The sequence below is a fragment of the Helianthus annuus genome, chromosome 2, assembly GCF_002127325.2.
Source record: "Helianthus annuus cultivar XRQ/B chromosome 2, HanXRQr2.0-SUNRISE, whole genome shotgun sequence".
In the NCBI taxonomy this organism is placed as follows: domain Eukaryota; kingdom Viridiplantae; phylum Streptophyta; class Magnoliopsida; order Asterales; family Asteraceae; genus Helianthus; species Helianthus annuus.
The window spans coordinates 166,286,510-166,395,471 of record NC_035434.2 but is presented as its reverse complement, the minus strand read 5'-3'; the positions used below and the strand labels follow the sequence as shown (position 1 = coordinate 166,395,471).

The 108,962-nt window shown below is 36.3% G+C and overlaps 6 protein-coding genes and 1 long non-coding RNA gene across 8 annotated transcripts in view; 3 read left to right on the top strand and 4 right to left on the bottom strand.

The window, feature by feature from the left end:
- Positions 1-19,570: 19,570 nt before the first annotated feature.
- Positions 19,571-55,762, bottom strand: LOC110899912 (UDP-sugar pyrophosphorylase-like). Its single transcript, XM_022146802.2, has 6 exons — positions 55,720-55,762; positions 55,437-55,522; positions 55,292-55,363; positions 55,132-55,196; positions 54,974-55,034; positions 19,571-19,717 (listed from the first exon to the last, which is right to left on the bottom strand). The coding sequence occupies exons 1-6, from the start codon at positions 55,727-55,729 to the stop codon at positions 19,571-19,573; spliced, it is 441 nt and encodes a 146-aa protein (XP_022002494.1). The 5' UTR covers positions 55,730-55,762.
- On the top strand, positions 33,880-46,708 carry LOC110927037 (receptor-like protein kinase ANXUR2). Its single transcript, XM_022170632.2, has 4 exons — positions 33,880-34,010; positions 37,500-38,409; positions 45,094-46,050; positions 46,538-46,708. The coding sequence occupies exons 2-4, from the start codon at positions 38,065-38,067 to the stop codon at positions 46,547-46,549; spliced, it is 1,314 nt and encodes a 437-aa protein (XP_022026324.1). The 5' UTR covers positions 33,880-34,010; positions 37,500-38,064; the 3' UTR covers positions 46,550-46,708.
- Positions 55,763-71,328: 15,566 nt separating the features above from the next.
- On the top strand, positions 71,329-73,878 carry LOC110927039 (shugoshin-1-like). Its single transcript, XM_022170634.1, has 3 exons — positions 71,329-72,187; positions 72,885-72,922; positions 73,727-73,878. Exons 1-3 carry the CDS (start codon positions 72,029-72,031, stop codon positions 73,854-73,856), a joined length of 327 nt encoding a protein of 108 aa, XP_022026326.1. The 5' UTR covers positions 71,329-72,028; the 3' UTR covers positions 73,857-73,878.
- Positions 73,837-75,148, bottom strand: LOC110927038 (UDP-sugar pyrophosphorylase-like). Its single transcript, XM_022170633.2, has 6 exons — positions 75,106-75,148; positions 74,823-74,908; positions 74,678-74,749; positions 74,518-74,582; positions 74,360-74,420; positions 73,837-73,964 (listed from the first exon to the last, which is right to left on the bottom strand). Exons 1-6 carry the CDS (start codon positions 75,113-75,115, stop codon positions 73,851-73,853), a joined length of 408 nt encoding a protein of 135 aa, XP_022026325.1. The 5' UTR covers positions 75,116-75,148; the 3' UTR covers positions 73,837-73,850.
- Positions 75,149-88,505: 13,357 nt separating this feature from the next.
- Positions 88,506-91,081, top strand: LOC110927040 (SHUGOSHIN 2-like). Its single transcript, XM_022170635.2, has 3 exons — positions 88,506-89,415; positions 90,110-90,147; positions 90,952-91,081. The coding sequence occupies exons 1-3, from the start codon at positions 89,254-89,256 to the stop codon at positions 91,079-91,081; spliced, it is 330 nt and encodes a 109-aa protein (XP_022026327.1). The 5' UTR covers positions 88,506-89,253.
- A 9,325-nt stretch (positions 91,082-100,406) lies between these two features.
- Positions 100,407-104,171, bottom strand: LOC110927042. Of its 2 annotated transcripts, XR_004884063.1 has the most exons (3): positions 103,816-104,169; positions 103,365-103,734; positions 100,407-101,340 (listed from the first exon to the last, which is right to left on the bottom strand). It is a non-coding gene; the product is annotated as an uncharacterized LOC110927042 (long non-coding RNA). The 2 variants fall into 2 exon arrangements; XR_002585481.2 differs by lacking the exon at positions 100,407-101,340 and having other exon boundaries at positions 103,224-103,734; positions 103,816-104,171.
- A 3,172-nt stretch (positions 104,172-107,343) lies between these two features.
- The window catches only part of LOC110927044 (UDP-sugar pyrophosphorylase), an 8,894-nt gene continuing 7,275 nt past the window's right edge, over positions 107,344-108,962 (bottom strand). The window contains exons 16-17 of the mRNA XM_022170636.2: positions 108,795-108,962; positions 107,344-107,758 (exon numbers count right to left, since the gene is read on the bottom strand). The exon at positions 108,795-108,962 is cut by the window's right edge and continues 72 nt beyond it. Of these exons, the coding sequence (XP_022026328.1) occupies positions 107,591-107,758; positions 108,795-108,962 (336 nt within the window). The 3' untranslated portion in view covers positions 107,344-107,590. The remainder of the gene's footprint in view (positions 107,759-108,794) is intronic.

The following is a 108,962-nucleotide window of genomic DNA, read 5'->3' as shown; positions in this document are numbered from 1 at the left end:
TGGGAAGACGAATTAGATGAAAAATGGGCAAATCTCTATAGGTTAGCCACTACAGCAGTGAATGTTAACTTTTAATTAAGTTAAACTACCAAACCCGGACCAACCAATAAAATTATCTCTCAATCCCCTGACCCAGTACTAGCAACCATATCATCTATGAGCCAGAAACTTTGCCCATTAAATAAACAACTTAGTCAAAGGAGATAGAATAAACCTTATCGACTAGAATAATAAATGCAACCCCTAGTATATTTTGAATTTTAGTTGTAATAAACATTTATATCTATAAAAATCGACAATTTTAGCTTTACATGTTTGGTGTGATTTCGTGCGATTACTTTAATTGCAAATTGGTTGTATTTATTCATACCAATAACTTATCTATATATTGTTAGTTACCAGATGGAACACGCTGTTAATGAACCAGTTAATGAAGTTAATCTATCGGAACACAATAATGAGGATCACTTTCTAAATCGACAAGATATAGAAAACATCGTCGCTCAGGGAATAGCTAACGCTATTCCGGCAATCGTCGCTGCAGTTAAAAGTCCTGTTGAGCCTTCACAAGCTCACCCCAGTAAACACACGCGCGACGATAATTTCAGTAATAGTATTAACGGAGGAGGCAATAACGACAACTTAATTCAGGCCCCAATACTCAAAAGAATGAAAGCTGCAACACCTGGTTGCACTTACAAGGAATTTCTTGCCTGTAAACCAGCTGAATTTGCAGGCAATGAAGGGGCGACTGCTGCACTACGTTGGTTAGAGAAAACTGAAGCAGTAATTAAAATAAGTAAATGTGCAGAGGAAGACAAAGTCATGTATGCTTCTCACCTTTTCAAGTAAGAAGCATTAGAATGGTGGAATACGGTATTACAAGCCAAGGGAAGCGACATGGCTTATGCCATGAATTGGGAAGAATTTAGGCAATTGGTGGAAAGAAAATTTTGTCCCGAATATGAAAAAGAACAAATGGAAAACAAGTTCCTGAGCCACCGAATGGTGGATGTTGACTGTCGAGGGTATACTTCGAAATTCTTCGAGTATGCCAGAATTGTGCCAACTCTGGCATCGCCAGAGCCGGTACTCATTTCTTGCTATATTTGGGGTTTGATTAGCGAGATTCGTGATATCGTCAAAGCTGCTAGACCTCGCACGATTGACGATGCGGTGGAATTAGCCAACACCTTGACCGACCGACTGGTACGCACGCGAGAAGAAAATAGAAAGAAGGAAGTGGCCCAAAAGATTACCCAAGGATTTCGTGTGGGTAATAATAGTAATTTCAAGAAAAGAGGAACCGGGCGATCTTCCTCTGCTCCATTCTGCGGTACCTGCAAAAGAAAGCATTTTGGAAAATGCAAAGGGTATTGCAACTTCTGCAAAATTCCAGGACATCAAGAAGAAGATTGTAGGAAGAAGAAAACAACAATCTGCTACAACTGCGGAGAAGCTGGACATTTTAGGCTAGACTGCCCGAAATTAGTTAAACCAGCTGATAACAAAGTCAAACCTGCAGAAGGAACTACCAAGAAAAACGTAAGAGCCTTCCAGTTGACTACTCAAGAAGCAGAACTAATCCCTGACGTGATAGCTGGTACGTTCCTAGTTCACAACGTTTATGCGAAAGTATTATTTGACTCTGGTGCAAACCAAAGTTTTATAAATACTTCATTTTTGCCAAGCTCTTAACTTACCCTTAACCAACCTTAGGCAGATTTTTACAGTTGAAACAGCAGATGGTAATACTCTTAAAATAGATAAGGTTTTGTGAGAAGGAAAGATAGAGCTCTTAGGCCATAAATTTTCTGCAAACCTGTTACCTATGGATTTAGCTGGATTCGATGTTGTCTTAGGAATGGATTGGTTAGTAGCCAACCATGCTCGAATTCTTTGTGATAAGAATTCCATAGAAATTCGTGCGCCATCAGGAGAAATAATTATAATTACAGGGGATAAGCCGTGTAAACCCATGAAGTTCATTTCAGTAATGAAAGTTGCTAGTTATGAACGAAAGCAAGGAATAATGTATATAATTTCGATAATCATTAGCACTAAGGGTAAGGAGCTTAAGGAAATTCTTGTAGTATCAGAATACCCAGATGTATTTCCGGAAGAGCTACCGGGATTACCTCCAAATAGGGAAGTAGAATTTAGAATTCATCTAATTCCAGGAACTATACCGATAGCCAAGGCACCTTATCGGTTAGCACCCACTGAAATGTTAGAACTGAAAAAGCAAATAGATGAATTACTCAGTAAAGGATTCATACAACCTAGTTCATTCCCTTGCGGAGCACCAGTGTTGTTCGTAAAGAAAAAGGATGGTTCAATGAGAATGTGTATCGATTATAGGGAATTGAATAAGGTTACAATTAAGAATCGATATCCATTGCCTTGGATTGATGATCTTTTCGATCGACTTCAGGGGGCTAGATATTTTTCTAAAATAGATTTACGCTCTGGATATCATCAGTTGAAGGTACAAGAAGAAGACATACCTAAAACTGCTTTCAAAACTAGGTATGGTCACTACGAGTTTACAGTTATGCCTTTTGGACTAACAAATGCTCCGGCAGCATTTATGGACATGATGAATAGGATCTATAAACCGTATTTGGATAAATTTGTAATTGTCTTCATCGACGATATACTTATTTATTCCAAGAGTCAGGACGAGCATTGTAAGCATTTACATGCACTCTTAACTTTGTTAAGAAAGGAGAAGCTTTACGCCAAATTCTCAAAGTGTGAATTTTGGCTCCAGGAGGTGCAATTTTTAGGACACATGGTAAACCACGAAGGCATTCACGTAGATCCCTCCAAGATAGAAGCAATCACCAAATGGAAGGTTCCACAATCGGCTACGGAAGTTAGAAGTTTTCTAGGATTAGCTGGCTACTATAGGCGATTCATTAAGGATTTTTCTAAGACAGCCGTGCCATTAACTAAGCTAACCTGTAAAGCAGTAAAATTTGAATGGGGACCTAAGCCAGAAGAGGCTTTCAAGATTTTAAAGCAAAGATTAACAAATGCCCCAATTCTAGCCCTGCTAGAGGGAACAGAAGATTTTGAAGTTTACTGCGATGCTTCTAAATTAGGATTAGGATGTGTGCTAATGCAACACAAAAAGGTAATTGCGTATGCCTCAAGACAATTGAAAAGGCATGAAGAAAACTGTACGACTCATGATTTAGAATTAGGAGCAAATTTTTGCCCTTAAGATTTGGAGACATTATCTGTATGGAAGTAAGGTTACTGTTTATACGGACCATAAGAGCTTAAGATACATATTTGGGCAAAAAAAGTTGAACATGAGGCAAAGGAGATGGATGGAAACTCTAAGTGACTACGACTGTGATATTCAATATCATGAAGGAAAAGCAAATGTAGTCGCAGATGCCTTAAGTCGTAAGTATCATGAAAAGCAAAAGCGAGTTCGTGCTCTTAGATTAAATCTTCAAGTAGATTTAATGGAGCAATTGAAGAATGTTCAAGAAACAGCAATCAAGGATGATGCTGAAGGAATGAAAGGACGAATAAAGGGATTGGAGCAAGGAACTGATGGAATTTGGAGATTCCACAAGAAAAGGATTTGGGTACCTAAGCAAGAAGAATTAAGAAATAAGATTTTAGAGGAAGCCCATAAATCTAGGTATACCATGCATCCTGGAAATAATAAGATGTACCAAGATTTAAGAAATAATTTCTGGTGGATAGGAATGAAAAAGGACATAGCTAGATATGTATCTAAGTGTCTTACTTGTTCACAAGTTAAGGCAGAACACCAGAAACCTTCAGGGTTACTCCAACAATTAGAAATGCCTGTTTGGAAATGGGAACTAATAACCATGGATTTTGTTACTAAGTTGCCCAAGACCAGAAAAGGTAATGATACGATTTGGGTAATTGTGGATCGATTAATCAAATCAGCTCATTTTCTACCCATGAAGGAAACTTTCAGCATGGAAAGATTAGCCAAGCTATACGTAGACGAAGTAGTATCTTTACATGGAATTCCACTCTCTATTGTATCGGATAGAGATAGTCGTTTCACTTCGCATTTCTAGACAAGTTTTCAAGAGGCAATGGGGACCCGATTAAATTTAAGTACAGCTTACCATCCCCAAACAGACGGACAAAATGAAAGAACAATTCACACCCTGGAAGACATGCTCAGAGCATGTGTAATAGATTTTGATGAATAGTTATCATGCAAGTATTGAAGCTGCCCCGTTCGAAGCACTGTATGGACGAAAATGTAGAACTCCAGTTTGTTAGGCAGAAATAGGAGAAAGTAAGTTATCAGGTCCTGAAATTGTACAAGAAACCACCGACAAGATCACACAAATCAAGGAAAGACAAAAGACGGCTCGAGATCGCCAGAAGGTATGCAAATAGACTATAAACATCTTGGGATTTAAAGTTCAATTTAAACCTTGCGGAAAGCATAGAGTGCATATTTAATGAATAAGATATATTATCATGTATACTAAAAGAGATATTTACAAATCTCTAACACCAAATGGTAGTATAATAATAAACAACGTATGCAATTTACCATGTTGGATATGAGTAAACTTTTTAGACACAATTATGCTATGTATTCAAACTTGTATACTTGCCAACTTTTGTTAATTTTATTTTAATACACGTTGCAGGAAACTAGTTGAAAACGGTTGAAGAAACATACTTAGGGTGGACCAGAAACACACCTAAACTTTTATTTATGTTTTGTTTCATGTTGTTACGCTTATTTGCAAAATGTCGTATCTTTATTTCCAAAACAATGTACTTTCTCTTTAGTATGAATGAAATTTGAATTATTTAAACTATTGTCACAATTAGCAAGTTATGATGCCTCGAGCAATCATGTTGGAATCAAGATCAGGGCCCCTAAAACTCAAGGGGGGTAAACCCTAATTGATGATTATCCTCACAGTTTGTTGTAGGATGAGAAATTTATCGAACCGTCAACTCACCCAGGCTAAAAATAGACGTGGCTACCCTATGATAAAAGTGACCCGTCGCGCCACGCGCGGGAACCAGGTGTCCCTGGCGCGCCACGCGAGGGAGACGTTTTTCCAGTATAAATGCAAACTTGCACTGTGGTGTTGGTTCGACGTTAAAATTCAAATCCTACATTGAGATATCCTCTGTTTAGTGCAAAAACACACACACACAGCACGAAACGTTGCCGCGACAACATGGTAATAACTCGATCGCTGCTACGATTCAATGTCCGATTGATTGAAACCAATCCAATGGATGTTTAAGTGCTGCCCACATTAGGGCTATACTTTGTTATTCGTCGTGTATTCGATGGATATTTAAGTATTGCACTTTGTCATTCGTTGTGAGAATTTTCATCTCGTGAGTTATCGTAAATGCTGTATTAGTTACTAACCTAGTTTTTGTGTGCATTGTTATTTGAATTAGGTTACAAGGCTAATCAGTAGGATAAACTCTGCCCATTTAAATATGCAATGTGAGTCATTCTCTTTTTATCAACAATGTTTTACAATACTCCAAAATTATTTTCAAAAGTTATAATTATAGGGATTAAGTCGTGGTTATCTTGAATCACTGGCTAGTGGGGTATTGTGCACATTACTAATTTCTCACGGTTAGGCTAATAAATCCTAACAGTGATAATCATCACTACTTGGGTGAAAGGACCCAATAGTGGTATGACCATCGTCACTAGGAGGTGACACGACGCCAGATAAAAATAAGATAAAAGCCATTGTAATTGCTCTTATGTTGTAATTAATAACTAGGTGTCGTTTTGACAAAATTGAGTGACCCACCAGTATTTCCCCGCTGATAAAATATTTTTCAAACATGTTTCAGGTGACCTACTGTGAATCAAGGAAAAGTGCTACAGAGCACTAACAAGCTTGAAGTAGTGGCTCAAATAAATAAATAAACATGTTTTATAAAAATCAGGGAATTCCTTGCGAAATTCCTCTATTGTAAATTACGGGGTTTATCCCAAAGTATGAAATAAAATAATCGGGCATTTTAAAGTTTAAACGATCCTGCTAGACTTCCGTTGTAAACCTAAATACCACGGGTTTCTGTCCCGCGGCTTCTGGACCGGGTCAATCCGGTGCGGGGGCCGTGACAGTGACCTATCTCGAACAGAGGAGCTTACGTTCATAGTCATATGTCCCCTTCAAATTACAACCTGTTGATAGGTAGGTCGGGTATTGCGACATTCGACGCTGTAATATCCCCGACACATGGAGTAATGATGTTTCCAACGGACAAGGGAATCGCTTCGCTAACACCCACATGGAAAGCTCTCTTAGTCGCGTCTATGGAAATAGAGGAAGGGGAAAGCAGCAATGTAAAAGAGAATCCAATAGAAGAAGTAAGCATCAATGACTCCTACCCAGAACAAAAGATAATGATCAACTACCACCTCCCAGAAGCAACCAAGCACAGGCTAAGAGAGCTCCTCTGAGAAAACACAGATGTATTTGCTTGGTGCTCCGAAGACATGGTACGGGAACCAAGAGACATAGCTGAATACGCATTAAACATAGCTCGTACACATAACCCTGTTACTCAGAAGAAACGGAGCTTAGCCCCTAAGCGAAGCTTGGCTGCCTGTCAGGAGGTCGAAATGTTCGTAGTAACCGGCATATTGAGCGAGGTGCAATGTGACACTTCGGGTTTTCCCGCACTAGTTCATTGTACGATACAATTACGTAGAATTATTATATGTGTTTTGGTGAAAACGTATAAAATATAAAATATATATATATACACCTACTTAATAATTATGTGCAAGTGTTTCGAGGTGAGCCAAAACCCTCTGGTTCGGCTTATGGGTTGTAAACCGTGACTTGGCCCGATACCTCAGCCCACTCGAAAACACCCCAAACCCGAGGAGCTTGGGCGGTTTCAAGAAGGGTATAAAACCCTTTATGCCAGCCGACATTCCTTATTTTGGCAGAAAATCATTCCTTCAATCATTCCCACAAATCCCTAAACATTCTCTCCTTTCTCTCTCTTACTTTCTCTCACTAAAAACCCTAAGAACTCATCACCTCCTGTCACACCCCGGTTTCCGGTGGGCCCGGATGGGTACAATCGTGACGGTTGGATAACAGTTATCACAATATAATAATATACAGCGGAAGTATTGGATTTAAATTATTAAAATAAAGCTTTAATGTATAAAAGTATTAGAAGCGTTCGATACAAGCCCACGGACATGATCCAAATAAACAGAGCTTTAGACATCATAGGCCTTAAGCATCAGGAGTGCAAATTCCTTAGCCTTCATTCTAGCCGACCCGTATTCCCGGCCTATTATAAGGTTCGGTACCTGCTGTTCAATCTTTTGAAAATATGTTAGCCAAAGCTGGTAAATACAATTAACTGACTCTTTGGAAAAATAGTTTTTCGAAAAGAGTTTTATACATATAGGAAACCCGTAGGTGATCTTGTTAACATATTGTTGGTGCAGTTGTCTGTCGACTACATCTTTGTTCGAGTCTTAGTGTAGGGTTGTTTGTATTGTGCACGGAAATCAAGATCATTTGTATTAATGTTGAATTCGCTCTTAATGACCTCTTGTCATTTGGAGCGAAATCATCATCATCTTGATTTCGCTCATAGGGTCATTTCAGGTGATTTCGCTTATGTGGTCAAGTTGGGATTTCGCTCCTATGGTCAGGTGTCTTTTGGAGCGAAATCAGGAAGTTAGTTAGGTTGAGGTCTTGTATGCGACGGCGAAGCACGGCCAAAACGTCTCCAGCTTGTAAATTGTCAATAGATCAATAAAAGAGACAGTAAATAGTAATTTCAGTGTTAAACAAGCTAAACAAAGACAGAATCAATGAATTCCGCCTCTGATTCTGTCTAAGCACTCTTCTGATTGACTCGTTAGGTCGTCTCGCGATCCTACAAGTGGTATCAGAGCTCAGGAGGAAGAGTTCTTACCGTTTAGTTCGTTTTCGCTCAAAAATTCTGATTTCTACACCTTCTTTTATCATTTCAGAAAGTTTTAACGGTCAAAATTATTTCAAATTTTCACATATTGTGTAAAATTGTCTAATAACAAACCCTTGAGAATTTCATACTTAAAAACAGCTTAAAACTGATCGAAAATGGCTCGTGAACTGATTTCGCTCGAAGGTACTTGAGTGATTTCGCTCGTAGGTTCAAGCGAAATCAAGGGTTTGTCACATTAGATTCTAATTTCGCTCGTACAGTAAAAGCAAAATCAGAGGTTTCGCTCTTGTGTTTGAGATTTCGCTCCAAGTGAACCATTGATTTCGCTCCAAAGGCTCACCTGTTGATTTCGCTCCAAAGTATTTAGAATTTGATTTCGCTCGAAATCACATACTGATTTCGCTCAAAAGCACTTTCTGATTTCGCTCGAGTGGTTATTGTCTAATTTCGCTCAAAGGACAACCAAGTGATTTCGCTCCAAGTAGCAAAATCTGATTTCGCTCTTGTACAAATATCAGATTTCGCTCCAGTGATCAGGGTTATTTCGCTCCAAAGAGTTTTCCACTTGAAAACTCTAATTTCGCTTGAAAGATTGTTTGTGAGAAAATTTTGTCATAATTATATAAAAAATGGCATTAATGTTTGATGAAAAAGAGAATGAGTTTATTGGAAGGTTAAATAGTTATGGATGGTATAGAACGAGCACATATGAACAAGATGATAAGAAGATTTGAATTCTTAGACTTGACAATTTTGCATGTGAAAAGAATGAAACAATGAAAGAAATGGAAAGAAGATTTGAGTACTTAATAGACAAACTAAAAAGGTTTGACATAAAATTAACAGATGCTGAAAAGGTATCAAAGTTTGCAGATGCTTTACCTGCCGAATGGGATGATGTTTTAAAAGAATTCAAGCAAAAACCTAAATTTTCAAAATTACATCCATTTGATTTCATCAATAAACTTCAAAAACACAGTTATGAAAATTCTGATAAGAAGAAAACATTGATGAATAAAATCAAAGAGAATCTAGATGAGTTGAATTTGGGAAATCTAGGAAAAATCAATTTGGATGTAATTACGGAGATAGATAAAAGAACCTGTATGTGTTTTGCTGCAAAACAAAACATGAAATATGATTATAAGAGAGGATGTTATATTGATGAAAATTTAAAACCTCTTGATTTTGTTAAAATCGTTTGTGCAGGAACATACAAGACAGAATCAAAGGAAATCACAAAGAATGAAGAATCTGTGAAGAATGAACTTTCAAGTTCCGCATCAGTGTGTTTTAAATGTGATAGCTTTAAGACGGAAAATGACAAACTCGTGAAAGATGCGGAAAGTTTGACTTTGGAAGTCAAAAAGCTAAATGATAAGAAGCAAGCTGATGATAAACAGATTCTTGTTTTGCAGGGAAATTGTGTAAAGCTGAAATCTGAAAATGACAAACTGTTAAGTAACTTGAACAGTTTGACATTGGAAAACCAGAAGTTGAAAGAAAATGCAAAAAAATTTGAAGATAAACTGAAAGTTTTTGAAATATAGAAATTAAAAGCTGAGAAAGAATTTCAAAGTCAAATAAAAATTCTTGAAGATGGGAGAAATGTTTTTAGTCAGAATAACATCGAAAAGCAAAAAATGATAAATTCCCATCTTCAGAAAATTATTAGACTTGAAAAAGAAATTGAATGTGCTCGAAAGAAAATCAAAGAGTTGGAAGAAAAGGATGAAAGCAAAAAAGAAATCTTCAGAAAATGAAGATTTCTGGATAAAGCTTGAGAACAAGAACTTGAAAGCAAATGAAACAAAATTTTAAGAACAGATAAAAGTTTTGGAAAATGAAAAGTCTGTTCTTGAAAACATGAAGAATGAGAATGAAAAGTCAATCAAGTCTCATCTTGAAAGAATATCTCAGCTTGAAAACGAAGCTAAGAATTCAAGAAACAAGATTGTTGTACTTGAAAAGAAAATGAAAGGTTTTGTGACTTCATCAGATATTTTACATATTCCATGTCCAAAACCGATCAATTCTGTTCCAATAAGTGACAATGTCACAAACTTTGACAATGTCAAAGTTGAAGATTGTGATGAGACATTTGATGATGAAAAAGAAAAAATTGAAAAACAAAAATTGTTTTTGAAATTAAAAGAAAAATTTCAGAAAACTGTTCTGCAATCGCCGAGAAGGGAGAATGCTCTAAGCAAAAACCTTTGAAGAAGAAAGTGGAACAGAAACAAAAAATTAAAATTGAGAAAAATGTTCAAAAAGATAATAAAAGCTCATCAGATCAATCATCCAATCGCAAACAAAAATTACAAAAAACAGAAAATAAAAACTCAAAAATAGTTGGCAATAAGTGGTGCAGGTCGGACCACAGTGCTCAAAAGTCAAATCCAGCAAACATAAGGAAGGAATATCACCAAGCCAAACAGTGCTTTGATCTGAATGTTTGGGTTAAAAATGGTGATTGGTACGATAACAGAGTGTGTTACAGTAGCGGCTATCAAGGACACATTGCTGTTAACTGCCAGAATTGGAGCTATGAGACGAGAAGATGCTATAATTGTCAAATCAGAGGCACATTGCCAGAGATTGCCCAAGGAGATCAATTGAAAGATTTAGGGCTAATTCTCAGAAATTGGCAAATATTCCAATCAACGTCAAGCCCCATGAACAGAAGGTTCTAAAACCTAAAGTTCAAGAACAAACAATTCAAGAAAAGAAAGTTAAACTTTCACAGGGGCAGAAAGACAGACTGCGAAAGAAGAGGAAGAAGGCAAGAGAGTATCTGGAGAAGATATTGTCCTCGGGTTCATATGTTGTTAAAAATAAGAGTTCTGATGAATCGACTCCCTCGATTGCAAAGTCAAGCAAGACGAATTCATCGGATACAAATCTGAGGACGAAAGAAGAAAAGAAGAAGAAGAAAATGGTCGGCGATGAATCTGACGCGTCAAAGTCAGACAAGCCACCTTCAGGCAATGAATCTGACAGGTCAAAGTCAGACAAGCCATGTGCAGGCAATGATTCTGGTTCGTCAAAGCCAAAGGAGCCTGGTGTTGAGGTAAAAAAGGAGAATTCGGGTTTAACAATGGATGATGCAAATTTTCCACCATTGTTGAACAAGAATTCAAAATCACCCAAGGATCGTCAGGCTTGGGTGAATCTGTTTAAATAGAAAAGCCTGACTTGCCGGAGTTCGCAGGTTGGTAAATGTGGAACATGAATCGGCACATTTCTTGAGAAATTTCACTCTGGTGATTTTTCGCCTTACATGTGGTAAATCAGGGACATTAAGTTGTACTTGATTTTCTACAAGTGATGTTTGAGATCTAAAACTGAAATTGTAAAATCTGTCATGTATATGAAGAAAACAATGTGATGAAGTGACCCCGAACCTACAAATGATTGGTAAACAAACTAATTTTTCCAGAAAAACCACTTTGATTAAAACAAACTTAAGTGTTTTGAAATAATAATGGGAAAATAGTTTGTTGTGAGGGGGAGTTCTGATTGTTTATGCCAGGTGGATGGAGAATTGAAGTGATTTTCGTCAAGTTGTCAAGTTTGTACAGTTTGTTTCAAATTTTCCCAGAAAATCAAAATTGAAACATATTTTGATTTTAGGGGGAGTAAAAATTTTAAAAAATTAGAAAATTTGAAAATGACAAAAACATTGAAAAATTTAAAAATGAGTTTTGCTGAAACAAGAGGAAATGATAGAAAATCAGTGGACTATCACAGCATGCTAAAGATATGTAAAGTCTAAAAGTAATAAACGGACTCACTAAAGATGTGACGATAGGCTCAGCTAGACTAGTAGATTTGCAATAACGATATAAACATAAAAATGCTTAGTTCTAGTGGAAACATGATCAAAAGCATAGTACTTAGTTTTGTCCTTCTTGATTGTGTGCCTGCTCAGTAATCGCTGAATGCCAAAAGCATAAAAACTGGTTAAGTTTGTGAACTTTCACAACTTTGTTGAAAATGACACTGTGATTGTGCATTTCATTTTGCAAAGATTTAAACTTGTTTTATTTCTTTATTTTGTTTAAGCATTGGACATCCTCTGCGTATACGTGAGTATTGACCTGGATGTTAGTGCCTAAACGTTCTGCTTTATTTTCTTTGGTGTTTCGTTTAAGCTTTGGATCACCTCTGCGTATACGGAAGTATCGACCTGGTGGTTAAAGCCTAAACAACTTCAACTTGTTTTATTTTTCTTATTTTGTTTAAACATTGGACTTTCTCTGCGTATACGGAAGTATCGACCTGATTGTTAATGTTTAAACATTCTGCGTTGTTTTCGCACAAATCACAGTTGATCAAAGTTTAAAGGCATTACTTGAGTCAGTGTATTGCATGATGAGGGGATATGCTGAGATCGTGGGGTCCAAAAGAATTTAGTGCAAAATTAATATACTTAAGCGTATCGGAAAGCATTTCGAAAGTTTTTAGATTGAGTTTAAGTGGACAACAATATCGTCAATCTACGTGAATAGTTTAGAACTTAAAACGATTAAAAGCTTAACGGTGCTTGTGATGTGTCTAAAATCTGATATGATCCTCTTTCGCAAACTCACAAAAATAATGTTTATACATATTTCATTTCTGCATTTAATTTATGTTATTGCATTTATGTTTCATATTTTGAAAAATCCAAAAAGATTTTCGACAACTGATGTTGGAAAACTGATATTCAAAATCTCAAAGGCTAAACATGATGAACAGATGGTTTGGTTAATTGGTTTGAAATGTTTAAGATGATTCATTAAGTTGAATCAGAATTTGGAATGTTTCAAATTTGTGATCAATTTTAAATGATTCTCAAAGGTTTAGTTGATTCATTAAGTTGAATCACAACATTGTTTGTTTGTAATAGAGTGTTTGAGATGTGTAGGTTTCTGATCCTGTTGCTATGGAAAGCCAGGAGATGCATCAGAACCTGAGAAGAGCTTAAACTGAAAAAGCCAGGATGAAATTTCAAAGGCGATAACAAATTCCAGACGGCGATCCCAGCTTGGTGCAAGGGGGAGTCTGACGAGAGTTAAAGCCAGAGAAGGATCCAGGTACATGATTCCAGGAAGAATTCCTGAAGAAGACCGATCAAGATTGAAGAGTTGACATGTTGAAGACTCTCACTGAAGATTCCGTCAACATTCAAGGGGGAGTCTGTTGGTGTAGTTGTCTGTCGACTACATCTTCGTTCGAGTCTTAGTGTAGGGTTGTTTGTATTGTGCACGGAAATCAAGATTATTTGTATTAATGTTGATTTCGCTCTTAATGACCTCTTGTCATTTGGAGCGAAATCATCATCATCTTGATTTCGCTCATAGGGTCATTTCAGGTGATTTCGCTTATGTGGTCAAGTTGGGATTTCGCTCCTATAGTCAGGTGTCTTCTGGAGCGAAATCTGAACACTATATATATGTGATCATGAGCGAAATCAGGAAGTTAGTTAGGTTGAGGTCTTGTATGCGACGGCGAAGCCCTGCCAAAACGTCTCCAGCTTGTAAATTGTCAACAGATCAATAAAAGAGACAGTAAATAGTAATTTCAGTGTTAAACAAGCTAAACAAAGACAGAATCAATGAATTCCGCCTCTGATTCTGTCTGAGCACTCTTCTGATCGACTCGTTAGGTCGTCTCGCGATCCTACACATATCTTGGGATTATTCTTGTTACGAGATTATATACTTGATTAACCCATTGGGTTGTCCGGATATGGTATCATTAACCCCCAATTACAATAATTATCAAGTAAACAAATTAAACCATATTCTTACACTTTTGCGCAATCATAGGCGACTTACTTATGTAATAACCGTCCCAAGAGGCATATTGGTCTCCCAAGTTTACACTAAAATAAATCAAGAGTATTTACATTTTTGCTAGCTTCCAATCAACAAGACTATATTTGGCAAAAAGCCGCAAGTCTAAGTATTATTGACCCAAGTCCGATTATTTGGGGGGTACTATAGTCTGGAATGAACAGATTTATTATATGTTAGAATGTATACGGGCGAAAGGTAATGCCTTTAGATATGACCCGATACGTAAGAATAGGTTCGCTAGATTAAGCGTATACCAAATAGAATGTAGTTTAAACCCAACAAGTACTTGGACTTTTATAATATGGGTAAACATAATACATTCTGGATTTTGAGATCAAAACGATAAGGTTAAACCCGTTTCGGTAAACTTGTGTAAACTAGTTACGTAAGCCTAACCGTACGCGTATAGGCGATATCGGGTAACCGGATGAGTCATGAACAAGTTCCATATGCCAATATACTTTAAACAAGTTATAATATCAATAGGATATCAACTTATATGCCCGTTAAGGTTTTAAAATCAAATTATGCCTCATAAGGGCGTTTTGGTAATTTTACAACTTATAAAAGGAGCTTGCAAGTAAACTAAACTGATGTCATGGTCATAAAAATTCTGTAAAAATGTTTAAATTATGATCTCATATTAGTAGGATATCAAATAAATGTGTGGTTTATGCTTTATGACCAAACTATGCACCGTAAGGGCATTTTGGTCATTTCACACATAGTTTTGAGAATTTATTTGGGATTCTGAGTTCATAACTTATACCTACTGTAAAAATATTTTAAATGGTTTATAAAATCAGTAGATAACAATTCTTGATTCATAAATAAGGTATAAAACCATACTATGCGCCTATACGACGTTAAAGTCGTTAAATGACGATTTATGCGATGGTTTATGAAATCTGATGTCATGACCAACTTTGAATAGCTAAAATATTTTTTTTGTCACAACAAATCAGTAAGCAAAAGATTTGGTTTGAATATTATGCTCAAAAACCCATTTATACGCCATAAGGGCATTATCGTCAGTTATCGGCATTGTATAAGAACTTGAGGTTAAACTCAGTTCATAATCTGACTTAAAATCCCAATAATTCCTAAATATGATATCACATTAGTACAAAATGAGTTTGGCCAAGAATTTATGTTTAAAACTCATTTAAAAATGGCATTTTAGTCCTTTTAAAAACATAGTTTACAATCATATGCGTAAACTCAGTTTATGACCAGATTATAAACATCAAAATATGTTAAACATGTTAACATATCAGTACCTAAATCATTTGCATGCTCATTTATTTTTAAAACCTCATTTTTAAACAAAAGGGCATAATAGTCAAAGTACAACATAAATACGGAACATGCGGAACCTAATATAACGAGTTTACGCATTATATTACGATCATAACGGAACCTAAAATCAGTAACATACTAGTCTAATTCGGTTTACAACCAAAAGTCAATGTAGAAGTCAAACTACGCGACTTTTAGTTGCAAACCGACCCTAAAACTGGAATTGACGAGCCGAACATGTTTATACATGTTCTAATAATTATTACCGAGTTGTGTAAGCGATAAAACATATTTTATAACATTTCTAACTCATATCGCAATTATTTTAAAAACTGACCCGTTGACTTTTTAAATATATATTACGTTGACTCGTCAATTGACCAAGCAAACGTGATTCTTAGGAGGTGCCCTTTTGAGGGATTAACGCCTACCTAATTACGATCGTAGCCATGTTCGTTGCGAACAATGGCTTGACCGTTTAAGGTCTAACTAAAAGTCAAAGCGTTATTACGATAACGCTGGACTCTTAGCTTTAAAGCCTATAAAACGAAAAATAGTGGTTGAGGACGCTTACAAAGGGTCCTAGCTTGAATCTTAAACTGAGGTGGAGTCCCCTTTATATCAGGAATCTCCAAGAAAGCAGAACAAGTGACAAGAGAGTGAATTGAGAGAGGTGCAAGGTTTATGAATGGAGGAACACCTCAATTTATAGTGAAACATCACACCCTTGGATCATGCCAGGTGTTAGGGCACTTTTAGGATCACTCCAAGTGTCTAAACAGGTGTCAAAAACCGTCCAAGGATCCATAGATTTGAGTTATGAAGAAAGGTGGTATGAGTGATGGCCAAGGAAGAAGGAACCTGTAGCTAGTAGTAGCTTTCTGCGTAATTGTGGGCGTCGCATCGCGCCACCATGAAATGGGTTTGCTGTCGCACGATGCTACCACACACCAGCTTTCGAAAAATGTCAACTTTGGTCCCTGGCCCTCCATAACTCTAAATTTCTTTCATTTTTGACATAATAAGCCCCTCCAAGCCATTTAAAGTTTTATATTTAGCATTTTGATTTTCGAGATAGGTTATAAATATTCCCGAGAGTGTAAACGAACATCGTTAAGCTTCGGGTTATGTTAAAAGGTCAATCAGAGGTATAATTTAAACATGTTGACACTTTAAACTCTTTTAACGCGCAAACTTGTGCGTATTATCGTTTAACGGCATAAAAGCCCTAAATAGCCAATACAGGCATTCCCGAGAGTATGAACGAATATTATGAAGCACCTGGTTCGTTAAAAGGCCACTCAGAGGTAAGAATTAACATGTTGACACTTTTAACCCTTCAATGCACAACTTTTGAATTTTATTGCAAACGGTTTCGTTTATCTAACGAGTGGCTCTATAAGAGAATACGAATACCGTGTGAGGTCATTCAGAGGCTTAGTTTAAGCATGTTGACACTTTTAATCCTTGCACATTCAAAGTTTTCATTGTTTGGCAATAATTGTCCCTCCTAGTCAACGTTTGACATAATTAGGATTAGGGACACATGTCAACATATAATTGGACACGATTTTACGAGGTGTTACATCCTCACCCCCTTAAAAGAAATCTCAACCTCGAGATTTGTTCAGAGTAATACGGTCAGTTCCGTATAGTAGTAGATTTCAACCTTTTAAGAGTATCCCGGGCCACAATGGGAATCCCATTTCATATTTATGAGGAAAACTTGGAATTTTTCAAATTCCGTGGTCCATAATGGACAAGGTTTTTCAATAAACTTTATGCTCACGTTTAAATGTCATGGCAAAACATGAAAAGTGCTTATCAGCTGAGCAATATGCTAGAATTTTCCAGAGATAAGAATATATTTAGTATCATAATTCGATACTTTAGACAACGGTACTCCATAAGGAGACTCAATGTTGTCGTTATATAGCTTAATTTGTCGGAATTATAAATTTTCCTTATTTGACAAGAAGCGTCGACTTGGTAAGTTTGTCGACTATAATTTTTACGTCGCGTCATTGCCGCGATTTATTTTAGGTAACTGGGAGATTAGACCTGTTGTTACCATTTCCCAATTCTATGTGGGATTTCCAATTCAATGATGCAGACCAAAAATGGTCTACTATGTTCGGCTCATTGGCGAACATTCTAAACATTAAGCTTCCTAGGTGGCTACAGACTTCTCATGGCCATCCACACAAAGGTCTTCAGCTTTCGAGTATATCACCAGATAGGGTTTTAATTTCGATAAGTTTCTTACTGCAGACACAGTGGATTTGGTTTTTGGACTAACAATCCACGTCTAAGAACATATCGACTCCAATAGGATTTATAGATAAGAGATTTATCAAAGACAAATTGATTCGTGAAGGGTATATCATATGTGCAACCATCTAGATTGGCCACTTGATATTATAAATAATATTTAAGCCTCGAAAAGGCAGATTTAAAATTTTATTAAATTTACAATCGATGAAACTTTTAACTAGTTCCGGAGTTTAAGAACAAGTTTCTAGTAATGGTCATCGTACTGATGATATCACAAAGGATGTTAAACTAATGGTCATCGTACTGATGATATCAGTCATTATCGCATTTATTCGTATAGGCGGCGAGGCTTTTGTATAGCCCTATACCTTGGACAGGGAACCATAATGGTCACATATGTCCTTGTCTCAAATGGAAAATATAATATAGCCCGTAGGCGAAACATCACTGCGAACGTTAAGTATGATTATCATGTTGATGATATTAGTCATGATCGCGTTGATCATATAGACTATTAGGTTTGGGTATAACCCACCACTTTGAACAGGGGACCATAAAGGTCACAATTGTCATTGTCTTATCGACAATTGAGTAAAGTATAGCCCGTAGGCACTTCATCACTAGGGATGTTTGTCACACCCCAAAATACCACATGCAGGAACCCCCGTGAGGCGTGTGACGTACCAGGATCTAGCCACCAATCACATTGAACTCATAGGTAAGTTTAAATAAAACTTTCATTTATAAACATTAAGTATTACAATGTTACATATAATTCACAGTGTACAGCGGAAGCATAATTCATTCGTTAAGTGTTGATGACCTCTAATAAATTTATTAAACCTAAAACGTAAATGAGAATAACTTATTGTGTGGAGTGGGCCACCTTAGGTGTCAAATGTATAATTAGGCCGCACCCTAGTTTTATTTTATTAGATAGTATAAATGTATGGATATGGATTTGTGTCAAAGATATCAACTATAGCCCACATACTTAAAGATCATGTAATCTGTAGACAACCCGCGTAACCCAGTTATGTGAACGAGTCAAGTTGGCGGATTATATATATAAATGGGCTATAATCTAGTTGGAAAATGCTATAAATGGGTTGGTCCTTGTGTTGTCCTTGTGTTGTTCTAACTTTTGAGCGGCTCAGACCCATGAAGCCAAAGTAAAGCTTCACGAATTAAAAAGCCCAACCAAACTATATATGTTGCATGAGATGGGTTCTTAAGCTGGGTAACATATCAAATGCAAACCCTAACAACCATCACCCCATCAAGATATTTGGTCGACAATCAGCCCCACTCTTCGAAGTCCCTTCTCCATTGGGAACTTATCTTTTATGCTTAGATCATACATCATCGGGTAAGTATGTTTCTAATGATTTCGTTTCCGTCTGATCATGATTGATTGCATGAGATGTGGTATTAGTGTATATATATACAGTTAATTGTTTTTTTTTTCTGAAAACCGAAAGTAGTGGGTTGGTTATTGTTATCAATATTTCCATACCCGCCATAACCAAACCGAACCGACATATAGTAAGATCTTTGTTAGAATTTATGGGTTATATCATATCGTTTTGGTTGAACGCTTGTTTGAATTTATGAATAATATTATATCGTTTAGTTTGAATATTCGATAATAATCAGTATTAATATTATATATGTACTTTTTTAACATCATGTAATATACTAATATATAGAAATGTGTAATAACAATTTAGTCCATGGTCAAAAAAAATTGTGCTTTTTTAAGCTAGGCCTAAAATTCACAGTTAACAGACCCCATAACCGATCCACAAAAACCTTCAAAACCGATTAACCGAAACCACCATAGCTGATCGGTTATGGTGATGATTTTCCATTAACCAACATCGCGGTTATGGCTATGGTTTTGTGCAAAAACCAATCCATGCACACCCCTAATATGAACTGAGATAACCACCACAAGTGGCCTAGTGGTGGAGTGACTTGGGTTCTCCAATGGAGACCTAAGTGCAATTCCCATTAGTGCCACTTTGGTGGCCACCGACACCCGCTTTAAAGCCGGACAACATGTTTCTTACCCCTCTTTGATGGCTATGGGTATTTTCCGCCAGGGATCCTTGTCGGGTGGTGAACTGGGAAGGGAGATCCCTTCCGTGGTCAGGGGTACCGTGCAACTACCCTTTTTTTTAATATGAACTGAGATAACAAAATGTACCATCTGCATGAGTGAGTCTTGTAATGCCTCCAATAGCTTCTTTAGCTTTGCGAGGAACCGAAAGAGAATTAACATGATACTCTTTAGTGGCGCTAACTCCTAAAGCTGCAGGAATTGCCTGAAAAGGTAAATTTATATCAGAATCATCTTGTGACGGAAAAATATAAAGTACACGGATGGTCCCTGTGGATTTGGTCCCTAGCTTTTGTAACGTATTTAGTCCCCAAATAACAAATTTGAAGGTTTTAACATGTCTAAGTTAGGGGCTAGATGCGTTACAAAGTGCAAACCACAGGGACCGTCCATGTGCCTTTGGTCAAAGTTGGGGACGAAATGCGTTACAAAGTGCAAACCACAGGGACCATCTGTATACTTTTTGAAAGTTAGGGACCAAATCTAAAGTTTTGGTCAACCACAGGGACCATCCTGTGTACTTTACTCAAAAGTCAAAACTATATAAGAAATTTGTTCTAATGGACTGAATAGAAGTCCATCTGTATCTTGGAAAACAGTACCCATCTCAAACCAGCATCTTTCCTGAAAAAAAAATAGTTATACATGACAAAACAGTTATGAGATAGACAACTTTTTTAATTATATATATAAAAAACGATCAAATAAGAGTACATACCATTCTTTAAGAAGACCACTTGAATAGAGAAGTGAATGAACATCACCATGACCATGAGGTTTTGTCTAATAAAAAAAGGTTTGGACTATCCGGACACCCTCTGCGCCTATTTTCACACTTTTTGTGCCCTAGACGCCTCGTATAGGGCTATACGAGGCGTCTAAGCACTGAATTCAAGGGGGTCTCAGAGGGTGTCAGTCACAAAGTTTAAGAAAACCTATACGAAGAGTACAGCCATATACGAGGCGTCTTAGGCTTGGGTTTTTTCTTTGGCTGAAATAAGGGTTGTTTTGGTGGGTTTTGGTTTGGTTTTTTTGATAGTTTTTGAAGATGTGTTTTTTGGTTGAAAATTTTTTTGGTTTTAAAAAACGTTTTGTTTTTTTTTTTTACACTATAAAAAAGTTATTGTTTTTTAAAAATCAACTATTTTAAAAATCGGCTCTTTAAATATATTATATCGATTAAATATTATAATGTTTTTAACATTTTACTTTTTTAAATATTATTCTTCCGATTAAAATTTTATCTCGTTCAAATATTGTTTCCGTATTATATTCAGGGGATATATTGTTTCCGTATTATATTCAAAACATATTTTGTTTCCGTATTATCTCAATTTAAGACAACAGTCATTAAGTAACCGAATAACTGAAAACAAACATAAATATGACATATATAAGATAACTTTGTACGTCCATAACAAAAATATATAAGATAAGTTTGTACATCCATAATAAAAATAAAAACAACAACAGGTCTATGCATCCAAATCCAAATCCGAATCCGAATCCTGATGCTGCTGTTACGGCTGTTGCTGATGTGCTGCTCGAGCCGGTGGAAGCGGTATCGGGGGTAATCCCTCTCTCTCTCTCTCGTCTATCCTGCTTGGCCCGTACCAGCCACCCTACCAAATCGATGAGCCTGTCAAGCTCGGCTCGTACATCCGGATGTAGCGCAGCTCCTGGGGCATGACCTGGAATAACGTGACGTGGAAACTGAGGCGCCCCGGGAGGTGGCGGTGGCTGTGGCACCACTGCACCGTCTACATCCTCCGGAGGGTCCTCCACGGGCACTGCATCAGCAGGATCTGGCGGAGGATAGACGGGCTCGAACTGCTCTGGTAGGGGCTCCTCTCTCCATATGCCCCCGTCGTGGTCTTTAAACCGCGGGCCAACGGGGAACCTCTTGAGCAGCTTCATCCCCCACATCGACTGAAAACCCATCCGCGTCAGCATGACTGGCGGCGTCCGTAGATGTGGATCCTGGTGCAGTACGAGGCCCAATGAATGGGCAATGACGGTCACGTACGCCCCGCCATACAAAAATTCGCGCTCCTGCTGGTGATGGGCGGAGGCGTAGTACTGGGCTAGACCGTGTGCTAGTGCGCACGGCCTCCTGTACAACAAACAATAAAAGAAAAAAAGATCTGTGGACGTACACCACTCACGGCTGTAGTCGCGCGCTGCAATAGAAGTAGCGAGCATATGGTGCATATACCTGCAGATAGTGTTAGCGAAATACAGAAACAGATATTAATAAACAATACACATAATCACAATAATTGCCGTAATAAACGTACGTACCTGTACAGTGGGTCCCTAACAAACCACACCCTCCCCTTCGACTTTTCGTGCTCCCAATGATTTTCCCCCGCAATCACCTGCCAAAACCCTAAAAGAGTGGGTCTGTCAACCACCACTAGCCCCGCTGTGTAAATCTCAGTTTCGATCTCCCCCTGCATGTATAAACCACAATGCACCATAAACTCTGCTAGCGTCATCGAACGTAAAACGCCAGCGAGCCCGAAAGAAACCTCAGGCGGAGGGGGAGCATCTGGGTGCGGAAGCGGCACTGGGACCCCAGGAGGGTGAAATGTGAATAATGAAAGGAACTCGACCAGCAGCTCCCTGTAGCTCGGCGTGTGCGCCAAATCAAAAAGACGATGCCACGGCGAATCGACAGGTATAAACCGACGCACTCTAGCCATCTCACCAATCGCATGTATCGCATCCTAGTCGATCGTTGAATGCGATCCAATGTGCATCCTCCTAAGCTTCTGGCAATGACGGGCGGCATCGGTGCCTTCGGGAAACTCTAGATACGGGTGGCCCTGCAGCGTATCCGGAGGCGGTAGCCGTCTCCGTCTTGGACCCTGCTGAATCGGCTGACCCCCCGGAGGTGCCCCATCAAGCTCTAACTGAATGTCACCGTCCTCCATAATCAATCTGCAAATAAATACCGTATACGTATAAAAACAATAATAATAATAATAATAATAATAATAATAATAATAATAATAATAATATAAAAAAATAATAACATTAATAATACTAATAAATGATAATAATAATAATAATAATAACAATAATAAATAATAATAATAATAATAATAATAACAATAATAATAATAATAATAATAATAATAATAAAGTTAAATAATAATAATAATATTAAATAACAACAATAATAATTAAAAAAATACAGTGCCTCGTATCTGCCTCGTATAGAGGTATACGGGGCGTCCTGTTCTACCATCTTCATCTTCAACCTCAACCCAAAAACCTCAAACCCAACAAAACCTAAACTACGGGAAAACCTACGGTCTAAAGGCAAAAACGAGGCTAAACTACGGGAAGAAATACGTACCAGGGATGCCTCAAATCTTCGAAAATACAGTCCAAATACGTATCCGGGGCGTATAAACAATAAAAATAATAATAATAATAACAATAATAATAATAATAACAATAATAATAATAACAATAATAATAATAATTAAAAAAAATACAGTGCCTCGTATCTGCCTCGTATAGAGGTATACGGGGCGTCCTGTTCTACCATCTTCATCTTCAACCTCAACCCAAAAACCTCAAACCCAACAAAACCTAAACTACGGGAAAACCTACGGTCTAAAGCCAAAAACGAGGCTAAACTACGGGAAGAAATACGTACCAGGGATGCCTCAAATCTTCGAAAATACAGTCCAAATACGTATCCGGGGCGTATAAACCTCTGTGCACCGTATATGCGTGTGTATTTTGTTTTGGGTGATAATGTGGGTCGTCTAGGTCTTCCCCCCATATACGAGGCATAGACGCCTCGTATAAAGCTAGAGACCCGTCTGTGCTTTTTGTTAAATGACCATTTTGCCCCTGTAAATCCCCTAGTATAGGCTTTAATCAGGGGCAAAATGGTAATTAACCAACCTAAAAAGATATTTCTGGAATGGTTAATTACCATTTTACCCCTGACTAAGGCCTATACTGAGGGCTTTATAGGGGTAAAATGGTAATTTAATAAAGATATTTTTAATAATTAAAAAAGAAAAAGGGAAACAGTTGCCGCCCAATATGTATTGGTCGTATAGACCTATACGCGTCGTTTAGGGTGGTAAATTACCTTTAAGCCCCTGTTGATGGCCTATACTGGGGTCTTTAAAGGGGTGTATTGGTAATTAAATAAAAGATTTTCAAAATTCAAATTAAAAAAAAAATGTTGCCGCCCATATAGACTACCCGTCCAGGCCTATACGAGGCGTACATTTCTGATAAATTCAAATTTTGAAATTCAAATTTTCAAAATTCAGATTTTCAAAATTCAAATTTTAATAATCCCGCTCTTAAGGACGACCCATACCGCTCTATACGAGGAGTCTGGTCATGCTAAAATGACCTTTTAGTCCCTGATTTAAGCCTAGAATGGGGGCATATCAGGGGCAGAATGGTCTTTTGACCAATTATATACGATGCGTCTAGATATATACGAGGCGTATATTTGTAATTTTTTTAAAAAATTTACAAATAAACTGTTTTAATCAATTCTAAATATAAAAAAATTATATAAATTTTTATAAAAATGTTATTAACCTGTTTTAATCAATTCTAATTATAGAAAAATGATAGAAATTATAAAAAAAATTATAGAAATTGTAGAAAATTATAGGAATTAATACAAAAAAATACTATTAATTACAAAAAATACTATTAATTACAAAAATCATTCTTCCGTATCACTATTGATGTAATTAAGACCGGGGTTTGATCTTAGCGGTGTCACACCCCTAATTTCCACGTGTCACCGGTGGGCCCGGTGGGGGATTAATATGACGTAGTTGATATCATCATAGTCAAACAACACAAATTATAATGCACAGCGGAAGCAAAGATAGATTTATTTCAACTTAAATTATTGTAATATTCAAATATCACAAAATGTCAAAATAGAATCCACAGGCAGAATCAAACAAAAAGGAAACTTCATTTCAACAGACTTCATGCATCCTAAGCTTGCGAGACTTCTATGGATGCTTAAGGAGTAACCAGCCTATTACGCGTAGTACCTGCACTTAGTCTTTTTGGAAAATACGTCAGTTTACACTGGTAAATACAATTCAACTGACTCATTTTGAAAATGTTTAAAATTGATTTAAATGCCCGTAGCATAAAACTTTTTATAACTTGGGATAATTATTTGCTTAATAATCTTGTAAAAGAATTACATGTTTATTCTGCGTTCGGTAGCCCGGGTCGTGCCGGGTTAAAGATTAATAGACACACCACTTAATATCATTCCGCCGCGAGACTTCTCTCGTACCGACGATTATACATGTTGTACTGCACTACGGGTGTACGCCTACACCCGAGTACTAAGGTCGTGGCCACTCTTTGAGTGATGCCAAGGATATCCGGGACATGGTCATTAAACTCCCAAAGGCGTTAAACAAACAAAACAGCATTTTTAAACGGGTCACTTGACTGCACATAACCACAGACCGGTTAAGGTCAATTACCGTACCCCAAGCCCGTATAGGGAAAATAAGTTAAACGTATTTACCTGAGCAAAGTATAAACCAAATATAACGAGTGCACGTAGCTTTTACTGGGCTCCTATATCTGAAAATTAAGGTTTTAATAACCTATTAGAATCCTAACGGGTCTTAAGCTTAGACCGGTTAGTTAAAAAGAAAGATTACGGTTTTAAACGCACAATAAGGCGAAGACCGTTATAGAATGTGGTTTTGACCCAACAAGTTTGCACACTTGTTGAATATGAGTAATACTATCACATTTTGGATTTTGAGACCGAAAAGATATGGTTTGACCCGTTTCGGCTAAAATGGCCAAACTAGTCACGTAAGCCGATCCGAACGTGTATAAAGCGTAACGAGTAACCATAAGAGTCAAATACAAGTTTCTGAAGTCAATATGCTTAAAATATGTTGTGATATCAGAATGATACCTTCCATTATGCCCCAAATGATTTTAAATCAAAACTATGCCTCATAAGGGTGTTTTGGTCATTTTATAAGGTGTAAAAGGGTTAAAATAATAACCTGAGTTACAGGTCTGAGTAAATTAGTAAATATGCTTAATTTACTAAGTTATAACAGTAGGGTATCAAATCTATGTGAAATTTATTATCTTTAACCTTGTTATGCACCGTAGGGGCATTTTGGTAATTTCACATGTGCTTAAAAGGTCAATTCTGGAAATTCTGAGTTCAAAACATTTGCCTACTGTTTAAAATATAAAAATTCACTAATTACATCAGTAGATTCAATCCCTTAAGCTTAATAAGGTTCTAGAGTACACTTATGCGCTAAAAATGCCTAAAAAGGCGATTTGGTGCCATTTCCGGGTTTTCTGTAAAAAGCTGATAATTTTTATATTCCAGAAGGCTCAAAGTAATTTATTTATCATAACAAATCAGTAGAAATTGGTTTGAGACCAAAAGGATTTGTAAAACTCATTTTATGGCTAAAAAGGGTAAAACCGGCATAAACCGAATTAATCTTAGAACACTAAGTTATGCTCAGCCTAAAAATAATAAAAATTACCAAAAATCCCAAAATATTATTTTATAACAGTGGGTAAAAAGTTTGGTATAAAAATTTGGGTTTTGATAGGCTATATGTAATTTACGCCATTTAATTAGTAAAGAAGCAGTATACGCGCGCTTTGCAGGCGGCGCATAAGTGACTGGTGCGGCTTGGCAGTGTGGTTGATGTTGCGGTTGCTGAGCTGGAACTGCTTGAAGGGGAGCGATGGTAGTAACAGCACAGTTCTTGTTTGCATTCTTCCTCTTGCGACGAGAGGACTTGGATGATGATGATTAAGGGGCAGCAGTGGCGGTTTCAGCGGTGGCGGCAGTGGTAGCTTGATGCAAAGATTTCGAGGCTTTGTCCCAGACACCAGCCTCGACACGCTTGTCGTTGATTTCAGCGGCAAGCAGATAGGTCTTCTCGATTGCTGCTGGTTTAGCGGCCTGGACAAAGTCTGCAACACAATCCGGAAGGGCTCGGATATACTTCTTGATTGTCATGTCTGGGGTCTTGACTTGGTCAGGACAGATGATACTGAGCTGCTTGAAGCGAGCAGTCAGAGCTGCGTTTTCTCCATCCTTCTCGTCGTTTCCGCATTTGTTCCTCTCGGCAGTCCACCAGTCTAGTGCGCGGGACTAGAAGACGCAGTAGCGTTCAGAGTGCGGAGATTCTCGAGACATCCACTCTGGCGCAGAGTGACTTCGATGGAATCAAACCATTGAAACATAGCCGTCGGGCCATCTTCGCCAGTAAACTCCTTTGGACCACAAGCTTTGAACTGCTTGAAGCTAAAAGCAGTCTTCGGTGCATCTGTTCGAGACTCTTCAGACGATTTGCTAACGTTCTCGTTTAGCTCGCTGACGATCTGAGGAATCACTTTAACGACTTGGGAAGCGACGAGAGAGGCGAGTCGCTTGTCAGCTAGCTTTCGTTTCATGGCACGAGAGCGATGGGATCCAGTAGACGACATTGTCTGCAACAGACATCGTCACAGGACTCAGACACAGTAAAATCGAATCTCACCTCACACGCCTAGTAGTACTAACGCTCAGGAACACGAACAAGTACACAAACATATAGTCACATAGGCACGTATTTACAGAATTCACATAAGCACGTAGGCACATAAGGCACGTAGAACACATAGAAGCACATAGATGCAGTCAGAATACAGAAACCTATCATTCAAAGTCCGTGCGCGTTTGAGAATAGCGATTGCGATTGGTTATGATGTTCCGATTGGTTTCTTCTTCTTCTTCCCAGACTTGAAAACATGCACTCTGATACCACTGTTGGTCAGAACCCTTGATGAACACTAATAGACACAATGATAGAACAATAGAATTCTGAAAGAGCGATTAATATTGAATATGATTGTGATAATACAAGTGATTCTGATTACTATAATTGAAACAAACAAACCCTATATATACTAAACGAACTCGTGCGGTTGTAGAGACGTGTCTCTTCACGAACGGTTGTAACTCTTGAACTTGTGGATAAGATTGAAAGATGAAGAGGCGTGTCTCTTGATCAAACGTCGCGTCTTGTTGAAGTCCCTGTGATGTTACCGCCAATCTGAAGGGGTGCGTCCTCAGGAGATGTTGATCCCTTTAGTTTGTAGGTTTAAAACTTCTATTTTTTCGCATCTGGCCCTTGTACTTCCATAACTAATCTAGTTCTAATATCTAACTATTAGCTAATTACTAAACAACCCTCGTACTTTAGGATGTGAGGGATTAGAACTTCATATCATTCATAGGGTAATAAACCGCAATGTGTTGGTCCAACAATTTACGGATCCTTTGGCAACAGGCTTCAAGGTAAGGCATAAAAGCAACGGTGAGGTTGGTAAGCTCATGTTGCAGTGCTTGTGCCTGAGACGCTTTGTTGTTAACAAACACACACTTAACCTGTTGCCAAGCCTCGTAGGCAATTGATTCATCGGTCAAAACCCGCATAGCAGATAGTCAGAAAGTGTCCTATAGATCCATTGGAGAGCAACCACATCGATTTTCTCCCATGGCAATAATTCTGAAAAGGCTTCATCTGGGGCCGGCGAACCATCGATGTGCACATCATACCCTTTCACATGTAGCATAAAAAGCTTTACCCAAGAAGAATAGGAGACCTTAACACATCAAGAATGCACACCTTATGTTGAATGCTCGTGACGTGTAGACCGGGTAAAGTGGTTGTTGTTTGGGATCGGTTGGGGTACTGCTTTGGGGGTCAACTTTGTCACCATTTTAGAATGATACCATGAAGATTTAAAGCCTATAAATAATTACAAAAATGAGAGAGAAATTAGGAACTAACTATGGAAATACCTCACATATGAAGGATGATAAATTAATTTAACAAACATAAACTCATATATACAAGTGACAACTAACAAACATTTGTAACTGCCAATGTAGAGAGGGTAGGTCCAGGTAACCTGGGCAAGGAGAGTATTTTGCGTTATATGGTGCAAACCAGAGGAAAATAAAATATGTCGTTCAAAAAAAACATTAAGTGAAAGTTCAAAAACATTCAAACAATTTTATTGAAAACAATCGATCTTGGAAACAAGACGGTCTACAATTGTTCATTTGCATACAAGTGTAACGATCTTGTTATCAAGATCTAAAAATGTATGTAAAGGATGAGTTAAAGTTCCTCTTCTTGTTTGTAAAACCATGTGTAATGGAAGGGTAAACCACATAATAAGGACTCGATGACAATGACGAGTGATCTACGATATTATGTAGTTGTTCACCATACTGAACATTAAATGCATAACCATTGTTTTCTTTTTCTTTTTAAATTTAGACAACAATTTATAAAACGAAAATGAAATATAACAAAAAAAAGTTTTATAAATTTAAAATACGGAAATAGAAAAGCGAAAATAAACAACAAAAGACGGAAATAAAAAAAAACAACTACATAATATCGTAGGTCACTCGTTGTCGTCATCGAGTCCGTGTTTGTTTTTAATTTGTTGGCGCAAGTTCAATTGTAACTCTCGTTGCGGTTCCGAAGCCGTTATTGGTTGGTCTAATATTTCAAGGTCAATAGCCTTTTGTCTATGCTTTTTAAGTTGGAGACGTCCTTGTCTCTCTTCGTCTTGTTTTAGGCGTCTCTCCAAACGTTGTCGCCCAATGTCCGTTCGCGCTTGTAGTCTTTCATTAATCTCTAAAAGCGCTCGCTGTAGAGATCTTGTAACCTGGAATAATTTTTTTTTGTGACCCGCTTCTCCTATCGGCCGACCGTGGGAGGTCGACAAATTCGGGCAATTCGTCTTCATCGTCTTCATTGTCAGACTTGTTTAAATCAATGTTCACCCGACCGTCTGACGATTAGCTCGCATTTGGGGTAGACGAAGAAGACCTTGATTTCTTTGACGACCTAGTGTTCATGAGCAACAGGACCATGTGCCATTTAGTACTTTTCCTCAAAAGATCCCATGGTTTAAGATATGGGAAAGGTCCTTTCCTTCTTTGGTATTCAACCAACGTATTTTGTTGCACCATAGCATCGCCTTGACCACTATCTCTAGCACTCCACATTCTAGTGTAGATTGCGTTGTAGTCGGAGACTTTCGTCCTTATGTCCCGCCACTTACTTGTAATTTGGTCTTTCATACTATAGTCTTCTTTTTTTATTTCGTCGAAAAAAAATTCATAATCTGCGCCCAAAATGTATTTTCCTTTTGATAGTTCGCTACACGTTAAAAAAAATATATATTTGAATATTTTTTATATAATGGAAAAAAAACCGAAATAATATATGCATACCAACTTTTGGGTCCTCGGCTATGTCAAGCCAAGAACGCGCCAAAGCGAACTCCTCAACCAACGTCCACGCCGTATGCAATCTCCTAACCGTCGTGCCCTCCAAATCATTTTTCTTTGATGAAGACCTTGCGGCTTTGTGACGGACCCGCCTTGTCGGGTGGCGTCTCCGGCACCACCTTGAGTTGTGATTCGGGAATATGGTAGTTTGGCGACATTTGTTGTGGAGGTTGTTGAAAACCCAGTACATCATGTTGATAGCCAAACGTGCTCATCGGCATGTTAGCCATCATGTTAAATAATATGTAGTTGTCGTTGTTCTCATAGAAGTCGGGATTGGTCGTCATTTGATTTGGTGGATTTGAGAAACTTGACGCATTAAAATGGTCCATGCCTTGACGGGGTAGACGGAACGAGGGGTTAAAGACGTTACCATACGGAAACATCTTATAAAATTTTTGATAGAAATGATACAGATGTAGAAGAGATAGGGAGTGTTTGTGTTACAAAATATAGAAATAATGGGTATTTATAGTATTTTTTAATTTAAAAGATTGTTTTATTTATTTAATAAAAACGGTAATAATTTTTTGATTGTCGCAATGTCAACGTGTGATTTAAACCACATGGGCCGGACCACATGCAAGACCACGAGAAGGATGGGTGGTGTTTCCCCTCGTGGTTCACCCATTCCACGAGTATTTCATATGCCACTACGGGTGTCGTAAGTCAAAAATAAAGAACCAACTTGATTCATAGGAGCACCAATTTAAATTAGAGACATATAAGATTCTGAAATGCACATCAGACATACATCAACCTTTATAAAAAACCAACAATATTAAAAGAAGATCGTCTGCACTAGTTCATCTACATAATTTATATAAAACCAAAAGAAGATTGTCTGCACTAGTTCATCTGCATAAAAGCGTAATAACCTTGCTTTCAGCAACTGACACCCTATACATTTACCACGAGTTTGATGTATAATTAAGGTTCTTTTTCTTGCTTACAACTCAGGAATAAAGAACCAATTTCGTTCATACGAGTAAATAATCCAACTTCTGATAAAGGCAAAACAAATTGAATCTTAACTTACCCTATTTCCTCCTTTTGCAAAAGGGGCGCTCATGGGTACCTACCCTAGCCCCAATCAATCAACACCCGCCATGTCAGATTTGACACAAAATATTCATTAGACCATGCGTAGTCGTTTGTCGAATAATGCCCCCACCCTAGGGCGTTTTCTGCCATGTGGCAGTCCAGTCAGTCAGCATGGGGCATTATTGGGCGTATTTGCAAAAGTGGCGTAGTGGGAATAATGCCCAATAACGCCCTTCCATTAATTACACATTTTTTTTTAAATTAAATAATGCCATAATGCCCCATTGGTCAGACAACCATTGCCACAAGCCCCTTCAGCATGTTTCAAAAAACGCCTTGGGCCTTTTTTTGTCGAATATCGCCCCAAAACGCCCGGGTGTAATGGTATAGGGGCGTGTTCCGGCGTTTTTTTTTTTGAAATTTTTTTAAAACAAACGCCCCATTACGGGCGGTCTTAGCTAGTAAGTAGTGGGGGCACACTACCAATGCCATAAACTATATATTCTTTTAATATTAATAAAATCAAATACCCAACCAATCACAAGCCACCAACAAATCTCATAGTCAACAACACCCACCTTGAACAAACGCCTTTCTCATGGGGTACCTCTCCTGGCTAACCGAACCCGCCTTGTAGTACTAAGACATAGATTGATCAAGTACCTTAGCTTTTCTAAATGGATCGACAAAAGCTTGACAACCCAATTTCTACTAAATTTCTATTCAGTTTTGTTCCCATTTGTCTACAAAGTTAATAAGCTCTAACTCTCTCTTTTTTTCCTTTGTGACATATTTGCAGGGAAAGAACTTGGAGCACTTGAAGATTCATCTCACTGATATTAAATTCGCCACAAATAATTTTTCCGAGACATGCATAATAAGATATGATGAGCTCTATACTTGTTACAGAGCAGAACTCGAGAATTTTTATAAGCAAAATCCTGTAGTTGTAAAACGCTTCTCTTATAGACATGGATTGAAAAGAGAGAAAGAATTTGCTACAGAAATTGAAGTTCTTACCCGTGCTAAGCATCCCAACATAGTTACTCTACTTGGGTTTTGTGTTGAAAGTTCTGAGATGATCATTGTCATTGACAATCTTTCTAATGGATTTCTTGGTGATTATTTTCTAAACTACTACAAGCTTCGTCTTTTGACATGGGAAAAACGTTTGAAAATATGCATTGATGTTGGACATGCTTTGAACTACGTTCACTCTGGAATGGAAGACCAAAAGATGATAATTAACCGTGATATATGTTGTCGCAACATTGGGTTGGACGAGAACTGGACCGCAAAGATTGTCAATTTTTATGTCTCTGTGTTCCTGCATCCAAATCAAGTAGGCCTAGATCCCTGTTCCGAAGTGAGAGGTAGGCCTTATTACATAGATCCAGAATACAAGAAGACTTCTAAGTTACAAAGAGAATCAGATGTTTATAGTTTTGGAGTAGTTTTGTTCGAAATTCTATGTGGGAATTTAGCCTGTCACCCGGTTTACAGAAGGGGGGACGACGACGGGTTGGCATCTATAGCAAGACGGAGGTTGAGCACGGGAACACTACAAGACATGATAGATCCTACACTATATACAGAAACCAGTGAAAATAATGTTATTCTAAAGAAAGGACCGAACAAGGATTCTTTGCACATATTTATTAACATTGCAAATCATTGTCTGGCAAAAACTCAAATCCAGCGTCCAACAATGAATGTTGTCATCGAGCAACTTAAGAAAGCATTATTTTTTCAAGTAAGTCAGTGTTTTAAAAACATTATTTTAGAACTGTGTAAATTTTTTGATGATGTTAGATTAACATAGTAAAGCACAAACTGAGTCCCATATTACCATAGTATTTTATAAAGGATATGCATAATTTTGCTAGTTAAACCCTTATTTTATAAAAGATATATGCATAATTTTGTTACTTAAACCATTAAGGTTTATCTTACTCTATGCTCTTCATTTTCTAATTTGTAGTTTATAATAAAATGTTAAGCTTTCTATCTCTACTTTATAGAATTTGTGTATGCCACCATGACCGTTTTCTAACACCAACCATGCCATCTTAACAAGATATTGTTTTCTACTAGCACTCACCAATTTATACATCTTTTCAACACCATTTTAGCCATTAGTTTGTATTTTAACATTTTTTATATGTATCATTGTTGACAGAAATACAAGGACAACCGCAAATTTTCACTTATAGACATAAAACGTGCCACACAAAACTTCCATGATGACAATTTCGTTGGCGGAGGAGGATTTGGGAAAGTATATAAAGGAAACCTTCAAGATAGTGACAGAGAAAATACAATTGTTGCGAAGCGATTGGATACGAGGCTTGGTCAAGGGGAACAACAATTCTGGAACGAGCTCCAAATTCTTTTGGAGTATAAGCATGAAAATATCATTGGTCTTGTAGGCTATTGTGATGAAGACGAGGAAAAGATCATTGTTTATCAATATGCACCTAGAGGAAGTCTTGATATGTATTTGAACAATGCTTCTCTTACATGGGTGGAACGACTTAATATATGCATTGATGTTGCAAGTGCATTGGATTTCCTTCATGGAGGAGTTGGAAAACAAGCAAAGGTGATACATAGAGACATCAAAACTGCAAACATTTTGCTAAACAATGACGGAAAAGCAAAACTTGCTGATTTTGGGCTTTCTTTAATAAGCCCAATAACTCAGAAAACATATTATGTCCTCGATAACGTGTGTGGCACATTGGGATACTTGGACCCACATTATAAAACAACGAGATTCCTAACAATAGAATCTGATATTTATTCTTTTGGTGTGGTTTTATTTGAGATTTTGTGTGGGAGATCAACGTATTCTACCCATAAACATCAGGGTAAGTTTCTATCAGGTTTCATTAAAAGCAAATTTAAAGAAGGAAAGCAAGATGAGCTGGTATTCGAGCAAATAAGAGAGCAGATCGACCCAAAATCATTGACAATATTTCAAAGAATTGCCTATCAATGCTTACATCATGAAAGAGAAAAACGTCCGACAACAAAAAAAGTTCTAGTAGAACTTAAGAAGGCATTGGAATTTCAAGTAAGTAATTATAATATCTTTACAATATAGTCTTCCTTTAAATGCACTGATTAACGCAAAAAGAAATATGATAACCTTTTATTGGAGATGATCAAATAGGAAATATAGGTAAGAAGGATAGCCTCTAAATGAGGTTGTGACATGTGGTAAAATTGAAAAAAAAAGGAAGGGTTAATCAATCTCATCTCATCTTCTGCCTTTCTCTTTCCATGTATCTTCAAAACACACAATTTTTAAAACCCATTAACTTCAACACTTTTTCATTTTCTCTCTCTCTATAATCACTACATTATATTTCGGTTTTCTTCATCAATCTGTGATTACTAAAACACTTAATCAACGTGTTCTTCAACTTTTTGAAGAAACACAACTCAATTTTACACAATTTTCTCATTTTTTAAGCGAATCAATCGATTCGTTTATTTATGTTTCTAGCATGCAATTTTCGTCAATCATTGAAGAAAAACCTAAGAAATCGGCTTCAATCTGTGTAAGAAATATGAAGAATTTCGTAAATCACTGCATTGTAAGATCTGGGTTATTGAATTGCGTTTTATGACCTGGGTTTTTGAATTGCGTTTTTCGACCAGGGTTTTCGAATTGTGTTTTATGAACTGGGTTTTACCATTGTGAATTGTGTTTTACTTAGAAGTCTTCTTGTATTCTAGATTTATGTGGTAATGAGAGTTGTTCAAAGTTTAAAACACATAGAAATTGATATTAACTTAAAAGAAATCCAATGAAAATCTTGGAGTGTCTCGGAACAAAACTAAAACTATCTGAAAGTGATCGAAAGATCTTTTGAGTTCGGGAAGCATTCTTTGGCCTAATAGGTAGAATACTCTCACCGAAATTTTGGTTAACGGCATTCACCCTTCCGGTTACTACATGTCCCGAGTCAATCGAAAATTCAAGACTATGGCGAGATTGACAATCGAGGAATGAGACTAGTCATCAAGATATGGATATCACTCCTAACTTGATAATTTCGTTCCTAAAGCATGGTTAGTACTTACATATCGAGATAAGGAAGTTAATGCTACTCGTCGGTAAGGGTCCACTAGATTGAGAATGGTGAAATTTTCCATCAAGGTGAGGATATCACTCCTATCTTGATGGCATAATTTCATAAAATCGAATAACGCAGACTGAGAGATCGCACCAAAGTGAAGGTTTTCACGCCTGTTTTGGTGGGATCGTCTCGTTTGTGGGATATGAGTGTATTCGAATCCTCGTATTTGTGGCATGATTTGTATTAGGAAAGACAAGTGTATTTTGTGATTAAATGATAAGATGAGAAGCAAAATAGGAAGAATTTTAAGTATTTTAAGCATGATAATCGGGAATGGTCAAGTATGGGTTCTTAGCTATAGACTAGGTAAACAGCATGACAATTTTCCTAATTTCTTTAGTTATGGCTCTTATACCAATCTGTCACACCCCAACAGATGGCGGAAATATCGGGGTGAGACAAAATAGATTGCTCGAGACTTCATAACTTGACTAAATGTGATAATAATTTGAATAATAGAATTTCATTCATTCTAAACAAGATTGCATTGTCTTAAAACGGAGAAATACATCTTGCAAGTAACAACATAAAGAAATACATATATTAAAGTGTGTTTCTAAGGTCCCCCTAAGTTGTTTTCTTGAGCTTCATCATACTGCATACATATCTTGCAATATATATGAAAGTAACGGCCGACATACAAAGTATTACCGAGCAAACAAGTTTGATTACTAACATACGTATGAAAGTATTTCAATCCTAACATGGCATAAAAATGAATACTAGCGTAATCTTATCGTCACAACGATAAGACCGTCTGAATACTTAACAATGACTTGAAAGCGGGCAGTGTGCTACTCCTATAGCACTATACATGTTAAGCTAGGCTCGCAAAGTTAATGACAAGTGTCGTGCAAGAATGGCTTCTAACATGCATGTATCCTAAGCATAATATATTTAGCATGTATACAAGGATTGATTGATTGAATCATGTGAATTTTTGTGTTAGTGTGATTTTTGATAAGTTATATATATTGCACCTAAAGTGTGTTTAAAATTAAAAGGGAGTCATGTATATTCATGGTTTTACGTAGAATTCCACGAAAATGAGTTTGACGAGTCTTGGATTTGGAAACACCAAGGTTACCCTACGATGGGAAACAAAGGTGTATGTGTCTTATGGGTTTGATTAACGGAATTGGATGATAGGAATTTTATATTAGTGTTTTATGTATTAAGGAACCATGGAATGGTCTTGTAAGGAGGTAGGATGATCGACATCCATTAAACCTCATTGTATGATTCATCAAAGCACAAAATCATCAACTTAGTTGATGATTTCGGTTAGTCATGAATTTAAACTAGTATGAAAGTGCATAACTTACTAAGGAACCAAATAAGGACAAACCGACGAGTACATACCTAACATGGCAAATGTTGGAGACGGGGAAGGGGTTGGTTCATTTTGATTCTTGGAAATTACTTAGTCCTCTAAATCTAAAAACAACCAAATGAGCGAGCTAGATGCGTGCATCCCAAACAACATGAAGAGTGTTTGGGGACGTAATGTAGTTTTGTCCCTTTGTTTGAAAGTTGTTTTGAGATTTAGTTGTATGAAAAATAAACTAATTTCTCATGAGTTATGTGGGTCCATGTAGTGGAACAAGATTCCAACACTCACACCTTTACCATAACTCTAGTCTTGCAACCTTGGAGATTGAAAACTATGTCCGCTTTCTCTCATCTTGAGAGGTTGCTTGGAACCTTTTTAAAACAAAAACTTTTGGAGGTTTTTAGACCTCTAATTCTATGGAAATCAACCATACTCAAACCCCACAATCATGAGTTTGATTGATTGGGGACAAGATAGGTACAAGTTCTCCACAAGAACAAGATGAACATGAACATGTAATGAAAAGTAAATCAAAACAGAAAGTTTACACCACTTAGGGTTTAAGGTTTAGAGTTTCTGGTTATGGTTCGACGAGCCGGTATCAATGCTGCTGGGTATTGGAAATTTTTTTTCCCTTCTTCACATCTCTTCTCACGTTAAGGGTGTTTTGTATGTTAAAACTCATTTGTACAATAACATAACCCTATCTATGCACATAAATGTGGATGCATACTCCTTTAGACAAAAGAATATTTAAAGTTTACAAAATATCTCAAAGATACTAAAATAAAATGCATTTGGTTAATTTATCTTTTTTTAACAGTTGGTCAATTAAAAAAATATATATATACCGTGGAATAGTTAAAACGGTTTCTCATATTTCTCAACAGAATTATTATTCTTAAAAGAACACACTCCTATAAGTGTGTGTATATATATTGATGTACTTTATATTTCAAGTATTGTTCTACACTTTATCTTTTTATTTTTTATATGTTCTTTTGTAAAATGATTCAATTTTATGTCTTGTTTGAATGTTCTTAAATAATGAATAACTAACCCATTTACTTGCACTCACTAACAGAACATGGCATCAACAATGACCAAGTTAAATCACTTACATATCACATTGGAAGACATCATAACTGCCACCAACAGCTTTCATAATGATAACATTATCGGACATCATGGATTTGGTACAACATATACAGGACAACTCTCACGATCTGGAACGTTGTTGAAGATTGCTGCACGGAGGTTTGATTATAAACATGGGGAAGGAGACCTCAAATTCTTGAAGGAAGTTTCTATGCTTTCTGATCTCAAGCATACAAATCTAGTCTCTGTTATTGGATTTTCTGATAGTCATCATAACCAAGTATGAAGGCAATGGAAGTCTTGGGCAGTATTTAAACATCTCGAACCTCACATGGACGCAAAGATTGAGGATATGTCTAGGTGTGGCTCGTGCTTTGAGTTACCTCCATTATGATGAGGTACGCGATTATACTATTATACATGGTAACGTCAATAGCGATGCAATTTTATTGGACGAGAACTGGGAAGCCAAGTTATCTAGTTTTGAATTTTCCATCAAACATCTAGTATGCTATAAGGACCATGTCTGGCTTTGTGAACATACTAGCACAATGGGGTACATGGACCCAGCAATTGAAAAGACAGGAGGTGTGACCCACGAGTCAGACGTCTACTCATTTGGCGTCGTCTTATTCGAAACATTATGCGGGAGAAAAGCTTATGTTGAAAGCGAGGCTGATAGGTTTCTAACTCCGTTGGCCAAATATCATTATGAAAACAAAACAATGCATGATATAATCCAACCTGATCTAGTTATTGACCCACAATCACTCATCAAATACTCAGCTGTAGCATATTCTTGCTTAAATGAAGATCGAGCATGCCGCCCAGGTATGAACCATATTGTCGGTGAACTTGAGAAAGCGCTGGAGCTTCATCTGCCAAATGAAAATATGGTAAGATCCTTTTTTATATTTATTGTTGTTTATTTCCCATTGCATTTGTTTTTTTAAAAGTGGTTTTTTGGCCTTGGGTAACTAAGGTAGTGGGTTTGTGTAGTTTTTAAGACAAATTCTTTTAGAGATAGTTTTCCATACTTGTTTTGTCTTTGTTTGTTAAAGTTCTCTTCTGGTTTTATAATTGTATATGGAACTAAGATCATGAAAACCCGATTTATTGCCACCAGTACTCAAAGAAATGGATTGGTTGGGATCACAAGCTGGTCATACACTTTCTATCTATCTCCAATGCTACGGGGGTCGTTAGCTACCATGTCATCTGACACATCATATCCTTACGAATCCTTAAAAACTTCATTTCATCTCCAACCCTACAAATATCCTTCCTCTTCTAAATTTACACCTCATCACCTACCCACTACACATAATATTTACAAAAAGTTTATCTTTTTAGTTTGGGCCCACCTCATCACCAAAACCAAGACCAACATGCATCCATAACTAAGGGCATCATTGTTAAGGGCCTCAAAAGGCACCATTGCTCCAATGGTAAGGTCTTGTAAGGGCTTAAAAGAACAAGAGGGTTAAGGATGCGTTGGAGATAGCCTTAGTAACTTATTATGTGAACAAAACTGTTGGTATTTTTGCTTTACTTTATGTATATAAACAAAGGATTTAGGCTCCTTTTAACTTTATTTTAATTTACTAAACTAACTCAAACATACTATAGGCAATGAGCTTCAGGTTTATTATGAGCCCCATGACCTTTCAAAGTGTAGGTTATGGGTTGGAGTCTTGTCTGGAGCAAAATTGCTCTGGGTTTAGCTTAGGGTTTTACCACATTGAGCATTCTGGCGGTGGATTGCAGTGGATTTCCTCTGGAATGGTGACGGTCACCAGCACCGTCTACGTTTGTTGGCGTGGGTGGCTTTCAATTACCATTGGATTGCAGTAGATTTCCTTTGGAATTGTGACGCTCAACTGTCTGCGTTTGCGGGCTTGGGTGGCTTTCAATTACCATTGGTTTACCCCGGTGATCGGGCTTTTGTTGGTTGTTCTAAAGAAAAAAAATCAAACTTATATATATATATATATATATATATAGGCCTTATATATATATAAGGCCTTATTGGTTACTTGGCTAACTATAAAAAGGTTTATGCGCTAGAAAACAAGGATATGAAATAGATATTAGAACCGATAATTAAACTTAATTATGTTTGTTATGTATGTATTAACTTATAATTTATGAACTCTGTAGTTATGATAAGTGATGGTGATGATGATGATAAGCGGGTGTATTTTAAACTGCCAAAGACAGTTATTCCCGCCAATATCAAACCGCCAAAATCATCACCTATATATATGTATGGTCCGGCGATGTATTCCGGCACCAAGACAGTTTGCCATTATTTGAATTGTCCATTCCTTTCATTTCAGTTTTCTCATTCAATATTATCTCTGTATATTCATTCACTTGATCATCATGACTATCGATTCTTCCATGCCATGTTACTCCGCTGCAAGTGTAGTTGAAGACCAACAATGTGGTATCTGAGCCACATCGGGAAAGAGTGCAGAAATCAGGAATTTTTTGCAGAAATGAGTGGTCTACAAAAAAAAGAGTGTAATTAGGTGAAGTTGAAAAATGTTTTCATATATAGGTAGGTTGTGAAATGAAATAGAGACCTTCAACCAATTTTCTGCAAAAAAACAGAAGTTCTGCCAAAGTTCTGCCAAAAGCTGCATTCATGTACAAGGTCTCAGGTTGAAACAGCGACCTTGTGAAGGTCTCTGTTTGAAGTCACAATCTTCCTAAAGGTCTCTGTTTCATCTCCCAACTTTATTAAAGGTTGCAGATTCATCTCCCAATCTTCCTAAAGGTCGCAGATTCATCTCCCAACCTTGTTAAAGGTCGCTGTTTTGTCTCACAAGCCTATATAAGGTCTCTGTTTTGAACCACAACTTTATTAAAGGTTGCAGATTCATATGGCAAGCTTAATAAAGGTTGTTGTTTCATACTAGGATATTAAATGTGTTCTGAAAATCGAAATTTATAACCCAACTACACATAACAGATGCACACCAAATTCGTGTGTTGTGAACAAGATACTGTGTTTTTTAAAAAAATATAATTTTGAAATTTAAATTTGGTCAATGTATGATGATTCTCTTAGATCATTCGTCATGATGTTTTTCTCAGTTTTAATTTTCGTATACCAAGTGGGAAGATCTTGTGTGGAGGAGAAAGATTATTCTCATCTACCATCTCCTCCCGTAACGTGTACGAGGATAATAAAATCTGCTGCTGTGGATGCATCATCATCCGCTATTGAGTCTTATGAAAGACTTAGCAGACGCCGAGGCATTTCTCATCTACCACCTCCTCCCGTAAATTATTCTGCAACTTCTGGTGGGGCCATCAGCCCCATTTTCGGTATGAGATTTAAATCCTATTGTAATGTTGTCCGCCGAACATCACCGAGGTTGCAGAATTTTGAGCATCCTTAACCTTAGACCTCTCATTTCCTGTCGCAGAAAAAGTTGCATCAGGAAGCTCGATATATGAAGAAATGGGACTGGTTTAAATTCACTGTATTTATGTTTTAATTGGAAGCCCGGCAAACAGTCTTGCAATTAGAAATGATTTGTTAAAATAGTACGCAGTGAACATTGTATTTCTGCCTTTATGTAATTAAAATAGTACTACATTTATGTAATTTGCGAGTTAGATAGATCCTATTGTAATGTTGTAAACCTTTTTATATTTGGGTTTGTATCATGCCTTGTTGTAACCCTAATTTCAATGATGGTTGAAAAAAAAATTAGAACCAAGACTTCAAACGAATAATAAAATCCGACTAACTGATTAGTTGAAACAAATCACCACTTCAATGTATTTAAATTTGTTTTAAGAGAACTACCATTTTTACTTTAACAAGGTTGGGAGATGAATCTGCGACCTTTAGGAAGATTGGGAGATGAATCTGCAACCTTTAATAAAGTTGGGAGATGAAACAGAGACCTTTAGGAAGATTGTGACTTCAAACAGAGACCTTCACAAGGTCGCTGTTTCAACCTGAGACCTTGTACATGAATGCAGCTTTTGGCAGAACTTTGGCAGAACTTCTGTTTTTTTGCAGAAAATTGGTTGAAGGTCTCTATTTCATTTCACAACCAACCTATATATGAAAACATTTTTCAACTTCACCTAATTACACTCTTTTTTTTTGTAGACCACTCATTTCTGCAAAAAATTCCAGAAATCAGATCCACGTCAACAACGTTACCCTCTCAACACTGCGTTGACGAACGGAATGAGAAAGAAAGAAGGGTTCACCGAGTGAGACTTTGTTATTATTGCCACCAGCCCGGACATCAAATATACTCGTGTAAATCAAAAGAAAATGACGAAGCGACTCAACTGATAAATCAAGCGATTAATGCCGGAATTCAGAAGCAAGGGAGTGATGCAGTTTGCCGTGACGAAATAATTGTCATCGGCATAGAGGGCAGCCAGTGGGGCGATATATGGTAATGGATTCATTACTCTTCACTCATGCCATCGCTCATTGCTCTTTCTCTCAGCTCTGCAATTGGATCTCGTTTCTCGAAGTAAATCCGACTTCGGCTAATGGATTCATTACTCTTCACTTTTTCTCTTTCACAAACATGCTGCTGTGTTGTTTTGAATTTGTAATAATACACGAGAACATCTAGGTACATAGCGTACATTATTCTCATAAATTCACCATCATGGTAATCGTACCCCATGTCTTTCGCTACTGCCCATAAGTTGTTTGAGGTAACAATTCTTGTGCCCACCTTCTTGTTTCACCACCATATCTAACTCGAGCAGATTTACCTTCCTTTTATCACTAGAATACGCCGGAATCGGTCTTGTAGAGGTTCCTAATTTAGTCTTTATAAACCACTCTAACATCTCATCATATTGGTCTCCAAATCATACTTATATTTACAGACATATTCAGTATCTTTTAACATGTCTAGTAAGGCTTTATAATCTTGAAACTCATGAAATTCCATTGCTTGTAAGATCATAGCATTCCAATCCGGTTCTTGAGAAGACAAATTCAGATTTTCAAAACAGGAGTTTAAATAATCTGTTTTGTATTCATCATGTTCTGGACCGAGATTGATTATAGTTTGTTTTTCTTTCATCCCAATCTCGTCTTCTTTTGCTAAACCAGAAATCTCATTCCTTTTTTTTTTTTGAAACGGGGACACTGAACGTGGGAAAGATTCTACATCTTTCTCCACTTGTCTTGACCGTATACCCTTGTATTACAAGTTGGTCCATACTAAGAACGTTTCGATCCAATTCAGGAGTGTAAAACACACTCTGAATTCGAAATTTATCATTTCCAGACATAACATCAATAGCCCCAATACCTCTTATGAATAAAAAATTGCTTTCACCGGTTTTGGTCTCTACTCCAAACATATGTTTAATTCGTTTAAAAACATCTAGATTTCCCGCATAATGATGTTTAAAATTAATAATAATATACCATATTTCAGACCACAAACCGCCTTCTGTTCTGGTAACTATTAATTCATGTCTGAAATCATCGTCTGCTTCTTGTCTCTGTATTCCGGTGTTGATGGCTTGACGAATTAACTGGGTTGCTTCATCGTTTTCCTTCATCTTGCACGAGATGATTTGATGACCGGGTTCATGGCAGTAGTAACATCGCTTATGAAACGATTCTTTCTTTCGTCTTTCTATTTTCTCATTCGTACAATGATCACAGGGCATCAGTGTTGAAGTTGATTGAATTTCGTTGTCTCTCTTCACCGTGGCTCTGATACCACTTATTGGCAGCGGAGGATTATCACTTGTGTGATAATCATTAACATCAGAATTGAATCTACAAGGATTGGAAGTAGATTCCATATTATCCTTGATCAAGTGCACGATAACAAACACACACTCACGACAGAATGGAAACGAAACTGAATAGGATATTATGAAATATCTTGGTGCTGGAAATGGTTGCCGGCAAATGTCATTATATACCGAAGAGATGGCGGTTGATATGGTAGTTATTCTTGGCGGGAATAACTGTCGTTTGAAACGATAGCAATCAACCGATATGTCCCTTCTCTTATTTGTTACATATATACATAAACATAAGTTTAATTAACCTAAGAATACATAATACACATATAATTAAGTTTATAATCTAATAAGGACGAGAGTTCAGAGAAAATCATACTTGCTTACATAGATGACGTCACTTGGTCGGGATGCACCTCTTGATGTTCATCCTTAAATGGAAATGGAGGGGGGCCGGACCATTTTCTAGGTCTTGAAGATGTTCAGAGTTTAGACGTTTGTAGGTGCATGTCTGGTTGTATACCTGTTGTGGCCGAAGGTTAGGTTCGGCCATGTAGCTACACTTATAAAATTATAATTTTGATATTTACATAATTAGCCCCTCATGTTGTAAATAATGAATCCTTGACTTTTTAAATTAACATAATTATCTCATGTAGTTTATAACATGGTTTTTGTTTTTTACGTTTTGTACATTTTTTTTAATTTATAAAATTATAACATTTCTATGTTTATAACATTTTTTTGTTAAAGTTTTTTTTTTACTTTCCTTTTCTTATTTAGTTTTTATATTTAATTTTACGTAATAATAATAGTTGATTTTAATTTATTTTATTTTATTTTATACTATATTTATTTTAAAAAACTCAACGGTTAGAAATGGTTCAGCTGATGAGGGTTGCTCTGATTTAGACCAAGGGGTGTGGGGGTCGTCCCCTCCCCGTCTCGACTCGTCCCCCACGTCGTACACCGCCCCCTTGGGGCTTGTCACGTCACAAACAACGGCAGGAAGACGGAAGCGATGAGACTTTTGATTGGCTGATGGTTGGTGGTGGGCCACCACATAGAGAGAGATAGAGAGAGTTTTTTTTTGTATTAATTATTTAATTAAATCGAACAAAATAATAATAAAAAGGAGGGAGAACTATCCTCCACACCTTTGGGTAGTCCCCAAGGGGATGATCCTCCACCCATGGTGAGGTTGCGCCTACGTGGCGGGTAGTCTCCAAAAGGACTAAGCAAACCACACCCCGTGGTCTTAGGGTTCAACAAACTAGATGAAATGAGGTGAATTTGTGATTGACGGGTTTTAAGTGATGGAGGAGATCAATACCGAGTGCCCCCTCCACCTTTAGGTCATGTGTAGTCATAAAGCCCTTTGTGGGGCGTTATGCGACAAGTGGCGAAACGTGTAAGAAAGAGGCTTTATGGGGCTTTATATAACTTGAGTGTGTAGTGGGATTATATATGTATGTATGTATATGTGTGTGAGTGGGGAAGAAATGGTAACGCCGTTATATAGATCGCGGGGGGCAAAAATTTTAACCCATAGCGCCGGCCGTAGTGGTGTGGCCGGGCACTATGGGGCGCCATGGCAGATTCCGGCGTGATGTCCTGCCCCACTACGTACAGTCTTAGAAATATTGAATAGTAGTGAAATTAACTTGATCTGATAGAACAGAGATAGATTGGAATGTCTTTTTTATTTTTTCCAACAAAATATTAACCACACATTTTTTTTTCTCAGTTTGGTTCTCATTTTTCTAGCAAGCAGAAACAGTAACTCTCTCTTTTTTCTTCCTTTTGTCACATATTTGCAGGGAATAAATTTGGAATATTTGAAGAACTTGAAGATTCGTCTCACTGATATTATATTCGCCACTGATAATTTTTCAAAGAAATACATAATATCAAGTAGTCCCTGCTATACTTGTTACACAGCAAAACTCAAGAACTTTGAGAGCCAAAATCATTCATCTGTGGTTATAAAGCGCTTCGTTTCTGGACAAGATTTCGAACATGGAGAACATTTTGTTAAAGAAATTGAACTTCTTACCCGTGTTAAGCATCCCAACATAGTCACTCTACTTGGATTTTGTATTGATGCTTCTGAGAGGATCCTCGTCCTTGAAAATTTTGATAATTTTTTTCTTGATTATCATTTAATAGACACCAAGAAGCCGTTTGTTTTGACATGGGGACAACGTTTGAAAATCTGCATTGATATTGCACACGCTTTGAACTATCTTCACTCTCAGATGATAATACATCGTGATATATGTAGCCTTAACATTGAGTTGGACCAGAATTGGGGGGCAAAGATTTCCAATTTTGATAACTTCATATACCTACCTCCAAATCAAGAAGATGAAGCTCTCTATCTCAATAAAATAGCCGGCAGAGTTTACTACGTAGATCCAGAGTATGACAAGACTGGTAAGTTAAAAAGAGAATCAGATGTTTTTAGCTTTGGAGTAGTGCTGTTTGAGATTCTTTGTGGGAGGGTTGCCAATGACTCAATTTATGAGACGGGGAGTGCCAAAGGGCTGGTTGTTGCTGCAAGACGAAGCTTCTGCGCGGGAACATTAGAAGAGATGATAGACCCAATACTGAAAAGAGAAAATGGCGAAAATAATTTTGTTCAAGATAGAGGACCCAACATGGATTCTTTGCGCACATTTATTGAAATTGCATATAAATGTGTGGCGGAAACTCAAGACCAACGTCCAACCATGAAAGTTGTTGTCAAGGAGCTTAAGAAAGCATTATTCTTTCAAGTAAGTTAATGTTCTAAAACATTAACCTTATTCCCACACGTGTAAAAGGCTTTGCTTGGTAATATTAGATTAAATTAGTATTTCTACTCTTAAGTTTTTCAATTTATATTTAAAAAAACCACTCTTTGGTTTTTAATAGAGTGTTTAACCCCTAAACTGTTTTTTCTCTATTACTGAAGTACTTAAAGGTTCTTTTCTTATCAAACACACTCCGTCTTTTAATGGCTAATGAACACTCTTGGGATTTAAAGTTCAATTTAAACCTTGCGGAAAGCATAGAGTGCATATTTAATGAATAAGATATATTTATTATGTATACTAAAAGAGATATTTACAAATCTCCAACACCAAATGGTAGTATAATAATAAACAACGTATACAATTTACCATGTTGGATATGAGTCAACTTTTTAGACACAATTATGCTATGTATTCAAACTTGTATACTCGCCAACTTTTGTTAATTTTATTTTAATACATGTTGCAGGAAACTAGTTGATAACGGTTGAAGAAACATACTTAGGGTGGACCAGAAACACACCTAAACTTTTATTTATGTTTTGTTTCATGTTGTTACGCTTATTTGCAAAATGCCGTATCTTTATTTCCAAAACAATGTACTTTCTCTTTAGTATGAATCAAATTTGAATTATTTAAACTATTGTCACAATTAGCAAGTTATGATGCCTCGAGCAATCATGTTTTTGTGTCACTCCAATTTTTCCACCAAAAAAAAAACGGTTGGGGTGTGACAAACCACACCCTGGAACCAGCAGTTTATCTGCTTTCTCCCGACCGATCCAGACAACAAGCTGGAACTTCCCATCATCGTGGAAGCTGAACTAGAAGGCTTACCCACCAACAGAGTGTATATGGATCCGGGGGCTGCATCCAACGTCATGTATGAAAGATGTTTCAATCAACTCAGGGATGAGCTCAAAACCTGCCTACAAGCCACTGATACATCCATACGAAGCTTCACTTGGGAAAGGGTACAACCCCTAGGGAAGCTAGCACTTATCGTATGCTTCTGGGATGGTGACCTATCTTGAACAGAGGAGCTTACGTTCATAGTCATAAGTCCCCTTCAAATTACAACCTGTTGATAGGTAGGTCGGGTATTGCGACATTCGACGCCGTAATATCCCCGGCACATGGAGTAATGATGTTTCCAGCGGACAAGGGAATCGCTTCGCTAACACCCACACGGGAAGCTCTCTTAGTCGCGTCTATGGAAATAGAGGAAGGGGAAAGCAGCAATGTAAAAGAGAATCCAATAGAAGAAGTAAGCATCAATGACTCCTACCCAGAACAAAAGATAAAGATCAACTACCACCTCCCATAAGCAACCAAGCACAGGCTAAGAGAGCTCCTCTGAGAAAACACAGATGTATTTGCTTGGTGCTCCGGAGACATGGTACGGGAACCAAGAGACATAGCTGAATATGCATTAAACATAGCTCGTACACATAACCCTGTTACTCAGAAGAAACGGAGCTTAGCCCCTGAGCGAAGCTTGGCTGCCTGTCAGGAGGTCGAAAACTTAGTAGTAACTGGCATATTGAGCGAGGTGCAATGTGACAATTCGGGTTTTCCCGCACTAGTTCATTGTACCATACAATTACGTAGAATTATTATATGTGTTTTGGTGAAAATGTATAAAATATAAAATATATATATACACCTACTTAATAATTATGTGCAAGTGTTTTGAGGTGAGCCGAAACCCTCTGGTTCGACTTATGGGCTGTAAACACGTGACTTGGCCCGATACCTCGGCCCACTCGAAAACACCCCAAACCCTAGGAGCTTGGGCGGTTTCAAGAAGGGTATAAAACCCTTTATGCCAGCCGACATTCCTTATTTTGGCAGAAAATCATTCCTTCGATCATTCCCACAAATCCCTAAACATTCTCTCCTTTCTCTCTCTTACTTTCTCTCGCTAAAAACCCTAAGAACTCATCACCTCCTGTCACACCCCGGTTTTCGGTGGGCCCGGATGGGTACAATCGTGACGGTTGGATAACAGTTATCACAATATAATAATATACAGCGGAAGTATTGGATTTAAATTATTAAAATAATGCTTTAATGTATAAAAGTATTACAAGCGTTCGATACAAGCCCACAGACAGGATCCAAATAAACAAAGCTTTAGACATCATAGGCCTTAAGCATCAGGAGTGCAAATTCCTTAGCCTTCATTCTAGCCGACCCATATTCCCGGCCTATTATAAGGTTCGGTACCTGCTGTTCAATCTTTTGAAAATACGTCAGCCAAAGCTGGTAAATACAATTAACTGACTCTTTGGAAAAATAGTTTTTCGAAAAGAGTTTTATACATATAGAAAACCCGTAGGTAATCTTGTTAACATATCTTGGGATTATTCTTGTTACGAGATTATATACTTGATTAACCCATTGGGTTGTCCGGACATGGTATCATTAACCCCCAATTACAATAATTATCAAGTAAACAGATTAAACCGTATTCTTACACTTTTGCGCAATCATAGGCGACTTACTTATGTAATAACCGTCCCAAGAGGCATATTGGCCGTCCCAAGTTTACACTAAAATAAGTCAAGAGTATTTGCATTTTTGCTAGCTTCCAATCAACAAGACTATATTTGGCAAAAAGCCGCAAGTCTAAGTATTATTGACCCAAGTCCGATTATCTGGGGGGTACTATAGTCTGGAATGAACAGATTTATTATATGTTAGAATGTATAGGGGACAAAGGTAATCCCTTTAGATATGACCCGATACGTAAGAATAGGTTCGCTAGATTAAGCGTATACCGAATAGAATGTAGTTTAAACCCAACAAGTACTAGGACTTTTATAATATGGGTAAACATAATACATTCTGGATTTTGAGATCAAAACGATAAGGTTAAACCCGTTTCGGTAAACTTATGTAAACTAGTTACGTAAGCCTAACCATACGCGTATAGGCGATATCAGGTAACCGGATGAGTCATGAACAAGTTCCATATGCCAATATACTTTAAACAAGTTATAATATCAATAGGATATCACCTTGTATGCCCGTTAAGGTTTTAAAATCAAATTATGCCTCAAAAGGGTGTATTGGTAATTTTACAACTTATAAAAGGAGCTTGCAAGTAAACTGATGTCATGGTCATAAAAATTCTGTAAAAATGTTTAAAGTATGATATCATATTAGTAGGATATCAAATAAATGTGTGGTTTATGCTTTATGACCAAACTATGCACCGTAAGGGCATTTTGGTCATTTCACACATAGTTTTGAGAATTTGTTTGGGATTCTAAGTTCATGACTTATACCTACTGTAAAAATATTTAAAATGGTTTATAAAATCAGTAGATAACAATGCTTGATTCATAAATATGGTATAAAACCATACTATGCGCCTATACGGCGTTAAAGTCGTTAAATGACGATTTATGCGATGTTTTATGAAATCTGATGTCATGACCAGCTTTGAATAGCTAAAATATTTTATTTGTCACAACAAATCAGTAAGCAAAAGATTTGGTTTGAATATTATGCTCAAAAACCCATTTATATGCCATAAGGGCATTATCGTCAGGTATCGGCATTGTATAAGAACTTGAGGTTAAACTCAGTTCATAATCATAATCTGACTTAAAATCCCAATAATTCCTAAATATGATATCACATTAGTACAAAATGAGTTTGGCCAAGAATTTATGTTTAAAACTCATTTTAAATAAAAAAAATGGCATTTTAGTCGTTTTAAAAGCATAGTTTACGATCATATGCGTAAACTCAGTTTATGACCAGATTATAAACATCAAAATATGTTAAACATGTTAACATATCAGTACCTAAATCATTTGCATGCTCATTTATTTTTAAAACCTCATTTTTAAACAAAAGGGCATAATAGTCAAAGTACGACATAAATACGGAACATGCGGAACCTAATATAACGAGTTTACGCATTATATTACGATCATAACGGAGCCTAAAATCAGTAACATACTAGTCTAATTCGGTTTACAACCAAAAGTCAATGTAGAAGTCAAACTACGCGACTTTCAGTTGCGAACCGACCCTAAAACTGGAATTGACGAGCCGAACATGAACATGTTGATACATGTTCTAAAAATTATTACCGAGTTGTTTAAGCGATAAAACATATTTATAACATTTCTAACTCATATCGCAATTATTTTAAAAACTGGACCGTTGACTTTTTAAATATATATTACGTTGACTCGTCAATTGACCAAGCAAACGTGATTCTTAGGAGGTGCCCTTTTGAGGGTTTAACGCCTACCTAATTACGATCGTAGCCATGTTCGTTGCGAACAATGGCTTGACCGTTTAAGGTCTAACTAAAAGTCAAAGCGTTATTACGATAACGCTGGACTCTTAGCTTTAAAGCCTATAAAACGAAAACTAGTGGTTGAGGACGCTTACAAAGGGTCCTAGCTTGAATCTTAAACTGAGGTGGAGTCCCCTTTATGTCAGGAGTCTCCAAGAAAGCAGAACAAGTGAGAAGAGAGTGAATTGAGAGAGGTGGAGGGTTTATGAATGGAGGAACACCTCAATTTATAGTGAAACATCACACCCTTGGATCATGCCAGGTGTTAGGGCACTTTTAGGATCACTCCAAGTGTCTAAACAGGTGTCAAAAACCGTCCAAGGATCCATAGATTTGAGTTATGAAGAAAGGTGGTATGAGTGATGGCCAAGGAAGAAGGAACCTACAGCTGGTAGTAGCTTTCTGCGTAATTGAGGGCGCCGCATCACGCCACCATGAAATGAGTTTGCTGTCGCGCGATGCTACCACACACCAGCTTTCGAAAAATGTCAACTTTGGTACCTGGCCCTCCATAACTCTAAATTTCTTTCATTTTTGACATAATAAGCCCCTCCAAGCCATTTAAAGTTTTATATTTAGCATTTTGATTTTCGAGATAGGTTATAAATATTCCCAAGAGTGTAAACGAACATCGTTAAGCTTCGGGTTATGTTAAAAGGTCACTCAGAGGTATAATTTAAACATGTTGACACTTTAAACTCTTTTAACGCGCAAACTTGTGCGTATTATCGTTTAATGGCATAAAAGCCCTAAACGGCCAATATAGGCATTCCCGAGAGTATGAACGAATATTATGAAGCACCTGGTTCGTTAAAAGGTCACTCAGAGGTAAGAATTAACATGTTGACACTTTTAACCCTTCGATGCACAACTTTTGAATTTTATTGCAAACGGTTTCGTTTATCCAACGAGTGGCTCTATAAGAGAATACGAATACCGTCTGAGGTCATTCAGAGGCTTAGTTTGAGCATGTTGACACTTTTAGACCTTGCACATTCAAAGTTTTCATTGTTTGGCAATAATAGTCCCTCCTAGTCAACGTTTGACATAATTAGGATTAGGGACACATGTCAACAAATAATTGGACATGATTTTACGAGGTGTTACATCCTCACCCCCTTAAAAGAAATCTCAACCTCGAGATTTGTTCAGAGTAATACGGTTAGTTCCGTATAGTAGTAGATTTCAACCTTTTAAGAGTATCCCGGGCCACAATGGGAATCCCATTTCATTTTTATGAGGAAAACTTGGAATTTTTCAAATTCCATGGTCCATAATGGACAAGGTTTTTCAATAAACCTTATGCTCACGTTTAAATGTCATGGCAAAACATGACAAGTGCTTATCAGCTGAGCAATATGCTAGAATTTTCTAGAGAGATATATTTAGTATCATAATTCGATACTTTAGAAAACGGTGCTCCATAAGGAGACTCAATGTTGTCGTTATATAGCTTAATTTGTCGGAATTATAAATTTTCCTTATTTGACAAGAAGCGTCGACTTAGTAAGTTTGTCGACTATAATTTTTACGTCGCGTCTTTGCCGCGATTTATTTTAGGTAACTCGGAGATTAGATCTGTTGTTACCATTTCCCAATTCAATGTGGGATTTCCAATTCAATGATGCGGACCAAAAATGGTCTACTATGTTCGACTCATTGGCGAACATTCTAAACATTAAGCTTCCTAGGTGGCTACAGACTTCTCATGGCCATCCACACAAAGGTCTTCAGCTTTCGAGTATATCACCATATAGGGATTTTAATTTCGATAAGTTTCTTACTGCAGACACAACGGATTTGGTTTTTGGACTAACCAATCCATGTCTAAGAACATATCGACTCCCATAGGATTTATAGATAATAGATTTATCAAAGAAAAATTGATTCGTGAAGGGTATATCATATGTGAAACCATCTAGATTGGCCACTTGATATTATAAATAATATTTAAGCCTCGAAAAGGCAGATTTAAAATTTTATTAAATTTACAATCGATGAAACTTTTAACTAGTTCCAGAGTTTAAGAACAAGTTTCTAGTAATGGTCATCGTACTGATGATATCACAAAGGATGTTAAACTAATGGTCATCGTACTGATGATATCAGTCATTATCGCATTTATTCGTATAGGCGGTGAGGCTTTTGTATAGCCCTCTACCTTGGACAGGGAACCATAATGGTCACATATGTCCTTGTCTCAAATGGAAAATATAATATAGCCCGTAGGCGAAACATCACTACGGACGTTAAGTATGATTATCATGTTGATGATATTAGTCATGATCGCGTTGATCATATGGACTATTAGGTTTGGGTATAACCCACCACTTTGAACAGGGGACCATAAAGGTCACAACTTTCATTGTCTTATCGACAATTGAGTAAAGTATAGCCCGTAGGCACTTCATCACTAGGGATATTTGTCACACCCCTAAAATACCACATGCGGGAACCCCCGTGAGGCGTGTGACGTACCAGGATGTAGCCACCAATCACATTGAACTCATAGGTAAGTTTAAATAAAACTTTCATTTATTAACATTAAGTATTACAATGTTACATATAATTCACAGTGTACAGCGGAAGCATAATTCATTCGTTAAGTGTTGATGACCTCTAATAAATTTATTAAACCTAAAACGTAAATGAGAATAACTAATTGTGTGGAGTGGGCCACCTTAGGTGTCAAATGTATAATTGGGCCGCACCCTAGTTTTATTTTATTAGATAGTATAAATGTATGGATATGGATTTGTGTCAAAGATATCAACTATAGCCCACATACTTAAAGATCATGTAATCTGTAGACAACCCGCATAACCCAGTTATGTGAACGAGTCAAGTTGGCGGATTATATATATAAATGGGCTGTAATCTAGTTGGAAAATGCTATAAATGGGTTGGTGAGTGAAGTGGGCCGCACCTTGTGTTGTCCTTGTGTTGTTCTAACTTTTGAGCGGCTCAGACCCATGAAGCCAAAGTAAAGCTTCACGAATTAAAAAGCCCAACCAAACTATATATGTTGCATGCGATGGGTTCTTAGGCTGGGTAACATATCAAATGCAAACCCTAACAACCATCACCCCATCAAGATATTTGGTCGACAATCAGCCCCCCTCTTCGAAATCCCTTCTCCTTTGGGAACTTATCTTTTATGCTTAGATCATACATCATCGGGTAAGTATGTTTCTAATGATTTCCTTTCCGTCTGATCATGATTGATTGCATGAGATCTGGTATAAGTGTATATATATATACAGTTAATTGTTTTTCTGAAAACCGAAAGTAGTGGGTTGGTTATTGTTATCAATATTTCCATACCCGCCATAACCAAATCGAACCGACATATAGTAAGATCTTTGTTAGAATTTATGGATTATATCATATCGTTTTGGTTGAACGCTTGTTTGAATTTATGAATAATATTATATCCAGGGCCGGCCCTGGGGTGGGCGGGGAGGACCACCGGCCAGGGCCCGATATTTCGGAGGGCACGCTATTTCTAGAAAAAACCCGATATGTATACGTAAAAATTTCTTTTTTAATAGGGTATACATATTCAAACACCAAAATACGCACACTTACAAAATTATTCTTATACTTTAGATTAGTTATTAGCCAATTGACATTAGGTTTAGACATTTATTGAGCTCAATACCCAATTTCGTTAAGGCCTAAGGGCACGTTTTTAATACTCGAACAGGGTACACGAATTCTTAGGGCCGGCCCTGATTATATCGTTTTGTTTGAATATTCGATAATAATCAGTATTAATATTATATATGTATTTTTTTAACATCATGTAATATACTAATATATAGAAATGTGTAATAACAATTTAGTCCATGGTCAAAAAAAATTGTGCTTTTTTAAGCTAGGCCTAAAATTCACAGTTAACAAACCCATAACCGATCCACAAAAACCTTCAAAACCGATTAACCGAAACCACCATAGCTGATCGGTTATGGTGATGATTTTCCATTAACCAACATCGTGGTTATGGCTATGGTTTTGTGCAAAAACCAATCCATGCACACCCCTAATATGTACTGAGATAACAAAATGTACCATCTACATGAGTGAGTCTTGTAATGCCTCCAATAGCTTCTTTAGCTTTGCGAGGAACCGAAAGAGAATTAACATGATACTCTTTAGTGGCGCTAACTCCTAAACCTGCAGGAATTGCCTGAAAAGGTAAATTTATATCAGAATCATCTTGTGACGGAAAAATATAAAGTACACGGATGGTCCCTGTGGATTTGGTCCCTAGCTTTTCAAAAGTACATGGATGGTCCCTGTAGTTTGCATTTTGTAACGTATTTAGTCCCCAAATAACAAATCTGAAGGTTTTAACATGTCCAAGTTAGGGGCTAGATGCGTTACAAAGTGCAAACCACAGGGATCGTCCATGTGCCTTTGGTAAAAGTTGGGGGCGAAATGCGTTACAAAGTGCAAAACACAGGGATCATCTGTGTACTTTTTGAAAGTTAGGGACCAAATCTAAAGTTTTGGTCAACCACAGGGACCATCCTGTACTTTACTCAAAAGTCAAAACTATATAAGAAATTTGTTCTAATGGACCTTGAATAGAAGTCCATTTGTATCTTGGAAAAACAGCACCCATCTCAAACCAGCATCTTTCCTGAAAAAAAAAATAGTTATACATGACAAAACAGTTATGAGATAGACAACTTTTTTATATTTTATATATAAAAAAACGATCAAACAAGAAAACATACCATTCTTTAAGAAGACCACTTGAATAGAGAAGTGAATGAACATCACCATGACCATGAGGTTTTGTCTAATAAGAAAAACGAGAATGGTTTATAACTGGGACGGATTTGATGTTTTGATAAAGAAAAAACGAAACCAGTTTATATACTTTAGAAAGTTAACCTGTATTCTGTATTTATTTTTCGGATCTACAGCAAGCCTAGCATCATTATCAGCCAAACAAGCAACTTTTTCCTGAAACATGGTAGTATGAGTCAACTATGGAACTCTATTTAGCAAAAAGATCAAAAGAATGTTCAATACTTACCTGTTTAAGAAGTTTTACTTGTGTAGGTTTCATCCCAAAATAAGAATTTGATTCTAAAAGTTGTAATGTGCGTGCATGAGTGTCATCTGAAGCAGTGGCGAAGCTTGAAATTTTTTACGAGGGGGTCGAAAACGTATATGCCCAAAAATTTCTATAGAACCGGGGGGTCGAAAACATATATACCCAAAAAATTTCTATACGAAAACTACATATATAACACTACTGGCCAAAAAGTTCGGGGGTCGGGCGCCCCTCCCGGCCCCTTCAAAGCATCGCCCCTGATCTGAAGTCATTATCACAAAAGGTACGTCCCGTCTGCTTTCACCTACAGCTCAAAAACACCGGTGTCATTGACTTTGTTAACATTTTTGTTGCAGATCTATCTTATGATTTCGGTGAAACGAGAATTATGTGTTCATAAAAATGAATTGATGAAATGAATCAGATGATGGTTCCGAGTATGTATGCATACTGTATGGCGGATAACCGTCATTCCCTATATCTAACAATAATAACATAAATAATGTAAACTATAATATCTAGCTTATAAATCTAAATAGTTATGTCTAACACCCTCCCTTAGGCTAGACTATTTCAGCATCAAGTGCATCAGATGTTTGAGGCGAATGAAGTCTTTTGGCTGCAAGGCTTTTGTCATGATATCAGCCAGTTGATCCTTCATTGCACAAAAGATTACGGTCACTTCTTCCTTTTTAATTAAATCTCTGATGTAATGATATTTAACTCTTATATGTTTGATCTTCCCATGGTATACTGGATCTCTTGCTAAGCAAATAGTGGATTTGTTATCGCAGAAAATAGGTACAGGATATTCTTCTTTTCCTTGTAATTCATCCGGTATGCCTTTAATCCAAACAGCTTGGCAACCGGCCAGGGTTAAGGCCATATACTCTGCTTCGGTTGAGGATAGTGCCACCACTTTTTGCTTCTTTGATTGCCATGATATGGGTCCGGATCCTAGATGAAAGATGTATCCAGACGTGCTCTTGTTGTCATCTATGTTTCCCGCATAATCACTATCATTGTATCCTATGGGCTTCCTTTTTCTCCTTTAGAATAGGTAACACCTTGGTTTAGAGTGCCTTTAATGTATTTTAGTATACGCTTGGCGGCTTCCCAGTGACTTTTCTTTGGACATTCCATGAACCGACTAATTTTACTTACTGCAAACATGATATCTGGCCTCATGTTTGTCAGATACATTAAACTTCCTACAAGGCTTCGATAGACACCTTCATCTATAAACTCTTCAGGATCATCCTTGGATAGTTTAAGTTTAAGTCCGTATTCCATTGGTGTAGAAACTGTATTGCATTGATTCATTCTATACTTTTCTAGTAGATTTCTCATATACTTTCTTTGTGAAAGTATTATGTTGCCATTTTCATACTGAACCTCCATACCAAGAAAATAATGCAATCTGCCCATATCTGTCATTTCAAATTCCTTTTTCATCGTGTCTTTGAAATTGGTTATCAACCTCATAGAGTTCCTTGCAATAATTAGATCATCTACATATAGACATATCACTAGTTTTCCCTCTTTAGTGTCTTTAACATAGAGAGTGTGCTCATAATTGCATTTTTTGAATTTGTGTTGCAGAAAGTACATATCTATTCTGCTATACCAAGCTCTTGGCGCTTGTTTCAGACCGTATAGATCACGTTTGAGATGACATACCTTTTCCTCTTCTCCTTGTTTAATATAGCCTTGAAGTTGGTCAATGTAAACTTGTTCCTCTAATTTCCCATTCAAAAACGTTGTTTTTACATCCATTTGATGTAGATGCCAATCATACTGTGCCGCAAGAGCCAACACTATTCGAACAGTTTCGAATCGGATCACTGGTGCAAATACTTCTTGATAGTCTATTCCATATTTTTGCTTGTATCCTTTAACTACTAATCTGGCCTTATATTTATCCACATTCCCTTTTTCATCATATTTTGTCTTATAAATCCATTTCACACCTATTGGCTTTTGATGTTTTCGAGGATCCACAAGTTCCCATATTTGGTTTTTGTGAATGGATTCCATTTCTTTGTTCATTGCTTCTATCCATTTTGTATCTTTGCTGGCCTCTTCATAAGTTGTTGGGTCTGCACTATGGGTATAGAGAACAAAATTAACTACTTGACTTTCATTGTACCTTTGTTGAACTTCGGCTTCGGTAAGAGCTCTCGTGTCTCTATATACACTGCTGATGCTTCTTGTATTAATTACTTCATTCTCCGAGTTGGTTGAAGATGAATCATTCACATTTGACTGTGATTGATCCGCTTCTGTCTCTATTTCTTGATTTTCTTCTCCATGTTCAGGTGATCCTGTGTTCTCACTTATGTGTTCCTGATCAGGTTGCGGCTCTACATTCTGTGGTTCTATAGGAGCTCTTCTTTGAATTTGACTTGTATCATCACTGTCCGAAATTACAATGGTACATCTGATTCTTCCGAATCCATAACCCATCTCTTGCTTTCATCAAACACAACATCGCGGCTGATGATGGTTTTATTGGTTAGCGGATTATACAGTTTGTAGCCTTTACTGTTCTCACTATAACCAATAAATACCGTTTTTTATGTCTTCTTGTTTAGTTTATCTCTATGTTGTTTAGGAACATGAGCATAGGCTAGACATCCAAATACTTTGAGATGTTCTACATTAAGCTTCCTTCCATTCCACGCTTCGTACGGAGTTATATTTGGTCTTGTTTTTGTAACTATTCAATTTAAGATGTATGTTGTACATGCTACTGCTTCAGCCCAGTAACAATTTGGTACTTGTTTGATATTCATCATGCTTCTGCTTAACTCCATTAACGTTCTATTTTTCCTTTCTGCAACCCCATTTTGTTGGGGAGTGTAACTATTGGTCAATTGATGTCGTATACCATTTTGTTTCAGGAAGTCTTGAAAAGCTTTACTACAATATTCTCCTCCTCGGTCAGTTCTTAGCGTTTTGACCGAATAATTGGATTGTTTTTCGTTCAAAGCTTTGAATATCTTAAAATAATATAGTGCTTCTGATTTATATTTGAGGAAATATACCCAGGTTTTTCTCGAGTAATCATCAATAAAAGTGATAAATACCTGCACCCTCCAATCGATTCTGTTCTCATAGGTCCACATATGTCGGAGTGAACCAGCTGCAAAGGTTCAACAGCTTGCCATGTTGTTTTCTTTGAGAACGGTTTTCTTGTTTGTTTTCCTGAAATACAACCTTCACATATGTCCTCGTTTCTCATTAACTTTGGTAATCCGTGAACTAGTTCCTTGGTCCCCATATTGATTAACATATCCATGTTTACATGACCATATCGTTTATGCCATAGAGTTGACAACTCTTTAGTTGTCATTGTCATCACAAAATTTAAATCACTTCCGGGATGTAGCGGAAACATTTTGTTGCCCGTCATCTTGATATCATCTATAGTCTCGTTACCTGCATCTTTGATGATGCACCAATTCCCTCGAAACATGACTGTGTACCCTTTTTGTATGAGTTGCCCCACACTCAACAGATTGTGTTTCAAGCCTTGTACAAAAAACACGTTCGGTGTCTTCCTTACTTGTCCCTTGATTGAGACTGATACATCTCCGCTGCCCTGCACCTCCAGTTTCTTGTCATCCCCTGTCCTCACTTCCTTCCTTAATGATTCATCCAATCGGATAAACAAGTTTCTATTCCCTGTCATATGGTTACTGCAGCCGCTATCTAGATACCAACAGTCTTCCTTGACTGTTTCCTCCATGTTAAAAATCATGAACATCGTCTCATCATGTTCATCGCTCTCATCTTCCGTATGAATCAGCATGTTGTCTGACTTATCACTTTCATCTTTTTGCCTACAGAATTTGGCGATGTGTCCAAATCGCTGGCAATTGTAACACCGAACAGAATTCAAGTTTCGTCCCTTGAACTTGTTGCGTCCCCTTCCTCCAACATCATTCCGAGAATTTTTTTATCTATCTTGATTGATGTTTTTCATTTGGAATGCATGTTCTGCCGGTGTATCATCATAACGTTTCAATCTCAATTCGTGAGATTGAAGGATTCCCATTAACTCTTCGGTTGAAATATCTTCTAAATCTTTCGTTTCTTCCACCGCAATCACCACTGACTCAAAGTTTCGAGTCAGACTTCGTAGAATTTTTTCTACAATCCGTTGTTCGCTTACTTTCTCTTCATTCATACGTAATTGATTCACAATAAGAATTGTTCTATTGAAATAATCTTCAATAGATTCACCCTCTTCGTTTTCAGTGCATCGAATTCACAACGTAAAGTTTGAAGTTTGACTAATTTTACCTGATTTTCTCCTCTGTAAGCCTTGTGCAAGATACTCCATGCCTCTTTTGATGATGTTGCAAGAGCAATTCTTTCGAATATGGTTTCATTCACGGATTGAAAGAGAATATGCAGCGCTCGTTTGTCTTTCTTAATTAATTCTTTGTAATTTGCAGTCGCTTCTTCGGTAGGGTTTGCACCCAATTCTTGAATACCTTCATCGACGACATTCCATAAATCTTGTGATTCGAATAAAACCTTGATTTGAATATGCCAGTGATAATAATTTTGCCCAGTGAGTTTGGAGATTTGAGTCTGAATTCCTTGTGTCTGATTCATGTTCTAATCGATTATTGTATTGCGGGGATTTGATCAATGTGGCTCTGATACCACTATGTTGCAGATCTATCTTATGATTTTGGTGAAACGAGAATTATGTGTTCATAAAAATGAATTGATGAAATGAATCAGATGATAGATGATGGTTCCGAGTATATATGCATACATGTATGGCGGATAACCGCCATTCCCTATATCTAATAATAATAAAATAAATAATGTAAACTATAATATCTAGCTTATAAATCTAAATAGTTATGTGTAACAATTTTATATGATTATTTTGACTTTCTATTGGTCCATAAATCATAATGTAATGTAAAGAGCAAAATGCCATTTTCATCCCCTGAGGTTTGGCCAGTTTTGCGACTTTCGTCCAAAGGTTTGTTTTTCCGCATCTTGCTATTTTCATCCGGCTCGTTAACTTCATCCATTTTTCTCCGTTAGGTCAGGGGTATTTCCATCTTTTTGTTAACTTAAAGGGCAATTTGGTCCTTTCACTTTATAAAAAAGACTGAATACCCTGAAAAAGACCGATTTTCCCTTTAAGTTAACAAAAAAAGAAGGAAATACCCCTGACTTAACTGAGAAAAATGGATGGAGTTAACGAGTTGGATGAAAATGGCAAGATTTCAAACCTTTAGGGGCCATATGCGGAAAAACAAACCTTTGGACAAAGTCGCAAAACTGGCCAAACTTCAAGGACGAAAATGGCATTTTACTCTAATGTAAATGTGAACAAGCTTGAGCCTGTTTACAGCTAGCCTCAGATAAGCATAAGATGGACTCTATGTAGTGTTGTAAGAAATGTTAGTTAGAATATATAAACTTTATTATCTAGTTTTATGTAATAATTAAGTTACAATTAGTATGTATTAAGTATGGGTCAAGTAATGTGCGGATCATGAACCGAAGCGGGTAATTCAAACTGTCATATGGCAGTTTACCGCCAAAATTAACCGCCAAATAATATGTATATATACGGTATGACCGGTAATCCATTCCGGTATCAAGACATTTTCCCTCTAATCCTGAAAGTGTCCATTTCATATTCATTATTGTTCATTCGTTCTTGTTCTGCATACTTGTTAAACATGTCTGCAAATCATGTATTCTTTTCCGCTGCAAATGGTAATACGTGTGTAAAAGATGAAGATGTCTCGGGCCTCCAACAAAGTGGTATCAGAGCCACTTCCAGAATTCCTGCGGAAATTAGAACATCTTCTTCTACACTACCGTGCCAACACTGCGAAGATGAACAACATGAAGGGGTGAAACACAAACGAAAGGTGAAGTTATGTTTTTATTGTCATCGGCCTGGACATTTGATTTACTCGTGTAAATCAAAGGAAAATGACGAAGCAACCCAATTGGTTAATCAAGCGATTAACGCCGGAATCCAAACACAAAGGATGGATGCAGGAGATCGGGGCGAAATGATTGTTACTGGCACGGATGGTGGCCAGTGGAATGACATATGGTATGTTAGTTACTCGTTCTCTCATCACTACGCCGGTAATATAAATGTTTTTAAAAGGATTAAACATTTAATTGGGGTTGATACAAAGACCGGTGAAAGTGATTTCTTGTTCATCCGGGGTATAGGAAATGTGGATATCAAATCCAACAACGAAACTGTAAGAATACAAAGTGTTCTATATACTCCCGAATTGAACAGAAATGTTTTAAGCATGAATCAACTCACACTACAAGGTTTTACCGTCAAGAAAAGTGGTGATACTTGTAGAATCTTCCCAATGTTTTGTCCACCCGTGTTAAATACCTTTAATGATGTCACGGGTATGACCAAAGAAGAAGAAATGGGGATAAAAGAAAGACAGAAAGTATTAAATCTGAACGATATGAATGAGAAGTACAAACAAGATTACTTGAATTCATATTTCGAAGATTTAAATGTATCGAATGAACAAGAGTTTGATTGGAGTCGGATGATCATAAGGGCACTAGAATTCAAAGAATTCTCCGACTGTCAAGCCTTGTTAGACATGATTGACGATAGAGATTTCGTGTTTAAGTACAAACACGATTTGGAAGTGAAGTTTGAAACGATGGTGGGTTGGTTCCTAAAAGAAAAAATGGAAATTACTACGCGAATGATACCCCCACAGTTAGATGACGGAAGAAAGATAAATTTACTCGATCTGTATGTTATGGTAGAAAAGGATGGAGGCTATCAAAGTGTCACTCTAGACAATTTGTGGCCGGCCATAGCAAAGGATCTTGGTTTCGAATACCAAGATGGAGATTTTATCAGAATCATCTATGCAATGTACTTAGATGTTCTTGTATTTTATTACAAGTTCAAATCGGTACAAAAGAAGGCACAAGACAAAGAAATGTTAGAACAAGAAGGAACTCCCATGGCTGCAAACGAAAGAACAAGAAGAAGCAAAAGTGCGGAAGCCGAATCATCACGAAATGATGAAGAAACAGAGCATTATGCTTTGTTTACAAGAAACAGTCAAGACGGATCGTGGATTCTTCACAAGAAACGACGACGATTCAATTTCAGTGAAGCTCGAAAAGCGGTCGATGAAGCCAACAAAAGCGTTATGATGCAGCGATAATCAAGTTTACGGGAGGGTGTTAGTTAGAATATATAAACTTTATTATCTAGTTTTATGTAATAATTAAGTTACAATTAGTATGTATTAAGTATGGGTCAAGTAATGTGCGGATCATGAACCGAAGCGGGTAATTCAAACTGTCATATGGCAGTTTACCGCCAAAATTAACCGCCACATAATATGTATATATACGGTATGACCGGTAATCCATTCCGGTATCAAGACATTTTCCCTCTAATCCTGAAAGTGTCCATTTCATATTCATTATTGTTCATTCGTTCTTGTTCTGCATACTTGTTAAACATGTCTGCAAATCATGTATTCTTTTCCGCTGCAAATGGTAATACGTGTGTAAAAGATGAAGATGTCTCGGGCCTCCAACAAGAAACAGGTTCCTGTAGTTGTCTCCAGTGGAATTGCTACCTGCAAAATAGATCAAATTTCATCAAGTATTATTAAACTAAAAAAACATTTAAGGATTAAAACTTAAACTACAAAAAAAGGTGGCAAAACCTTTATTCCATTGTATCCAAGACGTTCACCGAGCCCTCCTGCCACAAGAACAAATGCAACGTTTTGCACTTGCTTGAAGCCAGCCTCCTCATATTTTATAAAGCTATCATCACCAAATGTCAGAGCTTCACCTGATGGGACCTGCAAAAATGTGGTTTAAACATGAACTAATAAGAAAAAAAAATTGAAAATAACTTGCACCGGTTGAGTGCTCAAAGATATGTGTTACTTACAGATGGTTTGAAGCCATCGAATGGATTCTTTCCTGCTTTTGAATCTGCTAAGAGTTCTCTTGCAGTTTTAATATATGACGCCAAACCACCAGGATAGCTTGAATTAAGAAGACCGACCTAAAAGAACAGGATTACCTGATGTGATTAGACTTAACTATTGTTAAGATAATATATATATATATTTTTTTGTAATGCTATCAAGCATACTATTTATTTTAAAGCTATGGATATTTTGACAAAAAAATGTTTAGAGTCATCCCAATCTAACTTTGGTTGCCCGATAGCACCGGGTTCTTATATATAAAAAAAAGTTTCCATGTGTTGAAAATATAACATAATATATGTCACTTTTATATAGTTTATTATTTATAAAATCAGTTTAGTTTTTCATGTAATTTTGAGATGAATTGGGCTTGTAGCTATTTAGTTGAGTTGTTGGGCTTGTTGAAGTGATTGGGCTTGTAGCAAGCTTGGGAGTTCCGAAGGCCGGGTGGGGTAGCAGTGAGTAGTGGTTCAAGTTTAGTTCGGATGTCGGGTCTCTATATAAGTGAACTTAACTCATTGTTGAGTTCATTCATAAGATACTTCATCTCTTTTCGAGTTGTTTCTCTATCTCTAGGGCATTTCTTGATCTTGTTTGTTTAGAACATTTATGTGTATCTTAAGTCTTGTTGAGAGGTTAGACAGATCATTGACACGATGATCTGTGTGTAAGATTGAGTATAGATGTAACGCTTCGCATTTTTGTACCTTCTATATTTAGAAAGTTGTATTCGTATTTCTATTTTTAGAAACTGGTATTCGTATTGTATTTGTATTTGATTTTCAATCTTGTAACCCGAGACTTTGATCATAATGGGAATTCACTTTTATATTCATACGTGTTACATTTCATACTTGTGTTATATATGCATTCAATCTTTAAATACGTGCTTATACGCAAAACCGAGAGTTAAAATACTTGGGAATATCAATCATACGTGCATCATACTCATACAACACTTTGTTACGCTTTTAATACCTAAAAATGGGCTAAAATGCAAGAAAACGACATAAAATACCCTAATTATAAAGTGCAGGGACTAAAAGTGAACAAAACTCAAAGCTGGAGAAAAGCTCCCATCGCGCCACGCAACGAGGAAGTTTTGTCTGGTCACGTGGCACGACGAGGCTCAATTTTCAGCAGGTTTTTTTTAACCAATCGGATTTCACTCTTTTCCACCTCTCTTCTCCTCCAATCACCTTCTAACCTCCTCTAAACCCAAACCCTAATCCTTCCCTATAAAACCAAGCCTTCTCTAACATATTTTCACTTTCTACAACTCAAAATCACTCTCAAACATCCAAAAATATCATGAAATCTCCAACTTTGGGCAAAAAGTTTCAAGTGTTTAAGTGAGATTTCAACTCACTTTCTTCTTCATTTCTTCATGTTTTATTTTTCCATTCCACTTCGATAACCTCTAGGAATGTTTCCACAAGTTTACCATGGTAAACTAAGTTGGACAACACCACATTTGAGTTCCAAAGTTGGATTACAATTATGTTTTGTTAAACTTTCAAAACTATCAACATTTTCAACACCTTTCTTGGATGAACGTGAACCAAACCTTCCTCCCAACTAACTTACATGTTGTAGGGCTTGAGTTAAGGTATCATTCCAGCAAGTTTGAGGTGCAAACACCTCCAATATAACGAACCTAAGTCATCAAGTATATTTTACTAGTAACAAAGTGTCCAAACTACACCAAGTCTCCGAACATTTGCCATGATTGGAATGCACTAGTCTAGTTTGAGTTTCACTTGATGATTTAGATGATTAGTTACTTGTACATTCTTTATTTTATTCATGACCAACAGAAACCATCAACTAAGTTGTTGATTTTGTGCTTTGGTGAGTCCATACAATGAGGTTAAATGGATGGTATTCATCCTACATCCATTCATGACATTACATATTATCCGAAAATTCGGATATCCGAATTTTCGGATTCGGATTCGGATAGAGATTTCAGAAAGTTTCGGATATTTCGGATATCGGATATCCGATTTTTTTAAATATAAGGGTATATAAATACCACCATAGAAGAAAACCTAACCCTAATCTTTTTCTATCAGCCGCTCTCTCCTCTCATTCACTCACACTCACCCACAGAACTTACAAATAATTCATTCCAATACTTTTGTTGCTCTAATCTCTATATCCCATTACCGGTATTTGGCGGTGGTGTTGGTAGGCATAGAAGCCGTGTTGGTGGTAGGCCTGGTGGCATCAAAACTTGAAAAGCAACAGATATGAGATATATGAAATATGGATGATGTTGATGTTCACAACTATGAACAAGTTCTTTTGACTTTTAGTTTCTCCATCTTTTGTTCTCGTCTTCTATTTCTTTGTACTACCATTTGGTTTGGTTTTCAATTTGCACCTAAAATACGTTCTGGTAAATGTTGAAGGAGATGAAAATTCACATTAGCATTAATGAGAAACTCTTGATCTTTAGTAAATCTTGAATCTCATCGATTTGGGTGTTTGTGCAAAAAAAATATATTTTAGGATTTTGGATATCCGTTTTAGTATCCGAATCCGTATCCGAAATTCCGGATATCCGAAGTTCGGATATCCGAAATTTCGGATACGGATTCGGATAGCGAAATTAACTATCCAAAATTTCCGGATATCCGACATTCGGATATCCGAATTTCCGGATATCCGGTTTTGAACACCCCTAATATATATATATATATAGAAAAAGTATATCGTACATTACGGCTTAACGTACTTCACGTACAACAACATGCGTGATTTGTTCTATAACATGCGTGATTAATGTTTTCAATATGTGTCATTATTTTGTTTCAACATGCGTGATTTTGGATTTTTGAGTTATAACGTGCGTGATTTTAAAATGAACGTGCGTAATTACCTGTCGTACGTGATGTACGTTAAGCCGTAATGCACATTAACCTTCCTATATATATATATATATATATATATAGGGGGTTTTAAATGAGAACGCTAAATATCGCGAGAACCGTGAGAACAAATGAAAAAACCACGAGAACTTGGTCAAAAAAAATTCAAATTCAAAATTTCTTTTTACACTTATCACTATTATTCGAATACAATCTTAGAAATTAAATTCACACGTTTAAATTTTCGTGAATTCGTAAATAAAGAAAATTTACACATGTGTAAGTTTGCCATTTACACATGTGTAAACTTGTTATTTACACACGTGTAAAAATCTAGTAAGAGTGATTTTGAGAGGAGAAATAAATTATTTGATGTTGTAAATTCTTTTTTGATGTTGTATTTTTTATTACAATGAGGTTTGTATTAAAAAAATTCGGTTTTGATTGGTTTTTTCATTCGTTCTCACAGTCGTCGCAATATTTAGCGTTCTCAAGATAACCCTCCCCTATATATATATATATATATATAGTTATACTCTAGAACCGAATCATAACACCAACCAAACTCATGGTTGAATATTATGTATTAGGGTCATTTTCATCTTGGTCAAAGTTCCTCAAACTATGGATTCTAATGGGTTAATCGGTACCCATGAAAACATGATCAACATAGTGTCCATAATGAGTGCTTTAGACAAGATGTACTTTCTTGCAATATACATATACTTTCATACTATTTTGAAATCCTAACCTAACTCAATTCCGAATTCCATAAACTCATATGCCTCGTTCATCCTTGTAGGATAACCACGGTGTTCCTAAACTCTCAAGACCCCCCGCTCACGTTTTTGGAAGCTTTTGCAAACCCTGAGTATACATGACCCTCTTTTCGTTTTCACCTTTTTGGGTGCAATATATATTCCCATATTAAAACTCACACAAACACAAATATGCAAATACATTATTCATACGAACGAATCAAAGAATACATGCATGCTTTAAGCCATTCTTGCACTATACTTTGTCATTAACTTCGTACAAGCCTACCTTAACATGTATAGCGTTATAGGAGTAGCACACCGCCCGTTGATGGGTCTATGTTAAGTAATACTATCATACAAACGGTCTTGTCGTTGCGATGATAAGATTACGCTAGTGGAATCTTTGGGTTGACACGTATGTGATGCATGCTAGTTCATGTTATGTTTATGCCTTAGTATACATTTTTGCCATGTGGATGTAACACCCCGAAAATATAAATCTTTTATTATAAATATGATGACGGTAAATAAACAAAATGAACTAACTAGGAATAAAAATAACCAAGTTAGACAAAAGTCATGTAGTGACTTATAAGTGGGTTAAAACACTTAAAGTATGAACTAAACGATTGTAGAGGGACCAAAGTTGTTAAATTTGAAACTTAAAATATTAAAACAAAAATTAAAAACCCAAACACACACAAAAGTGTGTGTCTGGTTCGATTGAAACACAGGGGCGACCAGGAGATTTCTCTCAAACCCTAGTTCATGTTAATTTCCCCAAATTGAAGACCAAATTCAGTTTCAAATCAAAAACCGAGCATAGAATAGTGATCTCCTCTGAAAAGGGGTCATAAGGTATGTAAATTTCATAGAAAAGTTCCATCTAAATTTCTGGATGAACATGAGAAATTCGAAATTGATGTTGCATGATTGTTGTATGGATGAATTTGAAGTGAAATAGTGCCTAGGAATAAACCCTAGTCATTAGATTGATGAGATTAAGCTCAATGCTTGTGAATTCCATAATCACCAATGTAGGTGATTAGTGGGTTTTGTAGAAACATGATAAACACCAGGATTATGATCGTTATTCTAGTGTAAATTGAGTTTTATAAGTAATTTCAGAATATGATATGAAAAATTTATATAAACATGCTTAATTGATGTTAATCTTGGCTAAAAGGACAAGCTATGAACTTGATTGTGAATTGTGTAAAATTATGCTCTTAAGGTGTTTGTAAAATGCCTAAGAGAAGGCTAAATATTGAAATTTGAACAAAAACGCATACTTGTACAATTTGGTGAACTTTGCGTTATATGTTTAGGAAAGAGTTCTAAACGGTTTGCGGTTGAACTCTATAGGAAAGGAAACCGGAACGTCAAATGGATAAGCCGGTGGTGACGTGCGCTTGAAGGGTGTGCTTTGAAGGTATGTAATCGTGATCCCGTTACATTATGTTATTCGAATAAATATGGGTACTTGAAATTGTGTTTATTAGAAATAGTAGCATTAGTAAAAGTGACGTAGATCACTATTAGTTAAACGAGTCAAAAACTTGAATAGAAAACGTTTGGTAGTCATTAGAATTAGAAATGGAGGATTTCATAAATGAGCCAAACGGGTCGAATAATTGTTTAGTAAGTAGTAAAAATGTGTTTTGGATAGCACTTGGCGATGATGGATCACAAGAGCGTGAAACCATAGATTTGGTAATGAAACGCCGATGATCGTAAGCCCCGGATGTCGGGTAAATGCGCCTTGAGGTTAAAATAATATTGGTAGTAGAATTGGTGCAAAGTTATGTGGGTCGAATAAATAGAAAGGGGACTATAAGCCGTTCAGTCCGTAAACTCAAATTTTGACATGATAATCATGATAAGTGCGTTGGTAATTTAATTACGAATGCGTAGGAAAAAGAATCACCTAAAACGGACATGTAGAATAAAAGTTATGAATGTTTGAAGTCAGAATTTTGTTAAACTCAAGAGCTGGGAATCTGCAGCACAAAACCAAGCAACAGTCTGTCGAAAACAAGGTGTCGCGTCACGCGACACCAAACCTGATACATAGTAGCGTAGCGCGACGTCTGTCGCGGGCCGCGAAGGCTAAGAAAGGATCTGTCGCGGGGCGCGACAGACCTAAAGTTCAGAATTTTTGTTTCGTTTTTATTGTTTGATACCAGAACTTGTTTATATGTGTTTAAACATTGTCAAAACTAAAATTCAACGTGGTTTTGGCACTAGATGATGATCGTCTTATCTCGGATGGCGATCAAGCAAGAATACAAGAACCGAACACAATTTTTGAAGCTTCCGCGCTTATCTAATCTTGTTGAAAACAATGTTTATGTTGTAAACACTTAACTTGTCGTTTTTGGATGTTTAAAACTAGATGGTTGGTTAACTAAGTTACTATCATTATAAACTCCTACTATTTCGTTTAACTAATGAAATGGTGATTTGTTTTAAAAGTTTCTATATTTTTATGATAAAATATTAAATAATCGAGACGGGTGTTACGGTGGATCTGATTAAATTCTTTTTATACATATGCTAGTATACTAAACTTGTATGCTCACCAATGCATTTTTGTGTTGACATGTTACTTTAATATAGATTGCAGGTTTGTGATGACGATGCGTTGAAAAAATCTAGTAGGATCACTAGAAACGCACCTAGGTTAATTCTATGTTTTGTTGTTAAGTTGTTAGGTTTCAATTTGTTGTAGATTGCTTCCATGTATTGTGTTAGAATCTTTTTGAAATGAAATGAAAAGTTGCTTATTAAAATTATTGTCACAACAGCGATTGTGATGTCTCTTGCAATCTCGTTTTCGTCTCACTCCGATGTTTCCGCCATCGGTTGGGGTGTGATAATAGATCTGTTATGTTTTGAATCTGTTTGAGTACAGTTTTTGTAACCTTTTGAGTTAATAAAGTGTCTTTTGTAATCGTTTTCGTCTCACTCCGATGTTTCCGCCATCGGTTGGGGTGTGATAATAGATCTGTTATGTTTTGAATCTGTTTGAGTACAGTTTTTGTAATCTTTTGACCAATATTTTGCAAGAAAGATTAGTGTATGTAAAGAACTACATTAGTGTAGGTAAATAGTGTATGTAAAGAACTACATTAGTGTAGGTAACGATCCGCCTAAATACAGAATTTTTTTCGCGAGTTCCAGAAGATTCCGGAACACTAAAGAAGCATCTAGGGCTGCCCGTAAGTTTCCAGAACAGCCTACAAGTTGCTGGAACGTCTTGGCACCATTGGAAGACTCTAGATTGAACTTGAAACTGCTCGGAAGGGTCCATAAAGGGCTACATAATTCTGTCCAAAGTTTCAGCCAAGAATTCTCTAGAAACACCTTGAAGACACTTGATATTTTGCAAGAAGGCTCTAGAAATCAACTTATAAATATCCAGGATATTATGTAAAGAATTATCTAATGGAGAATTCTCTAGAACTAGGAAGGACTAGTATAAATAGGATGATGGGGTCTCATTTGGAGATCACCCAACAATATCACAAGTAAATACACTTGTACTTGTAAACACACTCTTGTAAATCTTCTTGTAATCAATACAAAGTTGTTTCTTTATATACACAACTTGAAACCATCACTTGAATCACTCAAAACACTATATCATTGGGGCACATAGCTTAACTTAGATCAAGTCTAAGTTGCTACACGTGAGTCAAGAGTTTACTCCATGACAGTATGCCCCCTTTTCTCTTGCTCTTTACATCTTTATTTGTCTTCAATCACTAGTTTTGATAAGCTATAATGTGTTTTAAAGGTGCGGAAATAGGTGAGTTAGTGCACTATTAGACGGTAGGGATGACAATTAAACCTGAACCCGATGAGTAAATCTAAAACCTGACACATTTGGGACGGGGTTGGGGTCGGGTAATCGGTCTGGGACCGAGAGATTACTTTTTATTTTTTTCACGGGTTTGGGATGAGTTAGGATTTGGTCATATACTCATTTACTCGATAAATTGTAACCATTTACCCAATATATATTTTTTTCTTTTTAAATACGGATTTATATGATATATCACTAGTAAACACAATTTTTTTCATCTATACATTTGAATATTTTATATATACAGTTTGGTGTTTTATTTATATACATCTTTGTTATTTTAATATATATTTTATAATAATAATAAAGCTAAATGTAATTGATCAGTAACCCCCCCCCCACCCCCCAATAGGTACAAGACATTTTTTGGTACCTAAAGAGTAGTTTTTAAAATTAACCTGTTTATCCAAACCCAGAGTGTATACCTGATGGAAACCCTACGGGTTTTTAAACGGGTTTGTAACAAACTTAACTAATCGGATTTAAGATTAGAATTACCTAAACCTGTTCCAAACTCGTTTCATCGTCAATAGAATTAGACCGAAAAGTGAGGGTTCCAATTTGAAAACTAGGTTCGGACAGCCGTTAAACTCCCACATTTTCTCTTTCCTCCATTTATGAATCCATCAAAATTTGAAATCTTGCAGAAAATCACACCAGTCGTTCTTTAAATCTTCAAATTTGAAATTCGTTCAACTTAAAACCCAATTCAAGGGTTTCAAACCCTAATTGTGATTTGGGTTTCTTTAATTTGAGTGTTTTAAAGCAAACCCAAGTATTAAATTTAAAAAAAAGATTTGTTCTTTATTAGATTTTGTTCAAAAAAAGGTTTTAAACCCCTTAAAACCCAATTTGTGATTTGGGTTTCTTGAACTTTTCATTGCAAACCCAATAATTCAATTTACAAAAAGATTTGTTCTTTTTTTATATTTGGTTCAAAGAAAGGGTATAAAAATTAAAACCCTAAAACCCCAATCTGTGATTTGGGTTTGTTGAATTTATCAGTGCAAACCCTAGAACCAGATTTGTAAAAGATTTGTGTGAAGGGAATTGAAGGGGTCATATAATGGCTAAAAGATCATCTTTTGGGAAATCAATAAGAAAGAGGTTTTCTGATATCACTAATTACCAGCCACAACACAAATCTTCACCAGTTTTTGAACAAAATTTTCCACTCAATGCTTCATCATCTTCAACTAAAGAGCAAATTGATCATCTTTTGAAGGTAAATTCCCATACTTTTATTAGTTTTTTGTATCTCATAGAGTCATAGATGTTAATAGTGTCCTTAGTGAGCGCTGTAGCGCAAGCGACACGGATTGATGGGGCTATATAGGATTTAGCGACAAATAGCGAGATTTTTGTAATTTTTGTATTTTGAGATCTTTGTAATTTTTGTATTTTTTTATAAAATATACGCATAAAATACTTCTTAAATTTTCTTCTAGTGTATCGCTAAATATGAATAGTGCCCGCTATTTCATCGGTATCGCTACGTAGCATATAGCTAGCTTGTCGCTATCGTCCGCTATTGGCTATTGACAACTATGCTAGAGTAATATAGAGGGATTGGTGGTGGACTCGGGTTACTCTCGGAGTACTCCGTTTGTCCAGTGGGTGCCCCGAGTGTGCTCGGGATTGATTCTGTTGGCCGTTCAATATATATATATATAGAGGGATAACGATTGGTGAAGAAAAACGGGTTGTAATCATGTTGTAAATTTGTTCAATGGGTCGGGTTGTAATCAACTTGTAGATGGGTTCAATGGGTCGGGTTGTGCTCAAGTTTGAAACGGTTTGTCAGGTTGTACTTAAAATTTTTACTTGATAATAAACTATGCAAGAAAATAAGTAGATGTTTGTGTCACAATTTACTATGGACTTTACTTGACTGGATTTCTTTTATTGATCAAATTCGGCAGGAAAATGCAGGGCTTATGAAGCATGTTACCGACAAAAAGTAAGTTTCGTTAAGATCAACTTGGGTGTTCATTATTTGAATTTGACTCGAGGTTTGAATTAGGTTTTTTCGAATATCCGAATAGGGTTAGAATCCGAACCAGAATTCTGAATTCAGTCCATAACAATATGTTTTTACAATTTACTAGTAGTAGCAAAATACTTATCAATCCATTTTTTCTTACAAATAATAGAAATCTAATGTATAGGGGTGGCAATCCTGTCTTGTTGGTAGGTTGACGGGTTGAAATTGACCAGCCTAAACACAACACGCGTATTTATTCTTAGCAAAGTTGTCAACGTCAACTTGTATAAAACCATGTAACCCGTTTATCTAAACGACATGGAAAAGCCAAAACGGGTTGTAATCAAGTAGTACGTATGTTGTAATAGTAATCATATTGTAAATGGAATAATGGATCTTTAGCGGGTTGTAATAAACTGGAAAACGGGCTGGCGGGTTGAACTTATAAGTTATAGTTTTTAATTATTTTTATTCAAATTCTGAATGGTTTAGAATGGCCAACCCAAAACTGTATTATTTTTGTGTCTAAGGTCCAATTAGTAACACCCCTAATTTTACCTCAGGGTTGTTATCTTGGTTTTAATAAAACACGAAGCAAGAGGCGAAAGCTTCACGTACGTGTGGCCTTACTCCATGTACCATCAAATAAGCTTTATTTACAAACAAATGTTGCGTCTCTTATCTCTTTTACATATCAATGTATAAGTCATTCACAATCTCTTCAACATTTCGATTGTTTTATGTTAACAATGATATTTTCTTAAATTCGAATGACAACAGCAAGGTCATAGAGATGAACAGAGTTGAGCTTCAAAAGCTGCGAATTGTTGTTCAGAAAACACAGTTGCAGAATTGGAACCTTGCCCAAACAAACAGTCATATGATGGCGGTTGGTACTTTGCTTTCATAACAAGTAACCCCTAATGCCTCCAATAGCTTCTTTAGCTTTGCGAGGAACCGAAAGAGAATTAACATGATACTCTTTAGTGGCGCTAACTCCTAAACCTGCAGGAATTGCCTGAAAAGGTAAATTTATATCAGAATCATCTTGTGACGGAAAAATATAAAGTACACGGATGGTCCCTGTGGATTTGGTCCCTAGCTTTTCAAAAGTACATGGATGGTCCCTGTGGTTTGCATTTTGTAACGTATTTAGTCCCCAAATAACAAATCTGAAGGTTTTAACATGTCCAAGTTAGGGGCTAGATGCGTTACAAAGTGCAAACCACAGGGATCGTCCATGTGCCTTTGGTAAAAGTTGGGGGCGAAATGCGTTACAAAGTGCAAAACACAGGGATCATCTGTGTACTTTTTGAAAGTTAGGGACCAAATCTAAAGTTTTGGTCAACCACAGGGACCATCCTGTACTTTACTCAAAAGTCAAAACTATATAAGAAATTTGTTCTAATGGACCTTGAATAGAAGTCCATTTGTATCTTGGAAAAACAGCACCCATCTCAAACCAGCATCTTTCCTGAAAAAAAAAATAGTTATACATGACAAAACAGTTATGAGATAGACAACTTTTTTATATTTTATATATAAAAAAACGATCAAACAAGAAAACATACCATTCTTTAAGAAGACCACTTGAATAGAGAAGTGAATGAACATCACCATGACCATGAGGTTTTGTCTAATAAGAAAAACGAGAATGGTTTATAACTGGGACGGATTTGATGTTTTGATAAAGAAAAAACGAAACCAGTTTATATACTTTAGAAAGTTAACCTGTATTCTGTATTTATTTTTCGGATCTACAGCAAGCCTAGCATCATTATCAGCCAAACAAGCAACTTTTTCCTGAAACATGGTAGTATGAGTCAACTATGGAACTCTATTTAGCAAAAAGATCAAAAGAATGTTCAATACTTACCTGTTTAAGAAGTTTTACTTGTGTAGGTTTCATCCCAAAATAAGAATTTGATTCTAAAAGTTGTAATGTGCGTGCATGAGTGTCATCTGAAGCAGTGGCGAAGCTTGAAATTTTTTACGAGGGGGTCGAAAACGTATATGCCCAAAAATTTCTATAGAACCGGGGGGTCGAAAACATATATACCCAAAAAAATTCTATACGAAAACTACATATATAACACTACTGGCCAAAAAGTTCGGGGGTCGGGCGCCCCTCCCGGCCCCTTCAAAGCATCGCCCCTGATCTGAAGTCATTATCACAAAAGGTACGTCCCGTCTGCTTTCACCTACAGCTCAAAAACACCACCGGTGTCATTGACTTTGTTAACATTTTTGTTGCAGATCTATCTTATGATTTCGGTGAAACGAGAATTATGTGTTCATAAAAATGAATTGATGAAATGAATCAGATGATGGTTCCGAGTATGTATGCATACTGTATGGCGGATAACCGTCATTCCCTATATCTAATAATAATAACATAAATAATGTAAACTATAATATCTAGCTTATAAATCTAAATAGTTATGTCTAACACCCTCCCTTAGGCTAGACTATTTCAGCATCAAGTGCATCAGATGTTTGAGGCGAATGAAGTCTTTTGGCTGCAAGGCTTTTGTCATGATATCAGCCAGTTGATCCTTCATTGCACAAAAGATTACGGTCACTTCTTCCTTTTTAATTAAATCTCTGATGTAATGATATTTAACTCTTATATGTTTGATCTTCCCATGGTATACTGGATCTCTTGCTAAGCAAATAGTGGATTTGTTATCGCAGAAAATAGGTACAGGATATTCTTCTTTTCCTTGTAATTCATCCGGTATGCCTTTAATCCAAACAGCTTGGCAACCGGCCAGGGTTAAGGCCATATACTCTGCTTCGGTTGAGGATAGTGCCACCACTTTTTGCTTCTTTGATTGCCATGATATGGGTCCGGATCCTAGATGAAAGATGTATCCAGACGTGCTCTTGTTGTCATCTATGTTTCCCGCATAATCACTATCATTGTATCCTATGGGCTTCCTTTTTCTCCTTTAGAATAGGTAACACCTTGGTTTAGAGTGCCTTTAATGTATTTTAGTATACGCTTGGCGGCTTCCCAGTGACTTTTCTTTGGACATTCCATGAACCGACTAATTTTGCTTACTGCAAACATGATATCTGGCCTCATGTTTGTCAGATACATTAAACTTCCTACAAGGCTTCGATAGACACCTTCATCTATAAACTCTTCAGGATCATCCTTGGATAGTTTAAGTTTAAGTCCGTATTCCATTGGTGTAAAAACTGTATTGCATTGATTCATTCTATACTTTTCTAGTAGATTTCTCATATACTTTCTTTGTGAAAGTATTATGTTGCCATTTTCATACTGAACCTCCATACCAAGAAAATAATGCAATCTGCCCATATCTGTCATTTCAAATTCCTTTTTCATCGTGTCTTTGAAATTGGTTATCAACCTCATAGAGTTCCTTGCAATAATTAGATCATCTACATATAGACATATCACTAGTTTTCCCTCTTTAGTGTCTTTAACATAGAGAGTGTGCTCATAATTGCATTTTTTGAATTTGTGTTGCAGAAAGTACATATCTATTATGCTATACCAAGCTCTTGGCGCTTGTTTCAGACCGTATAGATCACGTTTGAGATGACATACCTTTTCCTCTTCTCCTTGTTTAATATAGCCTTGAAGTTGGTCAATGTAAACTTGTTCCTCTAATTTCCCATTCAAAAACGTTGTTTTTACATCCATTTGATGTAGATGCCAATCATACTGTGCCGCAAGAGCCAACACTATTCGAACAGTTTCGAATCGGATCACTGGTGCAAATACTTCTTGATAGTCTATTCCATATTTTTGCTTGTATCCTTTAACTACTAATCTGGCCTTATATTTATCCACATTCCCTTTTTCATCATATTTTGTCTTATAAATCCATTTCACACCTATTGGCTTTTGATGTTTTCGAGGATCCACAAGTTCCCATATTTGGTTTTTGTGAATGGATTCCATTTCTTTGTTCATTGCTTCTATCCATTTTGTATCTTTGCTGGCCTCTTCATAAGTTGTTGGGTCTGCACTATGGGTATAGAGAACAAAATTAACTACTTGACTTTCATTGTACCTTTGTTGAACTTCGGCTTCGGTAAGAGCTCTCGTGTCTCTATATACACTGCTGATGCTTCTTGTATTAATTACTTCATTCTCCGAGTTGGTTGAAGATGAATCATTCACATTTGACTGTGATTGATCCGCTTCTGTCTCTATTTCTTGATTTTCTTCTCCATGTTCAGGTGATCCTGTGTTCTCACTTATGTGTTCCTGATCAGGTTGCGGCTCTACATTCTGTGGTTCTATAGGAGCTCTTCTTTGAATTTGACTTGTATCATCACTACTGTCCGAAATTACAATGGTACATCTGATTCTTCCGAATCCATAACCCATCTCTTGCTTTCATCAAACACAACATCGCGGCTGATGATGGTTTTATTGGTTAGCGGATTATACAGTTTGTAGCCTTTACTGTTCTCACTATAACCAATAAATACCGTTTTTTATGTCTTCTTGTTTAGTTTATCTCTATGTTGTTTAGGAACATGAGCATAGGCTAGACATCCAAATACTTTGAGATGTTCTACATTAAGCTTCCTTCCATTCCACGCTTCGTACGGAGTTATATTTGGTCTTGTTTTTGTAACTGTTCAATTTAAGATGTATGTTGTACATGCTACTGCTTCAGCCCAGTAACAATTTGGTACTTGTTTGATATTCATCATGCTTCTGCTTAACTCCATTAACGTTCTATTTTTCCTTTCTGCAACCCCATTTTGTTGGGGAGTGTAACTATTGGTCAATTGATGTCGTATACCATTTTGTTTCAGGAAGTCTTGAAAAGCTTTACTACAATATTCTCCTCCTCGGTCAGTTCTTAGCGTTTTGACCGAATAATTGGATTGTTTTTCGTTCAAAGCTTTGAATATCTTAAAATAATATAGTGCTTCTGATTTATATTTGAGGAAATATACCCAGGTTTTTCTCGAGTAATCATCAATAAAAGTGATAAATACCTGCACCCTCCAATCGATTCTGTTCTCATAGGTCCACATATGTCGGAGTGAACCAGCTGCAAAGGTTCAACAGCTTGCCATGTTGTTTTCTTTGAGAACGGTTTTCTTGTTTGTTTTCCTGAAATACAACCTTCACATATGTCCTCGTTTCTCATTAACTTTGGTAATCCGTGAACTAGTTCCTTGGTCCCCATATTGATTAACATATCCATGTTTACATGACCATATCGTTTATGCCATAGAGTTGACAACTCTTTAGTTGTCATTGTCATCGCAAAATTTAAATCACTTCCGGGATGTAGCGGAAACATTTTGTTGCCCGTCATCTTGATATCACCTATAGTCTCGTTACCTGCATCTTTGATGATGCACCAATTCCCTCGAAACATGACTGTGTACCCTTTTTGTATGAGTTGCCCCACACTCAACAGATTGTGTTTCAAGCCTTGTACAAAAAACACGTTCGGTGTCTTCCTTACTTGTCCCTTGATTGAGACTGATACATCTCCGCTGCCCTGCACCTCCAGTTTCTTGCCATCCCCTGTCCTCACTTCCTTCCTTAATGATTCATCCAATCGGATAAACAAGTTTCTATTCCCTGTCATATGGTTACTGCAGCCGCTATCTAGATACCAACAGTCTTCCTTGACTGTTTCCTCCATGTTAAAAATCATGAACATCGTCTCATCATGTTCATCGCTCTCATCTTCCGTATGAATCAGCATGTTGTCTGACTTATCACTTTCATCTTTTTGCCTACAGAATTTGGCGATGTGTCCAAATCGCTGGCAATTTAACACCGAACAGAATTCAAGTTTCGTCCCTTGAACTTGTTGCGTCCCCTTCCTCCAACATCATTCCGAGAATTTTTTTATCTATCTTGATTGATGTTTTTCATTTGGAATGCATGTTCTGCCGGTGTATCATCATAACGTTTCAATCTCAATTCGTGAGATTGAAGGATTCCCATTAACTCTTCGGTTGAAATATCTTCTAAATCTTTCGTTTCTTCCACCGCAATCACCACTGACTCAAAGTTTCGAGTCAGACTTCGTAGAATTTTTTCTACAATCCGTTGTTCGCTTACTTTCTCTTCATTCATACGTAATTGATTCACAATAAGAATTGTTCTATTGAAATAATCTTCAATAGATTCACCCTCTTCGTTTTCAGTGCATCGAATTCACAACGTAAAGTTTGAAGTTTGACTAATTTTACCTGATTTTCTCCTCTGTAAGCCTTGTGCAAGATACTCCATGCCTCTTTTGATGATGTTGCAAGAGCAATTCTTTCGAATATGGTTTCATTCACGGATTGAAAGAGAATATGCAGCGCTCGTTTGTCTTTCTTAATTAATTCTTTGTAATTTGCAGTCGCTTCTTCGGTAGGGTTTGCACCCAATTCTTGAATACCTTCATCGACGACATTCCATAAATCTTGTGATTCGAATAAAACCTTGATTTGAATATGCCAGTGATAATAATTTTGCCCAGTGAGTTTGGAGATTTGAGTCTGAATTCCTTGTGTCTGATTCATGTTCTAATCGATTATTGTATTGCGGGGATTTGATCAATGTGGCTCTGATACCACTATGTTGCAGATCTATCTTATGATTTTGGTGAAACGAGAATTATGTGTTCATAAAAATGAATTGATGAAATGAATCAGATGATAGATGATGGTTCCGAGTATATATGCATACATGTATGGCGGATAACCGCCATTCCCTATATCTAATAATAATAAAATAAATAATGTAAACTATAATATCTAGCTTATAAATCTAAATAGTTATGTGTAACAATTTTATATGATTATTTTGACTTTCTATTGGTCCATAAATCATAATGTAATGTAAAGAGCAAAATGCCATTTTCATCCCCTGAGGTTTGGCCAGTTTTGCGACTTTCGTCCAAAGGTTTGTTTTTCCGCATCTTGCTATTTTCATCCGGCTCGTTAACTTCATCCATTTTTCTCCGTTAGGTCAGGGGTATTTCCATCTTTTTGTTAACTTAAAGGGCAATTTGGTCCTTTCACTTTATAAAAAAGACTGAATACCCTGAAAAAGACCGATTTTCCCTTTAAGTTAACAAAAAAAGAAGGAAATACCCCTGACTTAACTGAGAAAAATGGATGGAGTTAACGAGTTGGATGAAAATGGCAAGATTTCAAACCTTTAGGGGCCATATGCGGAAAAACAAACCTTTGGACAAAGTCGCAAAACTGGCCAAACTTCAAGGACGAAAATGGCATTTTACTCTAATGTAAATGTGAACAAGCTTGAGCCTGTTTACAGCTAGCCTCAGATAAGCATAAGATGGACTCTATGTAGTGTTGTAAGAAACAGGTTCCTGTAGTTGTCTCCAGTGGAATTGCTACCTGCAAAATAGATCAAATTTCATCAAGTATTATTAAACTAAAAAAACATTTAAGGATTAAAACTTAAACTACAAAAAAGGTGGCAAAACCTTTATTCCATTGTATCCAAGACGTTCACCGAGCCCTCCTGCCACAAGAACAAATGCAACGTTTTGCACTTGCTTGAAGCCAGCCTCCTCATATTTTATAAAGCTATCATCACCAAATGTCAGAGCTTCACCTGATGGGACCTGCAAAAATGTGGTTTAAACATGAACTAATAAGAAAAAAAAAAAACTGAAAATAACTTGCACCGGTTGAGTGCTCAAAGATATGTGTTACTTACAGATGGTTTGAAGCCATCGAATGGATTCTTTCCTGCTTTTGAATCTGCTAAGAGTTCTCTTGCAGTTTTAATATATGACGCCAAACCACCAGGATAGCTTGAATTAAGAAGACCGACCTAAAAGAACAGGATTACCTGATGTGATTAGACTTAACTATTGTTAAGATAATATATATATTTTTTTGTAATGCTATCAAGCATACTATTTATTTTAAAGCTATGGATATTTTGACAAAAAAATGTTTAGAGTCATCCCAATCTAACTTTGGTTGCCCGATAGCACCGGGTTCTTATATATAAAAAAAAGTTTCCATGTGTTGAAAATATAACATAATATATGTCACTTTTATATAGTTTATTATTTATAAAATCAGTTTAGTTTTTCATGTAATTTTGAGATGAATTGGGCTTGTAGCTATTTAGTTGAGTTGTTGGGCTTGTTGAAGTGATTGGGCTTGTAGCAAGCTTGGGAGTTCCGAAGGCCGGGTGGGGTAGCAGTGAGTAGTGGTTCAAGTTTAGTTCGGATGTCGGGTCTCTATATAAGTGAACTCAACTCATTGTTGAGTTCATTCATAAGATACTTCATCTCTTTTCGAGTTGTTTCTCTATCTCTAGGGCATTTCTTGATCTTGTTTGTTTAGAACATTTATGTGTATCTTAAGTCTTGTTGAGAGGTTAGACAGATCATTGACACGATGATCTGTGTGTAAGATTGAGTATAGATGTAACGCTTCGCATTTTTGTACCTTCTATATTTAGAAAGTTGTATTCGTATTTCTATTTTTAGAAACTGGTATTCGTATTGTATTTGTATTTGATTTTCAATCTTGTGACCCGAGACTTTGATCATAATGGGAATTCACTTTTATATTCATACGTGTTACATTTCATACTTGTGTTATATATGCATTCAATCTTTAAATACGTGCTTATACGCAAAACCGAGAGTTAAAATACTTGGGAATATCAATCATACGTGCATCATACTCATACAACACTTTGTTACGCTTTTAATACCTAAAAATGGGCTAAAATGCAAGAAAACGACATAAAATACCCTAATTATAAAGTGCAGGGACTAAAAGTGAACAAAACTCAAAGCTGGAGAAAAGCTCCCATCGCGCCACGCGACGAGGAAGTTTTGTCTGGTCACGTGGCACGACGAGGCTCAATTTTCAGCAGGTTTTTTTTAACCAATCGGATTTCACTCTTTTCCACCTCTCTTCTCCTCCAATCACCTTCTAACCTCCTCTAAACCCAAACCCTAATCCTTCCCTATAAAACCAAGCCTTCTCTAACATATTTTCACTTTCTACAACTCAAAATCACTTTCAAACATCCAAAAATATCATGAAATCTCCAACTTTGGGCAAAAAGTTTCAAGTGTTTAAGTGAGATTTCAACTCACTTTCTTCTTCATTTCTTCATGTTTTATTTTTCCATTCCACTTCGATAACCTCTAGGAATGTTTCCACAAGTTTACCATGGTAAACTAAGTTGGACAACACCACATTTGAGTTCCAAAGTTGGATTACAATTATGTTTTGTTAAACTTTCAAAACTATCAACATTTTCAACACCTTTCTTGGATGAACGTGAACCAAACCTTCCTCCCAACTAACTTACATGTTGTAGGGCTTGAGTTAAGGTATCATTCCAGCAAGTTTGAGGTGCAAACACCTCCAATATAACGAACCTAAGTCATCAAGTATATTTTACTAGTAACAAAGTGTCCAAACTACACCAAGTCTCCGAACATTTGCCATGATTGGAATGCACTAGTCTAGTTTGAGTTTCACTTGATGATTTAGATGATTAGTTACTTGTACATTCTTTATTTTATTCATGACCAACAGAAACCATCAACTAAGTTTTTGATTTTGTGCTTTGGTGAGTCCATACAATGAGGTTAAATGGATGGTATTCATCCTACATCCATTCATGACATTACATATTATCCGAAAATTCGGATATCCGAATTTTCGGATTCGGATTCGGATAGAGATTTCAGAAAGTTTCGGATATTTCGGATATCGGATATCCGATTTTTTTAAATATAAGGGTATATAAATACCACCATAGAAGAAAACCTAACCCTAATCTTTTTCTATCAGCTGCTCTCTCCTCTCATTCACTCACACTCACCCACAGAACTTACAAATAATTCATTCCAATACTTCTGTTGCTCTAATCTCTATATCCCATTACCGGTATTTAGCGGTGGTGTTGGTAGGCATAGAAGCCGTGTTGGTGGTGGGCCTGGTGGCATCAAAACTTGAAAAGCAACAGATATGAGATATATGAGATATGGATGATGTTGATGTTCACAACTATGAACAAGTTCTTTTGACTTTTAGTTTCTCCATCTTTTGTTCTCGTCTTCTATTTCTTTGTACTACCATTTGGTTTGGTTTTCAATTTGCACCTAAAATACGTTCTGGTAAATGTTGAAGGAGATGAAAATTCACATTAGCATTAATGAGAAACTCTTGATCTTTAGTAAATCTTGAATCTCATCGATTTGGGTGTTTGTGCAAAAAAAATATATTTTAGGATTTTGGATATCCGTTTTAGTATCCGAATCCGTATCCGAAATTCCGGATATCCGAAGTTCGGATATCCGAAATTTCGGATACGGATTCGGATAGCGAAATTAACTATCCAAAATTTTCGGATATCCGACATTCGGATATCCGAATTTCCGGATATCCGGTTTTGAACACCCCTAATATATATATATATATAGAAAAAGTATATCGTACATTACGGCTTAACGTACTTCACGTACAACAACATGCGTGATTTGTTCTATAACATGCGTGATTAATGTTTTCAATATGTGTCATTATTTTGTTTCAACATGCGTGATTTTGGATTTTTGAGTTATAACGTGCGTGATTTAAAATGAACGTGCGTAATTACCTGTCGTACGTGATGTACGTTAAGCCGTAATGCACATTAACCTTCCTATATATATATATATATATATATATATAGGGGGTTTTAAATGAGAACGCTAAATATCGCGAGAACCGTGAGAACAAATGAAAAAACCACGAGAACTTGGTCAAAAAAAATTCAAATTCAAAATTTCTTTTTACACTTATCATTATTATTCGAATACAATCTTAGAAATTAAATTCACACGTTTAAATTTTCGTGAATTCGTAAATAAAGAAAATTTACACATGTGTAAGTTTGCCATTTACACATGTGTAAACTTGTTATTTACACACGTGTAAAAATCTAGTAAGAGTGATTTTGAGAGGAGAAATAAATTATTTGATGTTGTAAATTCTTTTTTGATGTTGTATTTTTTATTACAATGAGGTTTGTATTAAAAAAATTCGGTTTTGATTGGTTTTTTCATTCGTTCTCACAGTCGTCGCAATATTTAGCGTTCTCAAGATAACCCTCCCCTATATATATATATATATATATAGTTATACTCTAGAACCGAATCATAACACCAACCAAACTCATGGTTGAATATTATGTATTAGGGTCATTTTCATCTTGGTCAAAGTTCCTCAAACTATGGATTCTAATGGGTTAATCGGTACCCATGAAAACATGATCAACATAGTGTCCATAATGAGTGCTTTAGACAAGATGTACTTTCTTGCAATATACATATACTTTCATACTATTTTGAAATCCTAACCTAACTCAATTCCGAATTCCATAAACTCATATGCCTCGTTCATCCTTGTAGGATAACCACGGTGTTCCTAAACTCTCAAGACCCCCCGCTCACGTTTTTGGAAGCTTTTGCAAACCCTGAGTATACATGACCCTCTTTTCGTTTTCACCTTTTTGGGTGCAATATATATTCCCATATTAAAACTCACACAAACACAAATATGCAAATACATTATTCATACGAACGAATCAAAGAATACATGCATGCTTTAAGCCATTCTTGCACTATACTTTGTCATTAACTTCGTACAAGCCTACCTTAACATGTATAGCGTTATAGGAGTAGCACACCGCCCGTTGATGGGTCTATGTTAAGTAATACTATCATACAAACGGTCTTGTCGTTGCGATGATAAGATTACGCTAGTGGAATCTTTGGGTTGACACGTATGTGATGCATGCTAGTTCATGTTATGTTTATGCCTTAGTATACATTTTTGCCATGTGGATGTAACACCCCGAAAATATAAATCTTTTATTATAAATATGATGACGGTAAATAAACAAAATGAACTAACTAGGAATAAAAATAACCAAGTTAGACAAAAGTCATGTAGTGACTTATAAGTGGGTTAAAACACTTAAAGTATGAACTAAACGATTGTAGAGGGACCAAAGTTGTTAAATTTGAAACTTAAAATATTAAAACAAAAATTAAAAACCCAAACACACACAAAAGTGTGTGTCTGGTTCGATTGAAACACAGGGGCGACCAGGAGATTTCTCTCAAACCCTAGTTCATGTTAATTTCCCCAAATTGAAGACCAAATTCAGTTTCAAATCAAAAACCGAGCATAGAATAGTGATCTCCTCTGAAAAGGGGTCATAAGGTATGTAAATTTCATAGAAAAGTTCCATCTAAATTTCTGGATGAACATGAGAAATTCGAAATTGATGTTGCATGATTGTTGTATGGATGAATTTGAAGTGAAATAGTGCCTAGGAATAAACCCTAGTCATTAGATTGATGAGATTAAGCTCAATGCTTGTGAATTCCATAATCACCAATGTAGGTGATTAGTGGGTTTTGTAGAAACATGATAAACACCAGGATTATGATCGTTATTCTAGTGTAAATTGAGTTTTATAAGTAATTTCAGAATATGATATGAAAAATTTATATAAACATGCTTAATTGATGTTAATCTTGGCTAAAAGGACAAGCTATGAACTTGATTGTGAATTGTGTAAAATTCTGCTCTTAAGGTGTTTCTAAAATGCCTAAGAGAAGGCTAAATATTGAAATTTGAACAAAAACGCATACTTGTACAATTTGGTGAACTTTGCGTTATATGTTTAGGAAAGAGTTCTAAACGGTTTGCAGTTGAACTCTATAGGAAAGGAAACCGGAACGTCAAATGGATAAGCCGGTGGTGACGTGCGCTTGAAGGGTGTGCTTTGAAGGTATGTAATCGTGATCCCGTTACATTATGTTATTCGAATAAATATGGGTACTTGAAATTGTGTTTATTAGAAATAGTAGCATTAGTAAAAGTGACGTAGATCACTATTAGTTAAACGAGTCAAAAACTTGAATAGAAAACGTTTGGTAGTCATTAGAATTAGAAATGGAGGATTTCATAAATGAGCCAAACGGGTCGAATAATTGTTTAGTAAGTAGTAAAAATGTGTTTTGGATAGCACTTGGCGATGATGGATCACAAGAGCGTGAAACCATAGATTTGGTAATGAAACGCCGATGATCGTAAGCCCCGGATGTCGGGTAAATGCGCCTTGAGGTTAAAATAATATTGGTAGTAGAATTGGTGCAAAGTTATGTGGGTCGAATAAATAGAAAGGGGACTATAAGCCGTTCAGTCCGTAAACTCAAATTTTGACATGATAATCATGATAAGTGCGTTGGTAATTTAATTACGAATGCGTAGGAAAAAGAATCACCTAAAACGGACATGTAGAATAAAAGTTATGAATGTTTGAAGTCAGAATTTTGTTAAACTCAAGAGCTGGGAATCTGCAGCACAAAACCAAGCAACAGTCTGTCGAAAACAAGGTGTCGCGTCACTCGACACCAAACCTGATACATAGTAGCGTAGCGCGACGTCTGTCGCGGGCCGCGAAGGCTAAGAAAGGATCTGTCGCGGGGCGCGACAGACCTAAAGTTCAGAATTTTTGTTTCGTTTTTATTGTTTGATACCAGAACTTGTTTATATGTGTTTAAACATTGTCAAAACTAAAATTCAACGTGGTTTTGGCACTAGATGATGATCGTCTTATCTCGGATGGCGATCAAGCAAGAATACAAGAACCGAACACAATTTTTGAAGCTTCCGCGCTTATCTAATCTTGTTGAAAACAATGTTTATGTTGTAAACACTTAACTTGTCGTTTTTGGATGTTTAAAACTAGATGGTTGGTTAACTAAGTTACTATCATTATAAACTCCTACTATTTCGTTTAACTAATGAAATGGTGATTTGTTTTAAAAGTTTCTATATTTTTATGATAAAATATTAAATAATCGAGACGGGTGTTACGGTGGATCTGATTAAATTCTTTTTATACATATGCTAGTATACTAAACTTGTATGCTCACCAATGCATTTTTGTGTTGACATGTTACTTTAATATAGATTGCAGGTTTGTGATGACGATGCGTTGAAAAAATCTAGTAGGATCACTAGAAACGCACCTAGGTTAATTCTATGTTTTGTTGTTAAGTTGTTAGGTTTCAATTTGTTGTAGATTGCTTCCATGTATTGTGTTAGAATCTTTTTGAAATGAAATGAAAAGTTGCTTATTAAAATTATTGTCACAACAGCGATTGTGATGTCTCTTGCAATCTCGTTTTCGTCTCACTCCGATGTTTCCGCCATCGGTTGGGGTGTGATAATAGATCTGTTATGTTTTGAATCTGTTTGAGTACAGTTTTTGTAACCTTTTGAGTTAATAAAGTGTCTTTTGTAATCGTTTTCGTCTCACTCCGATGTTTCCGCCATCGGTTGGGGTGTGATAATAGATCTGTTATGTTTTGAATCTGTTTGAGTACAGTTTTTGTAATCTTTTGACCAATATTTTGCAAGAAAGATTAGTGTATGTAAAGAACTACATTAGTGTAGGTAAATAGTGTATGTAAAGAACTACATTAGTGTAGGTAACGATCCGCCTAAATACAGAATTTTTTTCGCGAGTTCCAGAAGATTCCGGAACACTAAAGAAGCATCTAGGGCTGCCCGTAAGTTTCCAGAACAGCCTACAAGTTGCTGGAACGTCTTGGCACCATTGGAAGACTCTAGATTGAACTTGAAACTGCTCGGAAGGGTCCATAAAGGGCTACATAATTCTGTCCAAAGTTTCAGCCAAGAATTCTCTAGAAACACCTTGAAGACACTTGATATTTTGCAAGAAGGCTCTAGAAATCAACTTATAAATATCCAGGATATTATGTAAAGAATTATCTAATGGAGAATTCTCTAGAACTAGGAAGGACTAGTATAAATAGGATGATGGGGTCTCATTTGGAGATCACCCAACAATATCACAAGTAAATACACTTGTACTTGTAAACACACTCTTGTAAATCTTCTTGTAATCAATACAAAGTTGTTTCTTTATATACACAACTTGAAACCATCACTTGAATCACTCAAAACACTATATCATTGGGGCACATAGCTTAACTTAGATCAAGTCTAAGTTGCTACACGTGAGTCAAGAGTTTACTCCATGACAGTATGCCCCCTTTTCTCTTGCTCTTTACATCTTTATTTGTCTTCAATCACTAGTTTTGATAAGCTATAATGTGTTTTAAAGGTGCGGAAATAGGTGAGTTAGTGCACTATTAGACGGTAGGGATGACAATTAAACCTGAACCCGATGAGTAAATCTAAAACCTGACACATTTGGGACGGGGTTGGGGTCGGGTAATCGGTCTGGGACCGAGAGATTACTTTTTATTTTTTTCACGGGTTTGGGATGAGTTAGGATTTGGTCATATACTCATTTACTCGATAAATTGTAACCATTTACCCAATATATATTTTTTTCTTTTTAAATACGGATTTATATGATATATCACTAGTAAACACAATTTTTTTCATCTATACATTTGAATATTTTATATATACAGTTTGGTGTTTTATTTATATACATCTTTGTTATTTTAATATATATTTTATAATAATAATAAAGCTAAATGTAATTGATCAGTAACCCCCCCCCCCACCCCCCAATAGGTACAAGACGTTTTTTGGTACCTAAAGAGTAGTTTTTAAAATTAACCTGTTTATCCAAACCCAGAGTGTATACCTGATGGAAACCCTACGGGTTTTTAAACGGGTTTGTAACAAACTTAACTAATCGGATTTAAGATTAGAATTACCTAAACCTGTTCCAAACTCGTTTCATCGTCAATAGAATTAGACCGAAAAGTGAGGGTTCCAATTTGAAAACTAGGTTCGGACAGCCGTTAAACTCCCACATTTTCTCTTTCCTCCATTTATGAATCCATCAAAATTTGAAATCTTGCAGAAAATCACACCAGTCGTTCTTTAAATCTTCAAATTTGAAATTCGTTCAACTTAAAACCCAATTCAAGGGTTTCAAACCCTAATTGTGATTTGGGTTTCTTTAATTTGAGTGTTTTAAAGCAAACCCAAGTATTAAATTTAAAAAAAAAAGATTTGTTCTTTATTAGATTTTGTTCAAAAAAAGGTTTTAAACCCCTTAAAACCCAATTTGTGATTTGGGTTTCTTGAACTTTTCATTGCAAACCCAATAATTCAATTTACAAAAAGATTTGTTCTTTTTTTATATTTGGTTCAAAGAAAGGGTATAAAAATTAAAACCCTAAAACCCCAATCTGTGATTTGGGTTTGTTGAATTTATCAGTGCAAACCCTAGAACCAGATTTGTAAAAGATTTGTGTGAAGGGAATTGAAGGGGTCATATAATGGCTAAAAGATCATCTTTTGGGAAATCAATAAGAAAGAGGTTTTCTGATATCACTAATTACCAGCCACAACACAAATCTTCACCAGTTTTTTTTGAACAAAATTTTCCACTCAATGCTTCATTATCTTCAACTAAAGAGCAAATTGATCATCTTTTGAAGGTAAATTCCCATACTTTTATTAGTTTTTTGTATCTCATAGAGTCATAGATGTTAATAGTGTCCTTAGTGAGCGTTGTAGCGCAAGCGACACGGATTGATGGTGCTATATAGGATTTAGCGACAAATAGCGAGATTTTTGTAATTTTTGTATTTTGAGATCTTTGTAATTTTTGTATTTTTTTATAAAATATACGCATAAAATACTTCTTAAATTTTCTTCTAGTGTATCGCTAAATATGAATAGTGCCCGCTATTTCATCGGTATCGCTACGTAGCATATAGCTAGCTTGTCGCTATCGTCCGCTATTGGCTATTGACAACTATGCTAGAGTAATATAGAGGGATTGGTGGTGGACTCGGGTTACTCTCGGAGTACTCCGTTTGTCCAGTGGGTGCCCCGAGTGTGCTCGGGATTGATTCTGTTGGCCGTTCAATATATATATATAGAGGGATAACGATTGGTGAAGAAAAACGGGTTGTAATCATGTTGTAAATTTGTTCAATGGGTCGGGTTGTAATCAACTTGTAGATGGGTTCAATGGGTCGGGTTGTGCTCAAGTTTGAAACGGTTTGTCAGGTTGTACTTAAAATTTTTACTTGATAATAAACTATGCAAGAAATAAGTAGATGTTTGTGTCACAATTTACTATGGACTTTACTTGACTGGATTTCTTTTATTGATCAAATTCGGCAGGAAAATGCAGGGCTTATGAAGCATGTTACCGACAAAAAGTAAGTTTCGTTAAGATCAACTTGGGTGTTCATTATTTGAATTTGACTCGAGGTTTGAATTAGGTTTTTTCGAATATCCGAATAGGGTTAGAATCCGAACCAGAATTCTGAATTCAGTCCATAACAATATGTTTTTACAATTTACTAGTAGTAGCAAAATACTTATCAATCCATTTTTTCTTACAAATAATAGAAATCTAATGTATAGGGGTGGCAATCCTGTCTTGTTGGTAGGTTGACGGGTTGAAATTGACCAGCCTAAACACAACACGCGTATTTATTCTTAGCAAAGTTGTCAACGTCAACTTGTATAAAACCATGTAACCCGTTTATCTAAACGACATGGAAAAGCCAAAACGGGTTGTAATCAAGTAGTACGTATGTTGTAATAGTAATCATATTGTAAATGGAATAATGGATCTTTAGCGGGTTGTAATAAACTGGAAAACGGGCTGGCGGGTTGAACTTATAAGTTATAGTTTTTAATTATTTTTATTCAAATTCTGAATGGTTTAGAATGGCCAACCCAAAACTGTATTATTTTTGTGTCTAAGGTCCAATTAGTAACACCCCTAATTTTACCTCAGGGTTGTTATCTTGGTTTTAATAAAACACGAAGCAAGAGGCGAAAGCTTCACGTACGTGTGGCCTTACTCCATGTACCATCAAATAAGCTTTATTTACAAACAAATGTTGCGTCTCTTATCTCTTTTACATATCAATGTATAAGTCATTCACAATCTCTTCAACATTTCGATTGTTTTATGTTAACAATGAGATTTTCTTAAATTCGAATGACAACAGCAAGGTCATAGAGATGAACAGAGTTGAGCTTCAAAAGCTGCGAATTGTTGTTCAGAAAACACAGTTGCAGAATTGGAACCTTGCCCAAACAAACAGTCATATGATGGCGGTTGGTACTTTGCTTTCATAACAAGTAACATTAGTCTTTCTGTCACACCCCGAAATATCAGAGCTGGCGTGACTGGACTGGTATATTCAATGTACAGCGGAAGTGTTTGATCTAAGACTTTTAGAAATTGAACGCCTGCTAAGTACTCGAATCCCCATGGGTTCTCCAATTCCAATCGTTCCATAGTTTGTAATATGCAACCTGGAAAGAAACACGCGAAAAATCAACATAAAGTTAACGAGTTGGATGAAAATGGCAAGATTTCAAACCTTTAGGGGCCATATGCGGAAAAACAAACCTTTGGACAAAGTCGCAAAACTGGCCAAACTTCAAGGACGAAAATGGCATTTTACTCTAATGTAAATGTGAACAAGCTTGAGCCTGTTTACAGCTAGCCTCAGATAAGCATAAGATGGACTCTATGTAGTGTTGTAAGAAACAGGTTCCTGTAGTTGTCTCCAGTGGAATTGCTACCTGCAAAATAGATCAAATTTCATCAAGTATTATTAAACTAAAAAAACATTTAAGGATTAAAACTTAAACTACAAAAAAGGTGGCAAAACCTTTATTCCATTGTATCCAAGACGTTCACCGAGCCCTCCTGCCACAAGAACAAATGCAACGTTTTGCACTTGCTTGAAGCCAGCCTCCTCATATTTTATAAAGCTATCATCACCAAATGTCAGAGCTTCACCTGATGGGACCTGCAAAAATGTGGTTTAAACATGAACTAATAAGAAAAAAAAACTGAAAATAACTTGCACCGGTTGAGTGCTCAAAGATATGTGTTACTTACAGATGGTTTGAAGCCATCGAATGGATTCTTTCCTGCTTTTGAATCTGCTAAGAGTTCTCTTGCAGTTTTAATATATGACGCCAAACCACCAGGATAGCTTGAATTAAGAAGACCGACCTAAAAGAACAGGATTACCTGATGTGATTAGACTTAACTATTGTTAAGATAATATATATATTTTTTTGTAATGCTATCAAGCATACTATTTATTTTAAAGCTATGGATATTTTGACAAAAAAATGTTTAGAGTCATCCCAATCTAACTTTGGTTGCCCGATAGCACCGGGTTCTTATATATAAAAAAAAGTTTCCATGTGTTGAAAATATAACATAATATATGTCACTTTTATATAGTTTATTATTTATAAAATCAGTTTAGTTTTTCATGTAATTTTGAGATGAATTGGGCTTGTAGCTATTTAGTTGAGTTGTTGGGCTTGTTGAAGTGATTGGGCTTGTAGCAAGCTTGGGAGTTCCGAAGGCCGGGTGGGGTAGCAGTGAGTAGTGGTTCAAGTTTAGTTCGGATGTCGGGTCTCTATATAAGTGAACTCAACTCATTGTTGAGTTCATTCATAAGATACTTCATCTCTTTTCGAGTTGTTTCTCTATCTCTAGGGCATTTCTTGATCTTGTTTGTTTAGAACATTTATGTGTATCTTAAGTCTTGTTGAGAGGTTAGACAGATCATTGACACGATGATCTGTGTGTAAGATTGAGTATAGATGTAACGCTTCGCATTTTTGTACCTTCTATATTTAGAAAGTTGTATTCGTATTTCTATTTTTAGAAACTGGTATTCGTATTGTATTTGTATTTGATTTTCAATCTTGTGACCCGAGACTTTGATCATAATGGGAATTCACTTTTATATTCATACGTGTTACATTTCATACTTGTGTTATATATGCATTCAATCTTTAAATACGTGCTTATACGCAAAACCGAGAGTTAAAATACTTGGGAATATCAATCATACGTGCATCATACTCATACAACACTTTGTTACGCTTTTAATACCTAAAAATGGGCTAAAATGCAAGAAAACGACATAAAATACCCTAATTATAAAGTGCAGGGACTAAAAGTGAACAAAACTCAAAGCTGGAGAAAAGCTCCCATCGCGCCACGCGACGAGGAAGTTTTGTCTGGTCACGTGGCACGACGAGGCTCAATTTTCAGCAGGTTTTTTTTAACCAATCGGATTTCACTCTTTTCCACCTCTCTTCTCCTCCAATCACCTTCTAACCTCCTCTAAACCCAAACACTAATCCTTCCCTATAAAACCAAGCCTTCTCTAACATATTTTCACTTTCTACAACTCAAAATCACTTTCAAACATCCAAAAATATCATGAAATCTCCAACTTTGGGCAAAAAGTTTCAAGTGTTTAAGTGAGATTTCAACTCACTTTCTTCTTCATTTCTTCATGTTTTATTTTTCCATTCCACTTCGATAACCTCTAGGAATGTTTCCACAAGTTTACCATGGTAAACTAAGTTGGACAACACCACATTTGAGTTCCAAAGTTGGATTACAATTATGTTTTGTTAAACTTTCAAAACTATCAACATTTTCAACACCTTTCTTGGATGAACGTGAACCAAACCTTCCTCCCAACTAACTTACATGTTGTAGGGCTTGAGTTAAGGTATCATTCCAGCAAGTTTGAGGTGCAAACACCTCCAATATAACGAACCTAAGTCATCAAGTATATTTTACTAGTAACAAAGTGTCCAAACTACACCAAGTCTCCGAACATTTGCCATGATTGGAATGCACTAGTCTAGTTTGAGTTTCACTTGATGATTTAGATGATTAGTTACTTGTACATTCTTTATTTTATTCATGACCAACAGAAACCATCAACTAAGTTTTTGATTTTGTGCTTTGGTGAGTCCATACAATGAGGTTAAATGGATGGTATTCATCCTACATCCATTCATGACATTACATATTATCCGAAAATTCGGATATCCGAATTTTCGGATTCGGATTCGGATAGAGATTTCAGAAAGTTTCGGATATTTCGGATATCGGATATCCGATTTTTTTAAATATAAGGGTATATAAATACCACCATAGAAGAAAACCTAACCCTAATCTTTTTCTATCAGCTGCTCTCTCCTCTCATTCACTCACACTCACCCACAGAACTTACAAATAATTCATTCCAATACTTCTGTTGCTCTAATCTCTATATCCCATTACCGGTATTTAGCGGTGGTGTTGGTAGGCATAGAAGCCGTGTTGGTGGTGGGCCTGGTGGCATCAAAACTTGAAAAGCAACAGATATGAGATATATGAGATATGGATGATGTTGATGTTCACAACTATGAACAAGTTCTTTTGACTTTTAGTTTCTCCATCTTTTGTTCTCGTCTTCTATTTCTTTGTACTACCATTTGGTTTGGTTTTCAATTTGCACCTAAAATACGTTCTGGTAAATGTTGAAGGAGATGAAAATTCACATTAGCATTAATGAGAAACTCTTGATCTTTAGTAAATCTTGAATCTCATCGATTTGGGTGTTTGTGCAAAAAAAAATATATTTTAGGATTTTGGATATCCGTTTTAGTATCCGAATCCGTATCCGAAATTCCGGATATCCGAAGTTCGGATATCCGAAATTTCGGATACGGATTCGGATAGCGAAATTAACTATCCAAAATTTTCGGATATCCGACATTCGGATATCCGAATTTCCGGATATCCGGTTTTGAACACCCCTAATATATATATATATATAGAAAAAGTATATCGTACATTACGGCTTAACGTACTTCACGTACAACAACATGCGTGATTTGTTCTATAACATGCGTGATTAATGTTTTCAATATGTGTCATTATTTTGTTTCAACATGCGTGATTTTGGATTTTTGAGTTATAACGTGCGTGATTTAAAATGAACGTGCGTAATTACCTGTCGTACGTGATGTACGTTAAGCCGTAATGCACATTAACCTTCCTATATATATATATATATATATATATATATATAGGGGGTTTTAAATGAGAACGCTAAATATCGCGAGAACCGTGAGAACAAATGAAAAAACCACGAGAACTTGGTCAAAAAAAATTCAAATTCAAAATTTCTTTTTACACTTATCATTATTATTCGAATACAATCTTAGAAATTAAATTCACACGTTTAAATTTTCGTGAATTCGTAAATAAAGAAAATTTACACATGTGTAAGTTTGCCATTTACACATGTGTAAACTTGTTATTTACACACGTGTAAAAATCTAGTAAGAGTGATTTTGAGAGGAGAAATGAATTATTTGATGTTGTAAATTCTTTTTTGATGTTGTATTTTTTATTACAATGAGGTTTGTATTAAAAAAATTCGGTTTTGATTGGTTTTTTCATTCGTTCTCACAGTCGTCGCAATATTTAGCGTTCTCAAGATAACCCTCCCCTATATATATATATATATATATATAGTTATACTCTAGAACCGAATCATAACACCAACCAAACTCATGGTTGAATATTATGTATTAGGGTCATTTTCATCTTGGTCAAAGTTCCTCAAACTATGGATTCTAATGGGTTAATCGGTACCCATGAAAACATGATCAACATAGTGTCCATAATGAGTGCTTTAGACAAGATGTACTTTCTTGCAATATACATATACTTTCATACTATTTTGAAATCCTAACCTAACTCAATTCCGAATTCCATAAACTCATATGCCTCGTTCATCCTTGTAGGATAACCACGGTGTTCCTAAACTCTCAAGACCCCCCGCTCACGTTTTTGGAAGCTTTTGCAAACCCTGAGTATACATGACCCTCTTTTCGTTTTCACCTTTTTGGGTGCAATATATATTCCCATATTAAAACTCACACAAACACAAATATGCAAATACATTATTCATACGAACGAATCAAAGAATACATGCATGCTTTAAGCCATTCTTGCACTATACTTTGTCATTAACTTCGTACAAGCCTACCTTAACATGTATAGCGTTATAGGAGTAGCACACCGCCCGTTGATGGGTCTATGTTAAGTAATACTATCATACAAACGGTCTTGTCGTTGCGATGATAAGATTACGCTAGTGGAATCTTTGGGTTGACACGTATGTGATGCATGCTAGTTCATGTTATGTTTATGCCTTAGTATACATTTTTGCCATGTGGATGTAACACCCCGAAAATATAAATCTTTTATTATAAATATGATGACGGTAAATAAACAAAATGAACTAACTAGGAATAAAAATAACCAAGTTAGACAAAAGTCATGTAGTGACTTATAAGTGGGTTAAAACACTTAAAGTATGAACTAAACGATTGTAGAGGGACCAAAGTTGTTAAATTTGAAACTTAAAATATTAAAACAAAAATTAAAAACCCAAACACACACAAAAGTGTGTGTCTGGTTCGATTGAAACACAGGGGCGACCAGGAGATTTCTCTCAAACCCTAGTTCATGTTAATTTCCCCAAATTGAAGACCAAATTCAGTTTCAAATCAAAAACCGAGCATAGAATAGTGATCTCCTCTGAAAAGGGGTCATAAGGTATGTAAATTTCATAGAAAAGTTCCATCTAAATTTCTGGATGAACATGAGAAATTCGAAATTGATGTTGCATGATTGTTGTATGGATGAATTTGAAGTGAAATAGTGCCTAGGAATAAACCCTAGTCATTAGATTGATGAGATTAAGCTCAATGCTTGTGAATTCCATAATCACCAATGTAGGTGATTAGTGGGTTTTGTAGAAACATGATAAACACCAGGATTATGATCGTTATTCTAGTGTAAATTGAGTTTTATAAGTAATTTCAGAATATGATATGAAAAATTTATATAAACATGCTTAATTGATGTTAATCTTGGCTAAAAGGACAAGCTATGAACTTGATTGTGAATTGTGTAAAATTATGCTCTTAAGGTGTTTGTAAAATGCCTAAGAGAAGGCTAAATATTGAAATTTGAACAAAAACGCATACTTGTACAATTTGGTGAACTTTGCGTTATATGTTTAGGAAAGAGTTCTAAACGGTTTGCGGTTGAACTCTATAGGAAAGGAAACCGGAACGTCAAATGGATAAGCCGGTGGTGACGTGCGCTTGAAGGGTGTGCTTTGAAGGTATGTAATCGTGATCCCGTTACATTATGTTATTCGAATAAATATGGGTACTTGAAATTGTGTTTATTAGAAATAGTAGCATTAGTAAAAGTGACGTAGATCACTATTAGTTAAACGAGTCAAAAACTTGAATAGAAAACGTTTGGTAGTCATTAGAATTAGAAATGGAGGATTTCATAAATGAGCCAAACGGGTCGAATAATTGTTTAGTAAGTAGTAAAAATGTGTTTTGGATAGCACTTGGCGATGATGGATCACAAGAGCGTGAAACCATAGATTTGGTAATGAAACGCCGATGATCGTAAGCCCCGGATGTCGGGTAAATGCGCCTTGAGGTTAAAATAATATTGGTAGTAGAATTGGTGCAAAGTTATGTGGGTCGAATAAATAGAAAGGGGACTATAAGCCGTTCAGTCCGTAAACTCAAATTTTGACATGATAATCATGATAAGTGCGTTGGTAATTTAATTACGAATGCGTAGGAAAAAGAATCACCTAAAACGGACATGTAGAATAAAAGTTATGAATGTTTGAAGTCAGAATTTTGTTAAACTCAAGAGCTGGGAATCTGCAGCACAAAACCAAGCAACAGTCTGTCGAAAACAAGGTGTCGCGTCACTCGACACCAAACCTGATACATAGTAGCGTAGCGCGACGTCTGTCGCGGGCCGCGAAGGCTAAGAAAGGATCTGTCGCGGGGCGCGACAGACCTAAAGTTCAGAATTTTTGTTTCGTTTTTATTGTTTGATACCAGAACTTGTTTATATGTGTTTAAACATTGTCAAAACTAAAATTCAACGTGGTTTTGGCACTAGATGATGATCGTCTTATCTCGGATGGCGATCAAGCAAGAATACAAGAACCGAACACAATTTTTGAAGCTTCCGCGCTTATCTAATCTTGTTGAAAACAATGTTTATGTTGTAAACACTTAACTTGTCGTTTTTGGATGTTTAAAACTAGATGGTTGGTTAACTAAGTTACTATCATTATAAACTCCTACTATTTCGTTTAACTAATGAAATGGTGATTTGTTTTAAAAGTTTCTATATTTTTATGATAAAATATTAAATAATCGAGACGGGTGTTACGGTGGATCTGATTAAATTCTTTTTATACATATGCTAGTATACTAAACTTGTATGCTCACCAATGCATTTTTGTGTTGACATGTTACTTTAATATAGATTGCAGGTTTGTGATGACGATGCGTTGAAAAAATCTAGTAGGATCACTAGAAACGCACCTAGGTTAATTCTATGTTTTGTTGTTAAGTTGTTAGGTTTCAATTTGTTGTAGATTGCTTCCATGTATTGTGTTAGAATCTTTTTGAAATGAAATGAAAAGTTGCTTATTAAAATTATTGTCACAACAGCGATTGTGATGTCTCTTGCAATCTCGTTTTCGTCTCACTCCGATGTTTCCGCCATCGGTTGGGGTGTGATAATAGATCTGTTATGTTTTGAATCTGTTTGAGTACAGTTTTTGTAACCTTTTGAGTTAATAAAGTGTCTTTTGTAATCGTTTTCGTCTCACTCCGATGTTTCCGCCATCGGTTGGGGTGTGATAATAGATCTGTTATGTTTTGAATCTGTTTGAGTACAGTTTTTGTAATCTTTTGACCAATATTGCAAGAAAGATTAGTGTATGTAAAAAACTACATTAGTGTAGGTAAATAGTGTATGTAAAGAACTACATTAGTGTAGGTAACGATCCGCCTAAATACAGAATTTTTTTCGCGAGTTCCAGAAGATTCCGGAACACTAAAGAAGCATCTAGGGCTGCCCGTAAGTTTCCAGAACAGCCTACAAGTTGCTGGAACGTCTTGGCACCATTGGAAGACTCTAGATTGAACTTGAAACTGCTCGGAAGGGTCCATAAAGGGCTACATAATTCTGTCCAAAGTTTCAGCCAAGAATTCTCTAGAAACACCTTGAAGACACTTGATATTTTGCAAGAAGGCTCTAGAAATCAACTTATAAATATCCAGGATATTATGTAAAGAATTATCTAATGGAGAATTCTCTAGAACTAGGAAGGACTAGTATAAATAGGATGATGGGGTCTCATTTGGAGATCACCCAACAATATCACAAGTAAATACCACTTGTACTTGTAAACACACTCTTGTAAATCTTCTTGTAATCAATACAAAGTTGTTTCTTTATATACACAACTTGAAACCATCACTTGAATCACTCAAAACACTATATCATTGGGGCACATAGCTTAACTTAGATCAAGTCTAAGTTGCTACACGTGAGTCAAGAGTTTACTCCATGACAGTATGCCCCCTTTTCTCTTGCTCTTTACATCTTTATTTGTCTTCAATCACTAGTTTTGATAAGCTATAATGTGTTTTAAAGGTGCGGAAATAGGTGAGTTAGTGCACTATTAGACGGTAGGGATGACAATTAAACCTGAACCCGATGAGTAAATCTAAAACCTGACATATTTGGGACGGGGTTGGGGTCGGGTAATCGGTCTGGGACCGAGAGATTACTTTTTATTTTTTTCACGGGTTTGGGATGAGTTAGGATTTGGTCATATACTCATTTACTCGATAAATTGTAACCATTTACCCAATATATATTTTTTTCTTTTTAAATACGGATTTATATGATATATCACTAGTAAACACAATTTTTTTCATCTATACATTTGAATATTTTATATATACAGTTTGGTGTTTTATTTATATACATCTTTGTTATTTTAATATATATTTTATAATAATAATAAAGCTAAATGTAATTGATCAGTAACCCCCCCCCCTACCCCCCAATAGGTACAAGACGTTTTTTGGTACCTAAAGAGTAGTTTTTAAAATTAACCTGTTTATCCAAACCCAGAGTGTATACCTGATGGAAACCCTACGGGTTTTTAAACGGGTTTGTAACAAACTTAACTAATCGGATTTAAGATTAGAATTACCTAAACCTGTTCCAAACTCGTTTCATCGTCAATAGAATTAGACCGAAAAGTGAGGGTTCCAATTTGAAAACTAGGTTCGGATAGCCGTTAAACTCCCACATTTTCTCTTTCCTCCATTTATGAATCCATCAAAATTTGAAATCTTGCAGAAAATCACACCAGTCGTTCTTTAAATCTTCAAATTTGAAATTCGTTCAACTTAAAACCCAATTCAAGGGTTTCAAACCCTAATTGTGATTTGGGTTTCTTTAATTTGAGTGTTTTAAAGCAAACCCAAGTATTAAATTTAAAAAAAAAAGATTTGTTCTTTATTAGATTTTGTTCAAAAAAAGGTTTTAAACCCCTTAAAACCCAATTTGTGATTTGGGTTTCTTGAACTTTTCATTGCAAACCCAATAATTCAATTTACAAAAAGATTTGTTCTTTTTTTATATTTGGTTCAAAGAAAGGGTATAAAAATTAAAACCCTAAAACCCCAATCTGTGATTTGGGTTTGTTGAATTTTACAAATAATAGAAATCTAATGTATAGGGGTGGCAATCCTGTCTTGTTGGTAGGTTGACGGGTTGAAATTGACCAGCCTAAACACAACACGCGTATTTATTCTTAGCAAAGTTGTCAACGTCAACTTGTATAAAACCATGTAACCCGTTTATCTAAACGACATGGAAAAGCCAAAACGGGTTGTAATCAAGTAGTACGTATGTTGTAATAGTAATCATATTGTAAATGGAATAATGGATCTTTAGCGGGTTGTAATAAACTGGAAAACGGGCTGGCGGGTTGAACTTATAAGTTATAGTTTTTAATTATTTTTATTCAAATTCTGAATGGTTTAGAATGGCCAACCCAAAACTGTATTATTTTTGTGTCTAAGGTCCAATTAGTAACACCCCTAATTTTACCTCAGGGTTGTTATCTTGGTTTTAATAAAACACGAAGCAAGAGGCGAAAGCTTCACGTACGTGTGGCCTTACTCCATGTACCATCAAATAAGCTTTATTTACAAACAAATGTTGCGTCTCTTATCTCTTTTACATATCAATGTATAAGTCATTCACAATCTCTTCAACATTTCGATTGTTTTATGTTAACAATGAGATTTTCTTAAATTCGAATGACAACAGCAAGGTCATAGAGATGAACAGAGTTGAGCTTCAAAAGCTGCGAATTGTTGTTCAGAAAACACAGTTGCAGAATTGGAACCTTGCCCAAACAAACAGTCATATGATGGCGGTTGGTACTTTGCTTTCATAACAAGTAACATTAGTCTTTCTGTCACACCCCGAAATATCAGAGCTGGCGTGACTGGACTGGTATATTCAATGTACAGCGGAAGTGTTTGATCTAAGACTTTTAGAAATTGAACGCCTGCTAAGTACTCGAATCCCCATGGGTTCTCCATTTCCAATCGTTCCATAGTTTATAATATGCAACCTGGAAAGAAACACGCGAAAAATCAACATAAAGTTGAGCGAGTTCATAGTTTGTTTGTTTTGTATCAAATGTGTTTTAAAACACTTGTAATCTTGCATTTGAAAAACCAGTTTGTGAGATCTTAATATCTCAAAACATTTGAAATGTCGTCTTTGTGTATCGATAACGAAATGTTTTATGTTATGTCTATAAACCGATATATGTAATTGTTGAGTTTGTAAACAGTAATGAAATGTTTTCTGTCGCATCTGTAAACTGGTATTGAAATGATTTCTGTTATCTTTGTAAACCGGTATTGAAATGTTTTCTGTTATCTTTGTAAACCGGTATTGAAATCATAGTATGTAGGATACCTATGGAATCTAAGGATCAATCAGTGTGTAGCTAATACACTGACCTATGGCTTAAGTAAGTAACCAAACCGAGACAACTTTGTTATCAACTGGGATCACAAAAGCACTCATAAAGGGTTACCAAACCCGGAGTGGAGCACGCCTCAAACTCGATAGATCTATACCTTTTGCACCTTGGTCACTACGTGATTAATGGTTACTAATGTCATCCTCCTACTTACGCACAGTGATCAGTTATCATCTAATTCCATAGCTACATACCTAGTGTTATTGGCCTTTGCCCATGTCATTGGGCCTTTGCGACCATCCAGTCCTAGTGACATTGGGCCTTTGCCCACGTCCTTGGACCCTTGCCCTAGTTATGAAAACTCATGCATGTTTCGAAAACCTTGTATTGTTGTAAAAACCGGTAAGTTTAGCATGAACTTTTCGTAAACCATTTGAGTTCGTTGAAATCCTGTTGCGAAATGGTTTAGAAATATATATAGTTTTCGTTCATCGAAATATTGTGTACTTTTGCGAAACTTGCATGTCTTTCCACCCCCGAAAACATTTATAAAAATGTAAATCAGTAAAAAGTGGGGGTTATGAACTTACCTTGATATTCCTATGCAAAGCTAGCTTAATGTGATTCTGTAGTGTCGTTCCAAGAACGTGAAGTAGCTAGCGTGCATCTATAGTATTCCTAACAGGGAATAACTTAACAGTTTTCTAATTTAAACGTAGCTAAACTACGTGTCCAAGCTCTACCGAATCGTTAACTAGACGATTCTATAAAGGTGTTATTATTTTGGTTTGAAATAACCAAACTATTGTTAGTTGATCCCGTTTATAATCGGGATAAAACTAAGTTTCGAGATCGACTTAGTTTTCGAGTGATTAAGATATATATTTATGTATATTCAAATATAAATATATACTTGTGATGTCATGTTGGTCGCCGTAAATTAGAAATACGTAGATGGATAGTGGTTCGTGTCGCCATAGTTGTCGTAAGATGGAAGTGTATATATATATACACACACACACACCTATATTTCAAGCCGAGACGTTTGAAATGTAAACTCCGAATTTAGTCATTCGAAATAAATATAAACTATATTTAGTTCGTAAGAAAGTTTAACGTCGTCGTTTCAAAATAAATATAAGCGATTATATCTATTTTATAAGCTGACACGAAGTAACGACGTTCAAAATAAATATAAACACTATATTCATCTTATAAAAGTTTCGGAAATATCAATGTTTGATTAAATATAGATAATTATATTTATCAAAATAAGTGTTGGGTTTCGTTAAGTTGTAACTCGCTTGTTGTCGAAATATTATAATTTCAGTTTATAAGTTATAAAACGACACTAAAATATATATAGTTTAATATTTAGTTTTATAAGAAAACTAGGATTCCGATTGGTGCCGTTTTTAAGCTTTAAATACGTTTTGTAATTCGGGTTTTTAACGAGAAACGAATAGAGTTTCCTCTGTTTTTGGACGATCCCGACAATCAAAGTGTCGATATTTTTATTAAAATTCAACAATTTTCATCAAGCAAACAATATATATAAAACTCTTGTCGAATTTACCAAAATGTAACTATTTTTTAGTCGAAACGGTTCAAGCTTGGTCGCGTATAACTAATAATCTAAAAATAGCGAAATAACAACTCCCTACGTTTAAATTTGTTACCGATCTTCTGTTGACCGACTTTTGACTGTGTTGACCCGGGACCGAATTGAGTTGACCGTTTGACTGCCGTTGACTACAATTGACCGACTCCAACCTTGACCCGAAACCATCCTGTTGTTGATTAACATGACCAGAACTCGAGCCGCGCGACCCGAAACTGAACCGAGCACCAACGTTGAACCCAAAACTGAGTCGAGATAACCACAAAATAACCCGAGCCCAGACTGACCCTGATGTTGAACTGTATCGTGACCCAGGCTGAACCAAAACACCCGACGGACATCCGAACTGAACCACCTTCCCTGTCAGTCGTCGCCGGTGCACAACCACTGTCGCCGTCAACCATCAACACAACCTGAAACGTTGCGTGTGACCGAGAACTGAACAAATTCCGAAGAAGGAGATGAAATAAAAACAATATGTTTTATGTGCTTACCGGAGCCATTGGTCCGCTGCCGTCGAGAATCACCGTCACCGGCTCCGTCGCCGTCGCCGCAGCGGCGGCGCCACCCCCTTCTTTATCTCTTATTGTCTCCCTCTCTCTCTCAGATTTCTGTCTCTCTCTCTCCGCCACTCTGTCTCGTCGCCACCATGTGCGCCGCCATGGCGGTGGCTGGCCATCTACTCGAAGAAACAAGGGCTGGGTGGTACAAGAAGGTGATGTAAGGAGATAGGGGTGTGGTGTGCGAGGTTGAGCTGCCGGAAAAGCAGCGGCCGGAGCTGTCTCCGGTCACCGGAATTGCAGAAGAGAAGACAGAGAGGGTTCGAGTGTGTGCGGCTGTAACTTGTCTGGTCTAGGATTTTATACTAAGGTTAACAAATGGGCTTGGGCACAGGGCTCACAAGCCCGTTACTAGTGTTTTGAGCGGCTCGATAAGTTTCTAAAGCCCTTTTTTTGAACTCTATTGTCGTGAATTGTCATAAAATAAAATCTTAGAGTCGAAACGTTTAAAAATTACATCGGGTATCGATATTTGACGCGTATGATTGTCGTCGCGTTAAAATCGCGTAAACTGCGTAGTTTGTCGTTTTTAAATCCGTTTCTCGATCCGTTTTCAACTGCAAACATTAAAATTCTAAATCGAAACTAAATATATCAAAATATTTCAGTTTTTGAGTTAATACACGTGTCTGATGCTTCATTTCTTTGCCGGTGCGTTCCTGTAGTCGCGTTTTCATTCACGTTTGCGCTTTGTGTCATTCGAAAGCATGATGTTTTCATAAATATAAGTTATACGTGTAAACTTCTTATTTGGCAGCGTGATCAGTATTGTGTACGATGTCTGTTCGTTTTCATTTATCGTTCCGCAGATTTCTCCAGAAGTCACCATACGTGCACTGTAACGTCAAATAGGCGTTCCTAGGCATTCCAAAAGTCTAATTAAGTTAGTGCCTTTAAACACTATTTATAATCACCTTAAACGTTTGATAATCGCATAATTAGAAGCCGTTAATTACGGGTTGTCACACTTTCTTTCTTAAAAACCAAGTAAATATCAACATTAATGTGTAATCTTTTATTGGCAAGAGCTTAATATAGGAAAAAAGAAGGTATGATCTTTTAAATGCCCAATTTGTGGTGTTTATCTTATGTGTTTATTTTCTCATAACAGCTAAAAGAATTGCAGCATCAGCTTACTTGCAAAGATGCTTTGCTTAAAACCATGAATTTAAACCTTCAGGTAATACATTTAGGGGTTTCAATCGTGTCAGGTTCGAGGATTGAATTGATAAACACAAACATGACCCATATTTATTTATTTGTGTCAAAGACATCATCCCCAATCCAGACACATTTAAAATAGTGTAACCCATTTATCTAAACAAATTAAATGGATTGGGGTTGTAATCAAGTAGTGAGTGGGTCATAAATTGGGATAAACGGGTCAAAAACACGTTGACAGGTTTACTTTCTAAAAAGACTATTAGCTATTATTATAGTTTTAAACATGTTGACAAGTTGACCCGTTTAATTTTAAAAAGATAAGACATGCCAATCCAATCACAATCCGTTTTAATTAAATGGTTTCAACAGGTCAACATGAGGTCGTGTTCATATTGTATTTTAGGTGATGTAAGGAAGTCACCCCTACTAATTTAACCTTATTACACGATTTTGGAAACACTTACGTAATATATGGATACCGTATCTAATGTAGTACTTTTGATTTCCAGGCTAAACGTGAGACGAATGACCAAAAATGTGAATCTAAGGTGGTTTGCTCTTTTTCCTTTCATTTTGTTTTTACATATTCAAAAACAACTAACATCCTATTTTCGTTTTGGTGGATGAAGGACGGTGAAAACGCTCTGATCAACCGACAGAATATCAACAGACGTATACGTCCCGTAAGAAGTCAATGTAAATGCTACAAAGTCAAAATCTTGTTAAAATTAATTATCAAGTTTTTAACTCTCTTATTAACTAGTTGATGCTTGTAACTGATGTTTGCAGCAATTGGCCACACGACTATAGTTAAAGTTTCTGAGGAAGAAATAGCTGAGAATAAAAGGTTAGCAAAATATTATTATCTGTACATATTTATATGTTTAGGGAAAGGTTAACGTACAATAGCCCCTTAACGTGCAACCGTACGCAACTTTTAAAATACGCACGTTATAAACCCTAATTACGCACGGGTTTAGGGGCGTGTATTTAAACCTAATCACGTACCATCGCACATTAAGAGCATTTTGCATTTAAACCTTTCATCATATGTTTAGGGGCGTGTTCGTTTCTGAACAAATAGGTTGAAAACTGTAAGGGGCTGTTTGTTTACCTCTTAATGAGGCTCTTAAAAGTTCAGACCAGTGTTGTAAAAATCGGTATTAATCGGCGCCTAGGCGCTAGTCGGGCGTTAGCTGATTAATTTTGAGCTAGTCGGGCGTTAGCTGATTAATTTTGAGCTAGTCGGTAGTCGGTCCAAGTCGGTCCTAGTCGGTGCAAGGCGGCCCAAATCGGCCCAAGTCGGCCAAATCGTTTCTAGTCGGCCCACTCTTTTTTAGTTTAAATCTGGCCCATACAAATGTTTTTAACCATTAAATACATGGCCCAAATTGTTTAGTTCCAATCTGGCCCAAAAAAAAAGATGTTTCTAACCCATTAAAACATTTTCCATGAGGCCCTGACTGATATGTTAAGGTTTGAATGTTTAAATACTTAAATTGCTATGTTTCAAACGTCGTCGTTTGAATTTTGAATTATTTTTAAGTGTTATATTGATATTAATTTGTGTATTGAATGTTTAAATACTTGATTTGCTATGTTTTAAACTTAGTTGTTTAAATTTTAAACTATTTTTAAGTATTAAATTGATATTAATGTACGTGTATATATATATATTTAAAAATTATATATATAAATTCTGATCCGATTAATCCCGATTAATCCTGATTAATCCCGATTAATCCCTAGTCAGTATTCCACCGCCCGACTAGCGCCTAGCGATCTCTACAACACTGGTTCAGACCTCTTACTGGTTCAGCACTTAATGGTTCAGATTGTTTGTTTCATGAGCAGATGTCTGAATGGTTCAGACATTTGCCTCTGAATGGTTAAGCATTATACAGAGTCTGAATGGTTAAGACCTCCAATCTTAATTGGTCAGACATTTGCCTCTGAACGGTTAAGCATTATACAGACTCTTAATGGTTCAGACCTCTTACTGGTTCAGCACTTAATGGTTATGATCTCTTACTGGTTCAGCACTTAACCATTCAGATATTGTCAAACAGCCCCTAAGAAAATGGTAGTGCATAAAAGATAATCAGCTACATAAATGTCTTATGTATCACATTAAAAGCAATAGGTAGAAATGAATTATGCACTTCTTGCAGTTCTCAACATATTAGTGGTTCTAAAACGAACACCCCTAGTATGTTCAATAAACACTTTGTTAGAAGTCAGCTAGGTTTACATCTCGAGAAGACGAACCGAATGAGAATTTGTTTGAAATTAAGGATCTTAAGATGAACTAAGATTATGATCAAACTCCACAAGTGATTACACAACAAAAACATGACAAATGGTCCAAACCCAAACCTCAAGAATCACAAAGAATGTCGTTTGGTAGACCGCCTCGAAAGGCTGCTGGGAAAATACACTCTTACAAAGAAACTCCTCTCAATATTAAAATGAGAAGACCAGAGTAATTTGTAATATCGAGTAAAAAAGAATCGGGGTAATGTATACAGTGGTAGAATGTTTAATCTCACCCGTTTAAGGTGTGCTTACCGGGTTCAGTGTGGGATTTTTCTAACTGCTCCATCTTGTTTATTTTGAAACCTCTGATTCTTACTTCCTCAGGCAATGCAGTGTTGTCTTTGTCAATGCTTTCAATTGCCCACCCGTTATTTTGCACTAAACCTCCCACTTTCACCTGAAAACGATATATAATTACAAAAAAAGTCAAGTTTTTTCAGCAAAAAAGCTAAAAATTAGAGATGGTAAAATGGGCACGGTTTAATGGGTCGGGTATTACTGATGCATAATACTCCTCGGAAAATTTTCCTTCTTTCTTATAATAATGTAAGCGTCTAAACATGTTTACAACAATAATACCATTCAGTAATATAATTTAAATATATTAAATAAAATGATTGAGGAGGTTGTATGCACTAACAGGTTGTATGCACTAACAGGTTGTATGAGTCAAATTGTTGCAAATGAACTGAACGTTCAGCGCATAATCCGTGAACCGTTCGACGGGAAGTTCGTTTGTGTAGTTAAATGATGGAACATGAACAGAGGTTGTGTTCAGTTTATTCATTTATGTTCGTTAACGTTCGGTAATGGGTTTGTTTATGTCCGATAATTCATTACTGTTTTTAGTTTGTATATTTTATTTAATTACTTTAAAATTCCGACTATAAAATATTTAATAAGAATCAGTTTATTATATATTATGTTCATGAATGCTTGTTTATCTTTGTTTATTTTCCATTTGTGTTCATGAAGGTCGTCCGTTTGGGTTCTTTTCCTAAATTAACAAACGAACATGAACTCGTTCATTTCCTTAACAAACGAACATGAACATAAAATCACGTTCGGTAAGTGTTCATGAACAGTTCGTGAACATATATTCCTTAACAAACGAACACGAAGGTCTTGTTTGTGTTCGTTCGGTTTGTTTGCAGCCCTAAGTCAAAACATGTTAAGGTCAAAATGGTTTGGGTTTGGCTGACCCTTACAGCCTTACTTAACACTCCTCCAAAAGTGTTCCAACTTTTATAATGTAAGTGTATAAATATGATTCCAATAATAATATCATTTGTAATAATGTAACTATATTTAGGAGGTTGTATGCATTGAAAATATAAACAAGATGACATTCGACCCGTTTGACACATGTGACCCGTGAAACATAAAATTGAACCAACCAAGTCATAACTACAAGACAAAATATTTGAACATACCTCTGCATCATCAACAGAATCGATAACAAGGGTTCCATCCAATGAGAGATCTTGAATAGTTACATTACTACCCTTGATGACCAATGTGGATTTTTGAGATACAAAGTTGTTTCCACTCACTTTGCTTTTAACATCAGCAAACGTTACGGCCCATTTTGGTTTCCACAC

Excerpts from the sequence above, each read along its gene's own strand:
- LOC110927037 (XM_022170632.2), top strand. The coding sequence starts at position 38,065 with ATGGGGTACATGGACCCAGCAATTGAAAAGACAGGAGGTGTGACCCAC. Across the intron at positions 38,410-45,093 it reads ATCTGCCAAATGAAAATATG|GGAATAAATTTGGAATATTT; the intron begins GTAAGATCCTTT and ends ACATATTTGCAG.
- LOC110899912 (XM_022146802.2), bottom strand. Across the intron at positions 55,035-55,131 it reads AGTGGTCTTCTTAAAGAATG|GAAAGATGCTGGTTTGAGAT; the intron begins GTATGTTTTCTT and ends TTTTTTTTTCAG. Across the intron at positions 19,718-54,973 it reads CAAATGGACTTCTATTCAAG|GCAATTCCTGCAGCTTTAGG; the intron begins GTCCATTAGAAC and ends TTACCTTTTCAG.
- LOC110927039 (XM_022170634.1), top strand. The coding sequence starts at position 72,029 with ATGGCTAAAAGATCATCTTTTGGGAAATCAATAAGAAAGAGGTTTTCT. Across the intron at positions 72,188-72,884 it reads AAATTGATCATCTTTTGAAG|GAAAATGCAGGGCTTATGAA; the intron begins GTAAATTCCCAT and ends CAAATTCGGCAG. Across the intron at positions 72,923-73,726 it reads AAGCATGTTACCGACAAAAA|CAAGGTCATAGAGATGAACA; the intron begins GTAAGTTTCGTT and ends GAATGACAACAG.
- LOC110927038 (XM_022170633.2), bottom strand. Across the intron at positions 74,583-74,677 it reads AAAATAAATACAGAATACAG|ACAAAACCTCATGGTCATGG; the intron begins GTTAACTTTCTA and ends TTTTCTTATTAG. Across the intron at positions 74,421-74,517 it reads AGTGGTCTTCTTAAAGAATG|GAAAGATGCTGGTTTGAGAT; the intron begins GTATGTTTTCTT and ends TTTTTTTTTCAG.
- LOC110927040 (XM_022170635.2), top strand. The coding sequence starts at position 89,254 with ATGGCTAAAAGATCATCTTTTGGGAAATCAATAAGAAAGAGGTTTTCT. Across the intron at positions 89,416-90,109 it reads AAATTGATCATCTTTTGAAG|GAAAATGCAGGGCTTATGAA; the intron begins GTAAATTCCCAT and ends CAAATTCGGCAG. Across the intron at positions 90,148-90,951 it reads AAGCATGTTACCGACAAAAA|CAAGGTCATAGAGATGAACA; the intron begins GTAAGTTTCGTT and ends GAATGACAACAG.